The sequence below is a fragment of the Tympanuchus pallidicinctus genome, unplaced genomic scaffold (genome assembly GCF_026119805.1).
Source record: "Tympanuchus pallidicinctus isolate F22 unplaced genomic scaffold, pur_lepc_1.0 scaffold1, whole genome shotgun sequence".
NCBI classification, from domain to species: Eukaryota; Metazoa; Chordata; class Aves; order Galliformes; family Phasianidae; genus Tympanuchus; species Tympanuchus pallidicinctus.
In genome coordinates, this window is record NW_026294618.1 from 15,183,507 (window position 1) to 15,327,685 (window position 144,179).

The 144,179-nt window shown below is 40.2% G+C and overlaps 1 long non-coding RNA gene across 1 annotated transcript; it reads left to right on the plus strand.

Moving 5' to 3' along the window:
* The first annotated feature begins 6,999 nt into the window (after nt 1–6,999).
* On the plus strand, nt 7,000–100,783 carry LOC128082465 (uncharacterized). The gene is made up of 9 exons (XR_008207686.1): nt 7,000–7,260; nt 29,744–29,936; nt 39,981–40,060; nt 41,616–41,890; nt 46,116–48,042; nt 49,249–49,355; nt 61,212–61,313; nt 72,811–72,844; nt 100,326–100,783. It is a non-coding gene; the product is annotated as an uncharacterized LOC128082465 (long non-coding RNA).
* The last annotated feature ends 43,396 nt before the right edge of the window (nt 100,784–144,179 follow it).

Here is a 144,179-nt window from a genome sequence, read left to right on the forward strand (position 1 = left end):
TAGTGCCCTTTTAAAAACTTGGAGCCTCCTCTTTTTTTCTTTTTTCTTTTTTTAACCACTGTCTTGCTGAAAGGGTAGAAATGATCTTCCATTTGTAGCAATATTAATCTCACTTCAACATTTTCATTTGTGAAGAAAGTTATTGTGTGTGTTAGGCACAGGCAAATGTAAGATGGAGGCTTCTTTGACAAAGAGGAATAGCCACCACACCTGGAGCCTTGTCTCTGTGAGGTATTAATAGGAATCAAGGTGCTATTTGGCTGCCATTTCATCACATTTCTTTTGGCATTGATTATTTACATACTGACTGACTCGTGCTACTATGACCATGCAATGTAGCCAGAAATTCAGCCCACAACATCATTTTTCCTTCAAGAAGACTTTCAGTATAAGCTTCGTTAACAGATGAGAGGATAAGAAAAATGTCAGTAGGGGGAAAGACAGTACCAAGATAAAAGTTCATGTTGTTGGTTTTTGTGTCAACTTGTATCTGCACCAAGGCCCTGTCCCATTCTATCACCAGGCCAACAGTCACGTGGACCTGGAAGTGATCTTCTAAGGTATGTGACATCATCAGAAAAAACATACATTTCTGGCTGGTACGGCCTTGTATAAAGAAAATGAGACAAAAGGGCCTATAAATTTCATTCATCTGCAGAAGGTGCCTCACAGCATGAGGTTGAGCCAGTGGACTTCTGTGCCATGGGAGGTTGTAAATGTGAATGCCATGCTGAATTGAAAAGGGCCTAGAAAATGTTATGAGTAGTTGTAACATTTGAAGTAGTAAGACAGGCTTAATTAAATCTCATATTTCAGGACACTGGCTAGTCTCTGTAGGGATCAGGAAGGATTTTCCCTTATCCATATGCAGCATTTCATAATTGGCCAGGTGCATTATGGGGTTATTGTCTTTAAATTGGAGGCAGTGATTAAATGCCTCTGCTGGGAGTGAGATATTGACTTGAGTGGTTGGTCTGATTTGGCAAAGCAGATTCTGGGTTCCTGTAGGCTGTCGTTTACCTTTTCTTGTGCTTTTTATTGCAATTCTCACAATATTTGACATTTTTTCTAGCTCCTGAATGGAGGTGCTGGTATTGATTATCTCAGCTCTCACTGGGATACATTTTTTTAGCTGTCCTGTCAGTACAGTAAGGTTTGTAAACATGGCCAAACCCTCTGAAATAAAAGAAAATCCAGGCTATACTTTATTGTATTGTATATTGCGGTGGCCACTAATACCATCTTTGCAGACCTCAACTCAGAGCAACTACATAATCTCTAACTTGTCCTCTAATGACAATGAATTAAGAAGGTGTGATAAAGCTCCTGACCTTTGAAGTACTCTGAGAGGTGGATAAAGAAGTGATTTTTCATGCCTGCGTATTCTTAGTAGCTGCACTAGTTGTGACTGCAAAACTCATACTGTAACATTCTGTGGATGGATACCTGGAAAACTTTACACTATGAGGATGCTGGAGAGGACAATCTAGACCCAAAGCTTAATGTTTATGTATGCCTGCTTAACTCCTACTTGCTATATGACCCAGCTTCCTTGCTGCACAGAACTCTTGAACTCCTGTTGTAGTCATGGTGGTTCACTCGATGCAGGGCAGACAGTGATGTTGAGTCTTGACTAGAAGGTGCCTTCAGTTGTATTATGTTATGGTGGGAAATGCCAGAGGCACCAGTCAAATGTTTATCTACCACTGGGTATAAAATCTTCTAACAGGCATGCCATGCATCTCTGCTGTATACAGATACACAACATTTTTGAGTTTTGTACTGGGAGAATCTGCCAGTTACGTCCATCAGCCAGCTGCTTATGGTGCTGCAAAACGGGAAAGGTCATTTTACTGGGAGTCGGGAGAATATGGAAGAGGTCACAGAAAGCTTGACCACCCTTCTGTATCTTGCCTGGTTGAAATAGGCACATTAAAAGCAATCCAATTCCTCTGTTGTGTTTCTACAGTAAGGCCAAGTTTGCTTTAATTAAAAGATCTTTTGCTAAAAAGACCTCCCTCTAAAATACTTCCTAAAAGAGCATATACAGATTGTTAGGATTACCACTGATGTTCACTGATCACTGTTCTTAGTGAACTCTGAGAAAATAAATACCATCCATTTCTTAAATAGTGAAGAGTCAGTCTCTATCCTGAAGGGCTGACAGTGGTTGCCCAGCATACATATCAGGGAATATTAAAATGGTACCCAATTAGTGTAGTGTGAAAGCTTCTGATAATATTTTAATAATATAGACTTTAAACAAAAATTTAGCCTTATTCTGGATAATTAATGCTTGTGAAAGGTTTAATGTGTATTCATTGAGTATGTTGTGATTCTGGCATGTGAGCAGAATATTAAGAGGATGTGTATGCATGAAAGGATTTTCACTTGCATGTTGACTTTTGATTTTTTTTTTTTTAATGCAGAACAATAAGATTTATTTTAAATTAAAATATGAAGATGGTTTGTTTCTCCAGAGTGATGGTGGTAAAGAATTTAGTGTGTTCTATTAAATTTCCTCTGCACTATTTGTGAGACAGTGTCGTGATGAAACATCCAGGTTCTGTGGAGAAGTCAAATTGTACTACTCACAGATAGTGTAAGGTAAATTTGAAAAAAATATTTGCAGTATCAAACAAATTATTTGCTTTTAAGTGAAAGTAAGCAAATAATAATAAAAAAACACTAATGACATCCAGAGCCAGTGCAAGTGGTTTCATTTCTTGTAGAGGGCACTTAGAAGCAAATCATCATATTTTCACTCTTAGTAAAACCTGAGTGCTTTCTGTCAGGGTAACAAAGGTGCATGTTACCTGTCTGAATGGGAAAACTCAGTGAAAGCAACTATGCTACTAACACCCTACCATGAGGTCAACTCCCACAGGTCCAGCCAGGCAAGGGCAAAACACTCATCTTGTTAAGTCATCTCACGATAAAATTTGTAGTACCTCGTCTTTGCTGTTTTTTCACTTTAGGGCAGCTGATGTGCATGCTGGGTACCCTGAGGTAGAAATGCCACTTCTTTATCAGCAAGTACTTGCTTAGCACCATGCTCCTTGACCATCCCCAGATGTGACATAAAGCCCATACCGTGGTCTACCTCATTCTTCATTCTTCTACCATACCATGGCCTCTACAGCACTCTTTATTACACAGAGTAAATCCAGTGTCCCTAACAGATTCATTTCAATACAAGTTTTTCAACAAACCTGGCTCATAAAAAGTTCAAAGGTTGTCAGAGGGGCTGTTTCTGTTGCTTTCAGAAAGATGTAATATTGGAAATCATCACTGTTTGCCTTCTATAACCATGAACGTACAATAGGCATCAAGAGTTCTTTTCATCAAGCTTTTCTCCCCCATGGGCTTTCTTCAGCCTACTTTCCCATCTACTGTTTCTTCAGGCACTCCTTCTCGTTACAGTTTTGCCCCTTTATATTCAAGGGGCTCCCATTTCAATCTCTACCAGAAGGTTGTTTCCCTGCTGAAAAGGACTTGGGGGCTGTATGGGAACTGTTGAGTCATGGCCTGAACCCCCTGGTTAAGTACCTAGGGAAAAGACCTTGATCTGCCCCAGGGGCAGAGGTGAAGGCAATTCACCTGTGAGACCAGAAGGGATGGAGCCTGGCTGCACCTCTCTTAGATCTCATTTAAGGGTTGACCCCCACTGGGGAAGGTTCTCTTTCTGGACATCACTCTTTGGTGAAGGTTTGCCCTGTGAATTTTTGATCTTCTGATACAGATGAGCAATCTTCTTTCCTTCCTTCCTTTATATCCCCTTTTTATTGTGCCAGTCCTTTCATCGTTGTGCTTCTGCTGTAACACCTTTCACTCTGTATTGATCTGCCCTGTTGCTGTAGGGGTACTGGTGGATGGCAAGGTGGTCATGAGCCAATAGAGTGCCTTCACATGCCAGAAAGCCAGCTGTATCCTGGGCTGCATCAAAAGATGTGTGACCAGCAGGATGAGGGAGGTGATCCTGCCTCTCTGCTCTTTACTGGAGAGGCCTCACCTGGAGTACTGGTAAAGGACTTTTATAGAGAGGGTGGTAAGGCACTGGCACAGGTTGTCTAGAGATGTAGTGGAAACCTCATCCTTGGGGATATTTAAGGTCAAGCTAGATGGGGCTCTGGTATTGCTTAGCTGTCCCTGTTTGTTGTAGGGGAGCTGAACTAGATGACCTTTAAAGGTCCTTTCCAACTCTAAGAATGCTATGATTCTATGAAATAGGTGGCTCTTTCTCCCTCGTCTCCTTCTCAGTTGCTGAAGATTCCTTATTTGTTCCTGTGTTAGGATCTGGGAATATGTTTTTCCTTCCCAACAGTCTTATCTTTGTAGGCAGAGGGAAAGAAATAAATTATTCAGTTGCCCACATTTTAACTATAATGGGATGAGAAGCAGATGGTTAATAGCAACTGTTATTTTTCTTTTTCAGAGTATAGGAAATGGTAGGGAGAAATAAAGTTATTGGTTTGGCTAGAAAGAGGTGAGGGATTGCAAGCATCCTGCACTTTTCTCTTTGGGTGAGTAACTTATCATCAAAATCATATGATCTGTGCTTTGATTTGTAAAACTTGTTCTGAACATTAGTCTTGCCTGGATGTGACGTTCGAAAGTTTCCATATTATAGGCAAACAGACAAATGCCCTTGAGCTGAAAGGAAGACCTTGCTTGACTCAGAAAACTAATGTCATTTTTCTGATGTTGTTATTGAAAGTAATGTTATGCTTCTGTGTGTCTGAACATGACAGCAGTTACAGCATGGGTAAGTGCTTATAATCAGCTGTGATAGTGTTTATTTTAGAAATTGAGTGAATCACTAGAAAGCTTCTTGTTGAATGATTTTATCAGGAAAAATTGTTGCCTTGCAGCTATGTAAACTTACAGAGTACCAGAAAATGATGTGGTACTATGGCATCACTACACCTTAACTATATTCTGTCTTCTAGGTATTGAGAAAGTCTCAAATTAACTGGTTTTATTTGATTGTTCCCTTTGCTTATCAACGTCTCTTTTTTCACTTATTTCCTAGTTTTCCTGCCCCTAGCAAGTAATTGTTTTCACATTTTCTCTTTACCTACAAATCAAAATGTCCAGCGTTCCTATGTACTTCTGCAACCAGGCTGTGCTCCCGTTATTTTTTTTTAATTATTCTACAGTATTGATCATTGTCTTCTCCTACTGTAAAGCTTTGGCAGCAAAGTGCCAGTGTTGCAATTACTTCTGCTTGATTCACTGGACGTGACTCTGAGCTCTGCTAAACCTGTCCAAGATCAAACTCTCAATTTGTTTGTGAGTTCAGACTCCTTATCCCAGGTCCTGTGAGTGATTTCTTCATGTGGGTGGCCTGTGTGCTAAAAGGTTGGGCCTTGCATTTTTCTAGCCAAGTCACGTGTGCCTCTGGAATCTCAGAAATTTTCCACTTGATAGAAGAAGGGGACTTCAGAAGCACTGGTACAAGTACTTAGAAATAGAGGGTGAGAATTTCAGTGTGCCGAAATCCTTCTTTCCTGCCCACTTTTAGTAAATGGTGGTGTATTTCTTTGAAATTGCAGTTTGACATACTGTCAGGTACAGCCTTATTCTAACCAGAGATTACTCTTCTGTCAGTAGAAATAGCACAAGGGTTTGGAAACCTGGATGATGCAACTTCAGAGTTGCATCAGTTACGGTTTAATGCTTTGTTCAATTTTGAACTGGCTCTTATAATAATGAGGAATGCTTCCAAAGTTCCACGCTTCTGTGAAGAGAGATCTGCCCCTAGAAACCTGCCTGCTGAGGGGTCAGTAGATGTATGGGAGTCCTGAGTTTAAGATCTAAGGCTCCGTCTTTTACGTAAGTACAGAGAATCACCTCAACAAAGGCAAAATACCATTACAGGTGAGAGAAATACCAGCTCATTTGCCTTTAAGAACATATTCAGATTTTTCACAAGTTTCCCATGAGTTTACAGTTCTTCAACACAAATGACTTAAGTGAAGTCTTCTGCAAGTAATATGGTAGGTCAATAAAGGTCCATGTAGGAGGTTATAAGTGGTGAAAAGTATCTGCAGGTGAAAGCCAAGTAGATAAATATAAGATACTTTGGCACCTGTTTTCTTATCTAACCTTTTAAGGTTGTCATTAACAGTTTCCTGTTTGTCCTTCAGTTAAAATCTCTGCTCACCTTGAAGAAGCCGATTGTTCTGTGGGAAGACTTATTGAGAATGGTGTCTCGCTTCATTTCAGCTGTTGGGCGCTCAGCCCTGGGGTTTTATTTCCAGTTCTGGGTTGAATGACTGCTTCATGCCACAAAATGTAGCCGAAGCCTGGTATCTGTGATCACTGGGACTTATTTACTTCCTTAAAGCTAAATGCTGTGTGGTTTTCTTTTTTAATTTTTTGTACTTCTTTAGCTCTATGTCATTTTTGGGGTCCATTTTAAGACTAAAATCAAGAGATATCTCAGAAGGGTTTACGGTTAGTTAGCATTATACAAAATTACACACAGTAAGAAATCTGGGAACTTCTCTCTCTTGCTTCAGTGACTCCAGCATCTTGACTAGCAAGCCTTCAATGACACGCTGATAAGGGTCATGGCTCTGGAGCAGATCCAGCAGTGGTGTATGGAAGCAAAGTTCCTTATGACTCCTGTCTATTTTCTTGACTTTTGCCCAGTGCAGGTAGCAGAAGCAGCGTGTCTGAACCAGTTCCCTCATCTATTCTCTTGGCTGCCCACTTTCTTCTCCACCAGTTCAGGGAAAGTGAAGAAAGGTTTGCCTGTGCCCAGCAGCACTGCAGGTGTCTGTCCCTCAGAAAGAGTCCCACTGGTGTGGGTGTGCTGGAAACAAAAATCCCCAGTGACTTCACCCAGCTTGGCTTGTGGTGGTTACTCACAATGAGGTCATTTTTTTTTTTTTTTTTTTTTTTTTTAGCTCAGCATGCATAATGCTACATCTGGGTTTTTGCATATGAGTGAAACTGCAGCTCTGGGACTGATTCAGGGAGTTTTCTCTGCAGAGTAGTTTTGGAGGGTAAACAGAGATAAGAGGAAGCTGGGTAAATCCAATAACTCCTCCCTTAAGGGCAGGTGCAGCGATGTGGCTCAAGGTACAGAACAGAGGAAATGCCTTGTTGACACAGGTGATCAGAGCAAAGTGGCCAAAATTGATATAAAGATATTAGTATGCCATGTGAAGCCCTGCTTTCTCAAGGCTGCTATTTTTCAGCCCTCCATAACATCTCTGTTCCTTAACCTCCATTTAACCTGGTGACTTGTGGGTAAGTTTTCAGCTCTTCACAATCTCTCAGTAGCTGCAATGCAGCTTGGACCGTGCCGCGTTAACCTATATGGATTATTAAAACAAACTCTGAGTCATATTTGAACTGTATGTGGGATAAGATGGTTATCAAGGCTTATTTTTTCTTATAATTAGATCTCTTAAACATTGTCTCATTAGATGTATTTTGTGACTGTTGGAAAAGTCCTTGGGGATCTCGTGGTTGTTTATTTTCAGGGGAAGTTCAGATGATATATAGCATACAGAAACTTGCCACTCTGTGAAGAGGTTTTTATAAATGATAGTTAACCAGGCATTTTTCTTAAATTCTTGGTTCTTGCTCTGAATTCTCTCCAGCCTCTGCACTGTTATTACAGCTCTGGTATTTTATAGCAAGTAGGAACATAACATTACAACTGCCTATTCACACATGGGAGACAGGAGAACTGCGTTAAGAGCCCATCAGATAGGAGGGTAAGAGGATGCTTAGGTTTGAATGAAGCCACTTCCAAATTTGGCAAGCTACAGTGCATTGGCCTGGCCTGCACTCCTTTTCCTACCAGCATTACTGGATTTTCAGTGGCTGCAAGCAACTCCTTTCCATCGTGCCCTTGAATGTTATGCAGCCAGTATTTCAGGCATGGCTCATTCCTGTCCCCTTTCTTCAAGCTTAAGGGGCAGCATGGGAAATAGGCACCGTATATTCCCCACTGCTGTACAGCAGCTTGAGCTTTTGGTATTGCCTATCCTGTTTCCTCCTTTGCTCACATGACAGGCCCCTGGCTCACTTCCATTTCTCAGCACCTCTATCTGATTAGATTAGTGGATTTCAGATAATTTTGAAGGTGTAAATATCCTAGGAGACATGTTAGTTTTTTTCAGTCATATTTTCTTTTAACCTCAATCAGATCTTGTTCTTCATATTCTGCTTCTCTGTTGGTCACCATTGTCCTTGCATCCTCCTCTGCCCCCACTTCTGCTTCAAAACCAGGAATAACTGGCTTGCAGCTTTGTTCAGAGCTTGTGGGACACCACACGCAAAGCAGGAACTGCTCTGAAAGGAAAAAAGGGATGTTGCAGGTCCTCTGAGGCCCAACTCTGCCTTTCTGCTTGCCATGGTCAAATTATCTCTAACTAACAGAAGTTTCAGGTGAGGTGGTTAGATAGAGCTAGGTGCATGATGTGATCTCTCCAGTGACTGTTTCTACAATCAAATGTTGCAAAGTTCTTCAGTTTGTTTCTTCTAGTATTTTGCTGGATAATATCCTGGGAGATATTTTCAGACAGATTGGTGAAACCAGAATGCTTACAAACTTAATACTCACAAAAAAAATGCTCACAAATATTTGTTTTTCTGCAAAGCTGTGCCAAAGGTATACATGTTCTTGAATTGATATGAATAGTGACAAATATTAAATAGTTTCAGTCACTGAGACAGGGCAAGGAGGAAAGAATGTGATATTACGGATCACTGTTGTATCAGGAGCAACAGGTACTGAACAGAAACTATGAGACTTGTTTCTGTGCACGGTTTGATGGATTGAACCATGATTAATCTGCAAACAGGAGGAAAAAGGGGATAATTAACAACAAACATGAAATTTGGAATGAATAATTTTGCTAGCTGGAGCCACAGTTTAGCTGTATTTTCAGATTTGGAGACTATTTGGAAAGGTTAAAGCTAGGAGGAGTTCTGGAATAGACTGCATCAGCAAACTGGTACATTATTTACTCTGGCAAGGTTTTCAGCGGTAGGGAAAGCTATTCCAGGAGGTGTTAGTCTGGGCATGGTCAGCACTGGCTCAGTGTTTGTGTAAAATGCAGATTCAGGAGATTATTGGGCATAGAAGCAGACTTGAAGAATTTTAAGACACCTCAGAATGTCAGTGCTTTTGATTATTCGATCTACTGAGACGTTCTGTTCTCCTCTCTGGAAAAGAGAAATTGGCCTGTACTGTGGAATGACTAACAAATTATCCCTGAGGAGTGGCCAGTTAGGTAGGAAAATATTATTTACCTTAAAACAAAAATACAACAAAAAACCCACTTTTTAACGCATATTCAAGATACTAATAATAAACCGTCAGTGGAGCTCTGCTGTCTGCCCATAGTTGCGGTCATTTCTTCTCCACAATATGACTTAGTGTTAACATTTGTCATTTCACCCAAGCTACTCATACACTAAAACTAACAATTTGGCCATCACATCTCTCTTGGGAGGTTTGGATGTGAATCATGGAAGAGGTTTTGGGCCCATGCCACAAGCCATGGGAATTGTGGAAGGAAATTATTATATGCTAGATTTGTTTTATAGTAAACCACATACTGTCCTAGAATTAGGCCCCTACTTTACATGCTCAGGAGCTAAATGAAGGAGTCCTAACTCGATTAAATCCCTAACCTGCAGTTGGAAAGCTTGGCTGTCCCAAATGTAATCTTAGGCTTTCAAGTCTTGTTTCGTTTCTTTTCTTACATATTCTTTCTCTTCAGATTCAAGCTTGCTCTTTTACTTGAAAAAGCTGCCATGATTTCTTGAGTGGCTGGCCAGTATTTTCCTTTGAGAACTTCTCTCTTTCATATAGCTGAATATACTTTGTTGAGCATCCTTGTATCAGATTCTGGCCTGTACATTTTTCTCCTGCTGCTCATGCCCTGTGATTAAAGCAGGAGGTTCCTGAAGCCTCAAGGGAGAGGGTTTTGAACGCGTTTCTGGAGAAAGCAGATACTTGAGTTTGGTCCCAAACTATATTTGGTTGTTCTTGCTTTGCTGTAAGTTCTGTCTATCCATGCCCTTACCTACTGACACAGATTCCAAGAGTTAAGGATATTTCTGAAAGAAATGGAAACTGCAGTCTGTGATCACCAAGATGGCAGTGGCAAACAGTAAATCTTATTGATATACAGCCTGAAATGGGAAGATGATTTCAATTTTCTGATTAAAAAATAAATTAGAAATAAAAATTAGTGTTGCTTCCTTACTACACATGTGAACAAAGCAATGGGACGGCCCTTTATAATAATGCAACCAGCCTCATTTGTGTTTTGCAACAGCATATTTATTTTCTTGATCTTAGAACATGACAACATTCATTTAAGGCTAGGCTTTCATATGTGCTCCCCCAGGAGTTGAGGTCATTTATTCACAGAGATAAACCAGCTGAACAGCCAGTGAACTCAGCTGCAGCAGAACCCATTTGCAATATGATTGTCCACTCTGAGTAGCTCACTGGTGGGGGGAAAAAAAGTAGGTGGATAAACCCTCTGTATTTGTTTTCAAACTGCAGTAATTTCACTAGCATGCCTCAAAAATCAAACAGTCACCCCTAAACCCCCCATAAAAAAAGAAAATAACAACAAACCAAACCCCAACCCTTTCCACACAGTCTCTGCAGAAAGGAGATCAAAAATTTTAGGGAGATTAAAAAAAATAAAAGTATTATCTGCAATATCTCAGGTATAATCTTTAGTAGGAAATTAAAATAGTTTGTGGGAAGAACTCTTAAGCCAGCCTTGTAGAACCAACATGGCATTTTATTTCTTTGTAAAAATTGCTTTTTTAGATGAAAAAAAAAAATTAAAAGGAAAATACAATTAAGTTGAAATTATCTAGGGCTGCGTATATTCACCATAGGAAGTGATATCTCTGGCTTAACAAAAGAAAGCCTGTTGTGCTCATCCAAAAGGTATTTTGAGATACGTACTGAGCTTAGAAGAGCTAATACTCTATTTGAAAGGAATAAAAGATTCTATTTTGGATTTTATTCTTTGCAGAGACACAGCTGAATGGTGAAACCAAGCTTTTCCACGCAGATATATTAGTTAGAATTCATTCTCCACCAAATGAGACCTTTATGCTTCCACCTGCATATTATGGCTCTAATAAACACGTTATCAGCTCATGAAAATGATGGCAAACAGGTGACTTGAGGATTTGATAAGTCAGCAGCAGAGATTAACAGATTTTTCTCAGGGAAAAGCTCGGAAAGATTCCCTTATTTAAAACAATTGCAGCATGTGAATTTACTGCACTTAAATCATTACTGGCAATTAGTATGTGTCAGAAAGGTTGCAGCTGGCTCCAATTACAGGTAGGGCTTTTAGAAACTGAACTTAATTGTACGTGTGATAGTGAGAGGCTGAGCAATGCACACCGACATAATGGTGCTCTCGGTGCAGAAAGGAGGGCAAGATATTATGATCTGGGACATAATTATTTTAACTAGGCCTGGTTTCTGTCTCCTGGGAAATAGATGCTGTAGGGGAAAGCTGCTGGGAATGCAGCAATTCACCTTACTGAGCTCCTCTGGGTGAGGAAGAGCTTAGAATCTACGTAATGCTTACCCTTTGTCTCTCTGCAGTGAATTTGCCCAGCTTAAGGTCTTACAAGTTATATCTAGCCTTGGTTGAATAATTCATCTATCCCAAGGCTTGCTTCCTCAGTCCCTGGAGGTGTGGGTAGCAAAAGATTTGCAGGCTGCCAAGGTGTTTTGATGGGGTATTCCTTGTGCAATTGTTGCATGTGGAAGGCTCTTGTATGCTGCAAGCATGTTAGGCTCACTGATGTGAGGGCTCCTGAACTTACGATGCTCTCCTTAGGATGCTTTTGCTCTGGTCGCATCATGGGATTGCTCTCAGTTGCACCTCCAGCCTAATCATGGACTTTCTTGTCATTCCAGTTCCCTCTCTGTTTGCGTGAGTGTTTCTTGTCAAGTGGCAAAATAGCAACGTTTTGAATAAAAGAGTAGGATGTATCTGATCATATAGTATGAATGGGGATCACAGTACGTGGGCTACCTTTCTGTGCTTCTGTAAAAAGTAATGTGCTCTGTCTTGGCAGACAAATTTATCTTTGTTGCTTTTGAAGTTGCAGTCATATTAGAACTTAGTATTTCCTTGTGAGCCATGTTGATTAGGTTAACTCCTGTGCCCTCCTAACAGTAATCTTGAAGTATGAAGGATAAGTATTAATGCTCCCTTTCAGGATTTCAGTGCTGCATGTGATCTTTGTTACACGTCCTTGTGTCAAGATGATGCCCTCAGGTGGAGCCTAAGCTTACTGCTGGCCTTGTCTGCTTTCGATGGAAGAAAGGAGAGCACAGTAAGCACCCAACTTCTTTTTCTTTCTTCTCCAGTATCTCCATTGGGGGAAAGAGACTAAATCTGCATCACTGTTTCTTAGTTTACTTTTTAACAGAAAATTTTATCCAACCTATTGTTTTTTGAAGTATTTTATTAGGCAGTTTTGATTGTATATTACTACTTCAGATGAGCTTATTCATGAGCTGTGGTATGACTGTATTTGCGTTGTCTTGTTCATTTGCCAGCAAATAACACTTGTGTGGGCAGGAGGCAGGCATTTTACAGTGTGCTTGTGCTTGGGCTGATGCATGGTGTGCAAGCATCCTATTGATTCTTTGTATTGCTCATAAACCCGTGTTCGATCAGCAGGACATCTACCATGAAACTCATTAGAGCTGCTATTTTTGGAAAGCAGGGTGAAGTTTCACATACCATGTGCTAATGTGAAAAGGATGCCATGCTTATAAAACCAAACCGAAAACTTAGTTGGAGAAGCAATAAGCATTCCAGCAGTGCACGCAGACCAACTTTCCAGTAATTCCCCCCAAGTCTTCCCTCTTACAACTTTTCATCTTGTGTCCAAGTTCCACAAATGTTGGTATAATGTTGGTAATCTCTTTTAAATCCCTAGCTCTTTCTCTGGGATTTAATGATGATGGTGATAATAAAGTAACAATTGGGATGTAGAAAAAGACAATCTGTGAATTGCAAAATATTCCTATGTTAAAGCACTGTTTTTCATATTGGTATCAACAGAGGTACTTGCTGCTGTGCGGTCACCTACGGTAGTTATTTGGAAATTGTGTTAGCTGTGTGAGGCTTTTGAAAGCAGAAACGCTGCTGTCTTCTGTGTGATTTGTTCAAACGTAGTAGAGCCATTTTTGACATGAATGTATGCAGCCTCTGCAAGAGATGATCTGTTGTAAGTTTGGCAGCTAAGGATCTGTTCTGCCCCATTTATTTGCAGTTCACAGAGTGTCCTCAGTGCTTTGAGGTCTGTGATCAGAGTTCCTGTACAGCACCATGTTGCAAATCCATTATTTTCATACTGCAGTAGAATCATTTAGGCTGGAAAATACCTTTAAGATCAAGTCCATCCACTGTCCTGCTTAGTGTCACCTGACCTGGACTGTTCATATTTGTCTCTGTGAGCTCCTGAGCACAGAAGTGCTGGCGCAGGAGATAGGGGTCCAAGAAAACCTTTGAATATGCTAAAGCAACACATACCACACCTAGATCTTTCACTGATATTTTATTTCTCTACAACTGTCTGAAAGGAATCATAGAATGGTTTGGATTGGAAGGGACCTTTAAGATCATCTAGATTGTAAGATCTTAAGCTTCAAGCTGAGGCTGGATCAGGCCCTGGGCGACCTGATCTATCTGTGGATGTCCCTGTTCATTGCAGGGGAGTTGGACTAGTTGGCTTTTAAAGGTCACTTCCAACTCCAACGATTCTATGATCTAGTTCCAACTCCCCTGCTGTAGGTAGGGACACTTCCCACTGTACAATCAATAGGTGTACAAAGGTTAAGCTTAGTGAGATTATCACAATGGAAAAATAATCAAGATAAATAGAAATGATCACCAGTGTTGTAGACTCATAGTAAACTCCACAAGGAGTGATCTCCAGATAGAGATCTTTCTTTGGTGGTAGTCAGCACTTAAACACTTAAATGGGATCTAGGAGAGATGGAGCCAGGTTCTACCCCTTCCTGCAGCACAGGTGAGTTGCCTTCACCTGTGCTCCCATGGCTGACTCATTGCTTGCTTCAAGTGGTTAATCAGAGGTTCAGGCTGTGATCAACAGCTCCCATGCACCCATCCAGCCTGGCCTTTTTGCAGTGAGGTGGGGGTTGGCCTCTTCTCTCAGATAATAGCAATAGAATGAGAGGTAATGGCCTTAAATTACACTGGGAAGGTTCCAGCTGGATATTAGGAAACATTTTTTCTTAGGAGTGGTGAGGTACAGGCTGCCCAGGGATGTGATGGAGTCAACCGTTGGTAGAAGTGTCTGAGAAGAGGGCAGATATGATATTGAGGGAGGTGGTTAGTGGGCATGGTGAAGATAAGTTGGTGGTTGGACTCGATGATCTTAATGGTCTTTCCAACCGTAATGATTCTATGATTCTATCTTTGTGCCTCAAGATAGAATTTAGTTGTATGTGCTTGGGGCATGTCACGTTTGGGGTGTTCAGACCTGTGCAGAAAATGACAAGGCATGGGAGCACTTGAAGATAAGTTGCATTAGCAATTTTTGAAGTTAAGCCCAAATTTTTTATCAGTATGCACAGAGAGGTAAACTTAAGCATTACTGGGCCCAGACAAGACTGGCATGAAGTGAGAAAGATAATTTGCAGTGCTCATCAGGCCTGGAGGCTACCAGAAGCTCAGGGAAGGGCTGGCTGGCATCCTGCAAGACCATACGGGTGTCCTGTTGACATCTTCCTGCAAGTGCCCTATGTTAGCATTGAAGCTGGAAGGCTGTGATCTTCATCAGAACTCCCAGAGATGGGTTCAGCATGGCCAACTCTGTGTAGTTCCTGAAGGTCTCTGCGAGCACCAGATCTAGACAGCTCCTTTTATTATTTTTTTTTAAATGAAAATAGAGATGCTTGTCTTGTAATGTAATTGCTGAGATGGTTTTGCCTTCTAAGAAACAAAGCATTGCTGTTCTTAATGCAAATTTAAACAAATGCAACACTGCTCTTAATGGAAACTGCCCTGGGGTATGCATGAAAGTTCATGTCATGAGAAAATCAAGCTGCTAATGGGCTCTCCCAGGTCTTGCTAGCCACATCTTCCCTTTGCGGGCTTCAAGAACTGTACAGATGTATTTTAATTATATTTCCACAGCTGAATACCCTGCTTACTTTGTAGAAATTACCTTTATCATAGGCAATTTACTGTGAAGGATGGATGCTGCGAATAGATTCCTCCTCCCTGAGTGGATTTATTTCATGGAAAAATTTTCTGGGGAAATAAAGTTCTGGGGAAGTAAATCTAACCTCACACATGGGAAATACTCTTTCATGTGGAGGACGCCAGCAATTTGTTCTGCTCTCCTGCAGCTTGTGTATTAGCAAAAGTAGGAGCAGTATACAAGCGACTTAGAGAATTAGTGCCAAATAAGGAAACTTCTTGCCTTCCTTTAATGTTAAATCTCTGTAAAATGTTTTCTTCTTTGTTGTTGAACTAGTGTCATTTAACAGCATTAAATATTCAGATCAGTTTGATGAGAGGTCTGGAAAGAGGGTTCTATTATCTCTTCTGAATGTGTGTGCTGGGGCATAGTGTTTTAGCTTTCAGGGCACCTATGCAGTATGCCATGAAACAGCTATAGGACCGACAATATGGTTTGAGGTGTAATGGCATAGAAGAATTGAAGGTATGTAAAACTACCTGTAAGTTTCTCAAAGAAAAGCACTCTCTATGTGTAAATTATTATGATTACTGCCTCTAATGTAAATCCTTTTATGACTCTGGATAACATGTAACAACGATAGGGCTTTTCTTCTCTGCAGTGTTTCTTGATTCTCAGCCTTAGAATCAAGGCTGCTCACGTGACCCCTCTCCCTTTCCCTCTCTCACTCCCAGCTGAGACTAAAATTTATTTCTAACAGTTTACAGCACATTTGTGGTTGTAGTTTGTGTGTGAAAAGAAGAGGCTTTAAAATATTACTTGGTTGGACTTCAATCCTTTTTGGAAAGCATGAAGTTTGGTAACAAGGCCCTGGGATCCTGAGACTCTGGGAACAGCCCTGGCTATTCCAAAACTTGTGATGAAAATGGGACGTTAGCAATACTTGAGGTCGCTTAACTTCTTTTTTTATTTTTGTCTCCATCAAAAACTGCAGCAACTGAAATTATTCTTTCTTGCAAAGAAGCCTCCTTCTATTTCTGTTTTATTTTTAATAACCCACGTTCTCCTCCATGCTTCAAGCGGTGGTAGCGTGGTGTCCCTAATTACACAGGTGGTGCTTTCAACACCATGGGATGTCTTTCTTCCTGAAAATTCGGCCTAGTGAAAAGTAGTTTCTTATTTTCATAGGTTTGTTGTCCCCATGTGTGGGAGGCAGCCCCTATTTTGTTTCTTCCACTACAGTTTTCAACCCCCATATTTCCTTTACAATGTCTTCTCTGTGTTTGGGCATCAATAGCTGGGCTTCACCCTCCTTGGGGCTCCGACTCGGGATTTGCTTTAACAGCCAGTCCTTTCGTAGCAGGGCTTTTTCTAAGACCTCTCACTCCCTTGGGATCAGCTGTCAGCCCACACAGCTTGTCGTGAACAAGGGAATATTTGAAGGTTTTACTTAACTCACTTTCACATTTTTTCACAGATTAGTATTTTTTTTTTAAACTCTGTTATGTTGTTTTAATTGAGTCTTGCCACCAAAACAAATGAACATTGTGTCACCACATCTCAACTCCTTTCGTACAGCCACAGCTAAGAGAGTTTGGAGACCGTGCTACCTGTAGAAATGTTGAAACCAATGCTGTGTATAATCTTGATGGATTACATTCAAGTCACTCTGTACATAAATCTGGTCACACCAGAACAAGAACTGTGGAAAGCATATAACATAAATGTATACTCATTACATTCCTCCTTTCATAGACTCCAAGCCTGACAGGCTAGTGAGAAGGGATGGGATAGGATGGAGTGGGGAACTTCATGTAATGAGTTATATTTAAACCTTTTACTTGAAATCACTGTAGTTCTTCATCAAATGAGGAGTGCCCTTTAAATAACAGTGCTTCAGTCATGTAAAATTGTTGCTAAGAGGTAGAGTTCTACATTTTTTGTCTATTTATCAGCTGTAAAGAAGCTGCTCTTGTTTTGAAAGTTTCTTGAAAAAAGCAGGTTTAGAAAAAAAATACCTTGCAAACTTCATTTAACATTTACAGTACAACTTCTACTCCCTTGAAACCAAAGACAAATTTCCTGCAGATTTTATCAGGAGCAATATAAAATCCTAGAATGTTAAGTGTTATTCTTACTACCTCAGGTAGAAGTGTGTCACCAAGCTCCTTCCAGGACAGGATTGGCTGTATCTCCACAAGTGTGCAGCAAGACTAAATTTTGTTCATTCCTTTCCCAAGACCTCTACTCAAAAGGCCTAAATGGCCCAGAAAACAGTGAGGAAGAACACAGTTTGGGCAGCTACGCAAATTAAGATATCTTAAGTTATCTCTATGTCTAAGGGGTGGCCTAACCAGGAGGTCAGAACATGCAGTGATTCTTTCAAATGGCAGAAGGTTGTGTTGCTACTTCCTCATAGTTCTCCCCTTTCGAAGCCCCTCAGCAGCCTTTTTCATGGGGGCAAATGTGGATTTAGTCATCTAAATCTGAAACTTTTGCTGAGGAATCTGGCTGATTTGGGAGGACAATGCCATCTTTTTCAGAGAAGAGTGGCATGTTAACAGCCAGCTCAAAAGGAGGGCTTCCAGGCAGATTGAGTGGGCAGGTCTGTTGCTGATCACCAAGACTGTGATTTCTTTAACTATTTTTTTTTTTTTTTTCTCCTGCATCTTCTGGCCCTTGCTGGTGATGGAGTTACCAGGCTTCATTGCCATCAGTGTACCAATGGCATGAGAGTTTATATCTTATTTCCTACAGCTGCAAACACTGCCAGCACTAAGATTTCACAATAGTTGGGACAAAAGCACTGGGATGAAGGAGAGTGGCTTCCAAGTGAACATGGGTGGTATGAGAGGCTGCAAGGCAGGTGATTTCTGAAGAAGGGAAGCCACTCATCAGATATCTTCCCCCCTGCTTTTCCTTTCCACTGATCTTGCTGGGCTTATTGTTGTCTTCATATTGCCTGAAATGCTTCATTTCCAACTCTAGATTTTACTTGGTGTCTTTCACTTGGGTGTGATTTGCGTGGAGATTTGTGCACCTGTTATCTAAAGGCTAAACTTCTACAATGGAGGATGAAGGTGAAAGCAAATTGGAGATTCAGCTTGTGCAAATTTAATGCTTTTGTATCCCTGTAAAGGTGAGCCATTATCACCCCCAGCCTTGACCTTCATCTTGGTTACAGGCCTGTTGTTTGTGGCTTGACTCTTTAGAGCCGTGTGTTGGCCACTATCTTTGTTGGTTTGCCATGGCCAAGCTTCAAGGCCAGATTGTGCTCATGAAAGCTCTGCTTAGTCACAGTTGTCCTGTGATTTACATGCCTGTATTGGCATGCAGTTATGGTCTTGCCTCTGAGCTTGGCCGCGGTTTGCCATTTGGCATGCTGTTACGCTAATAGTAGACACGCAGTCCCTCTGTGCTCTTCATTCCACTGCTGAGGTCGGGTTTGAAGGAACGCTGACCACCTGTCGCTTTAGTTAAGAGAAGGGGCACTGTTGTATGGAAAGTAAGAGAATTTCAGAGTCCCTAGCAGGCCTTCACATATACAAATAAAGAATACTTGCAGTTATAAACAGTCATGGAAAACTGTAGCATATTTACAAGCTTCAACTTTAAAAAGTTATATTCCTTGACATTTAAGTTTTGACTTTGATCAAAAAGAGATGTTTTCTGTGCTGAGATATCCAGAGTCTGTGCTTCCTGGTGTGAGCTCTCTCTGATTCAATTCTGTGGATTCCTAAGAAGTCTTTTTGTTCAAGATATTGTTGCTGTTGTTATCTTTGAGAGTAGTGCACAGGTCATGGCTGATACAGATAACAAAACAGACACAACAGAAAAACATACAACCTCTGTTCTGAGAGCTGATGTTAATAATCCTTGATCTTCACTGAATGCTTGTGAACTTGACAGCATGCTTCAAGGGTAGACAATTTGTAACTGAAGTTTTAGCTAACAGGCGTCCATGCTGTAGGATGTGTGTTGGGATAGCATTAGGATCAGAATTACTGAACTGTTATACAGTGTGAACTAGTTTCATATCTGAGATTTCCAAGGCTCCCTCAGATCAAGTAGTTGTTGAAACTCAAGTTGACAGACATAGAAAACAGGAAGTGTTTGAAATTGGGATCAGAGTTGGTGACATGACTATCTGGAATGATCATAGATATCAGTGATTTGCTGCCTTTTTATATTTTTAAAAAATGGGCCTGTAAATAAACACTATTTCTGAGTTTTTCTGATTACTGATTTGATTCTGCAAGGCTAAATGGGGGTGGGTTAGGCCAGAAATAACAGAAACATAATTAGGACCAAGCGAACATGTCCTGTTATGAGACCACGTGGACAGATCAAGCCCATCCTAAATGTGGGGGTTGCACTCCTGTAGAGCCTCTGCCACATCCCATCAAGTGAACACTGCTGTGTCCAGTGATGGGGAGAAAAATGTCCTCTTGATGTGCACCCTGGTGAAACTACATCAATAGAATGGAAGAATGATGTAAAGAAAGGGGGAGAGGTTCTAAACCTAGAGAAATGTGTACGTTTGTTTTCAACACAGCATGCTACATATAACACTGTCAGGCTAATTGGTAGTGGACTGCATGACTCCATACTCAACTTAAATCCTGAAATTCCAAGACAGAAAAGTTTCTTTTGAACTTGCTGAATGAGAGAGACTGAATTTTGGATGCATTTGGAATGGTAGCTGGTCTCAGACTTGACCCTTGCAATTAAAGCATGTATGGTATGATGAACATCTGATTTGTGATATGCCTCTGTGTACATCATTTTGTGACATAGACTGATATTAGGCCCACCAGGCATACATAATGCTTCTTGTGCAAAAATCAGAACAGATATACAACGATGAGAATGGTTCTGAACTGTGGAATAATTGAACACAGCCTCAGGCTTTTGTCCACAGACAGAAACAAACTCCTTGAAGCCCCTCTCCTCCTAATTTTAGTCTTAAAGACAGTGCTTCTGGAGCAATTTATAATTGCTATTGATTTCTTTACTTGTAGCATGCATGATTTGTTTTGGGGTTGACCTGCTGGAGGGAAGCTCTGCAGAGAAGGACCTGGGTGTCCTGGTGGACAGCAGGTTGACCATGAGCCAGCAGTGTGTCCTTGTGGCCAAGAAGGCCAATGATATCCTGGGGTGTGTTAAAAAGAGCGTGGCCAGCAGGGTGAGAGGGGTGATCCTCCCACTCTGCTCTGCCCTGGTGGGGTCACAGTTAGAATACTGTGTCCAATTCTGGGCTTCCAAGTTCAAAAAAAGACAGGAGTCCAATGGAGGGCCACAAAGATGAAGGGTCTGGAGCATCTCTTGTATAAGGAAAGGCTGAGTAATAACCTGGATCTGTTCAGCCTGGGAAAAGAAGACTGACGGGGTATCTGTTTAGTGTTTATAAATATCTAAAGGGAGGTGGGAGTCAAATGGATGATAGCGGAAAGAATTTTACTTCTTCTGGAAGTGGAACATCTATCTGCTTCCCTTGCCACATAATAGGTTAAAGATAATATGATGTTAATTGCCTGTTGCTGTAATATGCTCTGTAATATCCTTGTGGTAAAGCCCATGTTTTTCTGGAATAGGAGCAAATAGCAGAAACTCAGAGCAAACATAATTCCCTGGACTGCCATAGACTCTGTGTGCCCTTGAGCAAGTTGTTTGGTCTCTGTGTGTCTCAATTTCTTATGAGTACAATTGAAATAAGGGCACCTCCCTATTGTTTTGGTATGCTGGGGTGAGAAGTGCATGAAGGGCTGTAGACTTGCAGTCTACAATGGTCAAGCCATATTAAAGTAGGTTTTCATCTTGAAAAACTGAATAAATAAACTGGTCAGAGGAGACCGGGATCTCCATAAGGTATTTCAGCTGTCACGGAGCCTGCCTGTGCCAGCATGCTGCACTGCCTCTGTGTCACTGCTAATCAGCATTTCTCTCCAGGAAGGGATTTGTTGAAGGAACCCCATTCACTCCACCTCAGACAATGCAGGTTGGCTAACATCGCTGGTAATGCTCAGCGCTGTGAGCTTTGAGGTGATGCTAATTCCTCATCAGGGCTGGCAGCTAGAGGATTCTGCTGGTGCCATGACATTAATGAAGGATGGTCAGGGCTTCTCTTCTGTCCTAGATCAGCCCACATCCGTGTAGTTCTCTGTGTACAGCATCTTGCATCAGATCTGTCCCATTAAATCAGTGGAATTATTTAAATAAATTACTTTTATTAATTTATTATATGAAAAATTTTAGAGCAAATTCCTTTGATGTGTGATATCCTAATCACACCCGCAGGGCATTAGCAGGCACAAGGCACATCTGAGTGTCTCTAATTCCCTAGTGGTGTGATTATATCTCATAATATTCACAACCCCCTGGAGCTTCTTTACTGGTATAAATAAATCAATTATTTAAGTCAAATACTTTGATCATTAGAAGCTGCCAGTGAGCGCTCAAATGCCTGAGCTGCGCGAGTCACCAGGAACGATCTTGCCTCTCAAAATGCTGAGCAGCAGCGCCGAGTGCTACCAGCACTTCATTTCAATCTGCTTTATAAATTAGATTAGAAGTCAGTTTCCAATACTTCATCCTGGGTAGCAAGGAAGGGAGAACTTTGCAGAGGTGGAATTATGAGATACCGCTGCCAGCGGATCCTTTTATCATTTAACACTGCTGTCATAGGTTAAATATGAGCTACTGTTCATATTAACTAATAGCTATTATACAGAAAACTGACACAGGGATTCCAGCTAATGCACCATGAACCTGATTCACACGCACTGCATCGTTATTATTTGCACATATGGATGGAAAGGAGTTTTGAGTCACTTGGGATATGTGGCAAATTAGCATTTTATATCATATTAATGAAGTGCTAATTGCTCCTTGCAACCTTTTTTTGTGCAAATTGAATGGGTCCTATTTGCATTGTCATGTAACTGCCGTATTACCTTTCAGCACTTTCATAATGAAGAGGCAGCACAGAGTTCATCAAGGAAAAATATTAGTAATTGTGAGGTAATTAGTTATGAAACTAATAATGTTTAAAATTGAGCAGAAATATTGCAGTTGATTTTGGTTTAGCTTGGGAATAATTTTTTATTAACAGGTTTCATAGAATATCTTTCATGTTGCATACGTTAAACTGAGAAGAGCTTTACAAACACAGCTCCCTGCTCAAGTATTTTTTTTCTTTTTCTCCTGAAAAAAAAAAAAGTGGTTCATTGCTGGCAATTTATTTATTTCTAAAATGAATCACTTCTAGGAGACTGCAAAAGTGCGGAACAGGAAAATACACTGAATGTACAGGTGTCCGTGAGTCAAACCAAACAGCAGCAAAGTAAAACAATGCAATAAATGTCAAAGACGTTACAGGCTTAAAAATTATTCGTGGAATCTTGTTAACTGTCACAGATAAAACTCTCCATCAGATTAAAATATAGCACGTGATATCATTTCAGTCAGGACAGGTATTTCTGGGGAGAGGGAAGAGGTAGAAAAAGTGAGGCAAGAAATTGAAAAATGATTTCATCCTAACTCAGGGATGTTTCCATGATTGCAGAGGAAGAATGATTAATTTCTGAAACCTCTGCGGGGAAGGCACTCAGACAACATGGCATAAATCTACATTAGAGGATTTAAGTGCCTTTGTCAAGCATGTAGCAAGCTGAAGTTTGGGTGGCACAGCCCCTTGCCAGTCAGTTCAGCCACTGCATGTTCCAGCTGAAGGTGGTCTGACGGCTTTATTGCTGGTGGATGAGAGCACTGCCATCGACTGGGAAATGGGCTGTAGGCTTACAGAAAGGTCTGTAAAATAAACGCCTTCTGATGTTTGTTTTTATTGAAAAAAACAGCTCTTAATACAGATGACTTGTATTTTCATTCTCTCTTTCCGCTATTTATGCCTACACATTTATGTAATCATAGACCTATGCATTTATCAAACACACAGCCTGAGCTTCAGAGACAACTGAATCAAGAAACTGCATATAATACAGTCTGTCAGAGAATATATTCTCAAGTGACCGCAGAGGAGGGGAATTATGGCTTGCATCTCAAACAGACATCCTGAATGCTCCCTCCAGCTGTACAAACAATTGCACAGGACCTTGTCCCAGGTAGGGATGAAGCAATGCAGCAAGTAGAGGCCTTCTTACTGGCTTAAGAGTGTTTCCAAACACGCACAAGCAGCTCAGCATATTTTTTCAGACCCACAGTCTAGATAGGAGCATTTGTAAATAGCTTTGTTTTGCACTGTGTGTGATCCTGGTTACCTGATGTAAAAAATGTGGATCATCTGGATTTCAGCTATATTCTGTCCACACAGGGACCAAACCAGAAAAACTTGATTATGATGTGACTTGCATCTGATCCATTCTGAACCAAAGGGATCTTGTAGGTGAGTTGGACACAACCGACTTTGTGACAGTGTCTGCTTTTTTCCTTTGCAAAATGTTTTTCACTCCATCTGTATTAAATTTGCTGAAGTCTCTGTGGGGAAAATATATTTTTTTCTCCTTAAAAATGTTCATAGCTCTTGCTGTGGCTTTCTGGGAGATTTCAGTAGATAGTTGTGAGAACACAAATATTATTTTACTGGTGAGTCCTGAATGCGTTCAAGTCTTACCTGGCAGCAGAGCACTGAAGACTGCTGTACAAAGTGTGTATCAGACTGAAACGTTAGTGGGCTTGTTAGTTATCACAGTAAATGTGGCCCCTGCAGGGAACTGTTTGCTGGATGTAAGATGATGAGGAGTTCCTGGGTGTGGACAGGAGAAAAGGCTGATGTGGCAACCTCAGGAATTTTATGGGTTTATGTTAAACACACAGCTGTGGTAACATCAGGAAGTTATCAGGAGCCTGAGGAGATCCAAAAGCCAAGTAGAGAGACAGGGGGATCAGCCGTACAAACATGCTTTCCTGCTGGCAGGTAGGCTGCACTGTTGTGTCCCTCAGCTCACATGAACCCGCCAGGGAGAGGAGCTGAGCAGAAAAGGGAACTGTTGGGAAATGAGGAAGGCTGCTGCTTGCTTCACAACCACTTCCTGTGTTACAGGCTCAGCTCTTTTCCAGGCATTGCTGACAGGAATCCTTGCTGGGCTTTTGAGCTCTTTAGTTAAGAGCGTAGCTCAAGCTAGACAAAAGTCTTTAATGTGCAACACGGCGTTTGGTGGCCTATGAGAAATCAACTTGGCTTCACAGTGATTCCTTGCATGAAAAGCTGCCCCAGATTTCCTTGTCTGGCACAGCTGTTTGCTATTTCTACAGGAAAATGGGTCTCTGAGTATATTCTTGGAGGGGGGGGGGAATGGCAAGTGGGGCCTGGAGATACCCTGGGATGGCATGAAGGAGGCTTAATTGCTGCTGCTGAGATACAACTCTCTTTGTCTTAAAAAAGAGCCAAAATAGGAACACTTCCTTCTACAGGCTGATGAGCAAGAGGCTTTTCAGACACCTAAAATTAGTAATGAGAAAAATTAATAGTTTGGAGTCCAAAGCAAAGTTTGTGTGACCTCGGAAAGGGAGGGAGAATGTGAGAGAGAGTCTTTAAGGGAATGAGAAGAATCCAAAAATATTGATTTCAATTTGTCATGGGAGAGAGCAGGAGAAACAAGCCATTGGAACAAGTTCTTGAAACTTCCCACTAGCTGGAATGTCTCACAGCAGAATGAAAACAAACAATCCTATAAGGTTTTCCTTCCCAGAAAAGATTAAGTCCAGTCCCTCTAGCCTTGCTCGCTGTCTCCGGGAGCATCTGGTCCTGTTTGAAACAGCAAAGAATGTGGAATTTGGGGTATATTAGTCTGCTAGTGGTGGTTTGTGGGGGAAAAAGAAAAGGGAAAAACTGTAGAGGACATCTTGCTGCTCCAGTAGAAGTGAGTAGAAGGAAAAAAAGGGAGAGAAGTGAGGAGTGCCATACTTTGCTCAGAAGGCAGCAGCAGCCCCCTGCCTTTGCTGGGGTGCTGTGAGGGTCCCTGCCTTGGGCAGCCCTCCGCCTCTCCCTCAACGTGGAGTCCTTACTGCAGGTTTCCCACCATGTCCTGAGCCTGGGAGCATGCTGGAGGTGAAGAAGCTGCATTTTGAGCTGTTGTACGTTTTGGGTAATTTGTGTGTCAGATCAATGGGCAAGAAGCCCATGCAATTGGGCTCCTGGATTAGGGGCTCAAAGAAATCCTGCCTTATATGACTGAGCTCTCTGCTGACAAGGAAGGGTGCAGCCTCTGTCTTAGTTTTCTGCCCTCAATAGGCCAGGCAAGAAAGAACTTCAGTGTTTAACTTGACTTTTTCATATTTAATACGAAGTCCAAGCAACATCACTGTTTTGACAACTTGACATCTTCAAGAATAACGGAGGGCTGAAATAAGATGAGAAATTGATATTTGAAAATGAAGATGAGTTAAAATCAATGCATCTTAAGGTGACCAGACCATTAACGTGAGATGAACTTTCTTGTGACCTATAAGCATGCAAAGATTGACACCTATGCAGGATCAAAGGAGCTTATGAAAGGCTAAGGAGTACATGAGAGGAAATTGCAAATGTGTAGGTTGTCTATCTTGAGAGTGGCTTTTATTAGTTATTGTACATAATAACTATTGTGTCAGAAATGAAAGGGATTAACTCTCACCCAAGGTACTGCACCTGAGCAAATATTGTCTTGCCTGGGTGAAATGTGTGCCAACACAAAGAGGACCTGGTACGAAGCTACGTACTGCTTAAGTCTCACTTAAGTCTTCAAAATGAGGATTAAGCAGGATTTTAATGGTGAATATACGGGCTAATTTCAACTCTTATTTACTATAGTGTGTGTCTCCAGGGCTTTTGGAGAAATGTAGAGTCTCACCAGAACACATCAAAGCAACTGGAAAGTACTTTCTCTGCAGGCTGACCACTTCCCAGATTTGGGAGTTTCTCATGTCACTGAACTGAAGCTCCAAAGGGCTTAGAGAGAAACACAGAGAAGCTAGCTGGATAAGTGGGCTTTAACAGCTAAATGTTTTGTCCTTTGCTGTGTCTTCTAATGGCTCAAATACTTTGGTCTATGTGAGCAAGCAGGGGAATATTTTTGCTGGGGTCAGAAGTTTTTTCAGAAAAATACTGTAAATATAGTACTGCAGTTTACAGTTCGTTATTGGAAGTGTGAATAGAAAACATTTGAAATTTCAGGATTGGAGTAGCAAGCACTTTCAGGCTGGAGGAAGAAAATCCTCAGGACAGAGGAAATATTTTTTATGCTGAAACCTTAAGTCTAGATCTGCTTCCAGCAGATGACAGCCACCTTTCAATCATACTCTTGCATCTGTACCCAGTTTGCACACCTCTTGCTAAATATTTTCCTGTTTGTGGAAGAATGGTGAAATGGTTTCACAAGAACACAGACCATTTGCTTGACAACCGTTCCCTTCTTTAATTGTCTGTCTTCAGCGATAAGTGTGCCTCTGTAATGTGGACTCTAACCACAAGAGGGGAAAGAAATGGAATATAATGTTATGCACGGCCTGTCTTAGTTTTCTGGGGAATCCTGTATTTATTATGTCTGCCCTTCCTCTTCCGTGACATAGCAGGGAGGAAGAAATGAGGAACGTCATGGGGGTATTTCTGTAAAGCCCCTCCTGTCTGCTAGCCCTTTCCCAGTTGCTGTGAGGATACCTTATAGAGATGCCCTTGTTTTTTCCATGCATGCTCTGAAACATTAAGATCACCAGAAGGATGTGAGAAGCTTGGGAACACTCTATAAAACTTTTCTTTCTGAGAGGATGTTTGAAACTGCTTTAAAAATGTTTCTGAAGAGTTTGTAGCACCTGCCACCCTTCCTCTAGTTTCCACATGATAAACATGCTTCCCTTGGGTACAAAGCCGGCACTGAGTCCTAAGCCCTTGTCTATGGCTGGTTTACTACAGTTATTGGTTAGTTTGAGGGATCGTTTTATTTTATTTTATTTTATTTTTTCCCCCTAGATTATTTCTGAAATGCTTTGTAACCCAAATGTGTTCTGATGTGATTTTATTTCATTTGTCCTGCATTCCCTTCCTCCCCGTCTCATACTTAATTTGGTCTTGCACATATAACTGTAAGCACTATATTTTTATGCTTTGCATTGATACTCTGGCTGTGTTCTGATCTGAAGCACTAGTGATTGGAAGCTGATTAGAGATTGAAAATAGCTATATCAGTGCTGTCTTGGGTTAAAGGAAAAAGTAAGATAAAATCACAGATCTTTCCCCACTAGCTTGTATGGTTCCCTACCTTTCTGGCAATCTGAGTGGAGCACAACAAAAATTGTTCCTCCTGGTGAAGGGACATATAACTTACTCGGTATAAATAGTATTACAATCAGCTTGTTTATGTCTAGTGGCAATTATATGAAGTTGCTGGCTTCATATAATTGCTACTAGGCAGTGAAATGGAATGGATCCCATCCTAGTCCTGTGTATCTTTGAACTCTGTATTTCATGAGTTACCTGTCCAATATCTAGCGATCACAGTATCGATCGCTTTTTCTCCATGGCCTTTGCTGGCAAAGCCTTGGTCTTGTGTTCTGGAATAGTTGATGAACAGTAATAACAGTAGTTAAGAATGAGAATGATTTGCATGCCAGGACCCATATATACTTCTCTGACACTGACATAGGAGGAGGCCATCAGGTGGTAATGAGCTGCCCTGTCCTTCATTTAATATTTGCCCCGTGTAGGAGCACTGTGAATCAGTTCACTGTCCCCACAGGATTCCTTTGAGGATGTCAGTGCTACTGTTGCCATTTTACAGACGAGGACATTTTTTGGCAGAACAGAGCCAAATAACACAACCAGTGTTCCTCTAATATCTATCAGATGGCAATACATAGAATATAGGAATTCTGCGTTGCAGAACCTTGTAGCTACATGCTTCCCAAATTTTGCTATGGACTGCATTCTTCTTGACACTAATCGGAAGGACCCCTGTCGCTCCAGCTTAATTTCTGATTCCCTAATTTTCCAAATAAAAACAGCGCAACAACTTTTGTATAATATTTAAGAAATAAGTTGAGGTGAGGGGAAGTCTTAGAGGAATCAGATCACAGGTGTTAAAACTTGCACCTGTGTGGCTGCGACTAAGCTGTGTGTATATACAGGGCAAGGCAAGAACCTTCCCTTGCTGGAGTACTGCATCCAGGTGTGGAGTCAGCAGTACAGGACAGACATGTCCTGTTGGAGCGTGTCCAGAGGATGGCCACAAAAATGATGCAGGGGATGGAACACCTCTCCTATGAAGACAGGCTGAGAGAGCTGGGGCTGTTCATCCTGGAGAAGAATAGGATCTGAGGTGAGTTGAGAGTGGCCTGTCAGTATGTAAACAGGAGCTGCAGGAAAGAAGAGGACAGACTTTTTTTTAGCAGTCTGTGGTAACAGAACAAGGGGAAATAGCTTCAAGCTTAAAGAGGATAGATTTAGGTTGGTTGTACAGAAAAAGTCTTTTGCAGTGAGGGTGGTAAGGCGCTGGCACAGGTTGCCCAGAGGTGTGGTGGATTCCCCATCCCTGGAGACACTCAAAGTCAGGCTGGATGGGGCTTTGTGCAACCTGATGTAGCTGTAGGTAACCCTGTTGGTTACAAGGGAGTTAGTCTAGATGGCCTTTGAAGGTCCCTTCCATGTGTAAGGATTCCATGATTCTATGCTGGGTAAGTTTATAGGGAGTCTTTCCTCTCAGCATCAACAAGTTGTGTGTTCTTTAAACATAAAGGTAGAAGTAAAGGAATGTCTGTTTCTTTATTATCGGTATGAAAAAGTGTATTTAATTTTTTGTTCTTACCAACTTGCTCACATTTTGACAAAGAGCAGCAGAAAAGGGGGAGGAGAAAGGAGAGATGGAAAGAGAGAGGGTCAAAAGTCCTCTGTTGTATTATTTCTAGAAAAGCCATCGCTGGTGAGCTTATTAGTAAGGCATTTTCAGTGGAAATACAGTATTTCTGCTGGACAAAATGCAAGAATGTTTTATCTCATGGAATTTCCCACTCAGAAATGGAACAGTTCTTACTGCTGCAGCTGCCTTGGGTCCTAATATGGATTTAGAAAGTAGCTCAAAATACCAATCAGGACCCAAAGACACAGCTGTTATGGTGGCTTTTCAAAACCTTAAAGGGACAAACAAATAAATGTCAGGAGAAAACTATGCCATAAAAATTACCAGTTAAAAAATAGAAAGGATCCTACATTTTGCTGCTGCATTATTAGCCATTCATTTGGATTTCTCTAGCAGCTGGGTCTGCCTAGAATATGCTATGAAATTTGTTCTGTTTCTTGTTTCATGTGCAATGAGTCCAAGCAAAGACCTTCTGTGAAGATGTCAGTGCCATTTTGCTCCCAGAGACTGTAGCTTTCACCTTGATGCAGCATTGTGACGACAGTACTTTTGTTTGTCCTAGTTTTGATGTTCTTTTGATGTAAAATGCATTTTCTGAATGAACAGCTTTGCCCTTTGTTTATAACTCAAACTGCTGAAGCCTATTTTCAACTGACTTTTCACTTATGCAGCATTTAAATGTGAAGTTTTTCTTTCAGAAGCATCTTCAGAGGGCTGTTGGATACCAGAATCTCACTTCTGGTTCAAGAAGTCTCTGATTCATGGACTGCTGCAGGAGAGGATTCTGAGGAAGTATCACAACATGCTTACCCTGATCCAGCCCATCGTTCAGTGCTGGAGGATAGTGGGATGGATCTGTGGTCTCACCTGGTACAGTTCTGTACACATAATGTATGCACGTCTTCATTCCTCATGCCCTTTTTTGGACCTCACTTACTGAATTTCTCATTATGGAACTCAGAGTCATTTATGGGAATGTAAACTTGTGCAAGCAGAAATCCCAGCCTATATCTGTGTTAGTGAACTGGACAGTGCCAGGAGCAGTTGACGTTAGTGGCCTGTGGTGCTTCACTGTTAGCATTCTCCATAGCATGATGTTGCCTATGCCAGACAGCAGTCTGAATGATATGGCATGGGCAACAGCAGGAGCCAGGGACTATTCCAAGCAGGCAGATATGGATGAGGACTCCTCTTTGGGGAGTGAGCAGAAGGAGAAAATTTAGCCATATGGACACGAGCTGTGCCATCCAACTCATGCTCAGGGGCAGGGAATTGGCGCTGGACTGTTTTGTTTTCTTTTCCAAGGCAGGCCTGTTGATTTCTGCACCACGCTGCCAGGTCCTAAGACAGAACGTGTGTATAGCTCTCTGCATACAGGAGGCAATGCTAATGACTGGCTCCCACTGCAAAATATGTCACAGAGAACTTCAAGAGGATTGTTTATGTCCCCAGAACCTTGAGCTGGAATAATGGTTCTAATTTATTTATGCACATTTTGACATCTTGTTATGTTTTATTCTGTAAAGCTAAATACGGTCTCAGAACCTTGGAGTTACTGCTACTAGGTAATACCAGAGAGGGATTTTATCTCCAGGCAGATCTTTTCCCCTTTGTACAGACTTCAAACTGCTGTTCTTGCATCTGCATATCTGTTTTGAGAAAGGACAAGATTCAAAACCACTGTCCTTGTGTATCTGTTTGAGAAAGGACAGTGAAACTGAGGAAGGATGTGGCCTATCTGCATAACTGGGTAGGAACAGATTGACTTTGCATCAACAGTGAATGCTTGAATAACCCATTAGCCAATGACCTTGGCATGGGACCTGTCACACTCAGACAAGAGCTGTGTCCCTTTCTCCTATGAATACTTTCCTGCTCTCTAATGCAACTCAGTTTTCAATTTAGATCTGCTAAATGCTACAGTTTAGGGTACCCCCTAGAGACGCTCAGTCTCTCTTTGTCCATGAGGGTCTGAAAAGCAGTTGGACTTGTTCTGGTTTGAATGCATTTTATGGTTTATGAAAGCAATTGTATAGTTTACATAAATATAGTATCTCCAGTGTCCATTATTACCATAGAGTGTCTATTATTATAGTAGAGTTTATAGCTAATCAGGTTGTTCACAGAAGCATGAATAATTTGGTAAATCAGTAGGATACAATTTTGGTAGATTGAGTGGTGGTTTTGACCAAAGAACTGGCTGGTAGGAGCACTGGTGATGAGAGATCTGTTTCTTTACTAATAAGCGCAGGTCTGTTTGACTTCAGTGTGCTAGATATGTGAACATGATTCTAGGAGAGCATGTCAAGAAAGAAGAGACCAGGTATGATTGCAAAGAAACAATCATTTTGGGATTTGACAGGTTCTGTTCTGTATGCTTGCATGTATGCTGTACTGTGTATGCTTCCTAGACCACCAGAGAAAAAAAGGGACTTTAAATGAAAACAAAAGAAAGAGCAACTGTAAAACCAAAGCACCTGATGTTGGATTTTTTTATGACTTTGAGTTTCTTTTTTGTTCTCTACAGCAGTGCTATTAAAAAAGTAATGTTGGGAAATATTCCCAAGCACTGCATTGTCTACATTTAAAGTGTTAGATGAGTCCATGGCTGGATTTTGGCCAAGCCCAAGTAGGATTCTCCCAAATGATTTATGGGCATTATTCAAGGATTAGCTCCAACCAGGACCCTATTTTGAACAAGTACATGACCACTTTGTTTTGGAGGCTAAGAGGTTTAAATAGTGTGGACAGGGATTGTCTGTAATGGGCAGCTGTAATCCCCTAGTACAGTCCCGATTTTCTAATACAGATGGAGGTAGTGCAAAGGTCTGTACCATATATGTTTGGAAATAGCTGAAGCAGGGAAGAAGAAAAAAAAGTATATTTAACTTAATCCAGGATATAGAGAGATGACAGAAATCACATTAACACAGGCTCTTAATTCCTTGCTGAATATCTTCTATTGGCTCTAAGCAGTAGTAGCACAAGAAAAATAACATTCATGACGGGCCAGCGTGGATCCCTGGAGTCTCAGTAGGGACTGCTGAGAGACGAAGCTGTAAATATGTCATGATAGACTGAAAATAAATAGGTACCACTCTAGGGGGGCGCTCAGTACATAAGCGTTGTCTAATGTTCCCTAACCTGAGTGACAGTCTGTGGGACGGACTGATTGTTGCCTTTGGGCTTCAGTTCTACTTTTATGGATTATTTTTATTATTATTTAAAAAAAATAAACCAAAACTTTCTCATACCCATTTCTCCGACAACAGAATTTCCAGAACAAAGCTTGGTCACGTGGAGAACACTTGTTACTGCTTTAGATACAGTGGGAGGCTGTTACTCTGCTGCTGATTCAGAAGCATTGATAAGAATGATTAGGCTACCATTCATTTATTAACTCCTCAGACAAAGGTTTGGCTAGGTTTATAGTCCAAGAATGAGAGCTACTGCCACACTAGCATTTGTGTTCAGTCATTCACCACCAAATTCAATGATTTGATTTTTTCACTCTTGTCCTTAGAGACTGCTGTTGATGACCCAAGTCAAAGGCATAACTGATGGCTCTGGTAATGCAAACAGAAAGATTTGCATGAATGTGGAGAGTTAAACTGAATTCTGTCCTCTTTTTGATATCAGGAGTTGTTCTCAGATTGTGTTTATCTCACAGGAATGCTGTTCTCCAGGTTGATTAGAATGGCACTCTCATTTAGTTCTGTAATTGATTTGATAGTTACCTGCTCACAACAGCAACTTCCTGATAAACAGTGTGAAAATCATGAGTGTTAGTCAGTGACTTACAGCTTTTTATGTAGTCAAATGCAGCTGAAAATGTTGATATAAGAATTTGGGTCAAGTCTTGACTATAATCTTATCTCAGAACTGCCTAAGAGTACTGCATGCTCCTCTGTCCTCTTTGTAAGAAGGCAGAAATTTGTCGTGTTTCCCACAACGATTGCTCTTTCTGTTAGCACAGACAGAACTTGAAGGTCATCAAAGACATTAACCACTGGAAATCAGATGTAAGATCAGTACACCATCAGTACAGGCTTTTCCTAGCTTGAAGTATCTAGATTGTTTTCAGAAATGACTAGTTGTGATACTCAGGCTGTGAAGGTGCACTACCTGGTCTTAGGGCTTTGCCTTGAATTCTGTTTCTTCTTACAAAACACACGTAGCTGTGTCCTCTTCTCAGGCAGTGAACACTGGCAGCAAGTAGCTGGTGCAGATCCTGCCAGCAGGTGTTTCATCTTAGTTGGCTCTTATAGGGCTTTTTGATACACTACCATGAATTTTTTTTTTTGAGTCTGTGAATTCATGTGAAAATGAATTATGGAGCTGAGGCCTGGCCTGCCTTACAAAGTTGTTGTGCTCTAAATCATTTTTTTTTCCCCTGTAATCAGTTGGGGCCTGTGGGTGTTAGAAAGGCCAACTACTGAACGATTTCCCATTTTCATACACTGTGGGAAGGAGTTCTCATTGTTATACCCCTGCTTCAGAAAGATTCACTCTGCAGGACAATGGGGTGATTGCCTTTCTGGCAGATAAGAAAGCATATCATGGCAAATATAAAACTTACTTTCTTTTCTGTTGTTTCAGTTCATTTTGCTTTCCTGTCAAAACCCAGTTTCTGTGCCCTGAGGTACCAGTATATATCTCCAGCATGTCATCTATTCTTTATTAGCCCTTTGAAACCAAGCACACACTGTACGTAAGATATCATGCTTCATCTAACAAGAGTATCTGGCTAGGTAAAAATAAGCTGCTGGCTGAAGACTCAACACTCCATACTGCAAGGGTACGTGGATATGCAGAGCTGCAGCCTGGAGTAACTTTTTGAATTTTGTATGTATGAGCATTTGTGAAAAAGGAGATTGTGAATTTGTATGACCTTTATAACGAGTTGGCACAAGGCTGTATAGTTTACTTTGGGCTGTATTTTGCTAGCTTTTGCACATATGGAATAGCATCTTCCTCTGCAATAATCTCACCTATATAATGGTGTCAGAATCTGGCCTACCAGCTGGAGTGAGCTATTTCACACTGTATCTGCTATTGCTTCCTTTTCATCTGTTGAGATAGAGCGCTTTGCTGTGTATCCTGTTATCCCATGGCTCTCTTTTTGGAGTTACGTTCACACATCTTGATTCCATCTGTACTCTGGAAGAGGCCCGTTAGGTGGAAGATGTATCTGTCAAACACATGTAGATTCTGGACAGCAACCCTTTACGGGTCACGCCTTGAAACATTACTAATTTGATTTCAAAGGGAGCTATTACAAAATGTCTTTTGTGTTGTTAGGCCTCAGGAGAAGGACCTCAGTTGGACACAGTGAAATGCTGCATTTGCTATAGCCATGGAGCCCCTTGTTGGAACAGATATAAGAATCAGTCGTGTCTTTGTCTTGGAGCTCGGCACCTCTTCAGGAGAAGTCCCCTGATGAGAAAGGGAGACGGCTGAATGTGTGTTAAAAGGACCAGGAGACAGAAACTTAGTGATCCACAGCATTCATCTAATGCTGTCCAAGGCTGTCGAGCAACCTCAGGAAATGAGTGGAAATTTGACTCTTGTTTGGCTATCTTGGGTCCTGAAATTGGGGCAGAGGGGGCAAGAGAGTTGACATATACATCTGTGCGCTCTGTGGCAGTGCTTTGAACCTCTGTGTTGTAGCCTATGGCTTCTTACGATGCAGTCATGTGCATTTTTAAGACCAAGAATTAGACACCTTTGTGCTTAAAGTTAAGCATGACCGTGACTCACTCAGCTGTCACTCTTACAGATGTGAGAACCATATGGATGGGGAGAAGTAACCTAGACCGAAAATGCAAGTTGAGGGATTGCAGGGCAGGAGACCAAACACTGAAAGTGCATCTGACAAAAGTGAATAATTGGCCAATGTTTCCACTTCTGTTTGGTCAGATTTTCAACACAAATTAATCCATTGTCTCAAAGTAGTGGTTTCCTTCTTGGTAAACTGTAGATTTACCTCCCCATCCTCCCACCCCACATCCAGTTACTTCACTGTTTGCAATTAGCTGCATTTGCTTGTAGGCTGCACGATCTGTGAGCACATTAGAGCCATGCTAGTAGCCTGACTGGCATTCATAAACAGGCAGCGCTTGGGACTTACTAATACCCTAACTCAGTGCAGAAGTGTGCCAAAATAAAGGTCATTTTAATTTCATGTTATGTCACGCAGTTTTGAAGTGACATGTGTTTAACGAGTTTTCTCCAGTTAATGAATGATAGCAAGTATTACACTAATAGGCTTTGATGATATGCCCACAAAAAAAAAAAAAAGAAGGCAAAATCTTTCCAAAAACATTAAACTGACATTTTACCAGAGGAAAAAAAAAAAAACATAACAAAACAGCGACACAACAGAACAAAGATTCAAACTCCTGCCCCCAAGCTTCCATAATGACAAAAATTAGGCTTTTTGGCCCTCTCCTGATGACAGTTTGCAGAAGTTTCACAGTAATTTATTTATAGTGTGCCCATTACTTGAAACATTGAGACTGATCTCCTGATGGGGATAGGAGAGCATGAAGGGAGCAATTTGAGCTTGTCACAAACACTATCTCTATCACAAACCTCATGACAGGAGCATTAAAAGAGTGAAAAAATGTTTCCTAGGCGTATGTTCTACCCCATGATTATGAACAAAAAGGTGTGGAATAGTTTCTGTCTTCTCATATAGCAATGTCTGCTTGTCTTATCCCTAAGCCCAGTACCCAAACTGGTTGTTCCCTGTCATCTTTCTGTCAGGCTGCAGACTCAAATGTGCAGAGACACAGGAGGCACTGTCTGAGCACCAGGAGCACTTCTGTGCTGCGTGGGTGATGGAGCACTGGTACAGGCTGCCCAAAGAGAATCAAAGAATTGTTTGAGTTGGCAGGGACCTCTAAAGGCCATCTAGTCCAGCTTCCTTGCAATGAACAGGGACACCTGCAGCAAGATCAGGTTGCCCAGAGCCCTGTCCAGCCTGACTCTGAGTGTCTCTTCCTTAGAGATCTCCAAAAGCTGCCTGGACGTGCTGCTGGGCACCCTGGGCCAGTCATTCTAATTAATTTCTTTTGGAGGTGCTTTTTTATTTATTTTTCCCTTGTATTTTTACTGCTGGTTTTGTCTTAAGCCCACAAACTGTGGAAAGACTGCAGCACTGTGTATGGATACAGAATCTGCCTGTGTTGTTTAGCTGATCAATCGCTTTTTGGGTCAGTGAGTGTGTTATTTGACAGTTATTTGACACAGCACAGATAAATCTATATAGGTAATAACAATAATTTAGTAAGTAGAAAGACATGCTGTACTTTGTCTTAAACAAGATGAAATTTAATAATACAGCCATTCAGTACAACTGCAAATTGTTCTTAGAACTAGCTTTGCAATGTTTTACTACCAGTCAATATTCATGCCAAATACAATGTGACATGCATGTTTTTCTAGTATATGGGCGTGAGCAGTTGCAGGAGCTTCCATGGTTATAAATTTGCCTTATAAACTATTTTAACAAATCTTGAAGTGTTACCGGTCATATCAAATTCAATGCTAGAAGATAAACAAAATGGTTTCGGGAATATTGGTGATGCTGCGCTAGTTATTAAACATAGCTTAGTGCTTTCATAGTAATAGGAACCTGAAGTTGTTATCTTTTGAATGCATATGTCATGCAACTGCAAAATCTCATAACATTACAAAATACTGTGTCTTTGCTACTCTTTGACTGATACAATGCTCCACAGAGTAGAAATTCTCTTCTGAGCTGAGATAGCAGGATAACACTTCTATTCCTTTCTCATAGATTTCAGTAGAGCTGCACATGCATCATGTCACTGGTTTTAATTGGCTCTGTTATCTGTCAGAGCGAGTTATTCTTCAGCCCCTTTTACATTCTAGGTACACACTGCTGTCACGGTGTCCCTGCACTGGCAGCTGTGGGCCATCAGCCCTCAGCACTGCGAGATATGCGGGAGCTGCAGCAGGGCTGATGGCAGGGTGTTAGAGCCAGGAGCCAGCCTGCTGCTATGGGCCTGGGGGAAGCAGCCCTGGGGCTGCACTTGTGCCACGGGGCTGAAGGCAAGCTGGGCTGCACGTGTACAGCAGTGCTGCACCGACAGACCACTGTGCCTGTGAAGCAAGAGAATTGCGTGCAGTCTGCAGGCCTTGCATTTTATCCCCAGACCCATCTCCCTTTAAAAAGACATTAGAAAGGGCTCTAGCATTTCTCTAGGTAGGGCTTATTTCCTACTAGGAGAGACATTTGCAGACTGCATGCAAATTGGTGGAAAGAAGAGACACACTTCTATAAACTTGGAGCATGTGGAATGTGAGGGGAATGTGTTCTGTAAGTGATGCGCTTGTTTGAATAAGTGATCATGCTCAAACAATGCATCTTAATTGTTTTCTTCAGGATAATCTTGTAATAAATATATATATATATATATATATACATAAACTTCATAAAAACAGTCTCCAAAAGTTATTGTTGTAGTGTAAAATTTTAGATGAAAATATATGCAGGCAATTGTTCAAAAATCAAACTTAGTGCTTCCATAATAACCATGGCTTTGCATTCAATTTGCATTCTCAGAGATCCTATGGTATACGAATGAGTTACCAGACCAGTCCTAGGGAATTCTTACACATACTTGCATGTAATTACTGATGGAGGAAAAAAAAAAAAAAAAAAGTATAAATTTTCTCTGAAGATACTTTTGACCTATGCAATTAGATAGATCTTCTATAACGTTGACACTTTATTTTACAAGTTAATAATTATTTTTTTTAGGACACCAGCAATTTCTGGCTGGCACAAAATCCCTACTGTCCTCTGGGTAGATACTTTCTCTATTAGTATTTCTTTTAAATTTTAGGATGCTGCAAGCTGCCCCTGGCACAGATGTATATCTGCTGGTGCAACTTCTGTGCTGGTCAGATAAAAGGCAGTGCACAGTCGTTTTGGGTTAATCTGCATCTAACAATGAGAATAATTGTGGCAATAGTACACACAGAAAATAATTCAGGCATTTTGGAGTGTTGGAGGTGTTTTTGTTATGCAGACTCAGTTTTGATTCATTGTAAGAGGAAAAGGCGCTACTTAGCATTCAAGGAGGGATGAACAAGATGAAAGTTGTGTTTGGGATGGGCACTTGTCACTACCGAAAATATCTGTGGAGTCTCCAGGGAGTCTATTCAACTCTGCCACATCTATGTTAAAAGGAAACAGCATCAATTGAACTGAAGGGCTTGGATGAGTTTCAGAAAGCCACTTCAGTGTGACTTTACTGTTTTATCAGTTTTAAGGACTGTGGTTCCCTTTTCAGACAGGATAGGATATGAAAAGTAAATAAACCATTCCTGTATCCAGGATGAAGAAAAACAGTGATTGAGGAGGAGCCTAAAAGAGCATAGCTGAAACATTGTAGGTTTGACTGCATGTAATGGCACAAAGCTGCTGTGTTGGCATTGTGGGCCAACTCCCTACTGCCTTGCCTTGTGGAACTGTCTTTACACAGGTTTAAATGGCTTCTATGTGAAACAGCAAGGAGCCAGACCCAGGTATGGGATCTCTGCACATACTCAGCAGGCTGTGTTTGAAATGCAGGAGGTTTCCTTGCCCACTCTAAACCAGATCTGCAGTCCACTCAGCAGCTGTTCCACTTAATTGTTCTGTAGTTTTCTTGGCCAAAATCTTCTGTGTGTCTGAAAGAGCACCTTTAAGATAAACTGTGAAACTTCTTTTTAAGATGTCTTATTTGCCTTTGATGGAAAAATTCTTGCCTGGGAGACTGTCACAAAATGAAAGCTGTGGATCAGGCTTGGTCATGCTGCTTCTACCTTTACCCCCAGTGACTATGCTGTAGCTTGAATTGATCACAACAAGTGAATTGAAGCTGTTAGTTCATTTAATTGTCAGTTCTGTGTCTGTCCACTAAGTCAGTCAATGATTTTTCTGAAGTGACTGCTACTACCTCACAGAGCTGCTCTTACGGCCATTGGACATGTATTGATGGTGCTAATGGAGTCACTGAGCCAAGCTCACATCTAGCAGTGTCATAGTTCTCCAGATATTGATTGTGATGGCATTTTGTTCTGCAGCAGAGTCCTGAAAGCCCAAGCTGCAGCAGAATCCAATGCACTAGCTAGTTGACAGGATGACGTAGCTTTAGGGCTGAAGAGGCTTCATGTAATTTGAAAGAAAACAATAAAATGCAAAAACAATGGTTCTGGTAGTGATACAGGCAGGATACACAGGCTAGATTTATAATCATTGAGATTCAGAGTCTCTTGGAGTAACTTCAAAATAGTGACTGTGGTATTGATTTTTTGAATTTAATAATCATATTTCAATTAAAAAGAATTTAATGAACACCTTGCTGGCTGCTCTGAACCTAGCCACTATAGATGATTAATTTTTAATGGTTAGGGTGATAGAGGAGTTTTGATGAATGTTTGAAAGGACAGCAACAATCTCACATGGTTGTCTAAGGAAAATTTCCATTTGTCCTGAATGCTAAACTGGTCTTTATTGTGCCTGAAAGCATCTTGTAGAAAAAAAACTGTTAGGTCACTAATCCACCTCACTCTGAAGACTAGATTTCTCTTAGCTGTATTCTACCTAGAAATGTGTCTTCATGTTATGTTAAAAGCTAACAGTAATTTCCCTCTATTTTGTCTCCTTTCAGTGTGCTATGCTGCTGTAAATAATCACTGCCTCTTGGATGCTTGCAGTGTACTGGTGTTTGGAGACTCACCACTTCTTATCATTGACAACTTCAGCTCAATCTGAGATAGCAACCTAGAGGGGAAAAGCTGTGTATTCTGTTACTGACCCTTTGAGAAATACTTTACCCTTCTCTATCAACTTTCATCTATGGAAAATTATTTTTTGCTATAGGCTCTTTCATTCAAGATTGATCTTTTTTCTGTCAGGTGGCTTCTTTAAAACTGTCTTTAAGACCTCTTGTGAGAGCAAGACTGATTGTTCCTATCAAGAAAACACATACAATTAGGTAAGATGAGATTGTTGTAACATCTGAGAATAACTAATTTCTTGTTCAGTTGAGACATTTGGTTATTATTTGCTTTGGCAATCTTTTTCACTGTTCTAAGAATTTTTCTAGAAAACAGGGTTCTGTGTATAAACTAAAACCTTCAGATTTCCGGAGGGATGCCAGTGATGGTACCTGCTGTTGCAGAAGCGTTTTGAGATAATGACAAGTGGTTTGTAACAACCCAACCAGAGAAATGTGGCTAGGGTGTGCTGCAGAGAATGGGCAAAGTTTTGTAAGTATTTTTACAAACTACTGAGATCAACTGCAGGATCACGGAACAAGAATCAGTTCTTTCTCTGAATGAAAAAGAATAATAACAATAACAACAAAAAGTATCCAACTGAGCACCAGTGGAAGAACACTTCACTAATGATGGAGATAAGCCTATTGAAATGTTAAGAGCAAGTCCTGTTTGCCCCCTGCTTACCGTGCTGGAGCAAGACTTTTACTGGGAACACACAATGCAGCCTTAAAATTTGAAGCTCTTAAGAAAGCAACAGCTTTTTCCTTTTTTTTCCTTTTTTTTTTTTTTTTTCCTTCCCTTCAAAAATAGTTTTGCAAGTAGTATTTGCAGAACTCTGTAACAAATTATCTAAAAAATGGTACTTTATTACTGTACCTAGGAAACATGTATGTATGTTACAGTACTTGCACAGAATGTTGATGAGAACATCTGACTACCACAAATCAGGACTGCATTGTAAGAATAAGGACTGATAATGTTCAGATCATACTCTATGTTTTAAAATTTCTTGAAGTTAATTGTTCTTCCAGCTAACAGTTTACTGCCAGGAAAGTCCTCCATATTGATCATTATTGCATATTAATGGCTCTATCAAGTATTTATTTTGCAAGTTTCTAGGCTGAATTTTTTTATTGATGTCTCCCAGGAGAGTGAACAAACTTCAGGAGAAGTGGAAATAGCCACTCCTTCTTTGCAAGGTCTGAATATTTCAATGTATTTTCAATAGATCCGTTACAGGAGCATTTGGGGCCAGTATTTGGATTCCAGTAACGTGATGGATTGAAAGACTTTTTGTGATACAAATGTGAACTTAGAAGCCAGCTGGCTGGATCATGTCCAAAATGCTAACATGAGGAATCGCAGAGGGACAGCTTTCCAGTTAGTGGGCTTCAGTGCTCTCCGTGAAGAAGTCAAAACAGCGCATGCAAACCAAACTGCACATTTCCACTACTTCAGTTGTCTGTGCAAATGGACCTAAGTTTAGCAGTCCTCTTTAGATTGGTTGTGCCAATATCCAAGAAGTGCTCAGAGTTGATCACTGTTCCAGATATAGCTTATAGTTTCTGTATCGTGTTATAAACAAAACCATTGACTGAAACATATCAGTTCGTTTAAAGGCAAAGAGAAATCTTGCACATTTGCTAACATTTAAATTAAGCCTCAAGGTTAACCAAAATAACAATTTTGAAGGAAAAGCAGACTTTACATATTCATCTAAAAATCTCTCTTTTTTTTTTTTACATAGCATAATATATTTATTTGTTGCAGGTTTATTTTTGATTGGATCTTGTACAAAGACATTACCTTCAAGAAGAAACATTGAAATTTTAGGTTTTTCTTGAAACCAGCATATAAGGATATGTTGTATGTTGTGACTACGCTGCCTCCTACACAGATGAGATAAAAAGGAGTTGAAGTACTACTGGACCAAACTCCCAACAGAAGTCTTTGATATTTGTCTTTGGATGTTGTGGATGTGAAGATGTTTCAGAATGGAGTTCATAATCCAGGACCTCTTTTCATGGGAGGGTGAATACATGAAGGTACTAAATAAAACTAATCAGAATGGAGTACTTGGAATAGTCCATGGAATCACGTCCTTTGCAAAAGTACCTTGTGGTAGCACAAGGGTAGGCAGAGAGACTTAATTTAACCTTAAGTGTGTGCCAGCATTTGGACATTTGCACTCTGCTGCAGTTAAATACATTGGTAAAACTAACTTGTTGATCAAAGATAGCTCCGAAGTGGGAGGAGGTTCATGTAGAGATTTTGCTAGCTAGTCTTGCCATAAGATAAAATATGAGATGGACAATATTTTCAGAATTACTCTCTCCTCATAGCTCTAATTTGGGTTACAAATCTATGAAATCTAAACCTCAGGTGAAAAATATTGACATTAAAAATAGTTATTTGTTTCTCGGTAATTGTAAGTCATTTGTGTATTTTATGCTCAGAAGAAAATCAGGTTTTGAACTGCTGAAAAATTAGTCGTTATTTAGAACATGTGAATCCATTGTGTTTTTTTTTTTAAGTCTACTGAAATCACTAATTTTTTGCACATCAGACACTGTAAGTCTCAAATAGGTTCTAAAAATTAGACTACTCATTACCTAGCAAGAGCTGTTAGAATTGATTATGTTTATGCCCGCACTATGAACTTGAAAAGACTACTACTCATAAAAATACTTTTGTGTGAGTTTTTCAGACAGTGGGAGCAGTAATTTAAGGCTTTCTTCTTTCATTTGAAAGTTAATTTGGATGAAAGTAAGGCTTGCATTTAAAGTGCAAAAAGCGCTTCTTGCGCTTCTTGTCCATGTGTGGACAGTTCTAATTTGGGAATCAAAGTGTCTTCTTGTTTCACTTAATCTTCTTTGAAAGTAGAAGCGTTTAGCTTAATCCTTCATTGAACTGGAACAGGTCCACTTATTTCAGTCCACCTGTGAGTTATGCTGGAATGGGAGAAGCTTTTCTGAATAACGACTGTTCGTTTTGGAACTATTTTTCCAGCTACTTTAGGTCTGAGTCTGGTCTCAGTTGACACGCATTGCAGCCTTCCAAATCTCAATTTTTTAGCCATTTCATCAACTAATGATGTCTATTCTAAAAGCTTTTAAGAGTAGACTCAAAGCTGAATCTAAGCTGTTCTGAGTGTTTGTGACAGAAATAAAAGTTAGGTCTTGTGGCTTTTATCAATTTCAGACTAAAATTAATTCTTTGCCGGCTGTAGGTATGGATGGTAGCAACACTGTTATATAACAGTAAAAATGATTATGGTCATTAATTGAACAAAAAAAATCATTTGGTATTTTGGTGCATGGGAAATCAAGGCACATGTACAACATCTTGCCAGCCTTGCATCCCAGAGCCTGAACTGTGCTTAACCATTTACAACTGTAATACGATTGCGAACTTGAGACGTGATTACTAAATAAGCATCTTTTGGGACATTCTGTACATTCTGAGAATTAAATAGAAAATCCTTGAACATTAGTCACTGGAGAGGTCAAGTCATTAGTTTTGATTTGCCTTGCCTTCCCTTGCCCTCCCTTGCTTTCCCACTTCTTATGCAGTCTGTGCCATTGCTGATGATGTCTGTACCTGGTAACACAGAAGGTCAAACAGTCTATGTGTTTGGACATTTCAAGCCGCTCTCCTGCTTAAGTTCCAAATCATTAGCATGGCTAATGTGAACTTAAATCTAAGCATCGTCAATGGGAAGGAAAAAAAGTCCACTGTATAGTATATCTAGCAGTAGAAAACACTACAGAATGGCAACATAAATGTTTAATTCAGTGCTCCTCAATTTGGAAAAAAAAAAATAAAAAATCAACAACTCACCACCAAGAATCCCCTCCCCCTGACAAGCTTGCTAAAACTAGGTCTGAATTCCCAGTGGGAATAATGAGCAACAGCAAGAGTGAATGCTGGGAGAAAAGAATGCAATTGTATTAGACTCCATCACAATGGGAGGTAAACCCAAATCATTTATAAAAGGTAAATGCTGGCAGAACACAGGGAGCTCAGAGCACCACACTGCAGGTGTGATTTATGAGGCTGGGGACTGGCTATAAATCAAACCCTTTTGTTTTAAATAGTACTGCTTCAACGCAAGATATCAGTTTACATGTAGAGGAAATGATGAAAAAAATGCAGTGCATTGCATCCCAGGAATATTAGAGAATCAGATTTACAATGAGGCTATCAGTACCACATCCAGACAATAGGTATCTGATGTGCAATTTAACGAATGCTCTCACTGCTTGAGAAGAGTGCCCTAATCTACCAACTCAAGTTTGTCTTTAATGTATTAATTTGGGGATCTATTTTATGAGACCAGCTGTTAGAATCATTTCACTTATTATCAGGAATGCCTTGGCCATTCTTGTTAACTAGCTAGAGGTGTCCTTTTATGCCACCAAAAGGCTCTGCCTGCTTCTCTGCTAGCTGTATTTTTCCTTAATTATGAAGGTTTATGAGTCTCATTATTTAGTGGCCTCGTGCAGTATAAATGGGGTGGGTAAAACAATTCCTAAGGATTCAAACAAGGACAAGGCATCCTGGAAACTTCTATATGATAACAAGAAAATATCTTTAGTGGAAAAAAAAAAAAAAAAAAAAAAAAGAAAGAAAAAAAAAAAGGTGTTTTCTCCCTCTCTTGGTTGTATAATTAGCAAATAGAAGAGATTTTAACGGTAACAATCTAGTGGCGAAATGATCTCTTCTGCTCTGCTTTTCAGGTCTGCCAGAGCTTGTCTTGGCTGCATATTTTGCGTTCATTTTGCATATGTACCAGCAGAGCAAATGATATTCCTGAAACCACTCAGTGTCCTGCAATGTGGGCCAGGGAAACACTTAGAAAAGCTGGGAGAGGACAAAAGGCCTGAATAAAGGGAGGGACAGCATCAGCGTTCAGACATTTATAGTGAAACAGTTGCTGAGTGCATTGCACGTATCCGAGCCATTTTGTGTAATAGTATTATATCAGCAATGATTTAGCCATCTGAACGTAAAAAGTTGCCTTTAATTCACTGATAAGCATAGTGCCTTCATGTCAGCAAGGAGCCAAGAGACATCTTGTACTGCAGTGCTTTATCACAATTCAATTACTTTCCAGGAGTCCAAAATGCAAACGCTATAGAAACACATGAGCACAATTTTGAGGGCCTTTCTGGAGCTCGGATATTGATATAGCAGCATCAGCTATTGCTGGAGGCATTAATTTCAATTGCTAGTGTGAGGAAAGTATCATTTCACTGAATCATTGATTTTTTTTCTTTTTTACTTATTATTACAAAACACGTTTAGTGCCATTATTTTATTGGGCACTCTATAAATGTGAAAACATATTCCTGCTCAGTAGAGCTTGCAGTCTAAATTAGAGCAATATACGAAAAAGATATATTGACGATGAACAGAGGAAAAGAAGACAGTGCCTGAAATTGCTTTTACTTCTTCCTCAAATCTAACCACGTTGCCAGCTGATCAGGGGCCTAACTTTTAAAAGTACTTGATCTTCTTTTTTCCAAAGATTAAGATGTTTGAATATCTTTAAAAATACTGCCATTTTACAAATGGAATTTAATGGTTTCATAAATGGTGCCAAAAAAAACCAAAAACACTTCTAATGGGAGAGAGGCAGAGAAGAGTTTTCCCTTTCTGAATCTTATACTGTCCTGACATGAGAATCAATTCAGATAGCTATGGATCTGTCTATGCTAGGAGGAGTCATTCTGTTTGCAATGCCATCTTCATGACGCTTTGTGATTTGACTGGGTTCCTGGATTCCTCTTTCCTTTTTAGGCTTTTTTTTTTTTTTTTTTTTTTTTTCTTCTGGGCAAACAATGTCTTGTTTCTTTGTCTGTTTTGTCCTGTGAGAGAAATACTTTTGTGGGCCATGGTAGTGTTTTAAAGTGATTTTTCGAAAACTCTTTTGCCTTCTCCACAAATAAAGACATCACTCGAGAGGCCTTATTACAACAGTCAAGAAGAAATATAATTAAAGCAGATTTAAAGATTGAGTTTCTTTGCCATTATAAAGGTTAAATACATGGAAAAGCAAAAGAACGTTTGTATAGCAGAAGCAATAATGAAGGGTTTACATCTGCAGCCTCTATGAACAGAAGAGCTTGTGGGTTTCCTTATGTACAGTCATCAGGAGTAGCTGGTAATTACCAAGTTCAAAGCCCATTATCTCCTCTAAAAAGCCAACTTGTTTTGGGGGGTTGTTTCTGCATGACGTGATGTCTGATGGTTCTCTTCCTTTTATAGGCCTTCTTGGTGCGCATCAAATCCTGACCTGGGATGGAAAGCAATCTTTGTGAACATTTGTACAGAGGGCTGTGTGATAGATCCAGCAAAGGCTGAAGACTGGCAATAGTGGCTGATGTAGTACCATGGAGAAAAGAAATCCGAACACTGCTCTCCAAGGAGACTGAGTGAGAAGTTAGGTAATATTGGGTTTCATTGCCTAGTTCGAGTTGACAGAAGGCAAGGTGATTTTGCTCTTCAAATTGTGCTCAGAGGACAGGAGGCAGTGTTTTTATTGCAGTATATGTGGTAGGTGGTAGGAAGGCATTGTATTATGTACAAAGGTCTCTCGCAAAGCTGATGCCTATTTTTCCCACTGCAGAGTCGGTACACTGACTGCCTCCTTGCACATCCAAAGCCTTGCCATGATTTGCTCTCCGTATAATTTCATTAAACCAATGGGAATTGCACTGAGGTAAAATTGGAGGAGAAATTTTGTATTCTGTAGCTGACAGGGGACGTCCTGAATTTATTCTAAATTTATTCTATTGGTGTGGCTTTACTTTCAGGTAGGCATTGTCATGCATAAGCCCTTTCAAGACATCTGCTGCAATAGCTGCAAGTGTAAAGTGTTCACTAGGAGCTTCTATACTGCACTGCTGTGTGTGTGCAGGCTGTGCAAAGTGGGGAATTCACCTTGCTTGTTAAACCATAACCTTCCACATAGGAAGCTCAAGTAGGTCACTTAGGGGAGCCAGGAAATGCGCTGCGTGTCTGATACGAATCTGATAGCCCATCTAGTAAACGGGAGTGGCCAACAACACACATCCCAGTTTGTCAGATGTGCTCATGTGTTTTCGGAGATGTTACAGATAGAGTATATATCAGAGCTTAGAATCTGACCTTAAAAAGTAGATGTCTTCTAAGATTGCATTTGACTTCCTTGTGATAAGAATTAGCTTTCCATCTTAATCAGCATTTGTGATTTGATTCAGCAAAGCATTGAAGGTGTGCTTGAGGCAATCTCTCTTCAGCAAAACTTTTAACTTTGAATACATGTTCCAGGAACAGAAATTGAAATTAGAGTTGGGTACATAGGCTTCACAAAATTGGGTTTCAACTTTGGGGAAAACAGTCATGATCACTTAGTTTCTAGTGCAAACATTTCTCCACTTTTGCTGAGGAGGGACTGGCACAGGAGTCACTGGAAACCAAGATTAATTGTGTGCAGGAGATTTACGCCATTGGTGAAATAACAGCTAAGCATGTGAGCAGGCATAAGTTAAGTGAAAAACTATCTATTTAAGCATTTGGATCTATACAAAGAAAAATTTTGAAAGATTGACATTTCAGTGTCAAAATTCAAGTGAAAATTTGTGATTCAGAAAATGTTTGCAGTAGTCTGTAACCCTCTGTTCATTTTATGCCTATATGCCTGCAGACAGACATTCTCTTCCTTATTCATGTTTCCAATTTTCTGTTTTTGTAAAACTATAAAATAAACAAATGCACACAGATTTTGTGATGTGCTCCACCATTCCTCTAGTATTGCACTGTAGGATACAACAAAGACATAATGAGTGAGAATAAAGGAATCAGGGATATCAAAGAAAAGACATTCCTTTATTCCTCATCAGGCAAAGAGAAAAGATAGCAGAATCAAAGCTGTGAAGGCTTCCCTGTTAGTAGACCCTAACACAGGTAAGAAATACCATTTTCAGCTGAGTTGTTACTGGAGTTCTGCAAAGTCTGCTCCATGAACAGGCTTGCAATCTGAACATGGGACTTCTTTTACTTTTATGTGCTATTGACAGCAACAGTATCTCTCTTCCTTCCCTACCATCTGCAAGCCAGAAATATCACCATCTCCCAGCCACTGCAAACTGAAGAACCCAATTGTCCTTATCTACTCTCCAAAATGTGCACTGTGAGGAATGTCCTGCAAATGGTAACTTTCTGATATCACTCAAATGCTCCATAGTAACGTCATTCAGAATGGCTTCTGAAATGTAAATGTTTGTATGCTTTCTTTTTTAGCATTGAAATGAAACCCAATCTCTTACAAAATAAGTTCATTAGTTGAACAGAGCTCTTACACAGCATTGTAGGAATTAATATTTCAGATAAGAGCAGTTTCTGGTCTGGTGCCTATCTTTTTGCCAGGGGGCAATGATGTAACAGTTTGGCAATAGGAAGCGTTCTTTAAAAGCTTTGATCATGCCTTAATACAGGTGCTGATTGCTGCCCTTGAATACATCTGATAGAATGTTATCATAGTCCAGTGATCTGTTAGGTTTGAGGTGGGCTGTCCAGTTGTGATGTGAAGGATGAAGGATTCTTGCTGCTAAGAGACATGGTTTAATGATGGGACTCAGTAGGTCAGATTGGTGGCTGGACTTAGAGATCTTGAAGGTCTTTTCCAACACGGGTGATTCTGTGATCCCATTGGACAGCTCAACTCAATCCTTATAAACTGGAAGTGTGACTTTGGAACAGGAATCTGGACACGTTCATAATTATATGCACTTTTCTGCTGTTGTTTAAAGGTACAAAGGTACCAGCATTGACAAAATACCACTTCAAAATGAAATATTAAAAAAAACTGAGAACACTGAGAACACACGTCCTAATTGTTGCATGTTACATTAATTTTAATTTCCTGTTAAACTGAACAAGAGCAAGTTTTGCTATTTTTATATAATTTAGTTAGTGTCCTTGTAAAGCCTTATTTATCTCTCTGTCATTCTAACCCTGGTAGGAATTTCTGTTTTTAAACCTCATAAATTAGAGGAATTTTCTATTTATTCATATGACATATTAATTGTTAGCAATGTTAGACTTTTTTTTCCCTATGTGTTGTGTAATCAGTGATTGGCCCCGTTTAGTTCTAAGTGTCGAGAGAAACAGAACCCCTTGTTTTCCAGAACCTGCTCCATAAATCTGTAGACTCTGTATATTCCAGTCACAATCTCTGTCTGTGCAAAATTTGGAATAAATGTATTAAGTCAAGAAAGCTGTTTTAGTTTAACATAATATAATAATAGACTCTGTCTTCAAACTCCATCTATCATTCCAGCACTCGTTAGGCATTCTGGTTTTGTTCATAGTAGAAGTCATCATAAAGAAATTCATTTTCCTCTGTTCACTCATCCAGTTTATTGTAAGAGAGCTCCGCGTTCATTTGCCCGTTACGCAGCATTTTGTGGGATGAGAAAGAAACAAGCCAAAAGAAACCAGCAGAAGAAATAGTTATCATGTTGGGTAAGACTGCTCTTATTTATAGTGGTATGAATGCAGAACAGCTCTACTTCTCCCAGAGTTTATTTGTGATAATTGAATGCAACTGAACACCAATACCCACCCTCTTTTACCCATATTTTCTTCATTTTCCAGAGTTGTAAAGGCTCCATAGTCTCTATGTTATTATGACTTCCATCACTTCTGTCGTTACTTCCCTTCTTGCTGTGTTTCCTAAGTTGGGCAGTTAGGTCATGTGCCTTCCAGCCTGTTCATACTGCACTAGAAATAAGCTGGGAAGCAATATTGATGCAATTGACATTGCTCTCTTTCCTATCCCCAGTGACAAAGCTGTTTGTAGCCATGTTGCACCTGGTTTCTTTTATCCGGAGGGCAGGATCCTGGAGTTGTTTCTGCATCTGGGTCCCTCACAGAGCTGCAGGATGCATGGTGTGTTGCAGTACGGATACCACCCTCAGTGTGCTGGATGCCATGCAGTGGCAGTGACAGAAAATGAGAGCTTTATCCTCCTCTATTGCTCTGCTCTGTGAACAGAACAGTGCTTTGGTGGAGCCAAACTGAAAGCTTTCTGCACAATTGGCACAGTTAGAAATTTGCAGTCAGGAATGTGTGAGCTGGTAAATCTGTAAGTGGAGAGTTACATAGAGGCTTGACACAACGGTAGGTGAAGTGATCCAGTAGTAGTTTTGCTTTCCCTTTATGCCACTCTCTGGCTTCCTGTTCGGCTACAACAAACAAAATCTTCCCAAACTCAACTACAGGGCCCTACAGATGTCTTCCCTGCCATGGCACATTCCTCTACCAATTTACTAATTTGATGTTTGTCCTATGCCTACACAGCTTTGTGCTTTCTGTCCTGTACCTTCAGTCTCTGGCAGTTTTCCCCTGGAAAGCTGATCTGCTATCGTATATCAGTATTTTTTTTTCCCACCTACCATCTTTTTCTTGCCTTCTGAATGTACTGTCATTAGATCTTTAAGTCATAAAATATCGTTTGGGTTTGTTATGTGTACTGTCTATTTGTTCTTGTTGAGTGGGTTATGATCAGTGCTCTTTCTGTGGGTCTGTGTAGACCATAATGTCTGAATATATCTTAATTTCTATGATCTGAGAACAGTGGCTGAATCCAGCACTTCATGGCATTATCCACTGCTAAAATAATTACAGCAGTTTCTTGCAGCTAAGCATGTAGATATTGTGCATTGAGTGTTTATGCACTTGTGCAATTCTGGGAGGAAAAAAATCTGTTTGGAAATCCTGAATAATAGCTTTGATTATTACATTAAGTTAATATTGCAGAGCCCTTCCCTTTGGAACAATGATTTGTTTGCTGGTTAAAACAAATCAAATAAGTATTTTATACAAGTAGCAAGCCATTATTGAAGATGTGTCACAGCATTGGTAGGACACTGGGACACTAGGACTGAGCTAAGCTGTGCTTTCATGCTTGTGGTGCACTCCCAAGCTTCATTTTTACTGGGTGGCTTGAAGCACGGCCTTTTTCTTTGGCTTCTCTGGTGGTTTTCTAATAAACAGCCTGTCTGCCTGTTATGCTTTCACAGCTGTATTAGCCCCTTTGGCCTCCCCACAAGCTCCTGACTAACGTCATCTCATCTTTTCTGAGAACCTCGGTGCTGCTGGAAAAGTGAATTTACAATTTATTCATCGGGGATGTGGCAGCTGATAGCAAACAGGCAAACACCCTTTGCACTCTATGCACACCAGTCAATTTTCTAGTGAAATAACACAAGAAATAACACATCTGTGCATGTACATGTATGTATATATAGATATATATATGTGCACATGCAAATTTACTAAGTGTGCACTTCTGTGCAAAGATATGCATGCGTGCATGTCTATCTTTCTCTCTCTGAGAAGAAGAAATCATATCTTATGCCTTATGTTTGCCCCATGTCCTGCCACTCCCTGAAGTTCCTAATGTTTGTGTCAGAAACTCCTCAGCAGCCTGTGATCCTCACATGGTACACAGCTTCTCTGAAACACAAGCTTGGTTTCATTTGGTTCCTGCTTCCTTCCCTGGCACGCTGCCTTCTTCATCTCTTTGTCTGATTTCTTTGTTGCTTAACTTGCCCTCCCCAGCTTCTTAATCTGTGTGATTTTATCAAGGCAAAGTATGTTTTTCTGTAGGATCGTATCAGTGCTTCATTTCATTCTTCTGCTTCTAGTAAAAATTCCCAGGCTCTGGCTCTAGACTACAGTCAATCTGATTTTTTTTCTAGAATTTAGCCTTCTCATTGCCTTGCCCTGGTGCCCAGCTACCGATCCTTACAAAGAGTCTCTTTCAAAGATAGATTTTTGGCATTGTTTCCCTGCTTATCAGCACAAACAGCATCGAACCAAAGTGCAGTGAAGACAGCCTAACATAAAGTACAAGAGATTCCCACATTGCAATGAGGATTTGGTAAGGTGTATAGATGCTGAAAGGGTCTTGAAAAAGGCTGACCAAGGGGGAAGGCAAGGCCTCAACCTCAATTAGTAACTCAAAAAAGTGTTCAGCTCTCCAATTACAAGTGTTCAAATCTCCAATTACAGGAAAAAAAAGAAAAAAAAAAAAAGGAAAAAAAAAAGAAGCGAACAACCTGTTAAACAATGCAGCATAGGAGCAGTTTTCACTTTCATGCAGCAAACAGGAGTTTCAGGAGTCACTCGGTTTCAAATGAGCCGTGTTTGACAGGCAAACCCAGACTGAAACCTGAGTGCAGTGCTTGTGAATGCGCTTGGGTTGACACTGAAGAAAAGCTTTCCATGAATCGCCACAAGTGGAAATGCCGCGATAACCCAGATGGGTGCCCCACTTCCCTGCAGACCCGTGCAAAGCCCAAGGAAGTGACCTGGAGCACAGCCTGCTGCCCCAAATAGGACACTGGGAAAGAATGGTTGTTAAGTGCCAGGCGTGCTTCGCTCCTCTCCTGTGGGTTTTAGGGTGGGAGGTGCAAATCCCTGTGAGGTGGGGCCCTCTCCCTGCCAGCTGCTCTTGGCACCACTGTGTCCCTGTTCTGCCGATGTTGGCGGGGCATCCAGCCTCTGCGGGCTGCACGTTTCCCTGCAAACCTGGGATTGCTGCCCTTGCTTACATGTTCTGTTCCTGCATTTCCAGAGGCTGAATTTCAGCTTCATTTAATTTTTTCATGTCTTCATTTTTTAATGTAGAAAAATAGGAAAGTTGTAGAATGCTTCCTCCCTAAACCTCCGTGTTTCTTGTAGTCTATAACCATTCCGTGAAGTATAGCTCCAGTTGGACTGAAAAGTGAGGGTTGTTTAACAGTACACAAAAACCTGACACTATACTGCCACTGTGCTAAGGAAAATGGGAAAATGTTACTTTTAGTGCTGCAGTTTTATGACAGAAAGGGATCTTTTTTTCTGAACTTGTGGCAAGCTTTTATTTTCAGATCACTTTCTAGAGCTGTAGCAATATTAGATGACTAAGTATATTTTTAATGTTTTCTATTGTTGAATTGTATTTCTTTCTGATAGAGAACATTTTTCTTCATGAAACTCGGGGAACCTTTAGACTTTCTGAGTGATTTCTCTATTAGCTTAAGTCTGAGCAGTGCCAAAAATAAGTCAGTAGTTCTGATTTGTGCTGATTGTTGCACACCAGCATCAGTACTGACTGAGCAAAACAGAAAAGCCTTGAAGAACTGACTTAAGTCAGTTCTAAGATGTGTGGTTGTTTCACTGCTACCCCTTTTACCTCCATCAAATCCTGTCTATTTGTATAGGAGACATGCTGTTGTCCAGCATGCTGTTGGTCAAGCTTCACGTATGTGGTGCTAGAGAAATTTATATTGGTACCATGGATGTCTCCATGCAGCTGACTTGCTGAAGATGCTCTCTGTCTCAGCATCCAGGTTCTTAATGATGAAGTCAAACAGCACTGGTCCCTGTACTGAGCTCTGTGGGGTTGTGCTACTGCCAGGTCCCCTGGGCTTGATGCTGCTGGTCACAGCCCTTTAATCCCAACAGCTCAGCCAGTTTTCAGCCCCCCTCACTGTCCACTCATCCTATTCTGCACTTCATCAGTTTGTCTGTAAGGTTTCTCTGGGAGACGGTGTTGAAAGCCTTGCTAAAATTAAAACCTTCCTAAGATCAAGACTTTCAGATCTGAAAAGAGGACTTTTCCTTTTCTGAATTATAGCACTATAGAGGCCTTTTGTCCTGGACAAATCCTTGAAATTGTGCTTGTGCCATGTTAGACAGGGCTGGACCCGAGGTTTCCGTATTTACAGAAAGAAGGGAGGAATGATTTTTCATAGAAAATATTTCAATTCTGTCAAACACGAGCAGTGATTTTCAGAAGTGCAAGGTAGGCACAGACCGCTGATACTAAATACTTGAAATATAGAAGTAATATAAAGGTATTTATAAAAACAGAGCAGTTTGTCAAAGCTTTTGAAATGTATCAAACTTAGAATCCACGAATGTTAACACATACCATTTACCTTTAAGAGGAAAGGCTCTGCAGTGGGCATTTAGCTAGATTTGTACACCTACACACTGCAGATGGTTTAGTTTTATAAGAGATGAAACTGCATTTGGTGGAACTGATTAAATATAAAAACACCACCATCTGCCATTTATTCTAATATAAAATGGTTTGGGCAGATGCTGACATCTTTGAGATGATTGATTCATCTCTGACAAGTGAAGATTCTCAGAGGGTTCCAGCTGCCCACTGCTCGCACAATACCCGCTTACAGGAGCAAACGCCAATCACCACAGTGTGCTTTGGATGGAGCAGGTGAGCGAAGGGCACTTTAATAACCAGCAGCTTGGAATTCCTAACTGCATTGCTGGTGGTTCTTTTTTTTTTTTTCTTTTTTTTTTTTTTTTTTTTCCCCCTCGTTTTTTCCTCTCTCCTACACTTCTGGCCCACATTTAACTGTGAGAATATTTTATGCACACTGTATACTGTATTGGAGCACAGCTACCCAAGCACGGCAGTGACTGGAAGAGTGTCAATTTCTGGCACAAATAGCTCTCTTTAGTTTTTCAGAGTGGAAAACCATCAGATACTCTCCACATATGCTATTCATTTTAAAATTATTTTTTGCTAAGTGTCCGTCAGGGTTACATTTAAACTTCCAGGAGCATTATTTATTGAGTATGACACCAAATACTTTGTAATAATACAAATTACAGATGTATATCTTAGTTTATTTGATAACACTGACACGTTCTCTACTGTGGTCTCCTTTTGGTGGCTTGCTGCATCATCTTTTTTAAAGGTTTTGCTTAAGCTTTTTGGAACACGCATGATAAGTTATGGAAGAATGCATTTAAAAATACTCGAGACCAGATTGTGACATCCATACCCACACTGAATAGCAGTTTGCACCAGCAGTAAATCCTGCTGCAGACAGACCGTTTCTTACGAAACAAGGTCCTGACCCAGAGCTGGAGCTACAGTAAATTCAGTGGACTTTTGGTCCATCTCCAACTGGGAGAAAGTGCAGAACAATTAAACCAGGGTACAGCAAAGAGGCAGACGGAGCCAGTCAGTAGTTGTGAGTACATAAACCACAGGGCTTCTTCAAAACATCCTAAAATAGGATGCTGTCTTTGTAAATGTAAAATGTTATCTCTGACTGTGTCCCCCACTCAGAAGTATTGCTTTGAGCAGCTTCTTCACTGGAAAAATTCAGTTAAAAATGGAAAAGGGTCTGTTTATATGACGTGTTATGCTGGCAGAGGAGTGTATGGTATGTATATAGAAGTTTGGTCAGAGGGATACTGAATGATTGTACTGTCATTTGCTGCTGAATGTATCTGGAGTAATTCCAGCCAAGTCTGGAATATCCCTGCTGTAGATGGAAGGAGTTCATCCTGTTCATAAACTGAAGGCTATTCAGAAAATGATGGGTTCTTGTCATTGTCACAGAATGTTTTCTGCTCACCTGTTGCTGAAGGCAAGGCTATATGTTGGTGTCATTTCATTGTTTTAAAGAGTGAAGGGGGCAAAAAGTCAGTCAGCCAGATCCTAATCTGGCGTAACTGTGGTTTGAAGTCAGTGAAGCTAATCTTATTTATATCCGCTGTACATCTGGGCCAGAGGATTCAGCAATGATTTTCCTTATGCTACTCTTCGTATTAACCCTTTCTTTCTATTACATTTATCTTTTTGGAGAAAATGTTGTATTTCTTTCATTCAAAACCTAAGGCTCTTCAGTCCCCTTTTTCTCCAGGCTCCCCAGGAAAAGGCAACCCAGTATCTTGCGTGAGAGCAACCTGACTGGTCCTTCTTGGACACTGGTTTTCATAAGGTACTGATGAACGCTGTTCCCTGCAACTGGGGGATTTCAACCAGAAGGTATGGTTGTGTTTCTTCATGTAGTGGTCTGGGAAGCTGCATTCTTGAAGTTGCCTCTGAGGTTGTTGCTACTGTGGGAGAGCAACGTTGACACTAAAGTCAAAATGCAACACCTTAATTTCAGTGTTCGGAAGGTTTGATTTTAAACAGTGGAACAAAATCTGGAAAATAGGTGGGTTTTGGAAGTGGAAAGGAACAATACTTAACATATAGCATGCAATCTGACTTTTGGGAAAAGCCTTTTTTCTCCATTTTGGCTCCTATTTCTTCTGATGTGGAAACGTAATACAAATCTGAAGTGTCTAATTCAAGAAACAGCCACCAGAACCTTTGTAATGCAAATGATCTTGCTGTTCTATAGCGTCTTTCTTCCAGAAGGGTCCCAAAGTGCTATACAAATTACGTGTGACTACACGAATCAGTTCCCATACCACTGAATTACTGGCAGCTCTGGGTAGCAGAGTGTCTTCCTCACAGCACACAGCAGCGTTGCCCAAAGTTTTGGGACAGGAAGCAGAAAATACAAAGAAAACAAGAAAAGATGAAACGGATCAAAATTCAGATTCAAAGGGGACTGAAGAGGATAAAATGTGTTCTGTGCTTTTCTTTGGTAGTGTCATCACAGCTGGTGGTATATAGTATTATTGATCTAGCTGACCGACATAATATTTGTCAAGAGAGTTCCCAGGATTGGACAAGGTTATCTGGGCAGAAAATATTATTGCTCTGGGTTTCTGGATCAGAGACCAGCTCGCCCCACAGCCCTTCCTGCTGCATGTCCAGATTAGGAAGGTGCTGGGTACAAGGCTACACCTGGCCAGATGTGAAGCTTTTAGGGGACACTCCCAACAGGCCTGAGATGGGGGCATTTAGCTCCGATGCCTCCTGCCCCTGTGGGCACTCCTAGTGGGTGCTGCTCCAGAGCCAACTGGAGCCAGGAGAGGTGGGAAGCAGCAGGAAGAGGAGAAATTCCTACCAAAACAACACAATGAAAACTAACAGCCTTCTACTCTTATTTTTTTTTTCTTTAATAGAGTGTTTTTGGTTTCTTACGAAAGATTAGAAATCATAGAATCATAGACTGGCTTAGGTTGGACGGGACCTTAAAGATCACCTCATTCCAACCTACTTATGTGCCCTGGCTGCCCCCACCCAGCCTGGCCTTGAGCACCTCCAGGGATGGGGCATCCATAGCTCTCTGGGCAGCTGTGCCAGGACCACCTTCTGACTAAAAAATTTCTTTCTAACATCTAAACTAAATCTCTTTTAGTTTAAAACCATTCTTTCTTGTCCTTTCACTATCAGATTATGCAAAAAGTCAGTGCTCTCCTGCTTGGAAGCTCCCTTTAAGAAGAAATGGGTTGGTTTTGGGCTAATAGAATGGAAAGTTGAAATGTGAAAACATCCCTGCCTCACTTTGTCTAACATTATGGCTGACAAAGCTAAAATGTGCTGTAAAACTGAGTTTTGAGGCTGGCATTTACTGTGATAAGCGCCAGAGTATTGCCATTACGACTGTAGTTTCCCATCTAAAATCAGTTAAATTCCCATTTTTATGTAGAAAAGAGGTGATTTTCTTCAACATTCAGCCTGAAATTCAATCTTGTTGGAAATCGCATTGGGCTAATTGCTTCCACTCTGTGTCAGGTGGATGCAGGGGTGCAGATGCTTTGTGCACAACAGTCCACACACTTCTGGAATCCCCACTTGGTAACCAAGAACCTGTATAAAAACTGGGTGCAGCTTCTCACACTGTGTGCAGAGTGATGTTGTGGTAGATGCTGCATCTTTGTGGAAGCAAAGTCAATGAAAGCAGCAGTCATCGGATGTCTCCTGGCATAGTTTTGCCCATGTGCAGGCAAAGTGTTTCACAGGAGGCTGAGAAGCTGTAGTTAACGTCACAACTCTCTACCTGCTCTACAGACAGCATGCACAAAAGTGTCTGATGTATGTGAGTGTGCTCCCACTGATAAAGGCTGCACATGAGAAAATGCAAACGTGCAAAATATCTCCAAGTTTTCTCCCATCAAGCTCTCATTGGAACTTACACGGTTTCTTCTCCTCTTGCTGCCCATTCCTTCTTCCTCCTCTGTGCTGCTTATCTGGGGGAAGATTCTCAGGTGAAATTTGTAAATGCTTCTCTGTTGTGCAGAGGAGCTTTGATAGCATGAAATGAATAGCAGGTAACATAATAAGAAAAAGTATCTGGCTCAAGCTTTGGAAATGTAAATTCTTTTATCAGTCCCTCTGCTAATTAGAATTGCTGTTTGTCATTTCACATTTAGTTGATTTCTTTACATTTTCTTTGGTGATTAGATATTTTAGCTATAAATTAAGAATGCCAGACTAAAAACAAAAACAAAAACAAAAACACAGCGACAAAAAAGAAGCCCTTCATTAAGATGCAGTCAAAGTTGTTTGTATATAGATACGACTCTGATTAAAATAATCTTGTTAGAACATGCTGTTAAGGAAAATAAAGCAAACAAATGGACCACAAAAGTTTGAAAGGTGGGATGAAGGACGAGGTGCAGTCCTTCCAAGTCCCAGCATGAATACCCTCAGTCTGCACTGTGCTTTGCTATCCAGGGTCGGAGCTCTAACTCAGGGATGCTATCAGAAGGACACTTTTGCCCCTATCCCTTGAGACCCTCTCTTGGACTCTCCTTTTCCTATCCCATACTCAACTCCACCGGCTTGTGTCCTGGCAAGGGCTGCCAGATACTCCCTGTGGAGGCCACAGCCCTCCTGCTTGTACTTTTATTGATAGAGCACAGATAAGAGCTATCCTAGAATACATTCTGGAAGACAAACAAGCCTCTCTGCATTTGGAACTGTGCTTTTAGAGAGCAGACATTGCAGAAGAAAAAACTATTGCACAAATTTTTCCTTCTTTCTATGATTGATTTGTATCTTATTTGCCCAAGGAAAGGACTACCCAGGAAGTGTCTTAGATTTGGGTTCAGACTTGTTAGCAAAAATAACTTCTGCTCTACAAGGGAGGCCTCGAACATGGAGACAGTGGTATCTGGGAGATTAAGAGAGCCGGAGGCCAGTGGATGCGGACAGCTTCTCATTGAACAGGAGGAAAAAATCTTGTTCCTTTACTAACTTATTTACTTCTTTGTCCTGTGTGAACTCCCACATTTATTAAGCTTTCAATCCAAGCTTGTTTTTGAGATGAGCTGCCTTGTACTTAAAACACTAGATAAATGTGAAAAGTACCCAAATCCAAACAAATGGAAAGGAATGACATTTTTCTTCATCTGAAGGTCAGCATGAATGCTGAACATGCTATTACAATTGGCTTCTTAATTTCAAGTGTCTCCCTGCAACTCAATCTCCTCCCTTTTGTATCCCCCTTCTATTAGTTTAGTAATATGCTGTCATTCTGATTTTTCTTAATTTTGCTTGTGATATTACTTCTCCTTTTCCTCCTCCTATGGGAACAGATTTCTTCTGCCATATGCCCATTTAAACCTAATTGTAGTATCTGAACATCTTGTGTGCTTAGCCACAGCATCCCTTGGGGTTTGACTGAGGCAGAGTACGTATGTGACCTTTAAAGCCATGTCAATGTGAGACTCTCACAGCACATGGCTCTTTAAAGCCTGGATGTCTATGCTTCATACTAACAAATTTGACCAGCCTGCCTTTTTATGAGGATATCATCATTTTGGGCAAATTCCAGGTTCCATATTCTAAATCAGCATGTCGAGTGCTTTCAAAATCTCGATTTCCCAAGGATCAAGTTGCAGAAGATTAAAAAATGAGAAAATCAAAGCTGTTGTTATTTTATTCATTTATTTCAGCAAATTTGTAGTAGTAACTACATGAACATGACTAATTGGCAATTTGTAAAATGGTCTGCTCACAGGAGCGAAGTTTTAAGCACATCGATGCTGCAACTGTTTCCTTATTATGACAGATCTTTAAAAGTGTGATCAGGTTGTTATAGGAAACAGTGAAAGCTCCCTGGATTGCTGAGCATTCTAGGCTTTGTAGTTGTAACTTAAGTGGTCTTTATTGTCACGCTTTGCATGCATATACTGGGAATATGATTGCACTGTGGAAACTGAGCTGGCCTAACAGTTCTGCCATAGTCATGCTATACTGGACTGGCGTCTCACAAAATCTCTTTGACTCGCCGAAAACTTTTTCACAACAAATGTGCTCAGTTTGAATCTTTCTGTCAAGCCATAGCATCGCTGTTGAGGTTTTGTGCTTCCCAAGGCCTCTCTGGCAGTTCAGCATATAAACTGTTGAGATTTCAGAGCTGCAGTAATGTAGAAGTCCTTAACTGTAAAAAATAAGGTGTGTCTAAATACATGTAAATCAAAGCACTGCATGGTAGTTCTTATGAATATTGACACCAATATTTGGGTTCTTAAGAGTAATTAGTGGTGGAGAAGAGTAGAGAGGCTAAGAGGAAGTGGTCATTGATTTGTACCCTGAAATAGGAAAAAAAAAGTTAAAATGTAGTTAAAATTGATGGCATGTTCTGGTAACACAAGCATACTATACGTTACACACGTATTGAAATTGACTCTAAAACAAGTATGACAGGAAATATAATGTTAAAATGACATGTCAATGAAATAAAAGCATTTTAGATTCTAAAAATACACAATTATGGCACCATTCAGTGTTAGCTTTGCTCAGTAGTGCTGTATATCACACAATGGGCTTTTGACTGTTAGGCATTTTAGTTCACCAATACAAATTAGACATTTTAATATTTATCATTCGAGCTCAGCTTGATTAGTTGGTGTATAAAAAGCAGGTACATGAACATATGTTTACATTCTAAATCTTCTGATATCATTACATGAAAATTCCTTATCCAAAAGCCCTGAGCTCTGAAAGATTTCTAAACATAGAATGGGCCCCAAATCTAGGTGTTAGTACCCTCCATTGCTTTCTGCTGAGAATGTAGCAAAGGAGAAATACAGAGCATGTAAACAGTAGGGAAAAAAACAGCCACTGAGATTGGCAGATGTGGTAAGCTGATTTTATTCCTCTTCTTGTTTAAACTCAGTACTGAGGGACTGGAAAGAGTGGTAGACTTTGCAGTGCAGATTATGAAGAAAATCAAGTACTAGTCACTTGTCACAGGTTAATTCTAAATCAACCATCTTTTCCATGATAATCACATCCTAAACCTTAGTAGTGCATCTTTCTGTTCAGTGAAGAACTCTGCTGATTTTCCTCTTTGGAAGCAATTATCATGTGGGATTCCTAGTGGCAAGATTTGAGTAATGAAGGCATCTTTTTGGAGAGGTAGCTTTTGTAGACTCACAATGTGTGAAAACCGAGCTTACTTGGTGACTATTTGCACTTCTGAGCTACTGTTAAAGTTCGGATTTCTGGAAGCTCCATCAAGCCTAAACAAAAGTGGCAGCAGATCCATGATTTCTGCCCCCCTCCACAGCCATTATTATTTATTTTGGCTTTCTCCCACAAAACCTCACCTATTGCTTAGGTGGCTTGGAAAAAATAAACATTGAATTTTGTTTTCGCAGAGAACCGCAGATGGGGAAAACAAATGCATCTTTCTTTATGAAAACACCCAGATGCAAACTTGCTGGAGTACAACTACAGGAGCTGTATGTATGTGTGTAGAGGTGAGTATTTTGTATTATTCGTTACACCACCAAGTCCAGGGCGCCCACAGCAAAGCTCCCCGGACTCTTCACCTTCTGAGCAGTTGGCAGGACCTAATGGGGATGTGAGGGTAAGTGAAGCTGCTCATGTTGGGCAAGTATCCGACCTCTGCATTCAGACAGTGACACAGCTGGATGATGGCATCTGCATCAGAGGAGGGAGCGTGTGTGTTGTTTGTAATGGCTCACAGCTACATTCTGATTTTCCCTGCTATCTATATGGTGAACCATATTCAGGATTTATTTCTTCACTGACGCCATCCTATTTTTATTTGATACTTACATCAAATGTTTGCTGCCTTTTAATTAATATTATGTTCTGCTACATATTTATTTGCTGGAAAATAGGAGGGTTATCTATATGGCCAAAGGCCAGAGAGAAAGATGGTTATTTTGTACCTAGAATTAATATAAAAATAGGGATGTGGGTTTTTAGAGAACAGAACAGTATGGGCTTGGCTTGAATTGGATCGGGCCCAATATCCCTGTAAGGAGGAAATAAAGGGCTTGAAACTTCTCCCACTGAGAGCAATTACAAACCTGCAGTTGACTCTAATATCTGTGCATGATAGGGGCATAATAAATTTAAGGTCTGGGATAATCAAGGAGGACTGTGTAACCTTCTGCTAATGCTTCTGAAAGATGCTCTAGAAAAATAGTAGGCATGCGGAGCACTGCACTACCAGGTTAATAAAAGAAATGTCTAAGGTACTCACTTGATGTAGTCAGATATGGCTGGTCTTGGGAGCCTGATTATAATTTCACAGGGATTTAAGATGAAAAAAATTGGTAAGAAAATCTATGGAACTGGGAGTGTGGTCACTTCATGGGAGCATAGAGGAGTAGAGGTGAGGGAGGAAATTTTGCAAAGGTACAAAGCAGTAAAAAGGCTATTTTAGTCAAAGCTCTCTCCAGCTTGATGTCCTGTTTCTGACAGGCAGAGAGATGGTACAGGGCCAGGGCTCCTGTGCAGTGCCAGGCTTCAGCAGCTCAGGGATTTCACATGAATGAAGTACTCTGCAAGGAAAAGTTACTTCTATCCCTTCAGATATCTTCCTGAAACTCACCTTCTGTGTAGTGTAACCTATTCAAAGATGTCCACTGGGGATTTGCAAAATGCAACGTTCACTGTTTTTAACAGAATTTACATGTGAACTAAAATGGTTTGTGATCTCAGCTTAAATTAGATGAAAATACTAGTTCTCATCCAGAAAGCCACTCTAGTCATTAAGAATCTTTGCACTGACTTACCTAGATAGGATTTGGTTCAGAAGCTCTATGCCCTCTATTATTTACTGATCTCAAGTAAGTGTGACAATGCCCTTTTTTTCCCCCTAACTGTCTGACTTATAAAGGTGTTGCTGTAAGCTTGCATTTTTTCTTGCCTTTTCAGTTTATCACCTGGTTATACCTCAGCCAGAATTTAGACTTTAGATTTCAGAAAGGAGATACCATTTTTTTCCTGTCTTCTAGTTTGAATCATACAAAATAATAGTAGTAATGGATCCTGGAGCCAGTATTTTGTATGAAGATGTAGATCTACGTAGCTTTGTTTTTTTGCTATAAAAGCATACAGAGTGCTGCATGTATGGCAGAGTGACCTACGGTGATGGAAGAATCCTTTGAAAAGAAAAACAGAAGTTATTTTAGCAGATAAACAAACAATGTTTTCTGTTCACTGAAATTTGTTCAGAGTCAAGAATATATCAAGTTTCACTCATGTCTTAAATTCAAGGTCGGGATGTTAGTTTTGCCATCTTTATTTTCATCTCTTTTATTCTGAAGCTTGTATGTTTCAACTGACATAATTTGTGAACAGAAAAATACATGCTGAGCCTCCAGTGAGCAGCTGATGGACAAAAGAAAATTGAACAAAAATGCCTTAGCTTTTTCTGGATGAAGACATGGATGTCCTAAGTTAACTTTGAAACTAATGTGCGTTCAGTGTCAAAGCTGAAATGCATGTGAGGTTGTATGTGCAAGTGCTGTGGATGCAATTAGGATAAATGGGATTTAACCTATCGTGTTTCATAAGGCGAGTTCTGTAACCACCTGGCTACCGTATAGATGTTAATCCTTCTCTCCTAATAAGGAGTAGATTTTATACTGAAATTGAAATGAAACCTATAAAATCATGCATTAGATATATACATGTGTGTATATCAGTTTGCATGTATAAAATCAGGCTTTGGAGTTTTGGAAGTCAGTTTTTGAAAGATCATTTTCTCATTAAATTTTCTGAAAATACTTGGTGGATTCATATACCTCTTCAGTGGATGCATTTTTATGAATCAGGATTTTATTTGCAGACTGAGAGGCTCCAGTGCTTAAGGGAGCTACTGACAGCTGAATGTCAAAACCAGTTTCTGGTTAAATGTTATCCTTGGTTGTCTTTAGGAACACAGGCTTCCCAGCCAATATTTTTTCCTGGTTTGTGCATCATGTTTTCATACCCGTCCCTAGACACAGCACAAATGGGCTCCATTTCATAAGCACAGTAGTTAGCAATTCCTAGAAACGTGAATATTTGTTTTAAAAAGGAAAATATTACAAGTGAATGATTAAAAATTCCTCTTTCAGAGGATAATAAAATTTCTATTAGTAACTGGAACCTCGAGTTTTCTTATTGCCCATGGTGTTATAACTAAGCTGAAACTCAGAAACACAGCTAGAGTGTTATTTCTTTGGCGTATTACTTTGGACCTTTGGGGTATGATATAAGGCATAGAGCATTCAATGCACTCCAGCAGATTGGTGCTTGCTAAATAACAGGGAGAAATAGCTGTACAACAGAGTCAAGAGGAATGATGGTCAGAAAAAGAATCTGACTAAACAGTTTTTCATTGGCGAATGTCAGTTTGTTGTAAGCCAGAGTTTTCCGTGGGATGCATTGACTGTAACAACACTGAGTTTCTGGTTAAGGTGCTTCTCCTATCCTGGAGTGTACTCAGCTTCATCAGCATCCCTGTGGGATGGGTGAGAAAGGTAGTTCACTGAAGAGACCCTTCAATCTCATGGGCCTTTCTCTTCTCCACATAGAAGCTGTTCTTGTTCATAAAAATGAATATATTTTAAATCATGGAGAAAAAGACTGACTTTATACTTTTATGGGAGCTAGAAGATTATGAGTGAGATTCCCTCTCCAATAAATATCTGATTGTGTACACAAAATGAAGCCATTCCAAGAAGGGAGATGTATGAAGCTTAGCCTAGAATACCCCTGAATCGGTGACTTGGGAATTCAAATGGGAGGTAGAAAATTAAGATGTTAGACCCAGTGTGTCCTAGATATCCTCTGACTGGTAGGCTATCATAGAATTATAGACTCATAGAATGGCCTGGGTTGAAAAGGACCACAGTGATCATCTAGTTTCAACCCCCCTGCTATGTGCAGGGTCACCAACCAGCAGACCAGGCTGCCCAGAGCCACATCCAGCCTGGCCTTGAATGCCTCCAGGGATGGGGCATCCACAACCTCCTTGGGCAATCTACTCCAGTGCGTCACCACCTCCTAATATCTAACCTGAACCTCCCCTGTCTTAGCTTAAAACCATTCCCTCTTGTCCTGTCACTATCCACTCTTGTAAACTATCATTCCTCTTCCTGTTTATATGCTCCCTTCAAGTACTGGAAGGCCAGCATGAGGAGCCTTCTCTTCTCCAAACTAAACAATCCCAGTTCCCTCAACCTTTCCTCATAGGAGAGGTGCTCCAGCTCCCTGATCATCTTAGTGCTCTCCTCTGGACCCGCTCCAAGAGCTCCACATCCTTCCTGTACTGGGGGCCCCAGGCCGGACGCAGTGCTGCAGATGGGGCCTCACAAGAGCCGAGTAGAGGGGTACAATCACCTCCCTCTCCCTGCTGGCCACCCCTTTAATGCAGCCCAGAACACAGTTGGCCTTCTGGGCTGCAAGCACACACTGCTGGCTCATGTCCAGCTTCTTGTCCACCAGGACCCCCAAGTCCTTCTCCTCAGGGCTGCTCTCAAGGAGATCTTCTTCAAGTTACGGTTGTTTCTGTGCTCTGCCTTTTTCTTTTTCTCCGTAAGAAAAAAATCTCAAAGGATGTGACTGATGTACAGAAATTGTCCATGGCCTGTATTGCCCAGTGTCTGGTTTCTGCTCTGTGTTGTGTGGCACATGCATCAATGAAACGTAGCTGCTCATAAATGCTTGTTGAGTCACCACCCCTGAATGTGTTTAAAAACTGTTTGGATGTGGTGCTTAGGGACATGATTTAGCAGTGGGTTGTTAGGGTGGTATGGTTAGGTTGTGGTTGGACTTGATGATCTCTAAGACCTTTTCCAACTTGAGCAATTCTATGATCTCTATGTCTTGTTTTTGTCCCAGAAATAACAGTAGTAAGAAAACTACTTTACACAGAATGCAGCATTATATGAAGCAATCAATCCCCTCCCTCTTGTTAATTATCTCCTCCTAACTAGCTCCTCAGTTACTGAGCAATGTCCAGTTTGCCTGTGCCACCTGGTGTATGGACCAGTGGTTGCTGCTTTGGCCTGCCCTGCTCCACAGACTGCTCACCCCCAGTACAAATCCCACGTTCCCCTTAAGGGCCTGTATCCTGGTGGGCAAGCAGTGAGACGCCCCTCACCTCTGCAGCGCTGGGTTGTTGTTTTGAGGCCCACGCTGCTTCACAGAGGGCTTGTAAATCCTTCTGTGTGCCTAGGCCCAGTACTGAGAGCTCACATGCTTCTTGGTGCAAAGCTGCTCTCTGCTTGCATTTTGCCATGGCAGGGAAGCTTACTTAAAAAGTACCTCTTGCATTCTGTCAGAGGTTTGGGGTTATTTTCCTTCAGTGCATTTGCCATCCTGAGTAGTATGGGAGTGCTACAGAGGGATGTGTGCTTCTAAATGACAGGGAGGCTGAGCCAGATTGGTCCATGCTAGGGCTGCTGTTGGTTTGTACCTGGATGCAGTAGGGGAACAGCTGTGAATTCCTCATAGTGATCTCACAGGAACACTGGCTCCTGATAGTGGGGGGCTGCTCCAGCACCCAGAGCTTCTCCATCTGTGAGTAGTGTGGGTAAAGTAATGCCACAAGAATCACAACCGCATCCTTTTTTTATTTTCAAGGATTTAGGGGAGGGCGTTTGCATTTCATTAGTGTTAAGTTTGCCATTTCCAGGGATTGGGAAGAAAAATCTCCTTCCTTCTTCTCTAGAATATAGAGTGGTGTTTACTTTTTCGTTTTGAAATTTTCCCATCTTGTGTAACAGCTGTGCTAGGGCAGGACTCGCTCTATACTCAACTGCTGCTTTTTTCTTTGGCCTTTGTTAAAATTTCTGATAAATAACAGACTGTCTACAGCTGTTCAAATGATGTTGCTTTTTCTAAGTGTCACCTCGGTGTTCATTCCCACCAATGTGGGCTTTGCTTTAGAAGGTAAATAAGGGACAAATAGGGCTTGCAGTTGGGTAAAATTGAACATGTGGGCAGTGGGAAAAGAATTCAAGCCTGCAGAAGCCATTCACCTCTGACTGTGATGGAGACACTGTGGCATCTTGGCAGCATTGCCGTGTGCAATTTTCTTTAAATAACTGTTGGGGTTTTTGTTTGCTGCAGTTGGTGCTATTTCTTCACATTTTCTCATTTGAAGGTAATCTGCTTCTGAGAAGTTGTTAGCATCATTTGTGTGTGGAAATCTTCACCAGGCTTTGAATTTTTGCAGTGGCACTTCCTATGTGTGTTCTACGCCATTGTAATATGTGACTTTCAGTGTACTGATCTATTGTTATAAAGAAAACTTTGTATCATTTATAATAACCCGTGATTTAATTTATCTTGAGACTTTCTCTCAAGACTTTTTAAAACCAGAGTTCTGGAACAAAAGGATCTTATGACCAAAGATGGAAGGGCAGAATTTGAATTTGCATTTGAAAAATGGATCAACAATTCTTGAAATAAAGTGTTAGTGCAAAATTTTGTCTGTGCGTGAGATTAGAAATAGAATTTCTGTAGCAATATATGCTTTACATTGCTTATAAAGAAAAAAAGAAAGTAATTTATAAATCCAGAGAGAAAAAGAAATGGGAATGAACTGAAGTAACAACTCTGTCCTTTCCACAGCTGAGGACACAAAGTAATAATTGTTGCTTAGCAAAATTATCACACAAAAGAACAGCAAGTAATTCATTTCCACATGAAAAAGCACGAAAATAGGGTTTCTGTAAGGCTGATTGGAAGGTTTAAGATATGAATGCCAATGTTAAAGTTTCTCTTTAAAGGTGTTAGATCTGCTTGTGCTGAAACCAGTCAGACTTTTGCATAAACGTAGCTAGTATAAACCCATCGCAATTGTGCAAATGAGCCAGATCCTCAGCTGTTCTAATTTTTATAGAACTTTCTCAAGGCTGGAGTTGATACATTTTATATCACACGTAAGCCAAAAGCTTTGGTGCCAGTACTCATTGAAAGATTACAGGTCCAATGGCCCCATAATTCCCTTGCTGACTCTGATTACCCGGACAGCATCTTAAAGGTTTGCAGCTAGATGTTATTCTGTTGGAAGATATCAAATTCTATGCTTTTGGAAAGAAGCAGGATTTCTCGGTTGCAAGGAAATCTCAAAAAGGAACTTGAGAATTTTGTGAGCATTTGCTTCAGGTTTGCTCAACATTTTGAGGCAAGTGTAAATCACTTCTAAGTAAGCTGTGATGGAGAAAATGTTCATAATTATAAGTTGCTAGCCAATCTTAACACTGTTTTTGCCTCAGTGCTGCTTAAATTACTGCAGCACATTTTATAGACAAAAAACTGTGACTAATTAATACCTGCAATACCAGTAGACTCTTGTAGGAGCACTACTGAGAGGAAGCTGAACTAACTCCTTTGGTTGAATACAATTGTTATTTCTTGGATTATAGCTTATAAACTGAGGACCTCAGCCACTCCAGGCACTTCTCACTGGTTTGGCAGAAAGGGCAGGGAATGTATAGAGGCAGAGTCTGAGTTATGCTCTGGTTTCCTGAGATCATAGAATCATTTGAGTTGAAAGGGATCTTTAAAGGCTATATAGTCCAACTCCCCTGCAATGAACAGGGAACACCTACAGCTAAATCAGGGTGCTCAGAGCCCTGTTCAGCCTGATCTCAAATGTCTCCAAGGATGGGGCATCCACCAGTTTCATCGCTTCTCTACTCTTATTTTAAAAAACCTCCTTATAGTCAAAATCTCTCCTCTTTTAGTTTGAAGCCATTTCCCCTTGCCTTATTACAACAGGCCCTGTTAAAGAATCTGTCCCTTCTCTCTTACAGCTCCCCTTTAGATACTGGAAGACCACTCTGAGGTCCCCCTGGAGCCTTCTCTTCCTCATGATGAACAACCACAGCACTCTAAGCCTGTCCTTGCAAGGCAAGTGTTCCATCCCTTGGAGACAGTGAGGGCTGTAGACACAATTAGGGCTCATGAGAAACACATGTCCTGCTGGAGTACAGCTGCCTGTGCTCAGTGGATGTATGAAGACCTGAGGGTCTTGTCAGGCCACTTTTCAGTTGCAAGTGTTTTCATGGTGATAAACACTGGATTTTATCAGACTGTCAAGTGGCATTAAAAACAAAAAAAAACCAAAAAAAAACACATGCAAATTTTTGATCTCGGTTGATCTTGGGACCTATTTTTCCTGTGACAGCTGGGACCATCTTAGAAGAAAGCAACGATAACAGTGATAAAAGCATTTCTTTAGAGCTTTGTAGTTGGTGAGAGAGGATGTTCAGTTTACCCTAGATAGTGGTCATAACCTGTAAACAGTGAGGCTGTGCATACTGCTTTCTGAAGCGTGGTTCGGGGAAGCTGACCACTAGCTACTGTTGCTATGAGCAGAACAGCCGCGTTCCAAGCGTTGGCCAGATATACATCTAGGTCACCGCCATTGGCGGCCAAAATTGCACATCTGCAACAGCTTCTTGAATGTGACTTTGTCACTGCTGTTGTGCATTTCTAACTGTTCTGCTGAGGCACTTTGTCTGCTGGGAGCAAGACTTGTGATTCAATGTTTAAATGCCTTTGAAAGAGAGAGGAGCGAGGATTCCTAACCTTGTTTGAGCAGAAGGGTACTCAGAGAATGGGAGGAGTTTCCAGGTGCATAATGTCACCGGCACAGAAACCCTGCGCAGCATTGTTAGTCTGTGTGCTGGTTGGAAAGCAGAAGTGAATCCAGGAGTCCCAGCACTGGTGGGCAGTGCTTTGCTGTGTCTCAGCTTGTGTTTTGTGACATCTCCCCTCGGGCCAGCTGGGGAGAGTTTTAAATGCAGAGATATCAGTCAGCATCCTAATTATGCTATGTTTTACTTCCATTGCCTTGTTTTTTTTAATAGGATATGACTTTTATATATCTACAATTGGAAGGCATTTTAACATTCCTTCCTGATGTGTACCATCTGGATTGAAATGTTGGATATGGAGACTATGTTTTTAACAAATAATTGCTTCTTTATAATAGATATAATTGATAGAGGAGCTCTAGTTGGGCAGGTAGTCCTGTGCTTTTCCACAAAGGAATTCTACTTTTTGCAAGTGAATTGTAGTGTTTGCTTGTGTGTTCAGTTTAAATGCCCAAAGCAGGATTTCTATAGCTAAAATTAGAAGTCAAGGGTTTCTAATTACCCCTTCTTCTCCATATTTTTTTCCAGTCTTTTTTTTTTTTTTTTTTTTAAACCATCACATAAGAAAACTGCTTAAAAACAAAAAGGAAACAAAACCAACCCTCCTTCCTTTTACTGCTCTGATATTTGTGGAAGAAATGCTGCAGAAACACTTTATGCAGAACATATGAAATGTGAATGATTTTAATTTTTAATCAGAATAGATTACTTTCCTGAAATTTATCTTTTATCTTGGAGGTTATGCACATGAGAAGTGAATCTGTAATCTTTCTGTCAGCTTTATTACAAAGCTCTTCTAAATGTCTTTAATTACAAAAGTCTCAGATACACCATGTGAACGATCTGTTGGAATGACAAAGTCAATTAAAATAGAGAAATATATTGTTTTGTGCTGCATCCCAATACTTCCTTACCTATTTTTCCCATGAAAACAACATATTAAAATCCTGAGTCATTACATCTCTGCTTTATTTCAGTAGCAAGTAGGACGTGCTAAACACGTACGTGTGTTTGTGAGTGTGCACGTGTGCCTGTGTGGCATCCGGTGTTTACACTTTTAGTGGACATTTCACTCTCAGCCTTTTCCATCTCTGATGCTTTATGTGGTCAGCTGTGGCTCTGCAAACCTGGCCAGCGCCCTGTGGGAAGGCATGAATAGCCCTTGTTGTGTGAGCACACCTGTGTTCTGCGCACAGCTGTTTGGTTCACAACAGGGTTGCTGTTAGCAGTTATGAAACGTTTTCACACCACCCACCCGCTATCCACTGGTTTATAACGTTTACTGGCATCTCAGTCCAGCTCAAACTCTTTCTTTTTTTTTTTTACAATTTTTAATTTAAAGGACACCAGGATAATTTATTGATAAGAATAACAAGCCAATTTGGCACAACACCTTGTTAAAAATATTCCATCTCTCCCGTGTCAAAGATTACTTTATTCCTGTCTGTGGTAAATCTGCAACCATAAGAAAAAATGTTTCTGTTTGACTTTTTTTTTTTTTTCCTATCAGTATGTGCTGAGTAAAATTTGTACAGGCTGCAACATTACTTCATTTTTTAATGCCTGTTGTTGGAGATGCAGAATCACCCATTTGTTCTGTGTTTCATCTTTATGGTATGACAATAAGCAAAGACAAAGAGCAACAAAAAGTGAACTTCTTAGACCAGCCCAACTGTTTGGATGGAGAACTCCACTCTCCTGAAAGGAAGATGCCTAAAAGCTCATGTTTCTACTAGATGGCATCAAATCTCCAAAATGGAAAATGGAGTTAAAAGAAACACCTACATATGAAATGATGTGGCAGAGTGAAGCTGGTGCTCTGTATGGAGGGGAAAAAAGACAAATTAACTTAATGTAAAAACTGCTTTTTCACGCTCTTCTGTAGGAAAATGCTGTTTAAATTCGTAGACTAGGAAGGCAGCTGAACTCTGCTGTGTAGTTTTATCAGCTGTGTTTTGTATCTCTCCATGACACAGTTTGTGGCTCTCTTCTGAAAGCAGGACAATGTGTTTTGACAGCCCTTGGCAGTGAGAGCAACAGGGAGAAAAGCAAACCAAAGTGATTCAAATTAACGCGAGCTGGCTGTTGCGAAGCTGGACCATCCAAAGCATTTCCCATGAATAGAGAACCTCAGATATTGTAAGATGCAAAGTAGCCAACTGGGTTAGAAACAATGGGCAAGGGAGGCTGCTAACACTGCTTGCCCTGTCACTACCTACAAAGCCCATTGTTTTTATTCAGTAAGTTACAGGGACATTTAGCTCCATTCCTTTTTGACAAGGTGAACAGGTCCTACACTGAGCTCCATTTGGGAGCTGTGGGGAAAGCTGCATGAACCAGAAGGGCAAAGCTCAATTAAAATTGCTTTAGGTAACCTTGACCATTTCTTTAGGGGATGCTTTGTGTGGGAATTTGTTGCTCTTATAGATCACACATGGGTGTTGGTTTGTTTAGTTTGCTGTAATGGGACTGCTGATGGTTTTTATGTTTTGAACATTTTATTGCTGATCAGAAGGAAAAAGACTGAGAATGTAATATATGTATGTTGCTCTGACAGTAATGCCTCCTATTTATTTCCATGGAAAATACAACAGATACTAAGAGTGATATGGCACTTTTGATAGAAGAAAGTCCCAGACAAAACCCTATTTTTCAGCATAGTCACCACCATTAGCTATGCATTTTCACCAGTGATGAACAAGAGCCTAGGTGCTGTGCTTGTAACAATCTGTACCAGCAGAGGTGACCCACTGTCACAGTCATCACTGCTGAAAAGCACCACCCACCACCTCACTGTGCTCACATCCACTCTTTGGTCTCCATAAACATTCAGCAAGCATCAGTGAATGTCAATGGGTGCCACTTTTTCCACATGGAGGAATTTAGTGGCGCACCTTTGCTACATACTCACTTCCGTGTCAGACGCCATTGTGTCAGAGTGCCCCTCTGCTGCCATCTGTCACACGGCAACAACATGTAATGGAATAATGGTGAGAAGGTTCAGCCTCTACTGCCGTCCCTCCAACATCCACCTCTGATATCATGGACCAACATCACAAAATAGGAGGCATTACTTTTGGATCTGCCCTTCAAAGACACTTGTTTTTAAAGTCATCTTAATTTAAAAAAGAGACAAAAGCTCTTTGGTGACGTTGGAATTAATGATTCTCCACTAATGCCAGAGTAGTCGCCATGAGGTCCAGCCTTGCTCACTTGATTCAGAGATGAGTAGTTTGTGGAAGGATTCAAAGTGATCCAGAGAAGAAAACCCTCAGAAGTACCTCAAAAAAAATTTGATTTCTGTCATTTATTGACATTCCTTTCTCTTCTCATCTTGCAGGACAAAGTTTTCCTCTCGTATTCTACTGCTGCTGGTAAGAAACTATTATTTTCTGATGTGCGTCCAGTGCTATGACCCATCCCTCATTTTGTGTGTCACAAAATTACTTTTTCCCACATTCTCACTTCCTAGAATCTTCCTTTTACTTAAGATCCTTTCAATTTTCTTCTCTTTTAGTATCTTCCCCCATCACATCACCAAATAAATCTTCCTTTAGATAACTCTAAGTATCAGTTGTTTTCTTCTCCTTCCCACACCTGCCCACATTCAGCTTTTCTTCTCACGCCCATTGCCTTCCCACTCAGTCCCAGCTGGAAGACCTCCTCTTCACATGTAATAAAACCTACTTTTTTCTGTGAGTTATGAAGAGGAAAGTAACCCTTCTCTGGGTATTTCAGTCCTTCATGATCCATAATAGATTTTATCTGTGCTGTGCCCTGTGGAGCACGGAATTGTGGTAGATGCAAGAAATAATATATTTGCCCAAGGTCATAAAGAAAGTTAATGGGTAAATTAAGCCCAACCTCATGGATCCTAATCCTAGCTATGGATGCTGTAACAGAAATGGTGAGGAGGATGGAAAGTCCAGGCAGATGATTTGTATTCCTTACGGCCAAATATGACACAAATAGAGGCACCCTGTTCCTGACGAGGAGAGGCGGGAGAGGGGGACATAATTCATGCTATTCAGATTCTGCTATTTAGCATTTGCCGATCCCTAATGGGATATTTGCAAAGTATAATATTTTCTAACAGCTGTAAGGACAAGAGAGCCTAAAATTTCTCCCTATACATAATATCCGTGAAATTGCATTGAATATTGTAATGATGTGTTATGCTGCCATTAGCTTCCTGTGAATACCTAATTTGGAAGGTTAATGAAATTGACAAATGTGTGTACTGTACGCATATTGTCAGTGCTAGTTAATGGCAACCCTCACATTTTTATTTGTAAAATTATAAAACTGAAAGTGACAATTATTGTAACTTTATCTTTTTTTGGAATATAGCACAGCATGCAGTTTATTTAAATAGAGTTGTATGTTTTAAATTTGTATACTGTTGTATGAATTCCTTTGCTCATCATGCGATTATGTACTTAATTTTTGTATGAATGAGAGCATGTATTGTAGGTATTTTGTAGGATATTGGGCCAATTCTTTGGGTTTTGTATGCACTCTGTGCTAAAATACCGTAAGTCCTTGTGTTTCTGTTGGCTCAACAGTGCTTGATTACAGAAATGGTGCTAGTTAATTCAAAGAAACATCCAAAATGAATTTCCCTAGGCCAGGAAAGTATGCTGCGAACACTAGAAGAGCATTCTCTTGTAGTGTCCGTAAATGATTGAGTGCCATAAGAATTCACTTGCAGCTGCTACAGCTTTCACGTATTGATTTTATGAAAGCCTTGAAGTCTGGACTAGATATTTCTTTGGCTCTAGAAAATGCTTCTTTAGGTCAAGGTCACAGTTTCAGATGTAAAGATTTTGACTTGAGATCATCTTTGCTCTAAAGCTGTTTGGTTAAACAGATCTTTACATAGCAAATGATCCAAGATAGTCCCAGGGATCTCAGATTTATCTACTATGAAAAGAGAAGACACATCACGGTAATCCTCTGTGATATACTGCGGCATGGATGACAATGCCTCATCCAAGCCTGACACGCTAGAAAAGGGTGGATGGATGGAATGAGATCTACACAGCCCCCTTCCTCAGTTACTTCATTTTTGGGCAGCTCTTCAACTCTTTATGGAGTTTGTTTGGAAGGAGCAGGTGCCACAGAGGTGGGCTGCTGCCCCAAAGAGACCTTTTGTGTCACTTCCAAGAACAAAGCTGTCTTTTAAACCCAGTGCTATATCGAGTCTGTGAGTCATGAATCTTTAGATCAATAACCAAAATGTTTTTATACGTGGGGGCAGCCCCAAACAGAGTGAATCAGCGCCGTCAGTTCCGCATTCAGCCCCGCTCTGTGAAGTATCTGGTTTCAGATGACAGATCACAGGAGTGGGACAGTGTGATCTGTGCAGGCTGAGGAACAATTTGTGGGCACAACGGAGCAGAATTTTCTTTTTGATATTCATCACACCATCCCCTCAGCATCATGCAGAAGCTGTGTTCTCAGGATGTCCCAGATGCTGCAGGCAAGTTAACAGCACATCTGGACATCTCTGGAGTTTTTTTGTGGGGTGACTTGGAGGAGGTGAGATTTATGACATATTTAGAATCTCATGTGGCTTAATTGTTCTGTTTTTGCTATGTGAAATTAAGAAACACATGGCAGAAGTTGGTGAAAGAATGCATCTATTCAGTCCCTTTGTTGTGACCACCATGGATGCCGATGGTCTCAAACACAGGATAGTGATCAAATGCTTGCCCCCTTCACATTTGTTAATAGACATGTTTTCTGTTCTTCATGCTCTCCTGGTGGCCATGTCATAACAGGCTCACAGTAACCCCCTGGGAGGAGCTGAGGTCCACCAGTTGTGCCACGGCCCTTGTTACCCCTGTAGGGGCCTTTAGCCCAAAAACACCGAATGTTTACTGTGACTGTCAGTGTCTACATTTATTTGAAATATGAAATTTGGAGCCAGAAGAAGCTTCACACTGAGATTTATCTTGTGAAGTGGGAGTCTTTTACTTCTCTATGGATTAATGATTTACTGATAGCTCAGTAAGGCTAAGAGATGTCTGCACCTGGCCTATTGAAGGAACATTTGCATTTGAAGAAGTTAGGTCAGTTAACAGTCCAGCAAAAGGACAAGGAAACTCCCTCTTGAATAGAGGAAGGGAAATGAATTTGAATGAACCTTCAATCAGACCTCCAAAAAGGAGTGCAGGGCTATAAGTCAGTGTTCCTCCTCAGATGCAGGCTCCCTCCCATAAATACATATTTGGGATGGATATTGTACCCTGGCTCCGAGATGCTGACCATATGGATTAGATGTGGTTTAGAGCTTGTTTGGTAACGAGGTACAGAGTGAAACAGAAGGGGAAAGAGAGAGTCATAGGCCCTTTGGACTGAATTTTGGAGTAAATTTTCTTTCCTTTTTGCCAGCCTTATGTTATAAACCTCTGCAACTGTATTGCTTATTTTAGATTGGATAAAAAAGTATTTTTCCTTGCTTGAGCTAAGGATGATTTCAGAATGCTGGCTAACATAGAAAACCTGTCTTGAAATTGTTGTTTGGAGGCACAGTTTACTAACATGTAAATCCCCAGCACATTGTGGTACACCTCAGCAGGAATTTCCATCTCTGCATGGGACAGTGTTGGAGCTGCTACAGCGGAGAGATGAATTGAAAGTAGAATTTCTGGATGTACAGCACATGGCAGAGAAAGGCTTTGCACAGAAGGGGTTGAAGAGTGTATTGATCCTCCAGGCTCAGGTTCCTCTCAAGGCCTCTCGGGGTGCATGTGAAAAATAGGTAACACTGAGAGCTCAGCATACTGAAAGCAGTAGTTCCTGCAGGACTAAGCATTTTTGATGCACATACAAGTTCTTCTATTCTTGTCACACCAATTCGTTTCTGATCATTTTGTGTTTACAGGAGTGGGGTTAATAGGACTGCTGCTTATGAATGAGATTTTCTTCAAGGTTAGAAACTAAAGTTATGAACTGTTAACTCGTGAATTAGAATGACTTAAAGAAAGAAAGTAATCATGAGGAAGTATTTCAGATTAAATGATCTTCCCTTAAGAAATATAATGGAACATCTAATTTTTGGTGTTTTTTAGCCTTTCAATCAGCACAAGAAGATTGATGGCGATTTACTTAGAGAAGATGCTGCCAGAAAACATGGGGTCTGCCGACTGGGAGCAGCGGGTGCACCCTGGCCTACAGGGAAGGGACTTCTCTATCCAGGGCCCACCCCACTGCTCCCAGTCCTGATTTCTTCTGAGAAGTTTATTGTCACCCTGAAGGCAGTGGGTATGGAGTCCTAACTCCTTGAAGAACATTGTCAACAGCTGGGATGCCACTGGGAGAAAGGAGACCTCTGTAGAGGAAAGTTTCCTTACCTTAAAAAGAAGCTCAGTGCTATAAATGTGGGGCCAAGCACACAGTAGATGCTGGGCTGTAGAAAGTATGAAATGCAACAGAAAACTCTCTTGATATCTAGGGAACATGACAGAAGTCCCAGCTACAAAGCAAGTATAATTAGTTCTTCTTTATTATTTATTTCAACCTCTAGTGAAAAATACTCTCTCTGAAACTGAATATATCTCAGGGGTAAATAAAATACTTGTATTCAGGCAGTAAAATATGCAGAATGAAGGTTTCATTTATTTTCTTATTAAGACCACTATCAAACATAGAAGAATATGCTGTATTCACACATTCACCAGCTTGAGACTCACAAATAGGGAATGTGTGATACCTGAGACATAAGATATTGTGCTATACTAAAGGCAGAAGAGACAAAAGACTTCTCAGTCCTGGGAAGGATGGTTATTCTGAATGCATTTATTTTATAAAATATTCAGCATTTCTTTCTAAAATGTCTATATTATGTTGTTGTTCATCTGTCTGTCCGTCCATCCCCCCAGAAAAAAAAGAAATGAAGAGAGGAAGGGAGGAAGGGAAGAAGGGAGGGAGGGAAGGAGGGAAGGAGGGAAGGAGGGAAGGAGGGAAGGAGGGAAGGAGGGAAGGAGGGAAGGAAGGAAGGAAGGAAGGAAGGAAGGAAGGAAGGAAGGAAGGAAGGAAGGAAGGAAGGAAGGAAGGAAGGAAGGAAGGAAGGAAGGAAGGAAGGAAGGAAGGAAGGAAGGAAGGAAGGAAGGAAGGAAGGAAGGAAGGAAGGAAGGAAGGAAGGAAGGAAGGAAGGAAGGAAGGAAGGAGAAGAGGTGTAATTTATTTGAATGCATTTAATACAAGTCATAGGTCTGCATATGCAGCTTTTTCTCAGACTGGAAGAAAAATGAACACTTTGGAATTTAAGAGTGAAGGGTCTTGATAAAAAAATAATGGTGTAGCTTTTGACTTGATAACATTTGATGTTAAATGTTAATAAGAGGGTGTACATATAACTAAACTATATTGAATCAAGGAAATCTGAAACAATTGATAATACTTCTTATGAAGTACCTTTTAATTGCCTTCAATTAAAACATTAAACATACCTCTATCCAATGTTGGGGGAAAAAATCCCATTGAGTCCAACCTGCCTGGATTTCTCTATTCTTCAGTTGTCACTGCTGATAAACTAGAACTCGGGATATTTTGCTTTGTTTGGACACTGCTGATTTGGAATCACAGAATTGCAGGGGTTGGAAGGAACCTCAAGAGATCATTGGGTCCAACCCCCTCTGCTAAGGCAGGTTCTGTACAATAGGTCACAAAGGTAGGCATCTAGAGAGGTCTTGAATATCTCCATAGCAGGAGACTCCACAACCTCTCTGGGCAGCCTGTTCCAGTGGTCTGTCACCCTTACAGTAAAGCAGTTCTGCATATTTGCATGGTACTTTCTTTTAGGGCCTTTACTCCTTGTCCTATTTCTGTTCACCACTGAGAAGAACCTGGCCTCACCCAATTGCCTCCCACCTTCCTTTAGATATTTATAAACATTAATCAGATGTTCTCTCAGTTTTCTTTTGCCCAGGCTGATCTGATGCAGACTTTTCCCACGTGGGAGATGCTCCCAGCCCTTTCTTACCTTTGTGTCCCTCTGCAGGGCTCCATCTAGGAGATCCCTGTCTTTTTTGAACTGGAGTGCCCAGAACTAGACACAGTATTTTAAATATGGCCCTACCAGGGCAGAGCATAGCAGAGTGGGAGGATCATCCCTTAACCCATACTGATGCATGTGGTTATTCTTTCCCAGGCACAAGATTCTGTACTTGCTCGTGTTAAGCCTCTTCAGATTCCTTCCTGCCCAGCTCTCCAGTCTATTCAGGTGTTGTTGAATGGTAGTGCTGCCTTCTGGTGTGTCATCCCAGCTTTGTATCATCAGCAAACTTGCTGAGGGTGGACTCTCATCCTTTTGTGCAGGTTTTTGTTGATGCTAAACAAGATTAAACTGAACACTACCCTTGGAGAAGACTGCTAGTTACAGGCCTCCAACCAGACTCTGCGCTGCTGATGACAACCCTCTGAGCTCTGCCAGTCAGCCATGTGTAAATCTACCTCACTGTCCACTCATCTATCCCACACTTTATAAGTTTTCTAATGAGGATGTTGTGGGGGACAGTGTCAAACACCTTGCTGAAGTCAAGGTACGCACCATCCACTGCTCTCCCCGCATCTACCCAGACAGTGTTTTCATGGATTTCCTGATTCTGCTCTGAAGTAATTCAGACTACACAGAAATAGCTTGCCATAGCCACAGTCAAGTGTTAGCTGTCTTTAGAATCTGCTCGCCGTAGAATCAGTAAGGTTGGAAAGACCAATAAGATCATCTAGTCCAGCCATCAGCCCATGATGGGTACATTTTTTGGCAGTGGTAGAAAATCTTTCCGGTTCATGTTCAAATTATTCAAGTGCCACAGAAATCAGGAAGAGAGGTAAAAGAGGATGCCAGCTTCACACCAGCATTCCCTCATGAGGTGCAAGTCCTTGTCATCCTACAGTTTGTTACTTCCTGGCTGGGCCTGGCACATAAAGGCAGGAAATGAAGAACTGTTTCTGCCCTAATCTTTTTCTTTCCTCTGTGTGTTTTATGGCTTTTACTTGCTACACCAGCTTTTGCTGATTGTTTCCAAGAGAAATCTTGCTGTCTGAGCAGGTTAGCCCTCAAGAGCAAGTTTTGGCTGGCAGCTGTGGGGTGCAGCCAGCACGTGGGAAGCAGAGACACAGGCCTGAGAGATGCTCAGTACCCAGCATGATAGAGCTCTTTCTTTTTCTTGACTTTGGTGAGTCTGCCTGTGTGAATGAGGCTTACCTGTGGGAGTTGCAAAGTATGTTGCTAAGCTTATTTTGGTATTTCTTTTTAAAATCTTCTGTGCCTGTTGCCAAACATGCGGGTTTGTTTTCAGACTCTTGGCTTCTCAGGTAAAGCTGTCATGTTTATTCTGACTCACTACATCAACACATAAATTTGAGACTTTTGTTTACATTTATTGCTTTTTGTGTATCTTTAAATAGCCTGGAAATATTTTTTTCGAGGCTTTATTCATTTCCCAGGTATGAAAGAATGAGGAAGAAAGAAATCACTGCGTAATTTCAGCTCAGAAGAGGTGTTTAAGCTCATCTGGTGGCTGTGACACAGTGTTTTAGGGTTAAACCTTAGAGATCTGATTTTATGTCTCCCTGGTAACTAACCTTAGCTTTGATATCTACAGTCTTTCAATGACCATCTCTTGACATAAAAAAAAAATTCCACTTTTCGGTGTGAAAGCCATTAGTCATCCCCAGAGTGAGTGTCACCCATGTTGTGCATTTGAGGAACGGTTTGGGTTCGGCCGACCTTCATTCACAGGTTCCATAATCTGTCATCCACTTTGCAGTACTTTATGTCACAAACATGTTCGCAGGGTGCAGACAGTGGCTCTCTGCTCGGATCAACCACAGGATCATTCTGCTTCACCACAACCTGACCTCTCTGAAGAGCCATGAATTAATGTATTTAAGACTGCGTATGTGTATGTGGCTATGGACTTGTCAAGGCGTGCACACCACATAAGTACATATATATATATATATATATATATATATATTTTTTTTTCTAATGGGTTGTGTTTTGGCTGTGATCTAGCTGAGCACCTACTCTTCACAAATTATTTTCCTGATGTTGTTTGGTATTAAAAAGTGAGGTTAAATATTGGCCTGTCATCATCATCAAAACAACAGTGATGATAATTCATGGAGGGTGTTACACAGTCAGGTTGGAAAGGACCTTGAGAGGCCCAGTCTTACTGTGTTGGCCAAAGGTAAGCAGGTGAAACTGCTTCACTGACCAGCTCCTGACTCTGCTGTCCAGCTCGCTCTTGGAGGCTTGTCCTGCTCCCTGACAAAGTGTAGGGATGCTCAGCAGTCTCTGAGTCACTGCATTTTATTGGAATGGACACCGTTTTTATTCTCTTAAGGCAATGGAAGCAAGGAGAGCCCTCCTGTCTCATCTCGTTGACCAGAGGAGTAGGAGAAGGGCAGAGCAGACAGCTGAAGGCCAAGTCTGAGCTAGGACAGCTGAAGGTGTTTGCCATGGCATATGCATTGACATCTTCAGCTTGAGCTTGTAAACGTTAGAGCACCTGCTGCTCAGCTGCACTGGTTCTTTCACTGTGACTTCAGCAGAGGCTGTTCTGAAGCAAGGAGCAAGCTGATCCTGCAGTCCATTAAATTAGCTCCTGCAAGTGGCCCTATGGCTGGATGTAAGATCAAATACCTTGTGGACGAATTGTGCTATATTGTCTCCTGAGGCATCAGAAGCCACTCAGGCATGCTTGCAGTGCACTGCAGGGCTGACTTCTTCAGAAGACCTGTGTTCCTCACCACTGGTAAGTGTTTTTCCACATGCACTTGTGGTGCTCTCCATCCTCCATAACCACACCGTATTGGAATATGCTTTTCTAAAATGCTAGCCTGTCAGCACCTTCCTCATTGAAAGGTAAACAGGAGAAAAGCATTGATCCCGCTCTGCCAGCCCACCATGGAGGGCCAACGTTTGGTTGTAGTGCTGTGCCAGACCCAGCCCCACACAGCATCGCATGAATGGATGTGGGGCACACGGGATGAGAGATGTAACATGTCCAAGGTGAAGCATCAGAGGTTGCCCCTTGGTCACATCCTTCTAATCCAAGCTGAGTTTTAATTTTCCATTGTCATAATTTCAAATGGGGAAATTGTCCAAGTGGTCCAACAGGAGCAGTCCTAGGAACTTACTCAGGGGTTTCAGCTGGTTTATTTTTGAACTGCATTTTCTCACTTGCTCTGACATGAGACATGCAGTGGTAATGTGTCTCTCTCCTTTTCTCTATTTTTTTTTTCTTGCAGCATGTAGAAACTTGTTATCGGTTTCATTGAACAGATGAAAAACTAAGTCTTGAGTAACATCTATAAATGTCACAGTACTGGGTTTTTTGAGTGTTTACTGAGAACATATTATGTTTTAGTGTCTCTATCATAAATATCTTTTTGTTAATCTTTCACCCTCACTAAATCTATTACAAGCTTTAATCAACCTTTCTAAGCAGTAATAAAATGTTATCGGCATTTGGCAGAGATTCGAAGTGACAGACCCTAATGTTTTCTAATGATTGTCATTATTTAGAATGCTGTTTGTAGTTTTACAGAAAAAATAATTAGATCTATCACATAGATTTGTAGAGGTGGAGTATACCTCCTCTGATAGTTTACTCTTAAGAAATCTAATTTGTAAATAATTACTTTAAAGAAAAAAGAACAAAAAGCCAGAGCTGAATGGAAATCTAGGATAGGCTCAGGTAGAGGCATGCTGAAGAGAACATGCTTATGCTAAAAAGACAGGGCAGCCTTCAGATACAGGTCAACTTTTTACCTATCATCAACAAAACCTGATCTGAAGTTCCAGGAATACATTTCCATCTTTATCAACTTACCACCTTCTTACAGACATAGAAATAGTTTTTGTGAAAGTATATTATGCAAATATTTTCTCCCTTTAAAAGCAAGTCAATACTTCTTCACTTGTATTTCTTATTTCTGTGACTGGTGAAGTGAAAAGGTTTCGTATGGGACATAAGTAAAGGTGAGATTTTCTTGGTTTTCTAAAAGTTGAAAGGTTTTTTTTTTCCTACAAAAAAATGAAGAACCTATAAATTCGTCATTCTGGCTGAATTTTGGGTTTGATATATTCAGGCTAGATACATTTCTGTGCATTTTTAATGCATGGAATATTTCTTGCTGAGCCAATTCATGGCATCATTGAACCTAGAGAAGGTGCAGCCCTAAGTGTTGCACAAGCTAAATGTTGATCTTGTGTTCCAAGCATGACTCAGCCATCTGTCTCCCACCTTCTGCCTCCCATTTACCATCAATTCATGGTAAAGCAGCAGGTCCCTAATTCTAGGCTCTGGCTGAATCCCTGAAGAGACGGAAGAGTTTTAAGCCCTTGTGCTTAAAGTGTGTCTACGTGCTCTTGGCCAGCAGCCTCATGGTATCTTTTCTTTCCCCTCTTGATTTTTTTTTTTTCTTTTTCTTTTTTTGCTGTTATATGACCCCATATGTGCATGTTGAGAAAGAACACCTATGAGGCAGTGCATCAAACATTGTGGTGACTTTATCTGCAGGAAGGACTCTCTAGATATTTGCTTGTAACCCCAAAGTGAAATCCTCACCAGCACCAGGCAGGAAGCATTTTGTAGTTTGATGTTGTTTCATGCCCAGTGAATGCTTGCTGCTGACCTGCTTATGAAAGGTATAAAAAAAATCTGTGCAGGTGTTTGGGTCTCATGGATGTGCACGCACAGGTGAGCACACACACATATCACAGTGGTTTAGGCTAAGCAAGCAGTGTGAGCAGGAGTGTGGCCCAAATTGAATCAGTCTAACTGAACAGGATCTTAGCTTTTTAATCATTGAGCCTGTTTTTATGCCTCAAACTTGAAACTAATTCCCCAAAGACATGCGTTTCCCTAATTTCAGCTTGACTTTTGCAGGGCATGAGCCCTGTGCAACAGCCATGTGCTTTTTTTTTTTTTTTTTTTTATTCATTTCTGTGTATCTTTGTGCAAAGTTTGGTTTATTTCTTCTGGTGAATTTCTGTTGGTCTTTGCAGATGTTGACTCTTTATTCCTGTCATCACCTCTGAAGCATTTCTAGTGTTTTGCTGACTGCTTTTTTTTTTTTCCTTCCAGTGATCTCCTTTCTGCACATCCCAGAAACTTGCTTGTTTAATCCTGCTTACAAAAAAGGATGATATGTTTAAAGAAAAATAACTTAAAATGATTTTTAGCTACTTAGTAAAAACTAAATAGTGTAATTTTTCTAAGCAAACCAGGCATTTTTAGCAATTAATTTCTTTTCTTATACTCTCCATTACCCTGGAGAAGGATGTGCATCCTAAAGATATTATAAAATAAGCAAAAAAAAACAACTTGAAAGGACTGGCAGTGTTTAAAGTTAGCATTTGGAGTATATCTGCAAGAAGCAGCAGCAATGTTTAAATGGGAAATTCCAGACTATAAATTCTTTTTCAGCTAGATTATATTCAGTACAAGTGTTGACTTTCAATTTATACCTTTGATATGACTCATTGAATGTTCTGATTCTTAGTTTATTTGTCCTGTCTTCAGCAAAATGGATTGAATAAAGGGTTATCCAACCATGATGCGTTGTCTCTGTGCCTCAGATGTTATATTGATGAAATCTTAGTGTCTGGCACTATCTAAGAGGAATATAAAAATTTGATTTGGTCTGCAGCCAGCTTTCCTCCCACTCTGGAACAATGATGGGACATCTGGGAGAACGCTGTATTCATTAACCCAAATCCTGAACACTTCGCATAATACCTGATCCTGTAAGAACCTGCTCAGTTTTCCAGTCCGCAATTTGTGCTGGATGCAGCCAGAGCATATCCAGTCAGAGGCCCTTATCTCTTATACGTTCTTGGGCCTTTATGGGACATTATGCCTTGTCATAATTAGTGGTAACAAGATTCCCAATTGTTATCTGATTTTAAATGTTGGTTACATGCGTGGTGATTCACTCCATCCTCTCCCCTTCAGAAATTTCTTCTTGTTTGTCATGTATGTTTTCATCTGGAGACCTTTGGGTTTTATCTTACCCACTGTCTCAGCTGAAGCCATATGCCAGGAGGCCTATTAACTTTCCTGAGGACAGATCTCAGAACATCAGATGGTATCGGTGTGCCATCCTTGTTGTTTTTCCTGTTCTCATGATCTCCTCACAGTGGCAAATGCCCACCACCACTGTGACAGACAGAATAGCCATTTTCCTGCTGTGGTTTGATGCTGCACTCTGGCCAGCTGCTGTGGAGTGCACAAGAGTGATGTAATTAGTAGCTCCCAAAGTTTGAACATCCTCTGTGCTTTTATAGTTTTTACTTGCCCAGGAGATTGTTACATCTCCTCATCACCCTAAATCCTCTATATGGATTGTGAGGGACTGTGAGCCTAAAAAGAGCTAACCTCTGCAACTTTTGTTTAAAGGTGGCAGTCCTGGTGCAGAACATGAGAGCTCTGTTTCTATTTTAGGAAAAGAAGAATAAGGTGGTGATTGGAGCAGTGATTTGGAACTTTTTTTCTCCTCTGTGCTTGACGCTGGGCAAGTCAGACATGCTGACATCTAGAAAATACTTCTGCACCTAAATCTCACTGTGGGATTTCGCCACCTGGACAGGGGAAAGGTCCAAATTTTCCAAGATCCTAAATCTTTTGGAGCACTTCATCTACAATTTGAGCATGGAAGCTTATGTTTTTCTTAAGCAGAATGTCATAGAATTGTAGAATCATAGAATTGCCCAAATTGGATAAGACCTTAAAGATCTTCAAGTCCAACCTAACTCTGACAACCCTCTGCTAAATGACGTCCTTGAGCACCACATCCAAACTGTTTTTGAACACATCCAGGTATGGTTACTCAACCACCTCCCCGGGAAGCCTATTCCAGTGCTTAACAACCCTTTCAGTAAAGAAGTTTTTCCTGATATCCAACCTGAACTTTTCCTGTCATGAGAACAAATGTGCCATGTTTCTGACGTGTCAAATGCTCATCTTTGCCGAGTCCAAACACTGACTCAAAAGGAGGTAAAAGTGTAACCTATGCAACTATCTGCCCCTTCTACTGGTGTTTTACAAGTGTACCATTTTCTAGCTGTATTTGCTGGTGCTGGAATAGTGCTTGAGACTGAATGCACAAATTCCTTCTTTGCATGTTTTCAGTGCAGTCACTTAGAGTGATCACTCTTCAAGTCCTTGACATTAGTATGGCTGAGAGTGTTAAGGCTATTAGCTGGGTGCTATAAAAATACTTAGTTATCTTGTAGCTTCAAAGCAACCTACAAATATTAACTAATTAATCTTCAGAATAGCCTTACCTCCACACCCCACAGTCAACCCTGATTAAAAAGTAAATATTCCTCTTGCTCATGTAATCAACGCTCAGGGCTTTATGCACTAAAAAGGTAATTGACTTGTGCCTCATTTATGATTTTGATAAACAATTCAGAGTGGTTCAAAGGATGCAGAGCCAGAGGGAAGGTCAGCACCACTACTGTGGTATGGAGAGAGGAGTTCTCCCTTCCCAGATGTCATTTACTACAGATGTATTTCTGGATATAGCTCTCCTTCCGCATTAATAGGAGGGAGCTGGTATTTATGGTAAGAAACATTGTGTCTGGCAACCCAGAATTATGGTGAGGTGAATGCCTGACTATTGCAGTATGTGAGTTAACATAAATGTACCTTAAAATTTTGCTTGTCATTGCTCACTGCTTTTTATTGTTGTGCAGAAATGCACCATGAGCTTGTTTATCTAATTCTGATCTTTCCTGAGAGTTGGCAAAGTGTGATACCAAAACCAACTGATACTTAGTGCAGATCTAATGGAAATCGCTGTACTTGAAAAAGGTTTATATGAATTCATATCAATTTATACAAATTTGGTAAGGCCATGTCTCTAAAAAATAACCCTAAGTAAAGATAGATGGGAGATGCTTCATTGCAATTGATTTACTTCATGCAATCAAGATGTTGCTATTTATGAGGGCTGCTCCAAAACTAATGTCTTCTATTTTGTGATGTTGGCCCGTGGCATCAGGGGATAGATGTTGGTGGTATAGCAGTAGAAGCTGAACCTTCCCACCATTATTCCATTACATGTTGTTGCCGTGTGACAGATAGCAGCAGAGGGGCACTCTGACACAATGGCGTCTGACACGGAAGTGAGTATGTAGCAAAGGTGTGCCACTAAATTCCTCCATGTGGAAAAAGTGGCACCCATTGACATTCACTGATGCTTGCTGAATGTTTATGGAGACCAAAGAGTGGATGTGAGCACAGTGAGGTGGTGGGTGGTGCTTTTCAGCAGTGATGACTGTGACAGTGGGTCACCTCTGCTGGTACAGATTGTTACAAGCACAGCACCTAGGCTCTTGTTCATCACTGGTGAAAATGCATAGCTAATGGTGGTGACTATGCTGAAAAATAGGGTTTTGTCTGGGAATTTTCTCCACCAAAAGTATTATATGGCTCTTTGAAGCTATTGTCATTTCCATGGAAATAAATAGGAGGTGTTGCTTTTGGAGTGATCTATAAAAAATAAAACCGTGTGACTGGCGACTGTGTATTGGAAACAGTTTCTGCTGAACCAAAATATTAATGGTGCTGAATCAAGTGAAACTGCTTAGCATGCTGAAACTGCTTGCTGTTGCACAAGTGAAACTCTCACAAGATCATTTGCTATTTTTAAATGGTTTGGTAGAATAGGTATGTAGAAAACCCCACTACAGCAACCAGATATTTACATGTGGAACCAACTCACCAAAGAAATGCTAATAAACATCAAAGATTAGGGAAAATGTATGCTAGCACCAGGCTCTGTGTGAGGTGGAAAGGAGGTCTACAGCCCTGTAGTTGATGTGTGGAAGCACCATTTACTGATCAGCTCACCAGTCCGTGGGCTCAGCTGTGCGGTCAGGGTATTGCAGTATGTTACTAGGGTTCTACTCACTTGTGATTTTAGCAGCACGTAGGCATGTGAGTCCCCTGAGTTTCAGCCCTTGTATGTATTGCTGCAGACCAGCTGATACATGGCCATGCATTGTCCATCTGAGAGACACTTCACTTTTTTGGTTAAGAGCAGAGTCCTGAATGACTGCAGTAGGTCACTCTGTCCACTCAGCTGTAACATATGGGTCAGAGATCGCCACTAGAAGCTTTAAGGATAAAATTTTCAGGTGCTAAGATATATTGCTGGAGATCGGGAGTTAGTGATGTGTGCAAAGTAGAAAAGAAAAATAAATGTTTGAAGGCTGGGAGATAAAATTTGTATAGATGAATTTGCAGGGATGGATATCTGCATCAAGAAATGAAACATACTTTTATTTGCAGCAGGCTTAGGCAACAGCAATACTTGCCTTGTGAGCATGGTTTTTGGTTCTGAGTGTTAAACTTGGATGTATGAATTACCACTGGAATACCTGTATCAATAAGATTTGTGTCTATCAGCCTAACAGTGTGCTGATGCTGTGGACTCATAATGCATCATATAAATTGTATTGGCAGAACTTGGAAGATCACAAAGTAGTTGTACAAGTGACTGTATTTATTGAAAAGTCAGCAATTTTGGAACATTTGGCAAGGTATTAAAATATGCTGTCTGAAATTTGGATGTAGTCAGCTTACAGTGTGAAAAAGAATCGGTTCTCACCGTGCAAATTGAGCTCAGTTTGCAAGATATTCCTGGTCCTGCTTTTGAATATTAAAAACCCAATGTTAGTCACAAAAGCTCTTCAGCTCAGTTTGACACACCTGAGTGCATGCCATAGTGGGATTATCTCTGATCTAATCACTAGGGAAAGTGGTCTCTTCGGGTCAGGACTGAGGTCATGGTTAGACCTTAGATAGAAAATTATGCCTTCTCTCTCTAAAGCATGCTTATTTACAGTACCAGGTGGTGTTCACTCTCGTCTCCTCATTTCATCATTGAAGTGCTAATAGTCATTCATCAGTGTCACTGATACTCCATGTGTATAAGGAGGCATGTTTTATATTCTCGAATAGGTGATCTTGCACTGAAGTATTGTTTTCAAAAGTAGATCTTCCTTAACACATTTAGGTAGCTCAGTGTATGCATTAAGGTCAAGGGCCTCAGTGGATAACAGATTTTCATCCATTATAATATTGCGCCTTTCTATTTAGCTTCTTATTAGTAAAGTTACAAAGCACAAGTGTAAGATTTGAAGAATTTGTAAAATATAAACCCTAATCTTTGCGTTGAAATATTAAACATTCTAAAGCCATGAAGTTCCATGTACAAAGCATGCTCCAACAGTATGAATTCATTACGTCTCTACTGTGCTTTCTGGTCTTTATCATGCCATAGCTTTACCAGCAAATAATTGATTAAAATGCATGTGTTTAACAAGCACAGCATTCTTATTAGAAATTAGATAAATATTTTGAGATGAAACATTGGGAACAAGGTGAAATGCAGCTGAAGGCAATAGCTGTAAAATCTTTTTTCTGTCTCCTTGATATCATTTTGCTGAATCTCTTTTGGCATAGAAATATCCAGAGGTTCTGTCTCCCCCAGCTCTTCCTACTCTTCCAGACTGTTATGTCAAAAGTAGGTGTAGTTACACTCAGCTCTTGGAAGTGTCATAGCATCAGCTTGGTGATTCTCTGTCACCTCAGGATTTAAAATTTTAGAGCCAAACAGGCTGGGATTTGGAGACAGAAGGAGATCAAAACAAGTTTTAGTGGTTTTCTTCCATTGACCTACTAATCTGTATGAAAATTAGCTGTTTTTCGTTGGTATTTTTCAGTCTTGAGAGATTGGGCACGGATTAAATTACGTTGGATTCCAAGCTGCCATGTAAGATTTAACATTTGCAACTGTGTTTGTAGAGAGGGACGCGTCTCAAAAAAAGAGATAGTTACAGGGAAAATGGAAGCTGGATGTATAGATAATGTCAAAAGTTAGTGAAACTGTGGCTAAAAACAGTGACTTTACAGGAAGAGCTGAACCCCCTGCAGCCATGTCTATGGAAATGGGAGAATAAACCAGTAGACGGAGGACATGATCAAAATTAGATGAGTGAGCTATAGCTGCTGTAAGCCTGAACTTATTTTCCAGACTCAGTTAACAGTCATCAATGATTTTAAACTAAAAGAGGGGAAACTTAGGTATTAAGAGGTAATCTTTTACTCAGAGGATAGTGAGGCCATAGCACAGGCTGCCCAGAGTTGTGGGTGTCCCATCCCTGGAGGCATTCAAGGCTGGGTTGGATGGGGCTCTGGGCAGCCCACAGCGGGTGATTGGAGCTAAGTGGCCTTTAGGGTTCCTTCCTATCCAAGCCATTCTATGATTTATGTCCTGATCACTCTGGAGACATCTTCTATCGTTTCTGTCCATGACACAACACCTGACTGTGAATAAAAGATTGGAAAGAGCTGTTCTATGTTGGTAAGTTTAAAAAATAACAATTAAAAATAATAATAAAAAAAAAGAGGCAAAGCCTCCACAGAAGGCCAGCGAGGTGGTTTTACATGGTATCTGGAATACAGCAAGACGAATTTCCCAACAAACAATGCAATTTGCCCTGTTTCTATTTATACCAAAGCTATTTGCTGCTGCATCTGCTAAGGAAGGGGGCAGAGCTGGGCCTAGTATGTCTATTTTGGAGTCCTTATTAACTTCATTTTGGAGCAGGTGAACAGCAGAATGCAGATACTGCGGGAGAAATAAAGCCTAGATTAAATTATGCAAATGCATCTTTGCATTTGTCCTGTTCACGTGTGCTTGAGGGGTAATGCAAACACTGAACTCTGTGCTTTTCTTGGGCACAGACCAGCGCTGTGACTCACATCCTCACTGGGCAACATGCACACTTATGATCCGGTTCTGTCATCCAAATCAAAAGCAGAATTTTTCAAAGCTGGGAAAAAAACCACCATGTTCTTGGTTTGTGAGTGCACAATAGTTTGAAAGATCTTTTGATAACTGGAGACTTGTTTTTCTCCCTTCCCCATTTTTCAGTTTCTGTAATTGATTTTCTGCTCACATATAGCTTGGGCTCATCTGCACCAATGTCAGCAGTAAGCACTTAGAGCAGCATGGCTGCAGTGCCACTGAAAGCCTTCCTGGGGCTCATTCCTGTCATCACAACAATGCAATGCACTGAGGCAGGAACTGCTGGCATTTCAAAGGTGCTCAATTGCCTTAATTTTCATCGTCTGTGATCGTTTGCTAAAAACAGAAAAGCAAAATCCAAACCGTTCCATTTTGCTGTAGAAAATCTTTGCCAAGCCAAACCATACGTTCCTGGGGTACTTGGATTAGCAGCTAGCCCTGCCTTTGTTTATAGACACATGTACAGTTAGTATGAATCTTTCTACATTTAATGCTATTGCTGTTTAAGTAGTGTTCCAAAGGAAGGCTCTGTAAGCCAGCAGCACAGTTTGCTTTCTGCTTGAGAATGAAGAATAGTACCTATGCTCTGCTATAATACCTCCTAAATATTGTCATGGGGCTGTTCTTTAAAGATATCTTTATTTCACAAGGCATAAATCCATCAAGCTTTATAGTCAGAATTTTGAATCTGACTACCACACAGCTCCAAGCCCTGGTGAAGGGAATAGTTCTTTACAGAACAGGCAGGTAGGATGGGGAGACATTTGCTACAAGGTATTTTTCAGGCTGAGTTTTGCAGGCTGAACCATCCTGCGCTCTGACCAAGATGTGCTGCAGCGCACTATGAGATGGAGCGCTCCTTTCTCTCCTTTACAACCACTGCACCGTGAATGCTTACATGCTGCAGAAATGAGGACCACTTACGTAATTAGCTGAATTAAGCTTGTTTTCATAATTCTTTGCCTGGGAAGATGTAAGCTTCCAGAAGCATGTCTTCTGCTTCGTCACAAAACACCTTGTGCCAACAGTTACTGAGCTGGAGAAATAACTGTAGGTGCCGCTGCTTGATGTCAAGCTTTCAATTAACTATGTTGAACAAGAACCAGTAAAATAAAATGTGGGTCTCGGGCCCACTGAATGTTCAATTTCTTTCAGGCTTATTTGGGCAAGGGGGGTGCTGGAGAGGATAATCACAGGAGTATAACTTAGATGTCTGAGAAGGGCAAGTGGACTCGGTTCCCAGGCCTCTCCGGCATTGGATGCATCAATCCTGTTTGCAAATACTGTATCATTCCCTCTGGAGACCACTGGGACTGTGCACTTCCCAGGGGACTGGCAGGCCAAGGAGCTTCTCTGGAGGTGGCCCAGGGTCTTGCCCCAACCTGGGCATGGTGTGACATAGCAGAAGTGTGTGGGTCAGAGAAGCCATTCCCTGCCACATCACCCTATAGCCACAGCTGTAGTCCCTGCTCTAGAAGCCACCTGAGATCTCTGTGGTTTGTTTTTTTTTTTTAAGCCCAGGACTTCTCATAGCTGTTAGAAGAGTGAAGGCAGAGACAGCGATATGTGTTCAAGAAACAGGAAAATGTGCTGTGCTGCTATGCAAAACTTGTAACCCAACATGCTTATTTCATGTAGAGGCACCAAAGACTGCGGGGGTGGGTTAAAACATCAAAAACTGTTATTTCCCACTGGAAAAGAAAAAAATCGTTGAGTGAAACATGTTTCTCAGTGTGAAGTTTTTCATTAAGAGATTGGCATGGTGTGATATGAAAGAAGAAATCAGAAGTTACGTGGTTTTCCTAACAAATGAGGAGATTTTTTTAAATGCTGGCTGAGGCACTTGCAACTCGATTTTCCTCTGTAAAAGTCAAGGTTTGATTATGCTTTCTGCATTATTATTTATAGTATAGCAGTTATACATCCCATGTCCTTGGCTGTGGCATTGCAGTTTGCTCCATCTATGTCTGCTTCCTAAATTTATTGATCTCATTAGAAGATAAAAATGACAAAGATAGCTCATAATACTTCTGAGAAATGTAAAACCATTAGCGGGTCATTGTCAAAGTTATAACATGTCCTTTTAAGCTGCTTAGCAAACTGGTGGCAGCCTATGATACAGGGATTAACCTGTGCCAGGAGTAACTGAGTGGATCGTGGTGGAATGGTTAATATTCAGCCTGCCTACAAAGCTTTGAAGCTGCCTCACAAAATGATACAATGAAGTGATAAACAGAAATACATTAAAAACAAAGGGAATGGAAGTTTTTATTTCCTGTCCTTTATCTTGGTCTCCGGCACATAAGAAGCAGAAAGGCTGATAGAGTTTCAGTCTGGAATTAGAGTTGCACTTATAAGTTGTGTTTTGCTCCCCAGGAGCCTCATGGGCTTTGCTCTCTGAGCACAGGTTGACCTTGGTTGGTACCCTATATCAGTTTTCCCTGCAGGAGGACCTTGATGGTACTACCCTAGGCACGTAGGATGCCAATAAAACTACATGGCTAGGCATGCAGTTTTAAGAATGAGTATTTCAGCAATATGTACATGGCTGTTTTTTAAAGCCAGCATTTGTTACCCCAGATGTAGCCCTTTCTGCTCAGGTCAGTCACTGGTGCAATGGACATATCACCACTTACTGTTTCTTTAGAGGACAACTATGCAGCTGCATGTTACCATTATCTGAAAAAAATTTCCTTAGAGAAGTGTCTGATGGTATTAATTACGTTATTACTTACTGAACTGTTTGGGTTTACACAGAGCACTGAGAGAAAGTGGACACATCATGCACTACTACATATAATTTGGGTTGAGAATTCCTGCCTTGGTTCTCAGTGATGAGAGCAGGATATGTCATTAAGGAAAGGAGAATGTGGGCAGGAAGATTGGTACCTGATGGCTGTCTTTATAAGTTGTCTGACTCTTTACTCCCAATGGAGGACATAGGGTTAGTGTTCACTAACGCTAGGGACACTGATGTCACGCCTCTTTGCTGGTGAGTTGGGTGTAAACAGGTGGGCTCTGGTGAGAGGAGTGAGAAGAGGAAAGAAGAGAAACTCAGTCCCATTTAGAGAGCATCATGTGACCTGATTTGCACCAATGCATTGTTCTCTTTTAGAAGCATTTTATATGCACATTCCAGTAACAAGTATATAAGCTTTAGGGCAAAGATAAACTAGCCTAGAAAACAGTTTACAGATTAGAGCAGCAGAGAATGAGAATAATAACATTAATCCTTTCAGTTATTCACTCAACTTTTTTTCACCTATTAATGACCATGTGTTTATTTTATCTGTTGGGAAGTGAGAATTATTGGGAAGGGGCAAGAGTTGATGTAACTCTGCAATTTTGACTACACCACCCTTCTGTTAATAAAATAGAACGCTATTATATTTTCAACCAAGGTGTTTTTGGGTTAAGTGGTGCATTTCAAATATTCAGAATGCTTAATAACCATGCTATGTAATTATCAATGAATGTAAACATTCCCAACCATTAATTGCTCTATCATTTTAGTCCATCTGATAGCATTTGATTGTAATAGAAACATTGTTTTCTACTTGATCTAGCAAAACAATCTTTAAAATTTAAAGACAGTTTCCAAATCACAGATCTTGTAAATGCTTTTATGGGACACAGTGAATAAGGAATGAAAAACTGGTAAAATTATTAATAAAATTGTGTGAAGAAAGCTGCTTAAATTTCTTAGAGGATTCTGAGCTTTAAAAACGTTTTTTGATTCTAACTAAGATTGGAAAAAAGCTCAACATGCTAAAATACAGTTTCTCCCATCAAGTCTTAAGTCCTAGAGGCTCTGATCTTTGCCTTGTTGTTACCTTCAGTCACTGGATACTGTAAATTCTTTGATTCCTGTTCTAAGAGCAACTTGCCAACCTGGCTTATCTAAAGTCATGTGAAAAACCAGTAGCCACTGATACTAGAGATTTTTTCCCATGGATTTCTATCCCAGAATCCCATAAGCCTTTTGATGAATCTCCTTACTCCTGGAGAATTAAGGCAAACTTGAAAGGTTACAGAAAAGAACAGCGAGAACAATTGAAAGTCTGAAAATCCTGCCTGACATTGAAAGATTAAAGAAGCTCAATGTACTTAGATTATCTGAGAGAAGGTTAAAAGGTGACTTGATCATGGATTCTAAGACCCAAGTTGAGAAACAGTTTTCCAGTCCATGGGGAATGTCTAATTTAGCAGACAAAGCCATAGCAAGATCCAGTGATTGAAAGCTTAATCTGAAGATGTTCACACAAGGTGCAAGATGTATGAGACTGTAGCAGCTAAGACAGGTTTTTTAGGGTACTGTGGAGTTTCAGTCCTTTGAGAATTTTAAAACATATCTTTGTAAAAAAACTGCTCTAGCTTGACCGGAAATTACAGTGTTGATGTAGAAGTCCTTGGGTGAAATTCTATGGTATATATTGTGTCTGAAGGCAATCTATATGATTATAAAGGTCTTAAATTCAAAAGATATTGATTCCTTAGTAATGCATGGTTCCTACCACTATGTAAAATGGGTTCATATAATATACTAGTATTTGTACTTTTGTAGCTCTAGTTCAGTATCCACGAGCTCAACAAAACCATTCCACACCTCAGTGCGCTTAGCTCAAAGAAAGGGAAAGCTAGTTAATATAAAACAGTATTTTTAGCCTTTCTGAAAGCTTCTTAAGCCAATCTATAAAAAGAAACAAGACCATTCTCCAAAAATGCAAATGCTCTGTCTTGAAGCACGAATATCGTTTTCAGTTTTAACTGCTTCATCATTGTATGTCACTCCCTATGTATAGTAAGTGCTGTGTGACAGTTGTCTCTACGAGACAATCAGGGACTTTTCCAATAAGTACATAATTATACTTCATAATACATGTTTCTGTGAGCTATGGGGCTTTATGTGTTCATAGTGATGCTCATAGCATCTCTATGGGACAGGTACAATTGTCTTATAAAGGCAGATGGTCCTCAAGACCACAAAATGGATTATTACTAGCAGAGAAAGGAAGAAAGCTTGGTTCCTTATGACTTCCAATTCACATAGTCAAGTTTTCAAATCAAAATATTATATTAGCTATACAATCACAGGAACACTGTTTTCAGTGTTATGTCCTAAAACCACATCTCGTGCATTTATCAGCCTGCCACACTAATTCAAGGGTAATGCTGTGGAACTCTAATTTGTGTAGAACAACAACATTGATCTCTGTAGTTCTTACAAGGTCTTGACCTTACTTATTAAACTAGTCCAACTGAAATTAAATCACCACATGAAAAGTATTCTTCATTAAGCATAACTGTGAAGAAGAAGCATTGCTATTTATTTTCAAGGTTTATCTTTATTTTACAGATAAACGATATTATCATATGGCAGTTATGCCCATGGAGCAGCTAGGCCTAAGTGTTTGCTATGCCAAGCACTTCTATTGCTGTTGAAAGAGTGCTTTATAACAGGGACTATTTAAGTAAGCAATACCAGGCCAGTATAAATGAGATTTATGAAAGACTCTTCAAACTATTTAGAGCCTATTCTTTCCATTTTGCGTGTGGAAAGGAAGTGGCATTCCTCTAAAACAGAGGATTTCACAAGAGTCTCCTCTGACCATGGGACCCACACCGACCCACAGCCTTTCTCTACATTCGCTGACCATCCGTATCTGGCAGAATTGTCTTAAAGTTATATATGGGTGCTGCGATGGCAGTGCAGTGTACAGACATAAAGCTTTATTCATGAATGAATCTCATGCATGCCAGACTTGAAGGAGGATCACCTATCTCATTCAGACATTTGCCAGTGCCATGTTATGCTTTCTGATTAGGTTTTCTCATGAATTTGCTCACGTGATTAGCAAGACAAATGTGAATGAGCTAGCAATGATAGAGATGTGATGGAAAGTAACCATCTATCCAAACGTGACGTCCAGATTGGACTTACTTTGTCATGCATTTTGGGTCATGTTAGGTATAGCTTCTGGACTTCCTTGCTCCTACGGAATTACTACTATTCCTTGACAATGGGATAAAAAACTATTGAGTAATAGTAGGGAAACTGCCATAATGTCTCTTTACAGATTATTACAAACATATACTTTGGAAGTGGATGACTAAAGAAATAAGCTTATACCAGGCCTGAGTATCCATTTTAACTATGTCTGATGAAGATAAATCAAAAAAAGCCTAAGAAAATATAAATTCTACTGGGCTGCTATTATGTATGCTTCTAATCAGAAAAGGAAAAATCTTAAATACACATGCAAACGTACAAAACAGGACAAAAGACCAGGTTTCCTTTCCTCTTTTTGGTTTCAGGCATAAGACATGCAAATGTGGAAGGAAAGAAATATCCCTCTAAAAAGAAGAGTCTTGGAAAGTTGGCAATATATAAAAAAAAATCTTAAAAAATAAAAGTAAGGAAAAAAAGCAACATCAGTGCTACCTCAATGTTTCACTACAAAATGAAAAGTAAGGTATAGAGAAGGCAGCAGTCACAAATTTTTTCTCTCTTATATTTTTATCTCACCTCATTCCAGATAACTTCTGGTCAGCAGCTTCATTGCCACCTAGGCCTCTCTTAAGGACTAAGAAAGATGTGAAAAGAGGTAGCATGACTGGTTCCACTGAAGCAGCACCACCAGTTCCACTGGCTCTGTCACGGGGAGGGACCAGGAGCCTATGTAGGGAATGACCTACAGGATTAGAAAAGATCATTATCTTCATGAATGTGGTAGGTTATTTTTGTGAGAAGAGGAATAGAATCATCTACCACCTCACAGCACTCACATCCACTGTTTGGTTTCTGTAAATGTTCAACAAACATCAACAAATGTCAATGGGTTCCATTTCTTCCACATGAAAGAGATCAGTTCCACACCTTTGCTTCATATGCCTTTCCATGTCGCTCCATTTTGTCAGACAGCCCCTCTGCTCCATCTGTCAAACAGATGGATTATTGGTGGAAAGGTTCAATCTCTACTGCCATACCATCAACATCTGCTTCTGACTTTGTGGGCCAATATTATAAAATAGGAGGCATTAATTTCAGAGCAGTCCTCATACTTCATGGTATCATGTTATGGCTTTCCAATGCAGCTTACTGATCATGTAAGGCCCCTAAAGGGTTCTGTCCATTTACAAAATCAATTAATAATGATCAGTAGCCAAAAATGGGAATGGACTGGGAAGTGCCCGTGCCCTTCAGATGGGTACACTGGCATTTTCTATAGAGGGGAAATTGGAAAGAAGTAAGCATTTCTAAAAATGTAGATTTAAATTATGAGTTAAACTACTTTCAGCAGCATATGGACCCCAGATATTATCTTTCTTCTGAACTCAAACATTATGCGTCTCCAAAAAAAGGAGATTACAAGAATGGAGAATAGATGTTTTCTGCATATGTTCTGCAGGTATTTTTGAAGACGAAAGCCGGAGCTGAAGTTAGAAACTCCATCGTGGAGTGAGACCATGGTGCATACTGATACCTAGCCAGTGAGGCATGCTCATGAGGAAGGAAATAAGGCAATCAAAAGAGTGGTTTTCCCTCTTCCTTTTTCCCTCTTACCTTTTCCTTTTCATACTCTTGTTTGCTGGATCAGAGTTCCTTAGTTTTGAAATGCTGGGTGTTTGAGGAAGAAACTACTTTGTGAACCTTACAATCTCAGGCACCATAAGAAGTGCAAATAAGGGAAAGTGCAGATTTGCCATTTTGTTTCATGTATTTTATGTATTGAGACAAAGAGCGCTTCATCAGCGCAGACTGTTCTCCAATATTTCATGTATCCTATTCTCTTCTTTTGCTGCTCCTCCATAAGAGCTAATTAAAAGAATAGGAATAAAAGGTCAGCTTTTCCAGTCATAGCTTATTAGTGAAGTCTCCAAAAGATGTATGCAAGGACCTGTAAGAAAAATATCTGGCAGAGGAAATATTGAAGTAACAAATAATACAAAGCTATTAGGAAAAGTACACGCTGTAAAGAGTTGTAAAGGGATACGATGATACTGATTGTGTTATAATATGGCAAGTATGTTTCAGTAATAATAAGCATAAAGTGATGCTAACTTTAGATATTTAGTAATGCCTGTTGGATTGGCTCTTACCTCCCAGAGTAAAAGATTTTTGGGCTCTCTAAAAACTTCAGCCCAGAGTTCTGTACAGGTGAGGGCAAGAAAGATAGTCAAATGTATGGAACAGGCAGAAAGGATAAATTGATGGAAGTCCCTGAGATAATGAAAGGCACTGGGAAGGGGAATAGAGAAAGGTAATTCAACCCTTCTTGCAGCAGTGGAACTAGTAGACATCAATTGTAACTAATTCTAGATGTCCTTTGTTCCTTGCAGGGGAGCTGATGGATGACATTAAAAGGTTCCTTCCAACTCAAAAGGTTATATGTCGGGTTTGAAACCAAGTGTGTAGCTGGGCTGAGCAACTCGTAAACACATGAATGCAAAAAAAAAAAAAAAAAAAAAAAAAGGTTTAAAGATGCACAGAAATTAACTATACAGGTTGGTGGAATAAATATATCAGAAAACAAATCATGACAGCATAAGTGATGCAATTGGACACAATGAGTATTTTTTCTTTTACAATTCTCTAGATCCATTGCAGGGAAAGAGAGAAAAAACTGTAAGAATGCTCAGTCTGACCCAGCAAAACTGCTCCTGTGTTATTTCAGGAACTGGAACATACATTCAGTTATTCTTGTTTGTAATCAATACAATATGTGGAGTGTACACATAAATGTGTGTGGCAGCTGGCAGCAGTTTCTGTGTCTGTGGTGGGAGATGTTCAGAGCAGTGCCACTGCTTCCCTGTCACACCTCGCACACTGTGCCCTTTGGTGCTACTGAGCCTAAGAAGAAGGAAGAGAATTCAGAGCTTCTGGGTCTCTCTCTCAGTTCTGGTAAATTTGTGCCAGAAGATGGTAAAATGTATTTCCATGAAATGATGAGACCCGTATTTTGTGGTTTGGTTACATTCTTCTGTGCTGCACTGATTTAATTTAACCAGGCTTTCACATTTCATTAATCCTCATCACTTCTTCACTCACTGTTTTCTATTAATGTTCGTTCATGTTCTCCTTGTTGTACAACTCATCAGTTCCTTCTTATTGTGCTGGTACATAATTCTTTACCAGCTTTCAGGGATGGTATCAAAACTGGAGAGAAACATTTTTTCCCTCTTTTCCTGTTTGTTTGTTTCAGAAGTGCTCGCACTGACATGAATAGACTGACTTTCCTTGCGCATGAAAAGAGAGAGAGTTGGGGTTTTCTGTTTTATTCGTTCTGCACCACACATATTTTCCCCACCCACACCCTCACTCACTTTACACATGCTCACACACAGAGGTGCTTGTATACTAGTGACTTTCAGAGAATTTCACTCAACTTAGGAGAATGTGACCAATGGCTGGGATGAAATGTTTATATTTTCATCATCACGAGTCATTTCCACCAATCTTACCATCACAAGTGGGTGTTTCTGGGAAGGGTGCTAAAGCATCCATCACTCAGCATTTAGGACATTGAAATAACGGTACTGAAAGTAGAGCTATGAAGAACTGAGGTACACCGAGTTGTCACAATCTGTTCGCTGCCTGCCCAATTTAGTCCCATATTTTAGAAGCAGAGCAGCAATTTAGCTGATAGATGTTGCAGTCTGCATTTTTTCTGCCTGTTCCTTCATTGGTAATGTCCATGTGGCTCATAGCTCTACCTCACTTGCTGTATCTTTAGACTACTACTACTCATACGGGAACCCACACATAGATAGCTCGTGATTTTGTGAATAGTGGGATTTTTCTGAACCTGCAGCATTTCTCTTAATTGTTCTCCCTAAGCTGGATGTCTCTGCAGATAGAAGAGTGCATCTGCAAGTTTCAGGATGTGCAGTTTCTGTTTTACCCGTTTGTGGGTGAGGTAGGATGAGTGTGGTGGGGTAAAGAGAAGGAGAAGCAGTCTCCAGCATCAGTAAAGGTTCTGGTACTTCACATCAGTACCTGCTTTATTATAGGTTCTTCTATTTCAACACTGACCTGAGGAGAAGCTCCAAGGGATGAAAGGGTTATTATGCGACCAGACACCTTGGGTCACCTGGGGTAAATTACCATTGCCTCTTAGTTAAGTCCTCGTGTTCTGGTGAAATCAGTGGAGCCTGTTTTCACTGGTGCAGTATCTGAGACATCAAGTTTAATGAATCGTTACAAATGATTTAATCTGCACTTGCAGGTGCTATTAAAACTTTTTTTTTCTTTTCTGCCAAGACCTTTTTTTTTTTTTTTTTTTACCTAGGAAAAGCAATCTTTCTCAGTCGCAATGGTTTAAATAGGGAGTAACAGGATAGGTTTTGCTCATTAGAAAGCCTGATGCTGGCTTCAGTATTCCCTTCTGCTAAAATTACCTCCTCCAGCATTTAAGACTTTAAGTTGCAGGGGATAAAACATAAGGCCCTGGTTAATTGCAAATAAATAGTGCCAGAAATATGTACAGATGGTACCTGAAGTTCACTGCTGAAGACTATCCAGTAGACTATATATAATTTGCACGACATGTATATGCAGGAAGCAGGAGAACAACTTTTTGTGGTTTCTCACATTTGTAAAAAAAAACAAAACAAGAAAAAATCAAAATCATAAATGAACACTCTCAGCCTGTGAAACTTCTTATTTGGGAAAACAGCAACCTGGATTTCTATTTATTTACCTTAATTAAATTAATTAATTTAACAAGTCTGAAGATTTCAGTGTTTTATAGGATACAGGTGTAAATATCTGGCGAGTAGAGTGTATATATTAAACTACATCTACTTAGCTAGTAAATATTTTGCTGCATTAGTTTGCTCATTCCCAAGCAATCAGTTGTGAACTCCAGTGTTGTAACGGGTCCACAGGGAACATTTGTGCTTTGGTTGGCACTTAGATTAAATTCATCAAATGATTTTTTTTTTCCCCCTTCAAGGCTGACATTTCAGAATGTTTTTTCTTTTTTTTAAAGGTTGTGTGCCAACTGCCAAAGTCAATTAATTAAATGGTAAATCTGAAATTTGTAGGGGAAGACTATTATTCCATTTTGCTCTGCGACCTTGGAAGAGTGAAGATTTAATCCGCAAAACACATGGTTTACCAGAGGGTTCTGATCTGCTTGTACTGAAAGTAAAAGCAAAAGATTTTTTTTTTTGTCAAATTAGGGATTACCTCAAGGGTGGGATTTTTCTTCCTGCTTTTAATATTCTGTGGTAGTAAGCATATCCTTTGAGTTCTTCCCATACTTGATGGCTTGAAGAAGTCAGCAGTTAGTAGAAAGAAAATGTGCAAAATTTGGGGGCTCTTTTTCCATTAATTTTGAGACTATTTATTCCTTGAGTGCATTACAGACAGCCCCAGAATTTGAGATTCCTACATCGCTCAAAGAGCTTCAGATCAGTAAAGGAGATAGTAAGAGTGAAATTCAATAGTCATGAGTAAAATGTTTGTATTCTAGGGAAGTGCAAGTATCACAAATTACCACCAAAATCACTTCTCCTGAGGAGTGTATCTGCCTTCGGTGGCTACAAAGCCAGTGTGGTTGCAAAGCTTTGACCGGACCTTACTTCTTCCTTCTCTATACACTTTCAGTATATCTTACTAAACTTCCTGTTTTGAAATTTTTCTGCCATAAGAAACAAGTGGAAATGAGTGCAGCGCATTGACTGTTCTTTAGTTCTTAGTGTTCTATCATTGTTTTTATACTTTTTTTGTGTGTTTAAGTTTTTCCTGCCTGAAGATTGGATGCATCTTTATTTTTGGCGTCTGTGTGTGCATGGAGTGGGAACATAGTGCAAGGATGGAATGAAAAACTGTAGAAATGGTGAAGAGCACAGATGAGTCGATGTAGATGATACAGGATGCAGTGCTTTTCTCCCTTTGCCATTTGAAATTCTCTCATTTGTTTTACCACAGTTTCACATTCAGGACTTGTACCAAATTTCTGGCCTGCACAAAACTCTTATTTCACAGTGTGATTAAAAATAAGTACTTGCTTGTTTGGAAGGAGAATTGATGGTTCTTTGTGAAGGGGCAGAGTACATAGAACAGCCATTTGTGGTAGGGAGAAGCAGTGAAAACCACTTATTGCCAAGGACGTTTCTTAAATACACAATTTGTAGGAATTGCACATTTTATATATGAAGATACGGGAAATGTATGAATCCTACGACAATTCATAATCTTGCATTTATTTCTATTTTTTATTTTTGTCCTAGCTTTTATTTTTGTTTCTTTGTTCCTCTGCCATCTCTCTAGAACTGTTCTCCTTCTCCAGATACAGGCTATTTTGAAGTAAAGACATTTCACATGTTCCTGTTGAAATTGTTCCTCTCTGTGAAAGAAACTCACAGGTATGTTTACCCACAGAACCTGAGTAACTCAGATGTGAGAAGTGGGAGATCTTCAGCTCTGTTTTTCTACTGTAGAACTGTACATTCCTGCTGTACTTGATCTGAAAGGTATTTGAAGTAAAATATTAGCAAGAATGCTGCCACGAATGAGATAAATGAAGGATGCTTAGTGGTGGATAATGCTGAAGGTTGAAGTTCTTTGACTGAAGAGCTACAGCTTCTTCAAATTGTAAAGACTGCACTGTTTCTATCTATGCCTAAAAGGAGAATATCTGAGGAAATTTGGGTACCTTTAAACACTTGAAAGAATTTAGTGACAAAGCCAAGCAGTAGATGAGTGGAAAATCAGAACATTGAATTTTGTTTTAAATCTCATCTAAATCACCTGAAGTCTTGAGTAGGTCTAAAACTCAGCTGATGTGTGTTTAAAATTGCTACCAGTGGGATGGATTTGTTGATATTTGTCTCAGGGCAATGTTGTGCTGATAAATGTGTCAAGTTCTCACCTATTACAGTAATAACTGTACCATGTATGGATGTAGACAAATAAAAAGGTGTATTCAATGGTTTGTAAAACTTGGCAGAGAACAAATCTCATGAATGCTTCTAGTTGATCACTAGGCTATCAAAACTCCCTTTGCCAATGTTCGGTGGTTATCTACATTGCTTCTCTGCAAAATACCTGTGCCTCCCATGAGCTGTGAATCCAGTTTTTCAAGAGATCATTAAACATGAAAGCACTAAACATCCTAATTCTTTTCCCCTAAAGTTATATCTCAGCATTGTCTTCTTCAGTAGCCTTGTCTGCAGGAAGTGTAAAGTTTCCTGCTATGATTGTTTGAATGCTGCCAATTATCAGATCTGTTTTTGGCAGCTTTCCCCTCAACCTGCTGATTAGCTAATGTGCGGTTACTAATACAATATGGGAAACGGGTGTGAATGAAGAAGCAAAAGATTTATTAATTTCATGTGCTAAATACTGTTTGTAATATAATTATCAATACTGTGAAAAGAAATCCTGGCTTCTTGTGAAATGAGGCACAAGAATTTTGTACGGTAGATAGGCGTACGCACACACAATTTTCATTAGATTCATAGAATTTAAAGGCAGAAGAGGGACCATTAGAGCATCAAGTCTAACTACCTATAAAACACAGGCCACAGAATTTCATTCAGTTACCCTGTATCATAATTAATGGAAAGCGGGAGCCAGATCCAGACCTGGATGCACAGCGTTACCAAGCTGGAATAATGGTGATTTATACCAGCCGAGAAATTGGCAGTGGAAAGAAATGACAGCATGTTATGGATTCTTTTTTTGCATAAACCAAAATGAAAATGGTGACATATATTTTAACAGCAGTGATGAAAGAGACTTGATGGAAGTGAGTTTTGCAAAATATTTTAAACTTTAGAAGAAATGTTTTTTTACAAAACCTTTCTGGGATGACTGTGTTCCCTGTCATAATCAAAACTTGTCCCTCCGCTGAAGGAAAGGAACAAAGTTAACAGAAGAAAAATGTTTCTCTTTAAATTGAAACCTGTGCCAAGATTTGTATGTGTAATTAATTCGAGCCCTAGGATTTTAGTGGAGGAAGGAAGGGCTAAACCTGAGTTTTTCTAGAGCCAGCACTTGAACTCAGAAGTTCAAAGATTAAAAGTCTCAGGCGCTAAAATGTAGAACCCGTGATTTCTTTCATTAGGTTCTATATTTGGCAAAACAAATGTCTCATCACTCTTCTGTAGCCATCTGTACGCGTGTGTGGATGATGTTATTATACTTACTGCAGATAGAGCCTTATCATTTAGCTACAGACAGACTTCTACCTGCTCAGAGCTACAGGGTTTAAGAATGCACTCAGACAATATTGACATAGCCAACGCCATAACATCCTGTAATCTGCACACAAATGAAGGCATTCTGAAGACCAAAGCTCAACAAAAAAAAACAAACTTCCTTCCTGCTGCCTTAACCCAGGAGAGAGTGTTTAAAGGAAAATACTGGTGTGGGAAGAACACCCATCAGATTCCCTCAGATTCTCCATTGTGTCCTGTCAGTTCTGTCTCAGGAGAGGGCAAAATCTTTTCTGTTGTGTGATGCAAAAAGCTGTGTCTATGATGTTAGCATGCAGCATATATGCATAGGTTGCTCCAAAAGTAATGCCTTTTATTTATTTCCATGGAAACTATAATATGTACAAGGTCACAATAACACTATTTGATAAAGAAAACTTTCAGCTACAAAACTCTATTTTTTTTTTCAACATAGTCACCACCATTAGCTATGCATTTTTGTCAGCAATGAACAGGAGCTCACATGTCACACTTTCAAAGATCTACACCAGTGGAGATGACCCACTGTCACTGTTGCTACTGCTGAAATACATCACTCACTGCCTCACTGTGCTCACACTCACTGCTTGGTCTCCATCAGCATTCAGCAAGCATTGATTAATGTCACTTGGTGCCACTTTTTTCACATGGACAAATTCAATGATAGGCCTTTGCTTCACATGCACTTCTGTGTCAGATGCCATTTTGTCAGACTGCCCCTCTGCTGCAGTCACACAGCAATAAAGTGTAATGGAATACTGGCAGGAAGGTTCAGTATCTACTGCCATACTGCCACCATCCACTTCTGATGTCATGGGCCAACATTATAATATAGGATGCTTTACTTTCAGAACAACCCTCATAGAAAGGAAGACAGCTCCATATTGGAGTAACTGATTATGTGGATAGATAGCAGAGAAGTTCTCCTCTCATAATATTCATGTTTTCAGTGATTGTAAGTCAAAGGCTGATTAGAACTATTTTACACTTGCTTAAAAAAAGTAAACAGTAGTCATATATTTTAATGTTTCCTATACTTTCCCCAAAAGCTTTTCCTCTTAAAGGTTGGAAGTCTGCCTCAACATATAGCAGCACATTTTTTGTGCCACTGTCACGTGGAGGAAAAATTACAATAAAATGTTCTAGTGCTTACCAATAAGCCTTATTTTTGTCTCCCTTTTACTTTAAGCAGGACTAGAGAGTCCAACCCTTCCTTGAGAAATGATGTTACTCCTTGTCTTTACCCACAAAGATCTGTGTTCCCCATCCTTTGAGGAATATTTATTTACCTTCTCATTTACCCATGTTGCACCACAATTTGCTAACAGCACACTTGCCTTCAGACTATACAACAGCATCATATGCTTCAGCCTATTGCAAACAACATCTGCCTCATGAGTACACCAAGCTCCTGAGCTGTTCTTATAAAAATGCCTACACTTAAAGTTCATTCAGCTCTCCATACAAAAATCGAGAAAAAAAAACACCTGTCTATGCATCTGGGCAATACCTGCTCTATGCATCTGGGCAAGACCAACTGACAATGCCTTCTTAAATATTGTCCCAGAAAGTCAGCCTGCTAGCCTATATCAGATGCTGGCAACGTGTTGTGTTGTGTTGTGTTGTGTAAGGGCTACTCTTCAATCTCTCCTTTCCTCAATAAAGAATACATTTCCTCAATCATAACCCAAACAAAGATGTGTGCAGAGTGTGCCAGCATATTTTCACTGTAATGCAACATAAGATGAGGCAAAACATGAGTGCCGTGGAGAGGCTGGACTGGGGAGGCTCTGACTGAGGTCTGAATTGTGTGTTGTGGGAAACTCAGTATAGCCCTGTGTTTATTTCTTGGTTCAGTCCTTTATTTCTCAGGCCCCTAGGCTGACCTCCAAGAAACTTAAAAAATATTATTTTCCAAAGGCTGAAATTAGGCTATTGCTACAGAAAAAACTGGTTATGGTTAACAACCTTGCCAAATTAAATTTAGCTTCAGTAAACGCGACATGAAATCGATGTAGTCTCACCAGTTAATAAAATTCCTTCTTCAGCCTCATCACGTATAAATATCAGTAATAAAAAATTCTGACAATCATAAGAGCACTGTATTGAAAGAAGCTTTGCATTTTTAGTTTGGTGATAAAACATCCGTCTGCATATAGTTCCATTTTGTCATCTGCTTGTGGAGCACTTCTTTTCTACACTGAAATTAAAATTGAAAAGACTTTTTCACTTTTGGGGGGAAAAAATCACAATTGAAGAGAGATTCTCACTGGCAAATTAATAGATAAGGTCTGCCGTGCTAACTCAAAAGCAAGCAAAAGGTAAAAATTGAATCTCTTTATCACAGTTTAGTCATTTTTCTAAACTGGAAAGTAATATAGGATGGAATATATGGGATAGATTCTCTTACAGAAAGTGCTTTCAAACTTTAAAAGATCCATAGCTAATATTGGGAATGGTTATAAGTGACAGTCTTCTCTTTTAGATTATGTTACATTTATTACATTCTACCAGGACTTTATGGAGATTCTCAAGGAATTAAAGTTATATTTATGATAAAAACACGGAGCTGCTTCTAAATAGCTTTTTTCATCATATTAACTGTTGCCTAGATAACAGGCATATCTCCTCAAGCACCTCCATTCTGGTTTAGCACTACAGCTTGCAAATTAATACAGTCATTATAAGACAGTAAAGCTATATCACTTACCATTTCATTATTGTTCAAATCAAAATCCACATTTTTTCAGTTTTCCCTAGGGTTAAAAACCGGATAGGGAAATGTTATCATCTTGCAAAATAATCTCTCAAGACTCACTCTTCGGTGTTAAAAGGAGCAGTTAATCATATTACACTAATTTTCATATTAATAGGGCTTGTGCAAAGAGAGAGTTAATGCTTTCCTTCATTCAGTCCTCCAACACTGTTTTTTATGTACAGATATATTTTTATATGTGTATGAGTATATATTTATACAAGTATATATATATTAATCTGCTTAGAGCTAGATTAGCACAAAAGATATCACGTCCTACTCAGTAGATGAATCAGGGTCAAACCAACAGCATGCCCTTAAATTTTTAATCAAAATGGCAATCTGTCATCACTGAGAGAGTTAGGTAATGTTTATGTGAATAACATGAACGTATAGCATGTTTTAGTGGAAAATACAGGGGATAATTTACTGTGCCACTCCATAGAATAGCCTGCAGATACTTCACTACTTACACAAGAAGCTATGATCCTACAACATGCATATCCACTCTAAGATGAAAATTATCTTTAAACTAAAATTATACTTTATGAGGGATTAATGTGCCCCTTACTTTTGAGATCTTTTCACATACTGCAATTTTCAGAAATCTTCTCCCATAATATTGCTCAGTCAGTCTCATTTGAACTCAGAGCTTTAACTCTATGTTGGCATATTTTCCTTTTCCTTTTCCTTTTCCTTTTCCTTTTCCTTTTCCTTTTCCTTTTCCTTTTCCTTTTCCTTTTCCTTTTCCTTTTCCTTTTTCCCTTTTCCCAGCTACTAACCTGAACAATGTGGTCTTTTCAGAAGAACTTGAGTATGAATTTAGGGAGCTGACCAAGGATCAGGTGTTCTTGTTGTAGGCAGTCTGAACATACGTGCATGGGGCAGCATGGGGGCAGCTCTGCAGAGAGCTGGGGGAGACCTGATTCTGCCATGCTCCTGCTGTGGCCTGGTTCAGCACAAAGCTAATAAGCCCTATGAATGGATATGTGGAGCCCAGTGCCAATTTCATGCGACTGTCTGTCTTCTGAGCCAGTCCTCCTACCCATTAAGGAGCCTGCCTCTTCTTTGGCAGTGCTGGAAGACGTTCCCTTGGTAAACCATTGCTTCCTGCAGCCATACACCCCCACTTTGCTGAGGTATGTTGTGACATTGATGCCATCTCTCTCAGTGTCATTACTCTCCACACCTTTGTTCCCCAGAGGACTGGCTGAAATCAGTGGAAATCTCCCTCAGATCGCACTGGTTTTGGTACTCAGTTTCTACTGCTTAATTTGTTTTCTTCATCTGTTTTTAACTCAATTTTCAATTTAGTCTCATACTGCTGCCGCATTCTTCACGTCTTTACCCACTTTTTTGTGCTTTTATTCCTGACCCTCTCGACAACTGTTAAACTATTTAGGCAGTGAGTAAAATGCAGATAAAATAAGTGCTTTCAGTGTTGAGTTGAAATGTGTTGACAGCATTGCAAGAGGCCTAGAGGAGCCATGGAGAAGTGGAACCATTTTGGGAGAAAAAAAGCTAGAAGAAGAATTCTCATCAGATTGGAGGGCTCACCATGGTTTTCTAGCAGCACTCCTGTCTGCTTTAATGAATTCATTAGTCCACTACTATCATGCAGAAATAATTGTAATTAGTGATATTTTCATGATTTGTTTAATGAAACTTAAGGGCAGCTGGAATTGGGTTCTACCCTCACTATGTCAGGGTAAACTGAAAGTATTGTTATTCAGACATGTGTACTTGTGCTCTTCTTGATTAACAGCACTTTAAAAGAAATCAGAGTCTACCATACTCCTTAATTTCAGATTGTATACTGTGTTTCCATTTATAACCTGACATAATTCCCACACAGCACATGGTATTAATCTAGTGTAAACACCATGTTATAATGATACTCGAACACACTCAGCTGATGTGAAAATGTCTTCAAGTACAATATTTCCAGAAGCAATTATGTCTATATGGTTGGTAGTTAGCTTGTTATGTGAATTTTTATTTCTTATACATGTGCAGGAAGGTACACAAGGTTGAATATTATATAAGAAAAACAAAGTATTTTTTAGTATTTGTAAAATAAATAAATAAATAAATAAATTCAGGAGCAGCCACTTTTTTATTGGCCTGTCAGGCCAAAATCTCACCTTTATATGAACAAACTGTTTTTGTAGTGTTGGAATTTCCTGTGCTTGCTTTTGAGGGTGGATGTGTCTTTAGTGCAAGGAATACAATGACACAAAGTGATACTGAGAACATTTTGGTATGAGAAAATTCTCTCCAAAATAAGCATTTAAGGAAATATTTAAATTTTCAGTAAGTGTAACACTCCTGATGTCCCCAGACATTGACCTCTACTGGTAATTAAGCATTTTTCAATGTTCACTGAGAGGGGGGAGACACCAGCTTCTTGTCCAGGTAGATACCATGGGTGAAATTCTTAAGAAACTGCCTAACGCTGGAGCAAAGCCAATAATTTTGTTAAAAAGAGATAAATAAAAGCATGTCTTTTGGAAAGTAAATGCTAGCGGATGGTAATATTTTTGCTTGAACGCTTGCCAGTAGGGCCAGATTCACAGCTGGCGTAAACTTTTCTGGTGCCATTGAGTTAACTCCAGTTTGAGATGGAAAATTCATTTATTAGGATGAAGTGCAGCTTTTTCACACATTGCTTGTAGCTCCACCTGCTACCCACACTCTTCCTTTTTTTAGCCCTTCCTAGTCCTTTTTTTCCTCTTGAGGATCCTTTCTTAAATACATTCCAAAGACAAGAAAGAGAAGGCAACTTCAGTACCCATAATGAAAAGGAAATTCTCAACAATGCAGTTCTGCCATTGGTAGTATCAGTATGAATCCACAATGACTTCTTTTCAATTATTTCCTACTTCCATCAGTGATTAACAGTAGGTTAAACTGTTAACCGTTTAGCAAAGAGAGCGTTCCTAGCTTGTTCCCATTATCCAGTGGAGTATCTTAGTTTTAGAAGAGATGTGGATAAACAAACTGTAGTTAAGTGAGTGGTAAATCTGGAATAAGTGAAAATTTACTGTACGGTGGCTAAGAATTTCATTTTACCCATTTGTTGGATTCCTTTTAATGGAATGAGATGGAAACCAGCAAACTTGCTGTTATCTGTGCTGCAAGCTGGACACCAGAGGTGAGAGGGTATTGCATTATCACAGTACGCCACCTGGGCCATCCAGCGCAATTCAAGCAATCATAATTGTATTGATTACTTTTTGTGCTCATGACTAATGACCTCTAGCTGCAACCTTGCATTTTCTAAATCTTTCATATATTCTGATTTAATAATAAGATTTGATTAAAAATTGCCATTAGCCATTGCCAATGATTAGTCAGCAGGACTGAGTGCCGCCAAATTCCAATGAGTTTCATTATTCTGGAATTAAAAAGGACAGAGAACTTCTCCGGGTTAATAATACAACGATTCTGTCTCAATCAGGAATGAAAGAAAGCAACCCTAATGTACAAATGTAGCAAAATATATGGCTATTCTTAATAGCTGCATTTTACAGAGAAGTGTTTGGAGAATTAAAGGGACTTTGTCACAGATAGTAGGGACAGTTTGCTTTGAATTGGAATGCAATTCCAGGTAGTGTTTGAGGGGGCATTTTCCTAACGGAGGACATCTCCTTTGATGAAACAAAACCTGGTTTCTCCACCAGCATCTCTTTCACAACAAAACAATGCAAAATGTGTATAGGCGAAAATAAACTGGTGGCTTCAGAAAATGATTGTCATTTTCTGAATGACTGTCATAGTCCAGGTTATGTGCCTGCTAAGAATAGATTAATGTAAGGTTTTCCTTAAATCATTATTATTATTATTTTTGAAATGACGGCTTAATATTTAAACAAAAAGACACGTTGTCACACTTTCCATAGAAAATAAAAAAGTATGGTGATTCAGGAAGGTGGAATACTTAAATACACCCTAATTTTCAGATATCTAGTGAAATGCTGTTGAGGTGCTGTCTGATATGAATACAACTCAGCACGCTCCTAAGAGCTCTTCTGAATCCAAGCGAAGGCCCTGGTGTTCCTAGAGATGGGATTCACTGGAGGAGATGCTCCTTGGGGAAAACATCTGCTGTGGGATGTGGTGCTCCCCCAGATCCCATTGAAATGGTTGAAGGGCTGGGTGACATTGAAGTCAATGAGAGATGAGAGCACTCAGCACCTTTCAGGTTCAGACCTCTAAATAATAAAGGACCCCTGAGGCACAGTAAAAGCATCTCCCCATGTCACACGGGAGCAAGAGAAAACATGTCCTAAACGCAAGTCCTCTAAGATTTTTAGGATGTTTGAATAAATAAATATATATTCTTTGAGTTTTTGTGTAGGTAAGATCTTTTATTCACCTTCAGGAAAGTAATTTTTGAGCATACTTTGTTAATAAAGATTTCTTTTGTCAACTTTTGTTTTCCATTCTTATTATAAGTACCTTTAAAATGTTTCCATTAATTAAAGCTGCTTTTATGGGCTACATCCATTTAGTAAAATTACAGAAAGAAGTGCTGCCGACACATCTGCCATTGACTTCTGTTTGCCTGAGCATTTTATACCCCTGTGAATAGCACAGTGAGGAGAGACAGAGCCTGCAAGAGTGAATTCTATCCAACAAACACTGAGGCCAGGAGAGACTCGGCCGATCATATACTGATGTTTTCCAGGATTGCATGAGGAGAGTGGAAAGTTGCTTGAACTGTAGAATAGCCCTCATAACAATATTGTGATTACCATATTCAGAAAAGAAATATACTTAAAACACCAATTTGAATGTATGAGGGATTGTGTTTTGGGGGAGCAGGCAAGCAGGAGGCTGATCAGAACATCTCAGTATTGACTTACAGAGGTTTTTATATACCCTCAGCTGAAAGCAATACTAGCCAGATTATAATTATAATTACCTTGGCTTCATCTCAGTGTTTATCTGCCATGACACCCACCCAGCCACCTGCCTGCTATTAATTCATTCAACACTAACTTCATCTTTTTTTCCTTTTATCTTGTTTTTTTTCCTGTTATCCTAACTTTTAAAAATGTGTCCATTATTAGAAACAAACTAACACAATATTTGTTTGTCCATGATGTCATGTGTTCCTTTGTTTAAAAAAAAGAAAAAAACAATCCAGAATTCTTCATATTATAAAAATAACCTGTTTGTATTATATCATGAAAGCTGGAAAGATCTGGCATTTGACTTTAAAACTCGGAACAGCTGATAACCTTCTTTAAATTAAATCTTTTTTTTTTTCCCATCCAAAATATTGCCAGCTATTCAAATAAGAGGAAATTTATGACAAGGGGCAATAAGCACAATATACACTTGGCATGTAGGACTGCATGCGGGGTGTAGTTCTGTACACATCCTGGATATTTGTTGCTATTGTTGCTACTCAAGTACTGAATTTTTCTGTGTGCTCTAACAGAAGACTGAAATGCTCAATTTTCCTGTAAAATGGTGTCTTAAAAATCTGCAGAACAAGAGTAACTTGAAATAACAGCCATTCCAGTCGTTCTTAAAGGCTTAGAAAGACCACTGCATTCTGCTATGCTACTGTAGGATGAAAGCACTTCTCCCAGTCATTCTGGGCCTGTGAGCTCGTACCGTTTTGTGGATGTCCTTTCAGATGTTCATTGAGCGTTGGACTGAAGAACAGATTATAATGTGTGAGAGTGAGCTAATTATAATAATGGCTCAGGGTCAGGTAAATGCTTCACTATTTATGTGACCCAACCACTGTTTATTATATTCCTTGTGTCAACACATTTTTACAGAGTGAAAATTAGCAACTAATTAATTTAATTTCAGGATTTAATGCCACTGTAAAGGGAAATAAGCAAGGTTTATATTGAATTGTGATTTATCTTGAAGTCAGCATTATAAACATAGAGGTGAAGGGTCTTTCAATGCAGCTTTGAGTTGATTGTTATAAAGCTCTGATCCTGCAACCATTCATCAAGCTTCAGTTCAAGAAACTGCACTTAACGTGAAGTATCTGGTCAAGTCTTGCTCAAATCAAAAGCATGTGTACAAATGCTTTCTGCACTGGGATCCTAGACCCTGCTCAAGCAGTGTTTCTGACTGTGTGGAGCTTGCTTGCCTGGAGAAATATGTCAGGCTGAAGCCCTAATTGCCCATATTCCTCTCCGCTCTGTTGATGCTCCTTTATTCAGTGACATTTCTGAACCCCGTCAGTTAAAGTTTGGAAGTGTCAGAATGCAAGATATGTTCCTCAGATCTCTGTACAGATTTTGCAGGCACAGTTAAAGCAAGCCAATGAATGAAGGAGAATTTCTAAGGCAGAATTCTAACTGCTTATTACAGTTTTCAGATTCCCAAAGAATGAAAGCTGCTGTTTGTCATTGGTTCCTGACCTATTGCAGCTCACGCAGCCTTCCTTTGGCATAACTCACAAAGGCACAACAGCACCGTGTATATATGAAAACAATAATTCTTTGCATTTTTATAGTCTTTTTATCCTAAAGACCTTGGATACTTTATGACTCACTGGAACCAGAGATTTTTCCATTTCACTTCTCTGTCTTTTACTTTTACAGGAGATCAGTACTGGGGAAATGAAGACACGCTTTTCCCAGGTCCTGGCTGATTTGCTTGCTTTCACTCAGTGCTCCAAGTGACTCTTTCCCTGAAGACCAGAAGAGCCCCAGTGTGTCCCAGCTTGATAGTCACTGAAGGACCAGGGCTCTAAAGCATTCTGCTGTAACACCTTCATACAGTTTAAGTGAATATCTGCAGGAGAGACGAGAAATCTGAGGGAGAGCTTAGGAAACAACCTAGATGTCTTAGATGTTCTTCTCAGCCTTAGACATTAAACAGCTTTCATTTCTAATGCATAGGCTTTGTTTGCTATGATTTTTATGTTATGTTACCCTTTAAAAGTATGGACCACTGCACATAGGAATCTATTTTTAGACTTAATGTTTCTAATGATAAATTCAGAAAATATTTTGTTAGTGTGCTGTTGTCACTTGGTCTAAAGCTTGTGCTGATTTGGCGCTGTGTGGCTAGCCTGGTCTGGTCTTCAAAACCATCTTTTGTGTCAGAGAGCAATTGCTGTATATATGTACAGCTAGAGCTTTCAACAAGACATCGACAGCTCTGAGTCTGGAGACTGAGGGGGCAATGCATGGGTCTTAAGATCCTCCTCATCTCATTGGAAAAGGTCACAGAAGTCATCAGATTGACTGCAGAACATTCCCTTAGAGCAATGCACCTTTTGTACTGCAAGGCTGCTGCTATTTTTGAAGCCGTGGTCTGTGTGGAACACAAATCTTTCTTTAGCATGTATATCAATGCATTAGCATTACCCTCAGGGGGCAGAGTGAGGCTTCCTGTTCAGTTCAGTATTTCAACAGAATATTCCAACTCAGAGTAATGTAAAACAGGCAAGGAAAGCCATTGCTGGGTTTTGTTCCATCTTTCTGAAACCAAGTCAAAGACAAAGAAAGGCATGGAAATTCTTGACTGCAGTCAGTGAACGTAGTTTTTTTCCTGTAAGTATGTAATAGCCAGAAGGAAAAAAAAAATCAATAGAGTGGGGTGAAATCTCTGGATTCTCTCTATGTTACAAAACACACTAGGCTGAAATGAACTGAGAAGGATGGTGCTGTGGGGATGGCACAGAAGACCACGGGCTGTTGGGTTTAAAGGAGAGCTCTAGATGTGCCCCATGTCCTCTGCTTCTACCACACTGGTCTTGCATGAAGTCTGTGCCCATAAAATTATTTGCCTATGTATTACTCTTATTCAACAAGTATCTGCAAAACAGCTGTCTGCTAACAAGCAAACGTACTAACATATGCTGGGTAGGGTTAGAAAATGCCCCCCTATTTCTTTTATGTGAGTTACAAAATGGAAAATCTGCTAAACATGCAATTAGATATGTCCTCAAAATAGTGTCTTGCACATTTTCAGGAAACAATTTGCAGTCACTAATACTTTTCTGTTCATCTGTGCCCTCTATGAAGAGGTAGACTAACCCTCATTCTGCATGAGACTGCTGTGTTTCAGAATAGGTTTGACAACAACCTGCCTGCTACAAACATGCACCTTGCCTTCCACTTACACCATTGGTTCTGGGGTAATTGAACAAATCACAGTACTGTCAGCAGAACACCTGGCATTGTACATGAAAGAACAGTAAACTTCATAAAGGCATGGACTTGTAATGACATTACATAATAATCATGAATGACTGTCAAGAATGACTATTTTGTTCAACTAGCTTTCTCTTGGTTATTGGAAAACTGCCATGAAGGTATCTCCCAAGGCTCAGTAAAGCTGTTTTGTTACAATGCTTGTTTCATGAATACTTTGAGGAGTAAATACACCCAATAATGCTTCAAACCTGCTCAGTAGTTTCCAGTTATAAAACTATGACTTTCTTTACAGTATTTAATTTAATTGCATTTGATATCTATGTACTCAAAAACTAGTGAAAAAAAGACAGAATTATTACTTCCTCTGAGGCATTTGCATGGACTCAAAATGTGAGTAGGTCACCTAATCAATCAGTTTCATTAATTATACAGATTTTACTTCCAATTTTATTTGTTTCTTGTTTGTATCATGAGCTTCTGGGAAGCATGGACTTTGTCTTTTAGTGGTTTTGGAAGAAGCACCAGATGCACAATCAGACATATGTCTACATACGTCTATGTGAACAATAGCAAATAATATTCATTGATTATTAGTCATTGGTTTTCTTCATTGTTCTAAGCTATTTGAAAATGCGTAGAAAAAAATCATGCTAAACTGAAATTCTGAAGCACTGGAAATGGACACAGAGCAAGTTCTCACGAAATCAGGATAAGCCAAGGCTGTTGCTGAGTACTTCTTAATTAACTAAATGAAGCATACACAGCCAATAAAGATCTAACTTTTGCAAAGCAAATAAGCTAGGACTTTTATGGATGCCAATAAAATGAATGTTGTCTGGGAGATACTCATTAGCAGAGTGGAAGAAGTCTGTAGAGGCTATGGTCTACAAAGTTGAAGGATTTAATGGCAGGAACACGGAGGAGTGCATATTAAAGTGTGTGAAGCTGGTAAAATAAAAAGTAGCACTTCTGTGTGAATATGTTTTATTAAACCAGTAAATTGCATGGATTTTTACTATCTCTTGGTCTACACCAGCTGATGTCTGACTTATGCTAGTGGGCCTCCCCATTTATTTGCAGAACACTAAGACTGTGGTGCTGTTCCTCACAGCCTAATGGGTAGATAAGCAAATCTCAGTTGAATGCCGATTGTGTATATATACAACTGAAGAAAAGTATTTGTGACATAGCAAATTCTTAGGTATGTCTAACACCCTTTCTTTGCTCTTTGTGATTGTACAGATAAACAATAAAAATGGAAGCTTTTACCTCTTCAGCTGCTGTTTATTCCTGCTATGGCCCCAGTTCTCTTGGTGCTTCTGAAACGTCTTCATAATGGAAGAGGAACTAGGAGGAAGGAACCAAAGCTTCTGCAGAATGAAAAAAAAAATCAGCATAAAAATGGTAGCCCGGTAAAGAGCTGTGTTACCTACATATGCCTTAATGTCACTTCAGAGCCATGTGTGACCCTGCTCTTTGGTCAGACCACGAGGGGGCTGGTTACCTACCCTGTACTGTCTGTCACTTCGAAAAAACCCATGGTGTCAAGGAATGATGTGTGACTAAAGCAGCTCCTCTAAGGAACTGCTGCTTTCTGAACTGGATTGATGTTCAAGTGATACATGAAAGAGTGGGTGACTCAATATGCTCTGATGGCTACACAGCTATTGTGCTGAAATAAATATGTCCAGCTGTTGTTACTTGTTTATGTCTCATAGACCTGCTTGCATTTTGAGAGCATGGAAAATTTTAGCTTCTTTTTCTCAGTTTTATTGAAGATAAGGTTAAGCCAGAGCCTGGAACAGAACCAACATTCCACCGATTAGTCCACCACCACTTCTTACCACTGCCCAGCTGTTGGTCAAGGTACTGGCACATGCTCCTTTGGTCATAGTCTATATAAACAAACATCTGCTTCCCTGGAGCCTTCAGTGCTTCCAGTTATCGGTTGCCTCACATCTTATAAGAGGAAGGTACCTTGTCATGCATTGTGTAACTACCTATCTTGTTTCCAGATACAGCAGGAAAAGGCAAAAGAAAGCTCAAGATTTTAAAGTAAATTCATTTTATAGGTGACCAATCACTGACAGGTATAGTGTACTTAATGTAATGGATCCTACTCAGATCCTACAACTAATATGCATGTAAAACACACTTAGATGCTGGAATAGACCAGAAAATTCTAAGAATTAACCACCTAATTTAATTTAACTAATTAATTTACCTTTGGTATTTTCTACTGTAAGTGGAACACCTGACATAATTTGGAAGCTATTAAGAAACTAAGAAAGCATTTTAGTCTGGGTGACAAATATTTTTTATGATTTCCCAACAGAAATGGATATGAAATACTGCTCTCTGAGGAATTTTATGCCTAGGATGTCAAGCAATCGTTTACAATCATGTGTTGTTCTTCTTATGCCAAAATGATGTCTTGCTCATCTTAAACTTCTCTTCACACAACCAATAGTATTATATACCCCCAAAAAAGAGAAAAAACAAAGAGTAAAATCCACATTAGCACGGCAAAACCATGCTGGCTATTTGCATTTTGCAGCTCTGTAGTTGTTTTATTACCTGTAATTAGAGTGCTAAGACAAATATTTCTTTGTATCTGGGTGGTTAAACTGTGATGAAAGTTGTATAAAGTCTGAAAAATTAGAATATTCTAGTCATTATAGCTGCTTCAGGACAGACTTAGGATCTGCTACTGAAACTATGCACGAGTAACTGTTTTTTTGTGTGACTCAGTTCTTAACTGTTTAGCTATGATAACCCTAATATTTAGTGTTTCAGAGCCTTTTTGGGATCTGTTATTTTTACACTGGCACATACAAAACTTCTTGAATAAATCTTGACTGCAGACATAAGAGATGCTCTTCAGCCTGTCTACAGTCAGTGTCCAGTGTGATGGCTGTGGCTGCTGTTTCACCTTGCATGAACTGACTCAGAATGTGACAGCAGTGAGTAATGCAGCCTCCCAGCTCTTTCAAACTTAGATGCTCTAGAACCAGCTGAATTTAAGCTTTCAATATCAGATGCCTGAATATGGTCATATTGCCTGCTGTTGTCACTGAAAATGAACCCACTGATGTAGGATCTGGGCTATGGCTGCCATATTTGAAAGAGTTTTTGGAAACTACCTTGAAAATATAGCTACTTATATTCTTTTTCATGAAGAATTATAATTATAGAAACTTCTTATTCCATTTCCTGTAACACAGTCATTTCTCTAGATCACTGATTTAAGGAGAAAAGCTTATCCTTCTTTCCTCTTCTCGGCCTCTGAGGAATTCATGTTTTTTTTATGTTAACAGTTGAAGCACTAATGCAAATACAAGGTATGTACCTGTATCTATTAGGATATAAATGTATGTTTTGTGCTCCAGCCAGAAAGCCACTATTTTATAATAGGCAATGTTAAACTTAAATCCAAGGTGTTGTGATTGGAAGAATAAACACAGGTGTACAGTAGCATTTCAGTTGTGATTTTGACAAAAGGCGATTCTCTGACAGTTTACTGATGAAAAGGAGAATGAAAGAAGAATTGCAACTCAGCAATTGGAGCTAAACCTCACTGAGATCGTGACACAGCCCACTGATGTGTGCTGATCACACAACCAGCAATATTCCTTCTTGCATCAGCCTCTTCATCTTGGCTGGAGCCAAAAAAAAATAAAATAAAGTAATTGTAAAAGACTTGAAGAAAATGAAAAGATCCTCCAAATCCATGTGCATACTGTGGCCAGATAAATGGAGTATTATTATTCTAGTCCAAATTTTGTGTGTGAGAGGTCAAAGATAGGTGAGATTTTGAGTGGGATTTCTTCAGTGTCTTGGAACCTATTTTACTTTCTTGGAAAGGTAAGACATTTTGGTGACATTATTTCTTTCTTTAAGCAAAAAGCAAGCAAGCAAGCAAACGAACAAACAAAAAACCCCAAAGAACAAAAAAACAAAACAAAAAAACCCACCTCCAAATCATAAAACTCCTAATCTGTATTTTTAAAAACTTTTCTTCTTAATTAAGATCTTGTACACGTACTGATTGTCTCACTTCTCTCAGTGACTGAGATTTTCTCTGAATATGAATCAATACTTCTAGTTATTCAACCCATGACAATCTGGAGGATATATAACCTGACGGAAGTGTATACAGAAAGGTATATATCTCCTATTATGCAACCTGACTTAGAAAAAGACCAGTGAACTGTCAGAAACAAATCAGATCATGTCTTAGGCTGGAGGTGGTGCTTTTGGCTGTAACTTTGCACCACTGCAGTAGCCAGGATGTCTCCAGCATGTTTGGGTACTGCGCTGATTTTAGTGTGGTATGGAGAGAGCATCCCCTAAGAGGCTGAAGAGCTCTTTATATTAACCACTTTATTCTGAGTACAAGGGCTCTACAATCTCCTCATTGCTGTCCTGCCAACAGGATTTTTTTTTTTTCTGCATCTCTACAAATCAGAAGATATCTCTTTTGATCCTGGTATTGATGGTGGTATCTATAAGCACTTCATTGTTCTTTATTACAGAACACAATCTTTCTAAAGTGTTTTGAAGGTTACTACGAACACTGTAAATTCAGCAGTATTTTGGGCCCAGCACCAACTACAGTTATATCTACAATTTTATACAAGAAGCTCAGATTGCTGTTATGTTTCTGTTGCTTTCAAATGGTTTGCAATTAGTTTGACTGAGATATAAAACAGTAACTAATAAATTTAATGAACTTGTCAGTCAGTAGGAGTTTTTTCTCCTTAACTGATAAATGATCTTTTTGGTAAGAACATGCAAGTTCTTTAAAAGTTTTATAAGCTGTAAATAAAATACAGAACGTTTTTGCCTCTTTGGATCACACAGCCATCAACTATTATCAAATGCTTTATTCATCAAAAGTAGAATTATGTTTTAGTTATCAACACACATTTAAACATAACTGGTTCTAAAATGTCCTCTTTAGTACCTCTGGGGATACATCTGCTGCTTGACCTCACCATGTCTTTTTCTATATTGAGATAGGTTCTGATGTTTTAACAGGCACAATATTACAGCTTCACACTGTGACATAATATTTTGCCTTCAAATACATACGAATAGGCAACACAAGGGAATGTTTGTTATCTTCTACATGTAAGAACAAGTGCAGTGTAAGATGAAAATGGAAGCAAAAAGCTTAGGGAGTAAAATATGTTTTTTTCCTCCTGGCTTTTCCTGAGGAGGCCACAGGAAAAACACACAGGTTGTTTGTTTGCTAGGTATCCAGCCTGCCAATATGTACAATGGAGAGAAAAAAATCAAACTTCAGGCAAGCGCAGAGAGAGTTCTGAGGCAAAGTCTGATTCCCCAGGGTAGTTAAAAAAGTTTCCTCACCAGACACATAACAAATTTCAATCTCTACGTCCAAAATAATAAACAGTTCTGTTGACATCACAGATCTCAGGTTTTGTCTCAGAGTTCTTATGAGATACATGTAGCTGAAAATGAGAGTTTTCTTTTTTTACAAGAGATATATCAAATTGAAACAATACAGCAGTAGGAGAAATGCAAATTGCATTTTGGAAAGCAGAAGTTTCTCTCTTATGGCAGAGGTTTGACATGAACTGTTCCAGTGATGGCTGAGTGAGCAGGCTTGAACAAGCTTGTCTCACTTATTTCGTCCTGTGTACTCTTGGTTGATACTGTTTCTTATTTTCTAGTCCCTTCTCAACAATCTGAATGTGTTTAAAAACTGGATGGGACATGTCAGGGACATGGTTTAGCAGGGGGTTGTTAGGGTAGTATGGTTATGATGCGGTTGGACTTGATGATCTTAAAGGTCTTTTCCAACCACAGCAATTCTATTCCAGTGGGGCAAATCATTTTGGGTGGGATTGCACGGCACATGCATGGTGTCCAGCATGTGATCGGGCCCAGCCAGCACGGGTTCATGAAAGGCAGGTCATGCTTGAACAACCTCATCTCCTTCTATGACTGGGTGACCAGACTGGTAGATGAGGGAAGGGCTGTTGATGTAGCCTACGTAGATTTCAGCAAAGCCTTTGACATGGTCTTGCAAAGGCTTCTTCTGGGGAAACTGGCTGCCCATGGCCTGGACTGGTAAACACATCTTTGGGTAAGGAACTGGCCAGAGGGCTGTGCCAGCCTGGATCGCTGGGCTGAGGTGAATGGGATGAGGTTCAACAAGGCCAAGAGCCGGGTCCTGCACTTTGGGCACAACAACCCTATGCAGCGTTACAGGCTTGGGGATGAGTGGTTGGATGACTGTGAAGATGAAAGGGACCTCGGGGTGTTGGTTGATGGTCGGCTGAACGTGAGCCGACAGTGTGCCCAGGTGGCCAAGAGGGCCAACGGCATCCTGGCCTGCATTAGAAATAGTGTGGCCAGCAGGAGCAGGGAGGCGATCATCCCCCTGTACTCAGCACTGGTGAGGCCGCACCTCGAGTGCTGTGTTCTGTTTTGGGCCCCTCATGCAAGAAAGACATTGAGACCCTGGAACGTGTCCAGAGAAGGGCAACAAAACTGGAGAGGGGTCTGGAGCACAGGGCTTATGAGGAGCAGCTGAGGGAGCTGGGATTGTTCAGTCTGGAGAAGAGGAGGCTCAGGGGAGACCGCATTGCACTCTACAACTTCCTGAAGGGAGGCTGTGGTGAGGAGGGGTTTGGCCTCTTCTCCCAGGCAACGAACAGAACCCAGGGAAATGGCAACAAGTTGTACCAGAGGAGGTTTAGGTTGGACATGAGGAAGAACTTTTTCTCTCAGAGAGTGGTCAGGCACTGGAATGGCTGCCCAGGGAGGTGGTGGAGTCGCCGTCCCTGGCAGTGTTCAAGAGGCATCTGGATGAGGAGCTGCAAGATGTGGTTTAGTGCTTGTGGTAGCAGTGGTAATGAGAAGACGGTTGGACTAGATGATCTTGCAGGTCGTTTCCAACCTTGTGATTCTATGATTCTATGATTGATTCTATGATTCTATGATTCTATGATTCTATGACTCCTTCCTTTGAAATAACTACCACTAAAAATTTCAGTCCAGAAGAGCTCTCTAAATAAGTACAAACTCTTAAAACGTTTGAGTTCTATTAGTGTATGACAGAGGTGAAGGAGTGATGGAGGTGAGGTGAATCTGATATTAAACTGCATCAGAAATAATCAAGGAACTATTATGTCTTGGTCATCTTTTGTCCAGCTGCACTCACATGAAGAATGCCAGCTTTGGCGCTGACAAGTTGCATAGTCACTATTAACATGTCCTTTGGTGGTGGCTTGTCCTGTGAAGAGATGCACTGCTTGACTTGGAGTGGTAATAAGATCTCTGCTTCACTTTGATGGAGAACATTCAGCTCCACTTGTCTGACCCTGCACATGCAGCGTGGCTCAAGGACCTTCCAGATGGTCACCCCCATCCGATTTGCCTCAGCTGACATCCTTGTAAGACCATAACTGTGCCCACTCTGTTTGAAAGCTCAGTTTTGAGAAGGTAATCCTGGTTCTATCACGAAGTCTCATAAATTAAATTGAAATCAGTCACATTTATGACTGGCTGTTAAAAAGCTGTAAGTGTTATGAATTTATGACTGTGTGCTCATATTCAGCTGTTCACTGCTTCTGCTTCTAGGTCTTTTTCTCCTATGTGGGATAAAATTTATATTTGTGGGTGAGATCATTATAAATCTTTTATGTACCACAAGTGCAATTTTAAATGTTTGCAGGCATGGAGAACTGTGCCCATGAGATATCCACTATATTTCATGGGTTATTGCTTCATAGAACTGACAAAAAAAGAGCTTTGCAACTAGTATACACTCACACACACATCTTAAGTTTACATGTTTGACCTTTAAAAGCTGGTAGGCAGCATGAAATGTGTGATTTAGGAAATAAAATGCTACACAGTTCATATTTTACTTGGATGCCAGTTTGCCATGTTAATGTTTTTCTTTAGCAAAAACACCTTCTCAGAAGACTTGCCCATACTCAATCCTTCAAGGCATCTTGCTGATTGTAGTTACAATTGGACAAGTTCCTCGGGAGTAACTGTAGTTTATGTACATCTCTGCATAAATCAGTGATGAAACATGGGCCAGCAATGAATATGTGGCTTGTATTTCACATAAGCCTATTGCTAAATTCTGCAGCCTTCACACTGAACTTCCTATCACACTTGTTAGAGATGATGTATTCAAAGGTATGAGGTACAGAAGAATACAATTTGCAAAGAAAAAGATTATTTTTTTCTGGATGGAAAGATGGATGGGACAAAATTATGGTGTTGGAACTGTGTGACCCATCAGTAGATGACAAGCTATTAGCTAGACCGTGAGGTCTTAACCTAAAGAGTGTTTGGCAGAACTATTTTTCAATGGAAAACATACTGGGCTTGGAGCTGGGAAGCCTGGATTTTCCGATTTTTGTAATTTGACTACTGGGACAAATGATTTCACTTCTCTGTGACTTACATAGGCATAGGTTTAGAAGAGGAAGGGAAGATGGAGGAGCTTCTATCACCTCCCTATTTAGTTACTCAGTGCACACTCTGCTGGGCTCTCTCCTGCTGCCTGGCTCACACTCCCGTCTGGGAGTGCTTACCATGCTGTGTGGAGCAGGGCAGAGCCATCCTTGGAAGTATATCTAAGCTGTGCTGAGTACAGGTAACATGAGTTAGCATAGACTCCTAGAATCCTGGAATCACAGAATGGTTTGGGTTGGAAAGGATCTTTGAGATCACCTAGTTCCAACCCCCTGCTATAAGCAGGGACACCTTCAAAGTCCCATCCAGCCTGGCCTTGAACACCTCCAGGGAGGGGGCATCCACAACCTCTATGGGCAACCCATTCCAGTGTCTCACTACCCTTGCAGTATAGAATTTCTTCCTAATATCTAGTCTAAATCTGTCCTCTTCCAGTTTAAAACGACTTCCCCTTGTCCTGTCGCTACATGTTCTTAAACAAAATTCTTCCTCTTCAGCTACTGGAAGGCCACTATAAGGTCTCTCTGCAGCCTTCCCTTCTCCAAGCTAAAGAGCCCCAGCTCTCTCAGTCTGTTCTCATAGGCAGGTGCTCCAGCCAGCCCTCTGATAATCTTTGTGGCCCTCCTCTGGATCTGCTCCCACAACTCCATATCCTTCTTGTTTTTGGGGCTACAGAACTGGATGAAGTTCTCCAGGTGGGGCCTCACGAGAGCAGAGTAGAGGAGCAGAATCACCTCCCTCGACCTGCTGGTCACATAAGCATCTACATCAGCTCCATCCTATCATTCATTTCCATTACCCATTTTGGAAAAACGCACTTTTGAGTTTGAGACTTTCTCTCACTTCATGTTACTGCTTTGATATACAGTGCGAAAACAAAAAATAAAGGTAATTTGCTTAGATCCTTGTGTCCTCTGTATCACTATGATGATTTGGGGAAGCATCAATCAGGTCTACAAAATATTTTTTCATGTTTCATATGTGAATTTCTCATGCATTATATTATATGTTTGGCAGTTTTCTTGTTAGTTTCCTTTCTGAACTCTTCAGATTTTCTTATCTTTTTTACCTCTGGGTTTATGCACTGGATGCTCTGGTATAAGAATGAGTAAATAGGGCACATACTATTGGTTCCATCCCCTGAGTTGAGTGACTGGAATTTTGATGAAGACAAGAGGTGTCAAGATGGTAGTGAGCATGTTGCCTCAAGATTGGCACAAATGTGAATGTAAATGTTTTAATGTAGATGTGCAGCATAATATAACTATTCAATATTCACAAAGCACAAAGTAATTTCATTCATAGTTTATTTTAACAAATGGGCACAACCTTCTTTAAAACAACATTCATCCAGCTTCATAGTGTGCATCAAAATTTATCTGAATTGTTTATGATTGATGTGGTCATCCTCTTATGATTCCTTTGGGCTAGATAGAAATAGAAATGTAGGGCAGGAGTCTCCATTACTGTGCAGCTGCTTTTCTATGCAATGTCAGCATAAACTAACATGAAAGCTGGAGGATCTGGCTCAGCATAAATGTAATTTTGAGATGACAAGCTGCTGTGGAGCACCTATGTTTCTCAGTGTTGCAGGATAACATCCCATGGCTTAAGGGAAGACAATGTAGCGTCCAAATCATATCCTTATTGACTGTTGGTTGCAATTTTAGTTCAGTGTCTTACAGCTAAACATTAGTTGGAACAGCTTTTGAGCATTTCTGATGTATTGGAAGGCAAATGGCCCTTTCATAAAGCATTAACAAGTTCAGCAGACGTAGCCAGTCAGTCAGCAAGACTTAGACATTTCATGGCAATAGGTCTGAATTGTAAAAAAGCATGTGGCTCATGTAAGAACCCAATGTGATTTTCCAATAGGGTGTGTGACTATAGACACAGATTTTTGTGAAATGGCAAAGCTCAAGCAGTGTATTCTACTACACCTGATTTCTGGAAGTGACACAGGAGCTTATTTCTCCCTTTTTGGTGATGCTTGAATCCTTATTTGTTTGTTTTTCAAAGTGGAGTGCATCTATGGAACTTTGACTGCTAAGGATCTTAGAAGCTTCTGAAAACTATTCTCCAGACTGAAGTTTGTTTTATATCTTTCTGCAACTGTGATCTACACTGGCTGTCTGCACACGTCCAGATCCCAGGATCTATTCACTTTCTATTTTGTGGGTAGTTACATGCAGAATGGATTTAAATACGGGATCTATTTCTGGAGGGAAGGAAGAACGGTTAAAAGAAGCAATGTTTCAGTACTTCAGCAGAATAAATCTGTCCTTGTTTTTATTGGATGTATAGTTCACTGACTTAAATATCTCTAAGGTAAATAGATATTGCAATAATTATTTTGACTGAATATTTTATATCAACAAGTTTTGCTTCTTTATTGTTTTTTTCATTAGTAGAATCTGAATATTTAAATGAAGTTATTCAGCCCTTAATGTGATTGTAAAGATTTAAACAAACCATTGCTTTTCTTAATCATAGTACATTCTCTAAGCCAAGTTCACCAGTTCCTGTGCATTTAGGAAATTGTACAGTGCAGACAAAGTTTTCTGCAGCTTTTTTTTCACCTCTAAAAAATCACAATCCACTTAATCTGACAAATGAAACCTTTGATTATGCTACTTACAGAATACTGCTTTTTGTCTCATTAAGGCAGAGAAGGAAATAAAAGCAGAAACGTGTCTGCTATATTTCCACATTAGCAATCTGGTGAAGGCAACCATGATCCTAGCAGGTGCAAACACTGGACTCATGGGCTTATGTAGCCTCATGAGCCTTTCAAAGATTTCTCACCTCACTGATCCAAAATAAACCTCAGTGCTTTGGAAAAATCAAAATAAGCAAAATGCTTTATGTAGCATAGTCTGGTACAGAAGCAAACAACAGGAAGAGAAAGAGGGGGTGTAGGGGAGAGGGGGTAAAAAAGGTTATTTCTGTATTTTGCCCAATAATTTCAGTTCCTTTATGATTCTTCTTTTGGAATTGACCCTTCCTTTGTTGTCCACAGCACTGGATATGGTAACATCCATAGAAAAGCTACTGTTTAACTACTGGCTGCGGCCATGGTAGTTAAAATATGATTTGCCTCTCTACTACATAATTTGACAATTTTCCTAATGAGCATTGTGGACACTAACTCTTTACCACTGCCGCCTTTTAACTCAAGAACAGTTGCAGGTTTCGGTTCTTGGCCACTATTTGAGGTTTATACAATTCCACATATGTATAGTTCAAAAAAAGTGTCAGGAGGAAATATACTGTGAAATAGAGAGATACACCATGCACACAACAATGTCAGTTAAGGTGCATACTATCTGTCCTGGAGGCAAGCCATCCCTCGCCTATCTCTCATTATCAGTGCTACCAAAAGTGCTGTTTTTTTGAGTGATTTAGCTAACGGTGGACTAATAAGGAGGGAAAAAAAACACCACTGTTTTACTGTTTGACATGCAATTAGTGAATACCATCTTTTGCATTAAATAAGTGCCTTCAGCACAATCGTCAGTCATTAAATTCCAGCAATGCAGCAGAATGTGAACTTAAGGAGTCATTGTGTTTGCCAATGTTTCTTTTCTTTCTCCAAAGGCAGTGTGAAATATAAGAATATAATTAGCCTGCTCTTCTGGAAGGATTTCTGAGATGTCAGTTCAGCTCCGGGTACATCCACAACTATTTGTGAGAGAGAGATCTCTATGCCACATGTATACGTGTATGTGTGTATATACATTAAAAAATCTAACTTATCAAATATATCTATCTCTATATACACACAGATACATATGTGATTTTGTTTCAGGAAGACAAAAAAAAGCAATGAGACCAATATGCAAGAATGAAATCCAGCATCTTCCCATCTTGAGTAGAATAAATTATTGCCGAATGCTGAGGTTAATGTTCCCTCTGAATTGGTGCCTGCACAGCTGGGATTCTCAGTGCTGTTTGATCTGCCCTTTCAAGCTCTGATGATCCCACTAAATTGCATTTAATGGACACAGGGTTGAAGTACAAAAAAATGAGGGCTTGTTATAAAACAATAGAGACAACTTAGCTCTCATACACACCTGTTCTTTGTACTTCACGAAAGACTTTGTCCTGACGTAGCAGGTGGGAAACATGTTATGAAGTATTGAACTGCCATAGTTTGCTTCAGTTTCAGAAGCATAACTGCCATTTTCAAGTAGTTACATTTACAGTAACTACAGTTGAGGTTGAATTTTACAAGAGGCATTTATCCTTGACCAGTCACACTAGAACAGGATGTTGCACACCTGCACACTCCATTCATAGGAAGAAAATTGTTCTGAATAATTATTATCTAAATATATTTATGATTTCGCCCATGTAGGCTACTGAAAGCACACAAAATTGCAGTAACTTTGCAGAAACACTCTCTCCACTTTTCTTGACCTCAAAGATGGCACTCAAATCTATTAATCTGATTCTTGCTAAACCTATCTGAGCGCCCAGGATTGCTCATGAATTCTGATTGCTGGGCCTGGCCCTCTTTAAATTCTACCAGTAAAGAGGTCCTTGTTGAATCACTAACATTCTAAAATCAATACAGCACTATATAAATGTGGGAGGAAAAAGGGGTCTTAAGTGCAATTAAAATCAGTCAGTATCTGACTCAGTTTAGAAAGAAGATGGATTGTCTCCTCATTTGATACACAATTTAGACAACAACAAATTGAATACAAACGTATGAAAACGTTACAGATAAATTATATGTATACTTTTCTGTATTCAAAAGCAGGGAAGATGTGCAGTGGCAGAATAGATAGCTTTATACTGCTGTGCTCACCTCTTTTAATCCCAATCTCAAATATTTACCTGAAAGGGAAACAGTAAGGCTAATATTCTGAGGTCCGCACTTATTCACAGTATGTGTACTGACTTCACTAAGACTGCATGTGGAATTGTGGATATTTCCTATTGCAACATGCTTGATACTGCAGGTAGCTGAGGAAAGTTCTGGAGACTGGCTGATGAAGAGGGTTCTTCTTCTCTGCTGTTTTCCATGTAGAAACAATAGCTTTGGGCACTCAAAGAATATTAAGAGTTTATAGGGCTCCCAAATGTAGTTGCACTTTATAAAGTCTATTGCAGGAGAACAAGTCAATTTTTCTAAGTTTCAAGCTTTCAATTGGCATCAAAATAATCTAATTTGACCTTTGTTATACTTGCCCTCCTTTCCTGACTTTACCTGATTTATTTCCTGCTTCGAATCTATGAGTTGAGGCTGAGTGAGGTTATTAGATAAATGCGTGTGGCCTAAGAAGCCTGAGGGGTGGCTGTAATGAGAAGATTTCTCCCAGCTGGTCCAAAATTTTCAAATTATTCACTTGACTGCTCAAAGACAGCCAAGATGGTTTTCTTTGAGGTCTTTTGGAAAGTTGAGAATAAGGAACAGTGCTATCAAATGTTGAGTTTCAGTTCTCTAATGCTAACTCTGGAGAAGCTCCCAGGTACTTTGCCCCTTCTTCAAGGAAAACGAAAGTTACGTTAAATGGTGGGGTGTTCAGGGAAACTGGTAAGAAACATGGCTGGAAAATAATCAGCAAAGGTGAAATGGGAAGATAGAATTGCAGGGGAAGAGCAATTAGGTTTGCTGCTGTAGAGAGGCAATGTAATCAGATGATTCAGGGAAACATAATTTAGGTTGTGTTTTTTTCTTCTTCTTTAAGAAGAAGTATTAACTCTGGACTACTAAAAGGGAATAATAGCTAGAAGACAAAGCAATGATTATCAGTAACGGGTAAGTGTGTCATTCTATGTGTTGACTGGTTTCAAGGCAGGCTGAAGCTGGCAAGCTTCAGCACAAGAAAGAGGAGACCGATTTAAGAAAGAAACAGCACATTGTTCCTGGTTTCCTTCTTGCATAAATTACAAATGGCTGCAGTTCACGGGTTTAGTTTGGCGTATTAAAAATCTGCATTTGATATCTGGATTGAGATCTGATCACTGTGGTATTTATGCTTCGCAAAAGGAAAGAGATTAGACCCAGATCACTAGTCTGCCATAGAGAAAGTCCAGGTGTGTTTACTTTATTCCTTAATTTGTTAATCTTTACCTATTTCTTCCAAATAACCCACCCTTAACGGTGGGCAGATAGCACAGACATGGGAACACTAAGGTGCTCCAGACTGAAGATTTCTGAGTGATCATCTGTGAGACAGCAGTTGCTTTGTAAGGCCGACAGGCTTGCTTTATAGTTGGCCCCAGGCCTCCATAAGCAACGGAGTGTTTTCTGTTGAAATTGTCAGGCCAGTGTGCAGAATGCTCAGAGAGAAATGTTGAGTGTTGTCAATGGGCCATTGAGCCAAAGGCTTTGTGAGACGTTTAATATGATTTATTTATTTTTTCTCTCTCGGAAATCTCTTTGATTCCATCTGTCATTTCTGTTGTGACTGCCATGTTCAGAAGCATTATGTGACAGTAGCTCCAACACACTTCTGGTGCTAAGAAAGGTAGGTGACCTAATGGGAGCTCTATTTTTTGCTTTAAGGGTTGTGTTCCTTACTTCCTATAATGAATGCTCCAGGATGGGGTTTCCTCCAAATTAGAACAGGGGCTGCTGTGGGACTGACCTGGGAGCTTGCTTGGAGAGCAAAATAGCAGTGCCTCTGGAGAGTGCCTCTGTGGAAAGGACTGGGAATTATGGAGAGTGGGGAGTGAAGAGCTACAGCTGCGTAGACCTGTGCTTTCTTCCTTACTTGCAGAGATCTCCCTTGAGAAGTTGAGGTGACAGATTAGCAAGCTACTCTGTACTTGCACTGTAAATAACCACTTTCTTCCATTGGAGGGACTGCACTAGTTTATTTAATTCATATAAAAATAGGGGTAGAATATTCTAATAAACAACAATGGTGTAATAGTACCATAAACAATAGTAGTTTTACCACAGATACTTTTAACCTTCTGTAAATGCTCTGAATCAGTGTCATTATGGTAGTTATGGGGAGTTCATTGTTAACATTATCCAATTACAAAGAATGCAGAAGTACTCATCTGAGCAGAGACCAAAGTACTCTGCAATTTCTTTAATACAAGAGAAGGAATGGTCTGTTTATAGGGGAAACTTGGTGTTGTACCCATCCCTGCATAGATTTACTCTGTGATGTTCTCCAGATTCAAGGTGAAGATTTTGGAACACAGATAAAGTGATTATGTCCATGTTTTGCTGTTGAATAAAAGTGGCTTGATTTTTCAGAGTGTCTCACTAACTCCTAATTCCAGTGCAAATCATCATTACTTGAAACCAAAGTGAATTTGGCATCTGGGACAGTAATTGCAATTCATCTCCCTCGGTGCAACTGATGTTATTGGTGTCCTCTGGGTTTGCTGAGCAGAATTTTACAACTGGCTGAGCTCCTTAGGCTAATATTTTCAAAGACAGCTATAGGAAATTAATGTCCAAATCAGTAGGATGTTGGTGAGCTACTCCTTTGGATTCCTTTGGATGTGTCTGGATTTGCTGTCTTTGACCATTTAAGTAGACAGTGGAATTTGGTTCTGCCATGCATGAAATCTTTACTGGGTCTTGTTCAGAGCCTAGAGCTAAAACATTCACAGTGCATTGATCTCATATTAATGATGGTAGTATAATTGTGACGTGATTTAATAAAGAGAAGAAACACAGCTTATTACTGTAACTTGTAATTCTGTTGCATTTCCTCCCAACACTGAAAGGAAGTATTTTCCGTTACCTCTCATGTTTCTTTTCCAAGGGAATGAAATTTATTCTTTTTCTAAAAGTAGGAGCACTCCTATTCTTCAAACAAGTTATCAGTTTGTAGAGCTCTTTTAAAATATACTAGTTGGCAGGGGAAGAACAAAAGGCCTCAGCACAGGGCTGGTGTGGTGGTGCATGAACTGAGTCAACATCAGACGAGTCAGGTGAAGGTTGCTGCTGCTCAGTCAGCATCGTGGGGAGGGTTGCAGAAATAGGAATTGTGTTTCTGTGCTAATTGCCTGTGGACATTTAAATTCTCATTCTTCACCTAAATGGAAAACAACATTTTCCCCCATTGCCATGGTATGTCATATTCAAGGCTAGAGTTTGATGTTCAGTTGGGAAAAGAGTCCTGCATTTATGGCTGTGTGGAAGTGTGCATTACAAGCTGCCGTTACAGAGCAGTTTGTGCAGGGGAACTCATCACCCAGCTGCCCATTTGTATGCTTGTGCCACATGGTTATGAGAGGTAATTCAAGGTAGCTGACTTTCAAGGAGAGAAAGCAGCCCTTGGATTTTATATATCTGGAAGAAGAAAAGGCTTCTTTGCATTTCTTTAAATATAATTTGTGCTTTTTACAGTGTGAATAAAATTTTTTAATATCTATATTTAGTATAGCAACTACAATAAATCCAACTCTGAAACATAAGCCTAGAGAGTGTCTGTTTCTTTTTGTTGGAAAGCCTAACTGTGATAGTTCTGTTTCTTTCATAGGATATTTTTCAGCTTTCTTTGCAAAACTTTGTTTCCTATGAAGGGTTTTGTCTGTGTTTGCATCTATCACTGGAGCTTGTACAAACTTGGAAATACTTTCACAATATGCCAGCAGTCACTTTCCTTTCAATTCCGTCCATTTCTAGAAGAAAGAAAGTTGGCATGCTGTGGGGCTTGAATACAGTATGTTTCCTCTTGTCATACTGTTCCAGCAAAGATCACACATTTTTTTTCCTCCTCAGATGGCTACAAAACATTTTACATTAGAAGTTTTCAGGTAACTATCACTAAACCAACACACAATGGCATGATTTATCACAATGAACAGAACTGGCTCAAAAATATTCATGAGTCGGTGAACGTTCAGAGCTCGATCTAAAAATGTTTCATATGAAGAAAAAAAAGGAGAGCATTTAATAGAAGCTTCAGGCTTTAATCTCTCTCGGCTTTACAGACATGCTAGCATATGGTTTCACATGTGTCTGCCATGTGGTAGAGTTTGTACTTCTCAGAATCTAAAGCAAATAACATTTTAAGCTTTCTTTTTTAGGGGAGAAAAGGGAGAAAACATACTAATAACTCGTACAACTGAAGAGAAAAAAAACTCAGACTACTTGATCTGTGTAAATAGAGAATGTTATCAAGAATCACAGCCTGGGATGTTCAAATATGTAAAGGCTCCTACAAACTGCCACCAAAAAGGGAGAGGTGAGGCCAGGGGATGCTTGCATGTGAAGCCTTTGGGGCAGGAGATCTAGGAACAGAAGGTGGATGTTGAGAGGCAGCAGGCTGTTCTATCGATCAGGAGGAGACAGGTGCCTGGAAGGGCCCACCGCTTGGCCCAGGAAGGCATGCTGCACCAGCTGGGAGTGTGGCTGTGGCCTCGTGCAGAAGTATCCTAACCATCCTCCCAGGGATGGGACTGCACAGGGTGAGCTCCATTAACTTAGGGCTGAGGGTAAATGGCAAATCCCCGTCTGGTACATACATAAATATAGCAGCCAGCTCAGAGCAGGTGGACTCTTTGGCTTTCCGGTGGGATGGGCTTGATGAGTGTGATTGCAGGATTGGTTGTCCTTGATTAAGAGTTTATTTAGAGCTATGTTTTGTAATGCTTAATTATTTAAAAGTTCTTTGTATATAACAGAAGAAAACAAAGAAGACAAACTTCAGTATGTTCTTATAACACTTTAGATACAGAAAATGCACCTTCATTTGATTACTCCATCATTTAAAAACAAAACAAAACAAAAAACCCAGACAATACATTTGTTCCAACAAATTAATCTTAGGGATACTTTGAAAATTATAATATTCAAGGTATTCTTATATAGATAGAAGGAATGTTATTAAAAATAAATCAGTGTCTGGGTAATGGCATAATTCTCCTGAGTACCAGAGCCAAATAGCATTTGCTAGTTGTAGGACAAAACTTTCTATCAAAGGAGAGATTTAGAAATTTCTAATCAAACCCCCAGTAAGGTCCTTTCCTCCACCTTCCTTGCTGATTACAAAATCTTGTTAGCTGTCAGGAGGAAGAGAGGAGGTTTATTTACACCAACAGTGATGTTGGGTGCACTGGCCTGATAGGTGACCACTCCTCCTGTCCACTCTGACTGCATGACAGCTGTCTGTAGTTGGCCACACACTTCTAGGTATAGATAGATGCATTCTCGTGGAGAGACCCTGCAGACAGCTGCATTCTTCCAGTCGGGTGCTATAGTCAGCTCGCTTTCAGTGGCTTATATTGTAATCAGCCACATTCTTATATTAATATGTTATAGCCCTTCCTCCTTAGGCTGTATGTTGTTACCCTGTCAAAGTCACTTGCTGTAGTCAATCAGGCAGGCACAGCCTGATAGGTGTACAGAAGAGACAGAAGTTTTTACTGTGAGGGAAGCACATATGCTGTGGGTCACTGTAGCACTGTAACCTCATGCTATTACCAGACCTCTGTCCTTTAAACTATAATATGGAGTCAGATGGCATAGCCATATGTTGGCTTCCACACGTTTTCAGTGAAGTCACTTCACTAGCAAGGACTGTGCTGTCAGTTTGCAGTAGCCTCTTCTCTATCCACTGAGCTGGAGTGTCGCACTTAATTTGGTGTCTGTCCCTAAGGTATGGCTCCTTTATTCACCTACATGCTGAGGGCTCTGTAGATTTTGCCTAGTAATCAGCTCATAAAATTTCTCAGCACTTTTACACACTTTTTAACACACTTCCCCTCTATCCTTCGCCCCGTTTCCCAAATACTATTTTAATTACAGAAACTGTCACTGAAAGGAGAAAAATGGAAAATTGCTTATTCCAGGAAAAGGAGTGAACGGCTACAAACTTCACTGGTCTCTAGATTTTAACGAGCCTATTAGTATGTGGAAATGCCTAGCTCTGAGTGTGCAGGTTGCTGACAAGCAGGAATCATGTGTTAGGTTGTCTTGCTTTATATAGCAAGGTATTGTCTATGGAAAGCTAAGAGTTTTGGAATAAAGCAGTCTTTTTTTTTTTTTCTTTTTTTTTTTTTTCTTTTTTTTTATCTCTTTCTTCATGAGTTTATCAATTTGTGGTATACTGTCTTTTAGATTGCAAGATGTTGGTCATCCTGCATGTCCCCATAGCACCTCAGCTGCTCTAGAACTCACAAAAGCCAAATGTCTATCATGGGCAGCAATTAGATCTCAAGATATGTCAGATATTGTCTGGGATGCTGAATGTCCTTGCACTGGTCTAATATGAGGGCAAGAAGATGAGAGAATAGCTAGAAATAACATTGGTTCATTTCTGTGTTTCCAATTCACCTCCCAGTGATACGATCAGCTATTATTGTTCAGTCAGCCACCGCTATTTTCATTCGTGTTGTACTTGGGCAATCACGTTTCCTTTGCAATGTCAGTAACAATAAATTGTGGGACTTCAGCCATTCTTTTCTGCAGACAATACAGTACACCACAAGGAACTCTTTCTGCTTACTCCTTTTTTTTATATGCAAAAAGAGCCTAGCCTATATTTTGTTACCTGTTTAGCATCAGGTAAATTTTTATACTATATAAATTACCATACATAAAAATTACCAAGTATAACATAGTAACATAAACCACATATAATAATTACTGCAAATAAAAGATGATGATTCTTCAAATCAGTAATACATCTTTGGGCCATCATTTGATGTCATGTCTGAATGACTCAAAGTGTCACCTTTGGGACGCTATGCCAGAGGAGCTGTCTTTTCTACATGGATAACAAGACAAGGCCATAATCATGTATGATCATTAAAGGCCCCCAAAGTGTTTCTTATGGGAGTAGAGGTGAAGTGCCTGGATTCTCTCCAAATTCCTGTGCAAGTAATTTTAATCTACTTCCTCTAACTCCTTCTATGGCTTTGCTAACATCTTTTATTGCTGCATGAATTTTCTGAAGCTGCTGGTTAGGAATTGTTAAACAATTGTGTATGTAAATAAAGCAAAGCCTTGTACAGTGCATTGATAGAGAACCTGAAGTTATGCTGAAGTTGAAGGGTGTCACCTAATTGTAAACTCACTTTCATAAATAGAGTAACTTAGTCAAAATCCCCTCTTATTTACACACAGTCTGACTTCGCTGCATTTACTGCAGTTACATCTAGTGTAAATTGGAGAATCTAGTTCATTATTTCTAATTCTGTTCTGGCTGGACAAACAGACGATGCACCCAGACAGAATTGTCATTACATATAAAAGAAGTGCTTTACATATTTTCAAAGTATCATTAAGATGCTTATTTGGGCTGCAGTCTAGGAGCATCTCAGAACACAACCCCTATGACATTGCAGCTGTTGTGCTTGGGCATTAAAAAGGCAGTCTTTCCTTCTATTGTAATCATTTAAAAATTACCAGTCATGTGTTGACTCTAGGAGCCTGACCCTCAACCCATGTGAGCCAGGATAGGAGTCAGGGCACATCTTTCCATTGGAGTGTGCATGCTTTGAATCTCTGCACGGATTTTGAGTGCCTGGCCACTGACATGAGGTAGTGAACTGTGGACTGAAATGATCGTAACTAATTAATATTTAAGGGTTACTCTCATGGTAGCAAGCACCTAGGTTGTGATAATGGTTGCCTAGGTATGATAATGGGCTTTTAGAGAGCTTCTGTTAGTGCAAGATTGGAATTCCTTCTCTCAAGTGGAATGAGGCAACTCTTTGGTGCTGGGACAACCATCCCCACAGCCTTCTCTGCCATAGCAGCCATTTGACTCTACAGGAATAATGCAGTGGTTAATCTGTGGTTCACTACAATGTCTGAGTGTGTCTGCATTGGAGGGGTAACATCCCTCTTCCTGCAAACAGCAGTGTTGTGTGAATGTAATCTTATCTGATGTTACGTTCCAAGCAGCATTCCCTTTTGCCACGTGCTGTATCTATTAAGCATTGGCTCCTTCCACAAATTTTTCAGAGCTATTTTTGTCACAGAGGGGGGGTCCCATTCTGATACATATGCTCTGTGTATTGCACAACTGTTGAACATGACTGATGTGCTGTTTGTCACTATTCGACCTGGTTTCCATGACAAGGGGCAAAGGGACCTGTGGATCCATGGCCTGGAAAGAGGCGAGGGGGGAGGAGGAAAGGGAAAAACAGCAGCAATGAGGTAAAGGAAGAAACTTAATTTAAATTCTACTAAATATAGTAGTGGAATGTGCGAGAATATGGTATAATACAATATGATTGAAATTGAAGCTCATAAATCAAATAAAATGTGAAGGAGAGTTTCTGAAACTCTTTAGAGTTTAGAGTCCTTACTCTAATGCTGTAGTCAAAGCATCCAGGGAGCAACTCTTGTGACTCCTGGTCCATTTTATCTTTCCCAACAAACAGAAAATAGAAAAATGAAGCCTTCTGGGAGTAGCAGTTCATTCTTCTCTTCTGAGACCAAGAACCTGGAGCTCATGAAGTATATTGCAAATCTATGGAACATCATTAACTGTTTAACTCCCAGTGCATTGCATGATATTATGATGTGAAATACTGATGAAAAATCACGAAATTATGACATTGCTTCTGATTGCAGTCAGGCCCAATAAACACCCTTCACTTTCACATGTGGACTTCTACTGAAGGATGCAGCATGAATTTTAATAAATTATCAGATTTCATTGTTTTTTTTTTAATTTTAGTTCACACTGTTTTCGCTGGAATATGTGGAGCAGGCCTATAAAAGTGTGTTCCCATTACAGTGGAAAAGCATGTTAGAGGAAGGCTCTTAACATAATCAGGATGTGAGTTCCTGCACCATCTCACATCAGATGGCAGAACTGTAGCAAAAGCTCAATTATAATAGGCAGCAAATGCCTGGGTTTATGCAGTTTGTTTCTTGTCATGTTGCCATCTATTACAGTATCACATAAAATTCAGGTTTGACCTTAGTAAGTCATTTAGTACAATCTCTGCTTCAAAATTTTCTTTGCCACTTACTATAGAAAGCACATTCACAACAGCAGAGTAGATCTGAAATAGTTTCAGTATTTGTAGTGATGAGGTTTTGTTTAGTGTCTGTGGCAGTGTCCTAGAATCATAAAATCGTAGAATCATAGAATTGCTCAGGTTGGAAAAGACCTTAAGGATCAAGTCCAACCATGACCTAACCGTACTACCCTAACTCTCACAACCCTCCGCTAAATCATGTCCCTGAGCACCACATCCAAATGGTTTTTAAACACGTCCAGGGACAGTGACTCAACCACCTCCCTGGGGAGCCTATTCCAGTGCTTAACAACCCTTTCTGTAAAGAAGTGTTCCCTGATATCCTTGCACAACTTATGGCCATTTCTCCTCGTCCTGTCACCTGTCAACAGAGAGAAGAGACCAGCCCCACTCTCGCTGTAAGCACCTTTCAGATACTGGGAGAGAGCAATAAGGTCTCCCCTGAGCCTCCTTTTCCCCAGACTAAACAGCCCCAGTTCCTTCAGTCTCTCCTTGCAGAGCATATTCTCCAAGACCTTCCCAAGCCTTGTTGCTCTTCCTTGGACCTGCTTCAGCACCTCAATGTCCTTTCTGTACTGAGGTGCCCAAAACTGAACACAGTGCTCGAGGTGGGGCCTCACCAATGCTGAGTACATGGGCAGGATGACTTCTGTAGTCCTGCTCACCACTCCATTCCTGATACAAGCCAGGATGCCATTGGCCTTCTTGGCCACCTGGGCACACTGCTGGCTCATATTCAATCAACTGTCTATCAGTACACCAAGGTCCCTTTCCATCAAGCAGCTTTCCAGCCACTCCTCCCCAAGCCTGTTGGGTTGCCTGGGGTTGTTGTGATGAAAATGAAGGACCTGACACTTGGCCCTACTGAAACTTATACAGTTTACCTTGGCCCATTGATCCAGTCTATCTATCCAGATCCCTTTGTAGTGCCCTTCTCCGCTCAGGAAGATCAACACTCCCTTCCAATTTGGTGTCGCCTGCAAACTTACTGAGGGTGCACTCAATCCCCTCATCAAGATCATTAATAAAGATGTTAAATAGAAATGGCCCCAGTACCGAGCCCTGGGGGACAATCTTGTGATTGGACGCCAACTGGATTTAACTCGATTGACCACAACTTTTTGGGCCTGGTCATCCTGCCAGTGTTTCACCCAGTGAACAGCGTACGCCCATCCAAACTGTGGGCAGCCAGCTTCTCCATGGGAATGTTGAGGAGGATAGTGTCAAAGGCTTTACTGAAGTTCAGGAAGACCTCATTGACAGCCTTATCTTCATTCATTAAGCGGGTCACCTTGTCATAGAATAAAATTAAGTTTGTCAAACAGGATCTACCATTCGTAAACCCACGCTGACTGGGCCTGATCCCCTGGTTGACCTTTAATTGGTCCATGTTGGCTCCTGAGGTTCCATAACCTTCCCCGGCACTGAGGTGAGACTGATAGGTGTGTACTTACCAGGATCATCTTTCCGGCCCTTTTTGAAGATGGGCATCACATTTGCCAGTCTCCAGTCTGCCAGGACATCCCCAGTTAGCAAGGACTGCTGAAGAATGATGGAGAGTGGCTTGGCAACCACATCTGCCAACTCCCTCAGCAGTTTAGGGTGCAGTCCATCCGGTCCCTTGGACTTGTGAACACCCAGCTTTCAGATCAGGTCCAAAACCTGAAAAATGTCGTCATGGATTTTGCAGGGCCTGTTCTGTTCCTCATCCGTATCTACCAGGCTGTGTTCCCAGGGAATAACAAGTCTTACTATTAAAGACTGCGGCAAAGAAGGCATTAAATACCTTGGATACTTAGTTTGTTTGCTGGAATTAGTGGTCTTTAAAAGAGCCACAGTAGACACACAACATCTCTGCAAACTGACTGAATGTCCAGAGGACAGACTGGATATAAACATGTACACAAAAGCCTACCAGTAATGTGGAAAAAGCAGCTGCAATTATTCTAGTACTAGTTCTTCATAATTATAAGAGAGATTTTAGGAAATGATTATCAGTACATACAAAATAATTGTCTTTCTAACTTGTCTTAATGCATCTGGATTGTCTTCTGAGATTCTTATCTGTCTGAATGAATTATTTCAGTTCTGTCTCAAATACATACTGCATTTGATGAGGGTGAGAAAGCAATCTTCACAGTGGAAACAAAAATGTAAGCTTTGTGAAGAAAAACTTGCACAAGAGTGTTACTGTAAGAAAAAATGACCTTACAATTTCTCAGTTTGTCATGGATATAAGGTTTATTAAATATCATAGAAAAATGCTTCAAGTCCACAGACATTTTATTTGTCAGTATGAACGCAATGCTGAGCTAATTGGTTGAAGAATTTCTATCCACATCTTTTATATGCACAGCATATTTCCTCTTTCCTTTATTCTTTGTCAGTTTTCAATTGAGACAATGCCTGTAGGATCTCTCTTAGATTGCCAGAGAACACTGGAAAACAGACAAGCTCACTGCACATTGGTATAAAACCAGGCTGATTGCTTTAATTCTGACATTTTGACTTATACTGGCAAAGTGATTCAGGGACAAATGAATCGAGGGGTCTAATAGCACTCTGTGGTTTTGGGCAATATAAAAAGCACTATTAGTGTTCAAAGGAGAGCTGTGAATGTGGGGAAGGGTCTGGTCTGCATGAGGAGCAGCTGAGGCCCCTGGGTTTCTACAGCCCGGAGCAGAGGAACTGAGGGGAGGCCTCATGGTGACTGCAGCTCCTCATGGAGCACACGGGCAGTGCTGAGCTCTGCTCAATGTGACAGCGACAGGGCCCAAGGGAATGGCATGGAGCTGTGCCAGGGGAGGAGGCAGCTGGAGGTTAGGGACAGGTTCTGCACCAGAAGGCAGTGGGCATGGAACAGGCTGCACAGGGCAATGGACATGGCCCCGAGTGCTGGAGTTCAAGGAGCACTGGACACTGCTATCAGAAACAGAGTTTGGGTGCTCCTGTGTGGTGCTGAGGGTTGGACTCAGTGATCCTTACGTGTCCCTTCCAACTCAGGATAGTCCATGATTCCGTGATTCTGATTCACCTCTTTACTGTTCAGTTTGGTCTCTTTTTGGGTAAAATGCATTGAAATCTGCAGGGAAATACCATCCAAGAACAAAATTTTATCTTGATCATTAAAAATCATTGAAACCTTAAGTAATAAGAAGTAATGTGATGTTTTAATTATGAGTTGAAGTGCTTAACATTTTGTGTGTTGGAATCTGATAGCATTTGTTTTGAGTTAGATCTTCAGTCTGGACTATATAGGATATACGACTTTAAAGCCTGTCAGAGAATAATATGTTTCCCAGAGAGTGACCAGCATGGCACATGTAACATACCTGATGTTAATGGTTTCTGAGCTCTGTTATGCCTCATCTTCAACAGTAGTAATTTCTTCCAGACAGCCAACCACTCTCTCTGTTTTTTTTTTTTTCTTTTTTTTTTTTTCCCCTACAGATAACATCATGTTCTGCACGCAGCTGGAATCTCAATGGTACTAAGAGGAGAAGACATACATTATAGCCAATACTGGACTTGAAAGAGTTTCCCCAATTTCAGTTTCAAGGATCACACTGTTCTGTACAAATTTAGTCTTCTCTCATTTTATCTTTGAGAATAAAAAAAAAAAAAAAGAGCCTGAGACAATTAATAGAGTTTTCACATCAAAGGAAAGCAGGTTATTTATTAAATTAATGATGCTTCCCTCTTTTGGACTTCTGTCATGGGAAAATGCTGTCTGAAACAAGCTGAAGCTAGTATGAAGCAGAGGTCCGTATCATTCATTATCTGGGTTTTGTGCAACTGTGATGATGTTCACTTGTGATGAAGAGGCTGAACTACACTACCTGTTGCTAATGGAACACAAGCCTTGTTAGGAGCAGCTAAGGGGACTGTTTAGTCTGAGAAAAGAAGGCTCAAGGGAAACTTTATTGCTCTCTAGAAGGATCTGAATGGATGTTGTGGCAAGGTAGGAGTCGGCCTCTTCTCCAAGATAACTAGTGGTGAAGTAATGGCCCTAAATTGTGCCAGGAGAGATTCAGTTGGGATATTAGGTAAAATTTCTTCTCAGAAAGAGTGGTGAGGCGCTGGCATAGGCTGCCCAGGGAGGTGGTGGAGTCACTGTCCCTGGAGGTGTTCAAGAAATGTGGAGATGGCACTGAGTGATGTGGTTTAGGGGGATCACGGGCATGGACTGATGGTTGGATTTGACTATCTTAGTGATCATTCCAACATTAATGGTTCTATGACTCTAATGGGGAAAAAAAGAGGTGGCTGGGTATATTTCCTGGGGAAATCCTCGTGTGATTCTTTCACTTACAGCAAAGGTAGCTACTGCTGCTTTCAGGAAGCTCCGTAGTGTTTGGTGGCCTAAGCTAAGTATAGGTCTCTCTGGAGACAACAGAAGGCTTTATTCTGTGATTAAAAATGACTTCCATGTGCAACTAATATCTGACCAAAGACACGTGCCTGCAAAAAAACCTTGTCTTTTTATCTGATGTGCCTGTTTGCTGATTTAAAGTCAAACTCTGCAACCTTATTTCAATATAGGCCCATTCTCTCCAAAGATTGAAAACAGAGTTTGTCTCTAGCACCAACAAGTTCTACCAAAAACTATATAATTCCAAAATATGTATGATGTATAATTTGTAACCTTGTACTCTGTAGAGTAAATGGTTTGTACATCTCTTATGGAGACACAATAAAGAATTCCAGTGCTGTGGCTGAACTTCATTCTAATTGCCCTTCTGCATTTACAAACAACTGAGTTTCCCTTGCCCACTTCTGTATAAACAATAATTACAGTATAAATAACCTTGAATAGTTTGCAGACTGAGTCTGTGGTGGGATGAGTGAAAGGTCAGGAAGAGTTTGAGAGAAAGCATCATCCAAATAAGATAAGGAATATCTAGCACAAAAGTTGTTATGTTTTTAATATCTCATTCTTCATTGTTGTAAACAACCTTTCTCTAAAAAAGGGAGTAAGATGTGAATTCCAAGTACGGACTGTGGATTTAGTGGTTTTTCAGTTTTTCCAGAACTATTCTTTGAAATATCATTTTTTGATAATTTTTCAATCATAGTGGTTTTAAAAATGTTGAAACCCAAATTCGAAGTAGCGTTTTCTCATTCTAAACATATGTCTGTTATTAGGAATTTCTTGGATTTTAGTAGTTCATTCTTTTTTTGTGAGTGATGCTTGAAGTAGTATCATCACTCTTTCTTCAATTCAATTGCTGAGGTCGAGGACTTTCCTAAATTTGGTAGTACAATATCATTCTGGAAGTGATTTATCTTTTTTAAAATAATATTTTATTTTATTTCGTTTTTTTAAGGGGGCAAGTACATGCAGGAGGAAAATGGCATAAAATGTATTTCTGATTTCTGCACATCTACAGATGATACAGAAATTGTTTGCCGTTTCAGTTCTGTAGTTTCCTATTTTCTTAAGGCAAAATTTTCATTACAGTTGAAAAAACAGCCGATTTATAAGAATAACAGCTATAATGTTACCAGCTGTGCTTTCTGAGTAGATTTTAAAATTTTCTCATCTGCCTTTTTCCTTCAGTTGAGGTAATAGATAGGAAAGAGGGAGGAGATTATTCCTACATTGCCATTAATTTAAAGCTGGGAAGCTACATTAGGACAAGTTAAGTTCTGTTGGCAGTAGAAAGTGCTATACATGCTGTGCCTGCATGTGTGAAGCATCCAGTTTTTATTGTACAAAGACTGGACACTATTCAGAAGGAAATCAGAAATAGATACAAAAACTTTTGTCTTTTGTAACGCCCACTTTTAATTACAAAGAGTTTATTGAAAAATGCAACATAAACTAAATAATACCTATAAAACACACCAAGATTTTAATATTTTGTGTTTTGTGTATACATTTTGTTGACAGCTAGAAGAATTCCACATAGGATATTGAGTGTCAGTGCTTATAACTGAACAAAATAATCCTACCTGTACTTAAACCCTGGCTTGCTGTTATAGCTTGAAGCATATTTTAATTCTATGTGCAACATACCTGCCTGCTACTTCCCCACTAAATACATTGTTAGGGTGCATTACAGCCTTGTCTTCATTTGAAAAAATAAAGTTCTTTGAGATGAAGAGGCCTCAGTTTTTCTCAGGTGCTCCAGACTGGGAATGCCTTCTGTGTTATGCTCAGGAGCCATCCCTGGGAACAGCTGTCCCCTCATGAATCATTCACAGAGGTGAGCTGTGATGATGAATGATCAGCTGCGAACAATGAATAACATTATGAGAAAATAAACACATTTTCCTCTAATTTTGTCTTTTTCCCCAGAGATGGGTCAAGGCCCCATGTGTCTATATGGCAGGATCACTTCAGTGGTAGAGAAATCTTGGAAGTCCTAGCAA